The sequence below is a fragment of the Bos taurus genome, chromosome 15 (assembly GCF_002263795.3).
Source record: "Bos taurus isolate L1 Dominette 01449 registration number 42190680 breed Hereford chromosome 15, ARS-UCD2.0, whole genome shotgun sequence".
In the NCBI taxonomy this organism is placed as follows: Eukaryota; Metazoa; Chordata; class Mammalia; order Artiodactyla; family Bovidae; genus Bos; species Bos taurus.
Genome location: NC_037342.1, coordinates 48,153,598 through 48,297,776, shown reverse-complemented (window position 1 = coordinate 48,297,776; position 144,179 = coordinate 48,153,598). Strand labels below are relative to the sequence as shown.

Below are 144,179 nucleotides of genomic sequence, written 5' to 3'. Positions count from 1 at the left end.
TTCAGGGAATAGGAAAAGGACTTGCTTGGACTTTTTTCATGAGAAAAAATATTATCTCAGGGCACTAGTTTGGAGGACCACTAGTTCTTTGCAGAGATTTCTACCTGAGGGTAGCTAAACAGGAACTACAGGGCCTCAGATCACGCATTCTAGTCCAGTGCCAATTGTCAGAAAACTCAAAGTCTTATTCTTTAAGTTCCTTCTGATTTGTTGTTATTATTCAGCCACTCAGCCATGTTTGACTCTTTGTGACCCCATAGACTGAAGCACAGCAGCCTTCCTTCTCCCTCATAATCCCCCAGAGCTTGCTCAAACTCAATGAATTGGTGATGCCATCCAACCATCCAATCCTCTGTCATCCCCTTCTCCTCCTTCCTTCAATCTTTCCTAGTATCAAGGTCTTTTCCAATGGGTCTGCTCTTTGCATCAGTTGTCCAAACTGCTGGAGCTTCAGTTCCAGCATCAGTCCTTCCAATGAATATTCAGGGTTGGTTTCCTTTAGGATTGACTGGTTTGATCTCCTTGCTATCCAGGGGACTCTCAGGAGTCTGCTCCAAAACCACAATTCAAAAGGATCAGTTCTTTGGTGCTCAGCCTTCTTTATGGCTCCAACTCTCAGCCTCCAACTCTCACATCCATACGTGACTACTGGAAAAATCATAACTTTGATTATATGGACCTTTGTCGGCAAAGTAGTGTCTCTGCTTTTTAATATGCTATCTAGGTTTGTCATAGCTTTTCTCCAAGAAGCAAGCATCTTCAGATGTCATGGCTGCAGTCATCATCGGCAGTGATTTTGGAGCCCAAGAAAGAAAAACCTATCTTTTTTTATTATTGAAAATTAAATTCTGACCTTCATCCTAATGCTGCATCCATCACTTTTGTTGGATTGGAAAGTGTTAGTGGTATCTGACTCTCTGGGACTTCATGGTCTGTAGCCTGCCAGGCTCCTCTGTCCATGGACTGTCCCAGGCAAGAACACTGGAGTGGTAGCCATTCCCTTCTCCAGGGGATCTTCTCCACTCAGGGGTCAAAGCTGGGTCTCCTGCACTGAAGGCAGATTCTTTACCATCTGAGTCACCAGGGAAAATTAACTATGTATTGTCTATATTTACTTTCCTACAGTCAGGGTCAGCATGTTGTCATTGAAATAGCCTATAAACTACCGCACAATTGTACTCATCTCACATGCTAAAAAAGTAATGCTCGAAATCCTCCAAGCTAGGCTTAAACAGTACGTGAACCGTGAACTTCCAGATGTTCAAACCGGGTTTACAAAAGGCAGAGGAACCAGAGATCAAATTGCCAACATCCGCTGGATCATCGAAAAAGCAAGAGTTCCAGAAAAACATCTACTTTTGTTTTATTTTTATGCCAAAGCCTTTGACTGTGTGGATCACAACAAACTGTGGAAAATTCTGAAGGACATGGAAATGCCAGACCACCTGACCTGCCTCTTGAGAAATCTGTATGCAGGTCAAGAAGCAACAGTTAGAACTGGACATGGAACAAGAGTGGTTCCAGATCAGGAAAGGAGTATGTCAAGGCTGTATATTGTCACCCTGCTTATTTAACTTATATGCAGAGTACATCATGAGAAATGCTGGGCTAGATGAAGCACAGGCTGGAATCAAGATTGCTGGGAGAAATAATAATAACCTCAGATACATAGATGATACCACCCTTATGGCAGAAAGCAAAGAGGAACTAAAGAGCCTCTTGATGAAAGTGAAAGAGGAGAGTGAGAAGGTTTGCTTAAAACTCAACATTCAGAAAAGTAAGATCATGGCATCAGGTCCCATCACTTCATGGGAAATAGATGGGGAGACAATGGAAACAGTGAGAGACTTTATTTTTTTGGGCTCCAAAATTACTGCAGATGGTGACTGCAGCAATGAAATTAAAAGACCCTTTCTCCTTGGAAGAAAAGCTATAACCAACCTACAGAGCATATTAAAAAGCAGAGACATTACTTTACCAACAATGGTCCATCTAGTCAAAGCTATGGCTCATCCTGTAGTCATGTATGGATGTGAGAGTTGGACTATAAAGAAATCTGAGCATCGAAGAACTGATCCTTTTGAACTGTGCTGTTTGAGAAGACACTTGAGAGTCCCTTGGCCTGCAAGGAGATCCAACTAGTCAATCCTGAAGGAAACCAGTCCTGAATATTCATTGGAAGGACTAATGCTGAAGCTGAAACTCCAATACTTTGGCCACCTGATGCAGAGTCAACTCATTGGAAAAGACTCTGATGCTGGAAAAGGTTGAAAGCAGGAGAAGAAGAGGACAATGGAGGATGAGATGGTTGGAGGGTATCACCAACACAACAGACATGAGTTTGTGTAGGCTCCGGGAGTTGGTGATGGACAGGGAAGTCTGGCGTGCTGCAGTCCGTGGGGTCTCAAAGAGTTGGACACAACTGGGCAACTGAACTGAACTGAATCACTGATCCCAGCCTGGCTATAGCATGGAAAGTACCCTAAGATATTTTAGGTTCCTTTTATTCCTTCTCTCAGAAAGAGCACAGTTCAAGGCCAAGGGCCTTAGGGAAAGTGCCCTAGGGAGCAAGTCAGGAGCTTTGGGTCCTAGCCTGGGCATTTCCATGACAAATTACATCACACTGATAAAGTCCTCATCTTTCCCTGAGCTTCAGATTTCTCTTTTGGACATGGACAAAGTGACTTAGCGCACTGTGCAGATAAAATTGTCATTCTACCAACAGAAAATTTCTGCTAGTTAAATGTGTAAATTCCCTCAATAACCAGAAGTGTTATTGAACCCTATACTACTCAGCTAGCAAGACTTCCCGAGGTCTCTCATTCAGCTAGGAAATTCTCCTAAGCAAACCAACTGGTACTAGTGTGTGTGTGCTGGTTGCTGAGTGGAGAAGAGAGCACGCTCTTCTTCCCTTCTCTGTTTACACATCTAGGAAAGAACTTGACACCCTCCCCACTTAGCTGCCTCCACTAACTCACTTCAGAGATTGAACCATTTCCTTCAAGGAAGTCTTAGGGGTAGAGAGCTGTGGTTAAGAGCACCGATTATCAAGTCAGATGGTCTGAGTAGCTGAACTCAGCACCAGTTACTAGCTGTATGACCCAATTCTCTCACCTGTAAAATGGGGTTTTAACATCCTCAGAAGATTGTTGTGACATTGAGAGAGTAAATATGCGCAAGGATTGTGGCTTATATATGCTAAGTGCTCTAGAGTCTTCCGCCATTTTTATTGAGCCAACCACTATTTTATTCTGCACTTTACACCAGTGTATTTGTAAAAGTGATAATAAGACAACTGGCATTTATTGAAAGCTTACTAATGTGCCAGACATTTCAGCAAGGATTTTGTGTAACTTACATCATTTAACTTATTTCTCTGAGTATACTAGGAGAGAAGGAAGAGTATACTAACAGTATACTAGAAAGAAGAGTATACTAAGTAGAAAAAGGGTGGTGGTTATGATTATTGTCTTCATTTAAGTAGTTGGCTTTGTGAAGTCAAGGACTGTGACTCTCTGGATCACTGGTATGTCACCATATTGCAATGCATGCAATTTTGGTTTAAAAATATTGACTATAGTCAATATTTTTGACAATAGTAAAAAATGACTATTCCAATATGGGAAGGTTATCTTCTGAAACAGGGATGTGAGTATTATTATGCGACACAGGATTAAAGAATTTTCATTTGCATAAGAACTTTGTAAATATTATGCTGTTTAACAAAAGTACAGGCTCAGTGGAAAAGCCATGAGTGCCTCCCTGTAAGACGAAGTGCTCACCATGACTGTATGAAACAGGGTAAGCTGAAGATTGTCCTTGATGAATTCTTAGAGTCACGTAGCTCTATGAAGGTCTGTGCTGTTACATTTCAGTCTCTTCTTCCCTATCATACACACAGTGATGGACACACACGAGAAAAGGTTCTCCCCCTCACTTCTTCATTGGATGAATCAAATTATCAAGTGGATATGCTGAGCTGAGGAAAAGAGGGAACCAGAGCGAAAAGATAGTTTCAAGTGAAAACCACAATATTTTCTTCCCATTCAGGGGTCCAGCTGGTGGGACAGTCAGGGCTTTGTGAAGCCTGGCCTAAAATCAGGAGTCCCATAGGATATGCACAGAAAAGAGACCAGTGTCCACAAGGAGCAGGTTTTCTTAGTGTGACAGGGATCCCTTTGCTCCAAACCTCCAGAGATCCTCTCTTCAGTTGGTCCTATCAAAATATCCTTACCTCCAGTCTGAAACTACTTTTCCCAGTCTGTGTCCCATTTCGCTGAAGCAGTTCCCTATGAGCCCAGCATCCAGAGACTGGTCCTCAGCTTCCTACTCTCAGTTCCTTGAGTACAGCTGCCTGGGGTTCCCTCCTGGGCTCCCACTGTTGACTTTCATCCCCTTTCCTCCCCTTGAATGCTGCTGAGAAGATCCATTTGATGAATATGGCTCCTTCAAGAAACACTTCACTTGTTAATGGCTTATCCCCCAAATCCCATTTTAAACATCTGAAATCACTATAAGTAAGAGAGAATGAAGAGGAATATGGGGAACTAAGGAGATGGGGAGTGAGTAGGAGAGTTGTGTGAGAAGGTGGACAGGATTAATAGATGATAAGTCTATTATTTCTTGAGAACTTCTATATTCTAAAGTCTAATTAAATAAGCTGCTGCTTCAGTGTGTCATATTTTCTTCTAATCCCACATAAACTCTATAAAATGGATAAGATCATCATCTCTATTTTGAGATGAGAAGACTAAGACTAACCTGAGAGGAGTCAAGGCATGTTACCTAAAGTCAGACATATAAGAAATATCACTAGTTCTAGGACCCTAATCAGACTTTGAATCCACAGCTCACAAGCCCTTTGCTGCACTGCTGAGGAGCATGAGATGGATAGGTCTAGGAGAGCAGAGGAATGGGGCTCTGGATGCAGGAGGCAGGCCTGGAGAAGTCTGGGACTATAACTCTGGGAGCAGGAGTTTCTTTGGGTTTGAACTTCAGCAAACTTTACTCAGCAAACCCGAGGTCTCCACAGGGACTCTGGGAGCGGGGGTGCAAGATGTGTCTATCAGAGGTCACAGAGAGGGCGGGGCCAAGACTACTTGCTGGCTATCAGGGCCCAGAAGGGCTACAGGTCTGTTGGGTCAGATAGGTGGTCAGGTCAGGTTGGTGGCTTCGGGTGGAGTCTCGAGTCTCAGGGCAGATAGACTGTGAGAACAGAAGTGAGCAGGGGAAAGGGGAGCGAGGCTCAGCACAGCACCATTTTACTTTTTACCACCACGTGAGACACTCCAGCCAAACAAGGGGGCCTTGGCTCCTCTGAACACAGTCTTGACATCTGTAAAATAAGGATAACAACTATAACTATTTTATGGGGTTGTTGAAGACACACTGTCAGGACCAATAACAGCAGTTCAGGCTAGAGCTACGGGCTCACTAGGGACCACACGTCTCAAAACAACAGGTAAGTTCTTGAAAATAACACCAACCACACTTAAAGATGTGCAGACTGTCTCAAAGCCCAGCACATCATTGAACAATGGCCTGAGATGCTACATAAGCAGAGCCTTCCCCTCCCCAAGTTGGGCCATCTTCCCAGGTACTGTGGTCAAAGTCCAGAGATAAGCTTTCAGGCTGAAACTCCTAAAGGCATAGGTGCAGATGAAGGCAGCTGACAGCAACTTTGCTCTTTAAGAAAATCTCACTTCACATGGATCATGTACAACCCTAGATTCTGAAGCATAAGAGGTCCACTAAGAATCTGACCAGAAGTTGAATAGGAAACAGGATGATTAAGGAACTAGAGACCACAGGAAAGACACTTGAAGAAACAGAAGAGATTTAGACTAGGGGAAAATTAAAAGAGGGTGGGAGTTAACACTTACTGAAATCTTTCTACATGTCAGGTACCATTCTAGGTATTTAAATAGTCTCCTTTAATATGGTAGTTTTGTGAAGTATATATCCTGAAATATGTTGTCGTTGTTCAGTTGCTAAGTTGTGTCTGACTCTTCACGACCCCATAATTCATGCTAATGATAAGTGATATTTCTTGAGTTTTTCATATATGCTAAGATATAATTTAAGTTCATTATGTGAATTAACTTAGTTTATCCTCTACCAATATTCAGAAGTCCATTAATGTTTCTCAGGTGATGAGGAAACCAAGGCACAGAAAATGTAAGAAAATGTCTTGAATAAGTAGTCATTTTTATTTTTTTTTTTTTTTTTTTTTTTTAATTTATTTTATTTTATTAAATTTTATTTTATTTTTAAACTTTACAATATTGTATTAGTTTTGCCAAATATCAAAATGAATCCGCCACAGGTATACCTGTGTTCCCCATCCTGAACCCTCCTCCCTCCTCCCTCCCCATACCCTTCCTCTGGGTCGTCCCAGTGCACCAGCCCCAAGCATCCAGTATCGTGCATCGAACCTGGACTGGCGACTCGTTTCATACATGATATTATACATATTTCAATGCCATTCTCCCAAATCTCCCCACCCTCTCCGTCTCCCACAGAGTCCATAAGACTGATCTATACATCAGTGTCTCTTTTGCTGTCTCGTACACAGGGTTATTGTTACCATCTTTCTAAATTCCATATATATGCATTAGCATACTGTATTGGTGTTTTTCTTTCTGGCTTACTTCACTCTGTATAATAGGCTCCAGTTTCTGAACCCAGGTGTTCTGAGCTCATCTACTGTCTATATGACATTGTCTTTTTTAAAGTGTGGGTGACTTGAAGATCAAAGAGATGACATAAACTGCCCAAGTTCACAGAGCTGGTAAGTACTGAGGTTAAGATGCAGGCCCGGTTCTCTTGCTGCTAAAGACTCTGCTCTTTCTACAACAAAACATCAACGAGGACATCCACTGTGGATCCAAGGAATAGAAGCAGGTTAAGCTGCCCCTATTCCCTACCTTTTTTACCATGGAGATTGAAGATTAGGGTTCAAGCCATGGTTGCAGACCATACCTTCTCTACATGGGTGTATCTCTCTGTAGGAAAGTTTGTAAGAGAAAGAAGAAAAAGAATTGGAAACAAGTTCAGGTTAAAAAGAGGCTCTAGCTTGGACTACAGAGATTGTTGGATTGTAGGTTAAGTCCATACTGGCCCAAATGACCTCTTGACCCCTTGGCCAAGCAGCAAGTTTGGTTAAGGATGAGAGTATATTAAAGTCAATGAACCTAAAAGATAGGCATATCTATTATTTAGAAATAAATGTGACATCTTAATTTGTGCCAAGCACTCAGGACACTAAACCACACCAGGGGCAGTGCTGTGATGATGAGTTAAGAGTACAAAAAATGAGAAGGTCTGCAAGTTCCCAGAAACTCCCTTTGCAGAGCTTTGACAGTGAGTCCTCACAAATGTTACCAGGGCAAGACCCTGTTTTATATGTAACTTCTCCAAGGTCAGTTTGGGCCTCATGCTGTCTTTATTTTGGGGGAATAAATAATGTACCAAAAGATCTTATAGGATTAAAGAAATGTAAGATTAGACTTGAGAGATGAATGGGTTTCTCGTAATGAAGAATACCCATTCTCCATCATGCTTCATGCAAGAACTAGCTACCATGCAGTGTTGTTGTTTAATCACTAAGTCATGTCCCACTCCTTGCGACCCCATGGACTATAGCCTGCCAGGCTCCTCTGTCCATGGAATTTTCCAAAAAAGAATACTGGAATGGGTTGCCATTTCCTTCTTCAGGGGATCTTCCCCACCCAGGGATCAAACTCACATTTCTTGCATTGGCAGGCATTACCACTGAGCCACCAGGGAAGCCCATACATATGCATAGCAAAATGATTACAACAGCTGAGTTAATTAACTATTATTCTGCTTGCAGAGAAGAAAATTAGAGAGTCATAATTTTCATCTCCCACATCTATCTCTATTAAGTATGTAAAATATTGTAATATTATATACATTGTAATTAACTAGTATTTCTGACTAGGACTCCTGGACAGCAAGATACATGTCTTATTTATGATTCAAGCACTGACATTAGTTTCTACCACATAACAGCTTCTCTGAAAACATTTACTAAATGACTCTCCTGCCTACAAGCCCAGGCCCCTCTATCCCCTACAACCATATCATCTCCAAATAAATAAGCTCCAATTTCCCTTTAATTCATAATTCATTTTTGTCTAAACCTCCACTGCTGTCTTCCCATAGGCATTCATGCTCGGGGCCACCCCTAGATCTGAGTCAATGCCCTGCTCCCTATCTTCTCAGTCTGCTTAGCCTTAAGGGCAAGAGTCTGCTCCCGCCTCCAAAACAGCCATCTGAGTCATGCTGAGTCATGCTGAGGCTTAGGGTGTGTGGCCAGATGTTCTCAGCCCCGCATGTTGACTGCTATCTGTGTTCCCAGCAGGAGGCTTACAGGACAGATGACAAAAAAGGAGAAGTACACTGCCTGACTGTAACTCCACTCGAGACAGCATCAGGAGAAAAGAGGAATACTGAGGCAGAATGTGACATATCCTGGAATATGTTCCCTTTGGATTTAAAGTGCATTTCTGGTTGTCCCATAGATGCCATTGAATGATCAGTCATTGTTCATCACATATTCATCTTGCAGGTAGTCTCCCACAGCCAGAAGAAGAAAAAGAGAAAAAAAAAAAAAAGAAAGAAAACCTTAGAAGTACATGCATATGAATTTTTCATTTACAAAATAAATCAAATGTGATCAGAGGAATTTAAAGCATGAAACCTTTGCTAGAGAAGTCCTGATTCTTTCTCATGTCCTGTATAACCCAGGACAGAGCCCTTATAAACCATTGCCTCCAGTATATAAAGATGTGGCAGGGCTGGATGACTAAATAATTTTTCCAGATCTCACCTTTTTAAATTTTCATAAATTTTTCTTATGGTTGCACTAGGATCTTCTTGCTGCCTGGGGGTTTTCTCTGTTGCAGTGAGTGGGGCTACTTTTCATTGCAGTGTGTGGGCTTCTCACTGCAGTGTCCTCTCTTGGTGGAGCGCATACTCTAGGTACATGGGTTTCAGTAGCAGCAGCGAGCAGGCTCAGTAGTAGCAGTGTGTGGGCTTCGTTAGTTTTGGTGCAGGCTCAGTAGCTGCGGAGCACAGGCTTAGTTACTTTGCAGCATGTGGAATCTTCCCAGACCAGGGATCAAACCCATGTCCTCTGCATTGGAAGATGAATTCTTATCCACTGTATCACCAGGGGAGTCCTAGGTCTCACGTTTTTAAGATTCCACATACTGCACATCCACTTTGCTGGGTTCTGTGGTTATGGACTGAGATATGAGGATGAAAGAAGGGGGCATGAAACAGGAACAGGAAAACATTGTTCATTATTTTAGGGCACCCCCTAATCTGCTAACAAAGGGGCTGTGACATGCTGGGCAGATCTGACTGGGGATGACACCAGGCAACGCTCGACTTAAGGAAACATCTCAGGCCCATCTTGGCGTTACTGCCTCACAGGAAAATGTCTTACCTTCTAGGCCCCTGATCAGTACCCAAGAAGTGCTGTCACTCTCCATGTCACTTTGGCTAAAAGTTGAATGTGTGAACATACTCCAGAGATACTTTCTGAGTTTCCTACCTACCCATCCACCATCTTCATTTTATTTTATTTAATTTTGGCTGCCCTAGTCCTTCACTGATGCATAGAGGTTTTCTCTAGTAGTGGCAAGCAAGGGCTACTTTCCAGTCGTGGTGCTTAGGCTTCTCACTGTGATTTCTCTTGCTGTGCAGCATGGACTCTAGGGTACATAGACTTCAGCAGCTGTGGTGCTTAGGCTCAGCAGTTGTGGCCCACAGGCTTAATTGCTCAGTGGCATGGAATCTTCCTGGATTTATCAGGAATTGAACCTGTATCCCTTACATTGGCAGGTGCTTTCTTAATCACAGGACCACCAGGGAAGCACCACTATCCTCATTTTAAAGCAAGAATTCTGAGGCAGTTAGTGTGATGAACAAAGGAATTGACAAAACTCAATGTAAAGACTCTTCTCGTCCAGCTTTCACATGCTCCCACACAGATACTCACATTCAGAAATTAGCAAGTACAAGAGCATGTGCAGGCATGCACGTGCATACACATACAAACACTCACAAATTCCACATCCTGTTTGAAAATCCACTTGGTGTCACTTTAAATATTTATTCACAGGTTGGCCCCTTGCTACCACCTCCCTGGTGTAAGGCAATATAATCTCCACCTGGATGCTTACTGCACACTCCTAACTGATCTTTCTTCTACCATTGTTCCTGACAGTGGCTTCCCAATATGGCAGCCAAAGCACAATGGTAAAAATGCAAATCGTGTATGGTAATCTCTTTGTCTAAAGTTCCCTGAGAGTTTCCTGCATCATTCATAATAAAGCCTAATTTCCTAAAGTAACAATTGCTAATATTTATATTGTCACCTACAGACATCCTTGGTGGCTCAGTGGTAAAGAATCTACCTTCAGTGCCTGAGTCACAGGAGACTCAGGTACGATCCCTGGGTCGGGAAGATCCCTGGAGGAGGGCATGGCAACCCACTCCAGTATTCTTGCCTGGAGAATCCCGTGGACAGAGGAGCCTGCCGAGCTATGGTCCATAGGGTCGCAGAGTAGGATGAGACTGAAGTGACTTAGCACACATGCATGCATGTTGGCACCAATACATATAAATCGGAGAAGGCAATGGCACCCCACTCCAGTACTCTTGTCTGGAAAATCCATGGACAGAGGAGCCTGGTAGGCTGCAGTCCATGGGGTCGCTAAGAGTCGGATATGACTGAGCGACTTCACTTTCACTTTTTACTTTCATGCATTGGAAAAGGAAATGGCAACCCACTCCAATGTTCTTGCCTGGAGAATACCAGGGACGGGGGAGCCTGGTGGGCTGCCGTCTTCGCACAGAGTCGGACACGACTGAAGCGACTTAGCAGCAGCAGCAGCAGCATACATATAAATGGGCTTCCCTGATGGCTTTAGTGGCAAAGAACACACCTGCCAATGCAGGAGACACATGTTTGGTCTCTGGCTTGGGAAGATCCCCTGGAGGAGGGCATGGCCACCCACTCCAGTATTCTTGTCTGGAGAATCTCATGGGCAGAGGAGCTCGGCAAGCTACAGTCCAGGTTGCAAAGAGTCAGACACAATTGAAGCAACTTAGCATGCATGAATGCATACATATGCAACCACCACTACATGCATACCAAGACATCAGTGGAGTAATGCCAAAATAGTTAATGCCAACCAGCACTATTTAGACCTCAGCAAACAGGACCTTTGATCGAATTAGTTTCAGAATGTGGCCCATTTGTTTGTAGGTTGAGGTTGACTCTTGAACACTTATTCTGGTCAGAATAAAAGGCACACAAACCTAAAAATAAAAATCAATGTACTTATGTATTAATTTACATTGGGATTTATAACTTGAATTTTCACGTCTTTGTGAGTAATACATGCTTTCCTTATATCAATCAAGTAAAAGTAGAGGAAGCAAACTGTTACAAGGCAAGTAGCTGGATTCAGTCATGCCAAGGAAAAGCATCTTGACAGGAAATTCACACTTATTCATCCATTTCATGGGAAAGATAGATATGGACTAAACATAAATATTAAGTGAGGTTCAACATTTCTAGATTCTAAGCCGACAGAGCAATCTTTTTTTTCCTATACTTCCCTTTTTGGTCAGTTCTCTAATGATTAACACACTTTTACACATCAGAACATCCCATAGATTATAGTTAAGAGTTTCTGGCCTGGGAAGCATTCTTTTTCTTTCAGGTGATTTTGCATTTGTCTTTGGTATTCAAATTAGTTTTCATAACTTTTTAAATTAAATATATTTTTAATTGCAATTAAAATTAGAGTGAATTTTCCCCCTGGCTTTCAAGGTCTTGCATGCTATCTAGTCACTGTAGCCTTGGTATTTTGAAGTACTCACATATTTATAATCATGCACACACACATATATTTTACACAGGGCATACTTACCAGGCATTTCTGAACAGTTAACCATGCAAGACCCCCAAGCACAAACCCATAATCTCTTTCACTTATCTACTTGTATGGAAACGAAAGACAGAGTCTTTGAAAGCAGTAAGAGAAGCACCCTGGCTTTCATTGTCTTTAGCTGGTCCTCACTTTGCCACTCCCCTCTTTGTGTACTCCTGAGCCCTTATCTATGTTCATAGTTTCTGACCCACCCAGCTATCACCAGCCCAAGACCCCAGAAGGAGAAAAACACTGGATCTCCCTACCTCTGTTAATTGAAAACAAAACAAAATAAAATAAATGCCACCCGCCACAAGTCCCAGAAAACTTGTGAACACATAGAAGGAGAAGGAGATGGAGAAGGAGAATGAGATAGAAGAGGAGGAGAATGAGATAGAAGAGAAGGAGAAGAAGGAGGAGAAGGAGAGGGGTAGAGGAAGAAAAAGAAGCAGGAGAAGAAAGGGAAGGGAAAGAAAAACAAAACAGGTGCAGGAAATAATTGGTGACACTAATGCATGAATGGGGCTAGAGTAGAGTGAGGGGCTACAGCAGCTTGTTGGTCTAGGGCCCTACAAGTTTTCCTTTCCCTCACAAAAACCTCAGACTCAGTAAGACAGGGGTTGTGATAATTAGGTTTCAGAAAGAGCCCTTCTGGGGCTAGAAATAGCAAAGGTTGAAAGGGGCTTGGGGCTTCCCATATGGCACTAGAGGTAAAAGAACCCACCTTCAATGCAGGAGACTTAAGAGATACGCATTCTGTCCCTGGGTTGGGAAGATTCCCCCCGGAGGAGGGCATGGCAACTCTCAAGTATTCTTGCCTGGAGAATCCCATGGACAGAGGAGCCTGGCAGGCTACATTCCATAGAATCTCATAGACTCAGACAGGACTAAAGTGACTTAGCAAGGCACAGCACAGTATGGAAATCGACTTGAGAGAGGAGCAATCACTAATGGCCCTCACTAGACCATATAATACAAAGGATCCTAGTTTCTCACAATTCCTCATAGTAGATGATCTTGTTAATGGGTGGGATATAACCATTATCATCACTGCTCCCATTTAAGCCCTGCTGTTTCAAAACCTCAAATCTATCCTGTTTCACATATGTGTAGATTACTTGTTCAAGAGACATGCTGTGTTATAGATTCAGTACCAAGTATCTGAAATATTGAAGATAATATGACTAGGAATAAACTTTAGTCATTAATCTTTTATAATTCAAAGTCACCAAGTCAAGGACTTCCCAATCTTAGGACACAGAATTCTAAACCTTATACCTAGAAGAATTCCATATGAATCAACTCTAGGTAGAAATTTAAATATTGATTTTATGTATGTTTCAGAGCTACTATCAATAAATTTGAACAAAGCTGGAAAATTACTACTTGGCTAAAACCTTGAGTAATATCCATGAGATATGGACCAATGAGTTATGTTAGTGCAGTAGCAAGAAGGAAGATTAGCAAGTACTGGCTCCAACGAGGGCTTCCCTTGTGGGTCAGATGGTAAAGAATCTGCCTGCAATGCAGGAGATCAGGGTATGATTTCTGGGTTGGGAAAATCTCCTGAAGAGTGGGAATGGCTACTCACTCCATTATTCTTGCCTGGAGAATTACATGGACAGAGGAGCCTAGAAAGCTACAATTCATTGGCTCCAGTGATAGTCTCATTCCTTCTAACTATTCAGAGTTGCTTAGTTCATCAAATACATTAGGTAATAATATTTAAATGGGACATAAAAACCCTGGAATTTCTCAAAAATTTAATCATAAATGTAAATGAAGGCAATTTTTTTAAGGTCAAAAAAAATCAGTGGAGCCAAGAAAGTAACATTATAAAATGGGAAAATGAGAAGTTTGTGATTTTTCTAAGTTGTCAGATTCCAGCTCTTTACCTTCAAAGTTCATTGCGTAGACAAGTGTGCAATAACTTGCTGGTTCTGGCTTTCCATTCCCTCTTCCTAGTGAAGTTTCCTCTTGCTTAAGTAACATACACAGGCATCTCTGGCTATGGCTTAGTTACAGTGCTCCCAGAGGTCCATCAAACCATCGATGCCTGTGCTGTCCACCACTAACATAAAGAAATCCCTCTAGGAATGGACCCAGCTGGGGTTCAGAGTTACCCTCAATCTTTGTGGGAGCTGATGCAGAGGTCTTGTGTTTAAAAAGCAGGATTGTTGCCTGGCTAGTAGTTGGGCCTATTCTCTCCTTCATCACAATTATTACTATAACAGAAGACATACATTGGCCTGCTGCCTGGTAGCCATTAGAATTTCCAGCTACTGCTGCTGCTACTGCTGCTAAGTCGCTTCAGTCATGTCCAACTCTATGCAACCCCATAGACGGCAGTCCACCAGGCTTCCTGTTCCCTGGGATTCTCCAGGCAAGAACAATGGAGTGGGTTGCCATTTCCTTCTCCTATTGGTACCCAATTTATTCTAGGCTAATGCATCACTTAATAGGAACTTTGATCCTATGTATTTCTACTATAACAAGATAAATTCAGATTATGAAAGCAGATCAAGTTATAGCTCTCTAATCAAGAATACTAAGCAGTTTTTTTGTATCTTCAGTGGCTTATAAACTGTGTTTATAATTTTCTGATTTTAAAATTGAAAATAAAAAAAAAACATTTATGATGAAGAATAACTTCTGCAGTATTTTTTTTCCTCAGCTAATACTATGAACAAATATAATGGAATCAAATATCTACTTTTATCTATTAAAATTTATAATTTCTATAATTCTCCATACTAATAACACCTAAAGATAATACATAATTTGACCTACAGGATTAGTATATATGTCATAGTTAGCTAGAAAGTTTTAATAAAATATTTTACTTTTCCTTGCTAAAAAGTAAGGAAATATAAGCATCTTATATTTCTTAGCATCCTGCAAAGAGTTTACCAAAGTACAAGTGCTATAAAATTCCCTAAGAGGCAAGAGCTAGTCTTTATCAAATTTTGGAATTTCTTTTAAAATGTTCTTTTTATTTAAATACCTTTAGAAATAACATTTTTATTTTATTAATTTTAATTTATAGCCAATAAATGAATAATCTTAGTTTTTTCTGACCATTTAATCTTTCTGATGTATCATGGATAATCCCATCACTTCTCTCTCTAAACTTTGGATTTTTCTTCTGGGAGAAGGAGACAATTATGATGGTATTTCACAGGAGAAATAAGTGAAATATTTAAAAATGGGCAGCTGAGATAATTGAGTTTGAATGAACAAGCACCTAAGTAAAAATGAAACTCTATTCAGGCTACCTGACTTCAGAATCAGAATTCATCAACCTTGTACTAAGCTACAGACATGCTGTCTTTCAACCCTATAACCTTTCCTAGAACCTTTCTCAACAACGTTTAGTAATAAGAAGGCAAGAGATGGGCCCGATCCCTGGAGGGAAGTCAGGTCTGTTCCCCAAGACATTTCTAGAGAAGGATGTACCTGAAGTGTGTATGAGGGAGAAGAAGAGGGCCCAACTCTACATTCTGAAATTAAGAGAAGACTGGTGTCCATACTCTGGAAAGAGAATGGGACGTACTCATACTGTCTGCTGCAGGTGGGATTTGTTTCCCAAACTTTTAGTCTAATGGGGCCTGGTTCTAACTCCCTAGACTTTGACAATGTCTGATCCTCATACTCAAGGTCTAAGGAAAGAGTCACTGTCCTCATAATGTGTATCTATAGAAATTTGCCTTGGAAACCAAGAGCCCTAAGTCTACTGATTAATATATCAAACATAATTCAAAAAGATACATGCGCCCTTATGTTTGAAGTAGCACTATTTACAATAGACAAGACATGTAAGCAATCTAAATGTCTATCAACAGATGAATGGATAAAGAAGATGTGTGTGTGCGTGTGTGTGTGTGTGTGTGTGTGTGTGTGTATTGTTGTTTATTCACTAAATTGTCCGATTCTTTTGCAGTCCCAGACTGTAGCTCGCCAGGCTCCTCTGTCCATGGGATTTCCCAGGCAAGAACACTAGAGTGGGTAGTCATCTCCTTCTTCAGGGGATCTTCCCGATCCACTCATGTCTCCTGCACTGGCAGGTGGATTCTTTACTACTGAGCCACCAGGAAAGCCCCCCAAAAGATGATACAAATGAGCTTATATGCAAAACAGTAATAGACACATAGATATAATAAACTTATGGTTATCAAAGGGGAAAGGTTGGGGAGGGATAAATTAGAAGGTTGGGATTAGCATAAACACACTGCTGCTGCTGCTGCTAAGTCACTTCAGTCACGTCCGACTCTGGCGACCCCAGAGACGGCAGCCCACCAGGCTCCCTCGCCCCTGGGATTCTCCTGGCAAGAACACTGGAGTGGGTTGCCATTTCCTTCTCCAATGCATGCAAGTGAAAAGTGAAAGTGAAGTTGCTCAGTTGTGTCCAACTTTTAGTGATCCCATGGACTGCAGCCTACCAGGCTCCTCCGTACATGGAATTTTCCAGGCAAGAGTACGGGAGTGGGTTGCCATTGCCTTCTCCAAGCATAAACACACTACTATATATTAAATAGATAAACTTACTGTATAGCTCAGGGAACTATACTCAGTATTTTGTAATAGACTACAAGGGAAAACAATTTGAAAAAATATATATATATATAAACATTCAGTTCCATACATATGAATGAGTTCAATTCTGAGAGCATGTGTAAGTCCAATTTGTTCCTAGGTCCAACAAAGTAAGCCTAGTTACCCAACTAACGAGGCTTCCCTGCTGGCTCAAGCAGTAAAGAATTCACCTGCAATGCAGGAGATGCAGGAGACATGGGTTTAGTCCCTGGGTTCAGAAGATTCCTGGAGAAGGAAATGGCAACCCACTCCAGTATTCTTGCCTGGAAAATCTCATGGACAGAGGAACCTGGCAGCTTACAGTCCATAGGGTCACAAAGAGTTGGACATGACTGAGCATGCACTCAGTCAACTGACATAATCAGCTAATATAAGAAGACATATACTACAGTACATTACGTGTTTACACAAATAACATAAAAAACATATACAAAAAATTAAGAAAACATTTTTTATCTTAAAGTATACTATCTTGAAAACTATAGTAGTACAGCACAGCAGCTGGCATACAGGGGCTGGCATCACGTGAACAGGCAAGAAAAGTTACTGCCTGGAGGACGGAGAAGAGGTGGGAGATGGTAGAGCTGAGGATCATCAGCAATAGGAGATGGAGAGCAAGCTGCAATTTCACTCACACCTGAAGTCAATGGAACACAAATTCACATCTTTGAAAGTTTGCAACTTGAACATTCATATATAGGGGGCTTACTGTATAACTGAATCAATTTGCTGAACACCTGAAACTAAATATAGAACTATAGAAACTAAATATAGAAATGTAGAATTTGCAGAACACCTACAAACCAAATATAGAAAAACAGATGTTCTTATTCACACAAGGGCTATTTCTTCACAGTGTAGCCAGACATTTCTTGTCCATTCACTGGTCTTCTACTTTAGTGATAAAATATCTGCTCTCTTAAGCTCAAATTGTGTCATCCTAGATTATGTAGTCTAGCCCAGGGAATCTTATTTTTCTTAAGTGGGGGGAGCAGGGAGCTAAGAAATACATGTGAAGGTCACAGCTCAGGAAAACTGATCCACTAAAGGCTGATTTTTTGATTATACAATTATAGGCTGCTTCTCCTCCACCATTACTTACCATATCAACAGGACTCCAGTATAATAACAGTGGATTGCAGTTGAAAAAGTTGCATACTTTATTTCATGATGATGTGTTCTTAGGGAAGCCTACAGACAACAGGGCCATCAAAATTCAAAACAAAACAAGGCACTAGAGAATTTTGAAGTCTCCATCACTGATGGCTTAAACAAACATTAAACATACTTCAACTACTAGCCTCTCTTATCAATTCATGTATTCCTCAGTGTGATCACAAGTCATGGTTTTAAATAATTTCAGACTTCTTATCTGCCTCGCTTATATAAATAAGTAGAGAAAATCAAGAAGAACACTCAGGGCAACGTCTCCAGAGTAGACAGTTTCCCTTGTTGTCACAGAAAAATGGACAGAGTTCCCTGGAAGCACAAGATGCAAGCTTATTCTGCCGGTTCTCTCTATGAAATAACCTTTGGATATTTTAATTTGTGATAGAGCTCTTAGCTCTACTGTAGATCCCTTGCATTTCCATTCAGCTTCCTGAAGTAACCATATATGTGTGTGTTGTTTTGTTTTTTTCATCCCTGGAAAACTAAAATCCAGATCTTGGCTATAATCCACTCCTCAAGAGAGCTAGAACTGATTGAGTTTCTTGTCTACAGTAGGATTTTCTATCTTGAGCATGTTTTTGTCTTTGTCACCATCTCACTATCTTTAACCAATACTAAAATGGTTTGAATAGAACTCCTTCCTTGTCTGGTGCTTAGCTGCACTCCATGGACCATTCTGGGTGAGGGAGAATGGGAGAGATGGGTGCCATTGTGGAGGAAAACATGGGAAGAGCAGAGGGTAAAAACGGGGAATGAGTGGAAAATAGTGTTGAGGATGGAGGAGGATCTAACAAAGGAAGGATGTCTCAGGAACCAACATGTTATCACACACTCAAAATACATCTTCCTTGCTGACCATCAGCTGACCTGACTCCACCCCTGAGGGACACAGCCTAACCTTGGCCAATGACTTCTAAGACAAGGGGGAGCAAGGAAGCAGAATTTCAGCAGTAAAGAATAAAAGGCCACAGCATCCAGCAGCAGCACAGACTTGCTTCTGATGCTTCTGTAATCACCTGTAAGTTCCAAAACTTGACATCATGGTGCATTTTACTGCCAAGAAGAAGGCTGCTATCACTGGCCTATAGGGCAAAGTGAATGTGGAAGAGGCTGGAGGCGAGGCTCTGAGCAGGTAGGAAGTGGACTTCATGGGGGAGGATGGTGCTCAACACCACTGCTTCTCGGTTTCTGCTAACTGGCTTCCCAGGTATGGAGAAGGCACATCACTGGATCTCCATTCCTTTGTTGATGGTTTATGTCTCCATACTTCTTGGTAGTGGAACCCTTCTCTTTCTCACTAGGGATTACCATAACCTCCATGAGCCCATGTACTGTTTCTTAGCTATGTTGGCAGCCACCAACCTTGGAGTGACACTGACCATGATGCTCACAGTTTGGGGCATCCTGTGGTTGAACCATAGAGAGATTAGCCACAGGGCCTGCTTCTCCCAGGCCTACTTTATTCATACTCTTTCTATCATAGAGTCTGGTGTTTTGCTTGCCGTGGCCTACGACGGCTTCACTGCCATCTGCAACCCCTTGAGATATACTTCCATCCTGACCAACAGTGGGGTAATAAAGATTGGGATGGAGGTATTGACAAGGGCCGGTCCGTCAATTACACCAATAATTCTTCTCCTTCCCTGGTTCCCCTATTGTTGATCCCACATACTCTCTCATGCTTTCTGTCTACACCAAGATGTCATCAATTTACCATGTGCCAATGTCATCTTCAATTGTCTCTATCCTGTTGTGGTTGTATTTGCAATGGTCTTGTTGGACTTCCTTGTCATCTTTTTCTCCTCAATTTTGATCCTCAAGACTGTCGTGGGCATTGCTTCTGGAGAAGGAAGGGCCAAGGACCTCAACGCACCTGCTGCATCCTGGTATTCTATGTCACTGTCGTTGGTCTGACATTTATTCATAGGTTTGGAAGACATGGTCCACATCATGATGAGCCATATCTACTTCCTTTTCCCACCTTTTATGAATCGTGTCACCTACAGCATTAAAACCAAGCAGATCCAGACTGGTATAATTCACTTTTACTCTCTGTTTCATTCTAGAGCATAACTTTGACTCATTGTTCTCTGAAGAATAATTCAGGGAACCTTGGCAAGCTGACAGCTTTGTTAATGGGAGCAACTAAACAAAACCAAGTTAATATAAACCAACCTCTCTGCTATTTAGAGGATCATAATCACACTGCCCATTTGTAGCTGAGTTGCATATTATATAATACATACATACTAAACATATATCTCAATTGTCCAACTGCTCTTTGCTGTTTTCCCAGATAACTCATTCTGTTGAGTGAACCTATGGCACCCAATATATGATTCTTGGATTTACAGTATGGGCCACCAGCATTTAAATCAAAGCTCATTGTTTTTCAATATGTTTTGCATGTATAGGCTTTGATATATTTAGGAAAAACTCACTCAACTCCAGACATGTATCCAGTATTTTTTCTTATGTGGAACTAGTTGCTGAAAATTTTTTTTTATGGAACTAGTTTCTAGAAAATTGCACTAAGTGAAGCAATGAGACTTACTCTCCTCAGTTTAAAATGACAACTCTAGGGAAAGTGTATCTAATTATATCTAAGTCTGTTCAGTTAAAATTTTAATAAACATTTATTAAATATTATTATTATCACTGTTAATATATGTGGTACTGGTGGTTTATTCACTAAGTTGTGCCAGACTCCTGCCACCCTATGGACTGTAGTCCATCAGGCTCTCTCCCCATGGGATTTCCACAGAAAAATTAGGGTTAGGGTTGCTGCTGCTGCTGCTAAGTCGCTTCAGTCATGTCCCACTCTGTGCAACCCCATAGACAGCAGCCCACCAGGTTCCCCCGTCCCTGGGATTCTCCAGGCAAGAACACTGGAGTGGGTTGCCATTTCCTTCTCCAATGCATGAAAGTGAAAAGTGAAAGTGAAGTCACTTAGTCATGTCCAACTCTAGGGACCCCATGGACTGCAGCCCACCAGGCTCTTCCATTTATGGGATTCTCCAGGCAAAAGTACTGGAGTGGGGTGCCATTGCTTTCTGCGAGGGTTAGGGTTAGTTCAGTTCAGTTCAGTTCAGTCGCTCAGTCATGTCCGACTCTTTGTGACCCCATGAGTCACAGCATGCCAGGCCTCCCTGTCCATCATCAACTCCCGGAGTTCACTCAGACTCACGTCCATCAAGTCAGTGATGCCATCCAGCCATCTCATCCTCTGTCATCCCCTTCTCCTCCTGCCCCCAATCCCTCCCAGCATCAGAGTCTTTTCCAATGAGTCAACTCTTCACATGAGGTGGCCAAAGTACTAGAGTTTCAGCTTTGGCATTATTCCTTCCAAAGAAATCCCAGGGCTGATCTCCTTCAGAATGGACTGGTTGGATCTCCTTGCAGTCCAAGGGACTGTCAAGAGTCTTCTCCAACACCACAGTTCAAAAGCATCAATTCTTTGGTGCTCAGCTTTCTTCACAGTCCAACTCTCACATCCATACATGACCACTGGAAAAACCATAGCCTTGACTAGACGGAGGGTTAGGGGAAAAGTACTGGATTGAGTAGCCATTTCCTTCTTCAGGGGACTTTCCTGACTCAGGGATCGAACCCAGGTCTCTCACTTTGCAGACAATATCCGGCATTACAGGTGGATTCTTTACCTACTGACTTACCCCTGTATGTACATATATATAAATAATATAACAGATTATATAACTTATATAACAGATATATAATTCTATTATTATTTTTACCAACAACATTACTTGACTGGAGATAGAGCTGGTTATATGTATAAAGTGGGGAGAAATAGAGAGGATGGAGGCAATGCTGATAAGTAGAAGAAAAAAATGACCTTTTCCAGCTCCAAATATCGATCAAAGTTGATTTTTTTTTCAGTCTAGGCTTAAGGAGAGTAGGTTCATGATTCTATGACCAGTTGAAGAGCCAGGACCTATGACCAAAATGACAAGTTTTAAAGTGAACCAAAAATATGTTCTTGTGAACAAAAGATAGACAGTGAAATACAAGGGTTTTGGAAGAGTGGAAGTGACCACCAGTTGACTGGTGAGCCAGACCTGGGCAATCAGAGGCTCCTTTTCCCTGTACTTGGACTGTGCACTCTACTAGAAGCTGCCTCAAGGACACAGCTTCAGAATGATAATGTGGCTTGAGACCACCTAGACAGAATATATAATTTAATCCAGTTAAGCCCTTTATAGATGGGTGCAGAGATCTACTTGTCTCACCATATAGGTGCTCGATGTGTGTTGACTTGTCGACAGGATGAAGTTTATGTCCCTAACCATTCATAGAGGACCTCTGCCTGCCTCTCTGGGGGAATCTGAGCAGTCTGAAGGTGGCCATAGGAGGCATGAATGCAGGATGGAGAGCGGAGTACCAGCACCATCCTCTGCTCTGGTTAACATACAAACTGAAGCACTGCAAGGAGCTAGTTAGAGGGATGCTTAGAATCAATCTACCACCTTGTGGGGAAGCATGACCATGGAGCAGTTGATAACTCAAGAACTCCTTAGGGACATACATTGCTTGTCCAGCTTTGTGCTGATGCTAAAGTTGAGATGCCTTAGAGATGAGCCCCAGTGGGAAAGATAAGCAGTGAGTAAAGAAACCAGAACAGGCCTTGCTGCTAAATCACTTCAGTCATGTCCAACTCTATGCGACCCCATAGACAGCAGCCCACCAGTCTCCCCTGTCCCTGGGATTCTCCAGGCAAGAACACTGGAGTGGGTTGCCATTTCCTTCTCCAATGCATGAAAGTGAAAAGTGATAGTGAAGTCGTTCTTAGCGGCCCCATGGACTGCAGCCTACCAGGCTCCACCGTCCATGGGATTTTCCAGGCAAGAGTACTGGAGTGGGGTGCCAGTGCCTTCTCGGAACAGGCCTTAGGTGGTCAGTTAAATGGTCAGTGGAATAAAGGGAAAAGAAAATGAGCAAAAGGAGTATAGAAGACAAAGGAGAAACAGCTAGAAAACTGAAGTGAGGCTCAGAAAGGAGTCTAGGGGAAGGTCTGTCTGTCAGTAGGATGCTAAAGGGAGAAAGGAAGCAGGGTGTTCCTCTGGGACTTGAAATCTCTGGAATAAAATTTTAAATTCAAGAAAACAACTCTTCACCAGTGACTAACCCCTATCCAGTCCCAAAAGGAGTTCCTGTGCATGCAAGTTTAGGAGGGTTGAGGTGGAGCTGTTATCTGAGCCAAGCGACACAGGCCCAAACTTCTAGCTCCTTCCAGCACTTGGGGTCTAATCTCTTAGGCACAGACCTTATGGTCTCTAACCACTCCCCTCCCATGCTTTGCAAATACTCCCCCTCCCCCTACAGTGAACGACCCAGAAGGAAAGACTCTAGGAAAGGGGGAAAGAATAGTCTCTGAGGTCTCAGTGTGGTTCAGATGGAAGAGAAGCTATGATGAACACTGCCATGTGAACTTCCAAAGTCCTTTAACCACTGGGTTTTCGTCATTTCACTTTTAACTGGAATAAAGCCACTTTAAACAGAGATTTTTGAAGTTAAAATGAAAAACCATGTTTCTGATTCCCTGGTTCATCACAACAGAGACACTAGCAAAATATACACGTTCAGATGTATTCTTTTTTTAATACTGTCTGTCCTTTTACATTGTATCGATACAGTTTTCAGTGTTACCATAATTTTTTACTGGAGTATAGTTTGCAGTGTTGTGTTAGTTTCTGCTGTACTATGAGAGGGAGATCCAAGCAGGAGGGGATATACATCCCTCCTGCTTGGATCTCCCTCTCATACACCCGCCTCCCCACTTCATCCATCTAGGAAGCTGAGCTCCCTGTGCTATACAGCAGGTCCCACTAGCTCTTTTCTTTTACACATGATAGCATATATATGTCAGTGCTACCCTCCCAATTCATCTTACTTCCCCTTCCCCACTCCTCGAGAAAGAAGATGTAGTACATATATACAATGGAATATTATTCAACCATAAGAAGAAATGAAATTGGGTCATTTGTAGAGATGTGGATGCACCTAGAGTCTGCCATACATAGCTAAGTAAGTCAGAAAAAGGAAAACAAATATCACACATTAATGCATATAATGTAGAATCTAAAAAATGGCACAGATGAATCTATTTGCAGTGCAGAAATTGTGAATGGACTTTTCTAATGTATTCTTTTCCTTAAGCATTATTCCTGTATCTCTTCTCATTGTCTCATGTCTCATATCCGATCAAGATAAAGCATTTGCCAGTCCTGACTCAGCAGTTAGTAAAGAGTCAGACATTCTTCAAAGTTTTACTTCTACCAAAGCAAAACTACTCCCATTTCCAATTATACCTTATAAGTAACCTAAGCTTCACTTGGCTCTTTGCTTCTGTGGAGTCCCCAGCTTGCTCAGATTTGGTGCATCTTCAAGCATTAATATAGCTCAGAATGGATAATCCAGTTATATGCATGTGAGTGCTAAGTTGCCTCAGTCGTATCCCACTCTTTGTGACCCTATGGACTGTAGCCCACCAGGATCCTCTGTCCACGGGATTCTCCAAGCAAGAATACTGGAGTGGGTTACCATACCCTCCTCCAGGGGATCTTCCCGACCTAGGAATCAAATCCAAGTCTGTTATGTCTCCTGCGTTGGCAGGTGACTTCTTTAACACTAGTGCCATCTGGGAAGCCCCAGTCTAGTTACGACCTCTCTGGTTATTGAAAATTTATCCTTTCATGGTTCTTCATACATATGCTTCCCAAGTGATGCTAATGGTAAAGAATCTGCCTGCCAATGTAGGAGACACAAGAAACTTGGGTTTGATCCCTGGGTTGAGAAGATCCCCTGAAGTAGGAAATGGCACCCCACTCTAATATTCTGGCCTGGAAAATTTCATGGAGAGAGGCACCTGGTGGGCTACAGTCCATGGGGCATGAAGATTCGGACATGACTGAGCAACTGAGCATATACATTTGTTGTCGTTCAGTCACTCAGTCTTGTCCGACTCTTTGCGACTCCATGGATTGCAACACGCCAGGCTTCCTTGTTCTTCACCATCTCCCGAAGTTTGCTCAGACTCATGTTCAATGAATTGATGATGCCATTCAACCATCTTGTCATCTATCATCCCCTTCTTCTCCTGCCTTCAATCTTTCCCATCATCAGGGTCTTTTCTAGTGAGTTGGCTCGTCACATCAGGTGGCCAAAGTACTGGAGCTTCAGCTTCAGTTTCAGTTCTTCCAATGAATATTCAGGACTGATTTCCTTGAGGATTGACTAAACTAGTGCAATAGTTTTGAAATCAGATGTATGGTTTAGAATGTCACTTTTCACTTTCTGGTTGTGTACTCCAGCAAATCACTTAATCTGTTTGGTCTCTTTGATGTGTTGGATTAAATGCACTAGTACATGTAATGCACCTAATCGTTCCTGGCTCATAGTAAATGTTATAGATGTTTTAGTTATTACTATTACTATTACTAGAAATTTTGTGAAAATGGGATTATTTGATATTCAGGATGAAGAGACACCTGGTCTGATCTGTCAAAGAAAGCCAAGACTTTTTCAAAACTTGATTATAAGCACAATTCTTGATAGTAAGTGAGATATTTTAATGGAAAGACTTGCATTCTATTCTTACAATGACGCTGTGAGAAAATAGGACCTGGTGGATATTTTAGCTCAATTTATCAGAAGATTTTTTGTATTTAAAAAAATGTTTATTTATTTATTTGGCTGCCCTAGGTCTAAGTTGCACCACATGGGATCTTCAATCTTTCTTGGGGCATGTGGGATCTTTAGTTGCAGCATATTAAGTCTCATTTGCAGCATGTGGGATCTAGTACCCTCATCAGGGATTGAACCTGGTTCCTTTGCATTGAGAGCACAGGGTCTCATCCATTGGACTACTAGGGAAGCCCCTATGAGAAGGTTTCTGAGGTTCCCAGACACTGAGTGATTTAAGCTGTTAATCTTAGAAACAGGAAGAACCAAGATTGCAGATCTAGTGGTGGCTTTCTTCTGTAGGCCCAAGTGTTCCTGAGAGTAGAATGTTGAATTTGCACATTTTCATGAGGAATCAGAGGAACTCTCTTCTGAGGATGTTGGAAGAAAAACTTTTTTTTTTTTTTCTTTGTCTTCTCAAAAACATCTGTCTTTCTTGTGGCCCTCACATATCTAACATATAGACTTCCAAGAAACCTAGGTCATATGGCAGTTATGTTGACCGGATTATACAGACACTCATTTATCAACATTTGTTAAGTGACTTTGAAGTAGAAACTGTGCTAGAATATTTGGATATCTATATCTATATCTATATACAGCTATATGATCAGGATCTAGAATTAGACATATAGGGAGGATGAAGTTTTTAAAGGTAGGTATTTAGGACATAGCAACCCACTCAAGTATTTTTGCCTGGAGAATCCCGCAGACAGAAGAGCCTGGAGGGCTACAGTCCATGGGGTCACAATGAATCGGACACAACTGAAGTGACTTAGCACACATATGCACACTCATTCATTCACAAATATAACTTAAGTACCAGCTTATTATCTAACACTATGAGGCCAGAGAAGGCAATGGCACCCCACTCCAGTACTCCTGCCTGGAAAATCCCATGGATGGAGGAGCCTGGTAGGCTTCAGTCCATGGGGTCGCTGAGGGTCGGACACGACTGAGCAACTTCACTTTCACTTTTCATTTTCATGCATTGGAGAAGGAAATGGCAACTCACTCCAGTGTTCTTGCCTGGAGAATCCCAGGGACAGGGTAGCCTGGTGGGCTGCTATCTATGGGGTTGCACAGAGTTGGACACGACTGAAGTGACTTAGCAGCAGTAGCAGCAGCATGAGGCCAGCATGAGAGATGTGAGTGCTTATGTGTGAGATGGTAGGCACAGAATGATGATTAATGTTAGAAGTCCATGAGCCATGGTATTTTAGCAGTCACTATGAGCTGCATGTAGCACTATTAGATTCACTATTAAGAAAAGATTTTTTACATCTTATTTTTACTTTAAAAATCTGGTATTTGAGAAAATCTTTAAGATCATGTAACCAGTAAATAATTGAATCTTTTAAAATTTCCAAGAATACTTTAAATAGTTCTATGATACAAATATAACATAATAGATATAATTCATACACATTAAAAATAAATTGAAAGACCCCTGACTTCTACCTTCATATCTTCCTTAAAGAGAATTCCTTCTTTTAACCCTCTGCCCTTTTTCTTCACACTTAGATAAACGTATATGAGAAACTCAAACATACAGTCTTGTTGGCTGGAGGCAGGAGTTGTGTGGGGCTGTTTCCATCTTGCTACACTAAGAGCAGTGCTGGCTTGTGTACATTCTTGGATTAAAGTGAATATAGACTAAGACCCCAAAAGAAGTCCATGGTTTTAATGATGCACTTGTTGTCTTTGCTGTTAACAATGGAAAGAAAAGAGACTTTTTTTTTTTTTTTTTAGCATTACCATTGGGAAAAAGAAGTGGGGAAAAACACCTTACTTTCTCATCTATCTCCCACCCTCCTTATATCAGGTCTGCAAGTCCTTCCTTCAGAGTGGCTCCTGGATGGCCCCAGGTGAGTCAGCAGTTCCATAAAACACTCCTGCCACCTTGTGGCTTGTAGAGCATTTACAGGTGATTTTTTGAGAAAAACAGAAAATGTTTAAGAAGAAAATGCTGCTGCTGCTGATGCTAAGTCACTTCAGTCGTGTCTGACTCTGTGCGACCCCATAGACCGCAGTTCACCAGGCTCCTCCATCCAGGCAAGAGTACCAGAGTGGGGTGCCATTGCCTTCTCCGGGAGAAAATGCTACAGGCTACCAAATCGTGACTTAAAAGCAACCATGACAATAATTATTCAGTTCAGTTCAGAAGCTCAGTCACGTCTGACTCTTTGCTAAACCGTATACTGCTGCACACCAGACTTCCCTGTCCATCACCAACTCCAAGAGCTTACTCAAACTCATGTCTGTTGAGTAGGTGATGCCATCCAACAATTTCAACCACTGTAATCCCCTTCTCCTGCCTTCAATCTTACCCAGCATACGGGTCTTTTCAAATGAGTCTGTTACTCGTATCAGGTGTCCAAAGTATTGGAGTCTCAGCTTCAGCATCAGTCCTTCTAATGAATATTCAGGACTGATTTCCTTTAGGATGGACTGGTTAGATCTCCTTGCAGTCCAAGGGACTCTCAAGAGTCTTCTCCAACACTACAGTTTAAAAGCATCAATTCTTCAGTGCTCAGCTTTCTTTATAGTCCAACTCTCACATCCATACATGACTACTGAAAAAACCATAGCCTTGACTAGATGGACCTTTGTTGGCAAAGTAATGTCTCTGCTTTTGAATATGCTGTCTAGGTTGGTCATAGCTTTTCTTCCAAAGAGCAAACATCTTTTAATTTCATGGCTGCGATCACCATCTGCAGTGATTTTGGAGCCCCCCAAAATAAAGTCTCTCACTGTTTCCATTGTTTCTCCATCTACATGTCATGAAGTGATGGGACCGGATGCTATGATTTCAGTTTTCTGAATGTTGAGCTTTAAGCCAACTTTTTCACTCTCCTCTTTCACTTTCATCAAGAGGTTCTTTAGTTCTTCCCTACTTTCTGCCATAAGGGTGGTGTCTTCTGCATATCTGAGGTTATTGATATTTCTCCCGGCAATCTTGATTCCAGCTTGTGCTTCATCCAGCCCAGCATTTCTCATAATGTGCTCTGCATATAAGTTAAATAAGCAGGGTGACAATATAAAGCCTTGACGTACTCCTTTCCTGATTTGGAACCAGTCTGTTGTTCCATGTCCAGTTCTAACTGTTGCTTCTTGACCTACATACACATTTCTCAGAAGGTAGGTCGTGTCTGACTCTTAGCAACCCCATGGATTGCAGCCTACCAGGCTCCTCCGCCCATGGGATTTTCCAGGCAAGAGTACTGGAGTGGGGTGCCATTGCCGTCTCCGCAATTGGATGACAGAAACTAAAATAAGAGAAAGTTTTAGAAAACAAAACTTGAGAAAAATCTATGGGCTAATGCTTTATTGGAGGAAACAATCTGAATACAGTGAAAATGAAAGAGGGAAAAGATAAAAGTATGGGAAAAGAGAAGGCAAACACAAAGTGTTATTTATATTACTAGGCTAGCAACAGCTTTGCATGAAAATAAAACTACTTGCTTGGTAATGAGGGATTTGATTATTATTAAATAATCCAATATAATGCAAAATCATTTAGGCCAATGACAGAACTGAGCACTATTTTATACTGTTTGATCACTTCTTAGCTAGTTCTTTTTCATGTTAGATCTGTACAATATATGATTATGCCTTTAACAACATGGGATTTAAGGGCATCATCCACCATGCAGTTAAAATCCATGTATAACTTTAAGTCATCTCTACATATCCTCAGTTCCCTATCCATAGATTCAACTAATCCTGGATCATGAACTACTATTATATATATTTATTGAAACAATTTCATGAATAAGTAGATCCATGCAACTGAAACTTGTGTTGTTCAAGGGTCAACTGCATGTATGGTAAATGAGCAGAATTTACCATGCCATAATATTTCTCTTTGGCATACGATTTTCTAAGAAACAACAGGCATGAGAGAAATTCTGAAAACCAAGTAGACGTTCACGTTTTGTAAGAAACATTTACATTTATAAGGGAAAGCTTCATTTGTAAAGGTATCTCCCTAGCTGAGGATGACCAAATAACCAGAAACTCTTGTCAGTGCAGAAGGCAATGACTTAAATCCCCATAACAATCACAACCACAACCTTACTAACTGTGCTTTTTCTGGTAATATTCTGTATTTGACTTTTCCAACCCTCAAAATCCTCTTTCATCTTTAGCTGAGGATGGCATTTAAGTTGAGGGCTTTGGCCACTTCAAAGAGTTGCTCAGTTTTCCTGATCTCTCCCATACCTGTAATTAAACTTTCACATGATTTTTACCTGATAATCTGTCTCATATCAATTTAATATTTACACCAACCATAAAAACCTGAAGGGAAGAGGAGAATTTCTTCCTCCTTGGTAATTAAAATGAGTCTTTTTATCCAGAGAGAGCAGAAGATGATGAAGTCAAAATCTATATGATGAAGCCTGAAGAAGATGCTATGCTTATAATCATGGATGCCAAGAATTAATAATAATTAACAGATAAGAATAGTATCAACAGTATTCTATAGTCTTAAATAGTTTAAGACCTGTGGAAAATTCTTTAAGAGATGGGAATATAGACTACCTGACTGTCTCCTGAGAAATCTGTATGCAGGTCAAGAAGCAACAGTTAGAACCAAACAAGAACAACAGACAGGTTTAAAATTGAGAAAGGAGTGTGTTAAGGCTGTATATTGTCACTCTGCTTATTTAACTTATATGCAGAGTACATCATGAGAAATGCAGGGCTGGATGAAGCACAAAATGCAGTCAAGATTGCTGGGAGAAACAGCAATAACCTCAGATATACTGATGATACCACCCTTTGGCAGAAAGTGAAGAGGAACTAAAGAGCCTCTTGATGAAAGTAAAAGAGGAGAGTGAAAAAATTAGCTTAAAGCTCAACATTCAGAAAACTAAGATCATGGCATCTGGTCCCATCACTTCATGACATGTAGATGGGGAAACAATGGAAACAGTGAGAGACTTTAGTTTCTTGGGCTCCAAAATCACTGCAGATGGTGACTGCATCCATCAAATGAAAAGATGCTTGCTCCTTGGAAGAAAAGGTATGACCAATCTAGACAGCATATTCAAAAGCAGAGATGTTACTTTGCCAACAAAGGTCTGTCTAGTCAAAGCTACAGTTTTTCCAGTAGTCATGTGTGAATGTGAGAGTTGGACTATAAAGAAGGCTGAGCACTGAAGAATTGATGTTTTTGAACTGTGGTGTTGGAGAAGATTCTTGAGTGTCCCTTGGCCTGCAAGGAGATCAAGCTTGTCAATCCTAAAGGAAATCAATTCTGAATATTCATTAGAGAGGTTGTTGCTGATGTTGAAGCTCCAATATTTTGGCTACCTGATGAGAGGAGCAACTCAATGGAAAACACCCTGATGTTGGGAAAGATTGAAGGCAGGAGGAGAAGGGGACGACAGAGGATGCGATAGTTGGATGGCATCACTGACTTAATGAACATGGGTTTGAGCAAGCTGCAGGCACTGGTGAAGTACAAGGAAGCCTAGTGTGCTGCAGTTTATGGGGTCACAAATAGTCGGACACGACTGGGCAACTGAACAACAAGAATAGTATTAGCCAGGTGGAATTAAGGACAGAAATATGATAAGTAAATATAAGCAAAAAGAAAAAGTTGTTTAGAACTGTTTAGAAGTAAAGAGGTGAAAAATCCCTTGATGGATATGTTTGGCTTTTATACTGTAGATAAAGGGGTTCATCACAGGAGGTGCTAGTACATAAACATTGGCCATACTGACATGTACAATTGGAGTGGCATGCTTGGCAAAGCAGTGAGTCATGGACACACCTACCAAGTGCACATAGAGGATGAAAACAGTTAAAATGTGGGACAGACAGTTACTGAGGGCCCAGGGGCTTTCAACCTGGGAAGCAATTCTGAGGACACTTATCAAGATGAGTGCACAGGACAGCACAATGAGCAAGGGGTCCAGTATGATAATAAGCAGAGCTAGAACAAATCCATACCCATTATTTGTAGAGGTGTCAGCACACACCAGGTGAATCATGTCTTGATGGAGGCAGTAGGAGTGGGAGAGATGATGGGAGCCTCAAAAGGGGAGCCCTTTCAACAAGAACAATGCAGGAAGAACAGCCAGAAGACAGCAGCAAATGATAGCTAGACCTGTTCCACAGATTGCCTTCCTGGTGAGGATGGAAAACTAATAGAGGGGGTGGCAAATGGCCATGTAGTGGTCAAGGGACATGGTCAACAGCACCATGAAGATTCCATATAGGAGAATCTATGAGGAAGAAGAACTGAGCAAAACAAGCCTCAAAGCTGATCCCTGAGGCATTGAACCAGAGGATCCCCATGACTGTAGGCCAAGTGGTGATGGTAAGTCCCAGGTCTCTTAGGGCCAACATGGAGAGAAAAAAGTACATGGGCTCACGCAGAGAGGGCTCTGCCCTGATGACAGCCAGTATGATGCTGTTGCCTATGATAGAGATAGTGTAGAGACAGCAGAATGGGATGGAAATCCAGGTATGGAAGACCTCAACACCAGGGATGCCCATTAGGATGAAGTAGAAGGGGACTTGAGTGGAGCTAGTAACCAAAAACATGACTTGAGGCAGCCACAAGACCAGAGTTCTTTGTCTAATCTATGAAAAGTGGAAAATATAGAAACTGAGCAAACATTCTATGACCACTTGAAATCACTATGTAATAAATCATCCAGGAAGACTTGGGGAAGGGAAACAGCAGGGACATAAGTTAATGGATGTTTTATTGTGTTTGCTTGTCATCTCTTCTTTTGTTATTTTCTTAGTTAAGATCATAAAAGCGATTTTGATTTTTACCCAAGGGAATCTTTATATGTCCAGAAAGCAGTTATGCTTTTACAGAAGGAAGGTATAGGAGTGTTTTATGGCTCTTGGAGAAAATAGATGTGGAGAAGATTTTACTATAGGATATCCTTTGATATCAAAAAGTTAGGAGATAAACGTCCTTGATGGCACAGTGGATAGGAATGCACCTGTCAATACAGGGGACATGGATTTGATCCCTGGTCCAGGAAAAGCCCACATGCTGTGGAGTAACTAAGCCCATATGCTACAACTATTGAAGCTGGCACATCTAGAGCCTACACTGTGCAACAAGAAAAACCACCTCACTGAGAGGCCTGCGCACTACAAGGAAGACTATCCTCTGCTCAAACAGCAGCATCCACTTGCTGCAACTGGAAGAAGCCTATACAAACCAATGAAGACCCAGTGCAGCCATAAATAAATAAATAAAATAAAAACAAAAGGTTGAAACATATATATATTTTCAGAAAGTTAGAAGGAAAGAGCAAAGACCAGGAAATGTAAAAATCAATTCAATACACCTATTAGCTTTTTAGGTGTGGGGGTGCAGGAGGGCCAAGAGGAGCTACTCCACGTTCAAGGTCAAGAGGGGCAGCTGTGAGGAGATACTGCTCGTCCAAGTTAGGGAGCAGCAGCTGCGCTTTGCTAGAGCAGCCATGAAGAGACACCCCACGTCCAAGGTAAGAGAAACCCAAGTAAGATGGTAGGTGTTGTGAGAGGCATCAGAGGGCAGACACACAAACCATAATCACAGAAAACTAGTCAATCTAATCACACTAGGACCACAGGCTTGTCTAACTTAGTGAAACTAAGCCATGCCATGTGGGGCCACCCAAGTCAGGCCGGGTCACGGTGGAGAGGTCTGACAGAATGTGGTCCACTGGAGAAGGGTAAGGCAAACCACTTCAGTATTCTTGCCTTGAGAACCCCATGAACAGTATGAAAAGGCAAAATGATAGGGTACTGAAAGAGGAACTCCCCAGGTCGGTAGGTGCCCAATATGCTACTGGAGATCAGTGGAGAAATAACTCCAGACAGAATGAAGGGATGGAGCCAAAGTGAAAACAATACCCAGCTGTGGATGTGACTGATGATAGAAGCAAGGTCTGATGCTGTAAAGAGCAATATTGCATAGGAACCTGGAATGTTAGGTCCATGAATCAAGACAAATTGGAATTAGTCAAACAGGAGGATGGCAAGAGTGAACGTCGACATTCTAGGAATCAGCGAACTAACATGGACTGGAATGGGTGAATTTAATTCAGATGACCATTATATCTACTACTGTGGGCAGGAATCCCTTAGAAGAAATGGAGTAGCCATCATGGTCAACAAAAGAGTCCTAAATGCTGTACTTGGATGCAATCTCAAAAATGACAGAATGATCTCTGTTCATTTCCAAGGCAAACCATTCAATACCACAGTAATCCAAGTCTATGCCCCAACCAGTAACCCTGAAGAAGCTGAAGTTGAATGGTTCTATGAAGACCTACAAGACCTTTTAGAACTAACATCCAAAAAAGATGTCCTTTTCATTATAGGTGACTGGAATGCAAAAGTAGGAAGTCAAGAAACACCAGAGTAACAGGCAAATGTGGCCTTGGAATACTGAATGAAGCAGGGCAAAGGCTAACAGTTTTACCAACAGAATGCACTGGTCATAGCAAACACCCTTTTCCAACAACACAAGAGAAGAATCTACACATGGACATCACCAGATGGTCAACACCAAAATCAGATTGATTATATTCTTTGCAGCCAAAGATGGAGAAGCTCTATACAGTCAGCACAAACAAGACCAGGAGCTGACTGTGGCTCAGATAATGAACTCCTTATTGCCAAACTCAGACTTAAACTGAAGAAAGTAGGGAAAACCACTAGACCATTTGGGTATGACCTAAATCAAAATCCTTATGATTATACAGTGGAAGTGAGAAATAGATTTAAGGGACTAGATCTGATAGAGTGCTTGATGAACTATGGATGGAGGTTCGTGGCATCGTACAGGAGGCAGGGATCAAGACCATCCCTAAGGAAAATAAATGCAAAAAACCAAAATGGCTATTTGGGGAGGATTTACAAATAGCTGTGAAAAGAAGAGAAGTGAAAAGCAAAGGAGAAAAGGAAAGAATTAAGCATCTGAATGCAGAGTTCCAAAGAATAGCAAGGAGAGATAAGAAAGCCCTCCTCAGTGATCAATGCAAAGAAATAGAAGAAAACAACTGAATGGGAAACACTAGAGATCTCTTCAAGAAAATTAGAGATACGAAGGGAAAATTTCATGCAAAGATGGGCTCAGTAAAGGACAGAAATGGTATGGACCTAACAGAAGCAGAAGATATTAAGAAGAGGTGGCAAGAATACACAGAAGAACTGTACAAAAAAAGCTTCACAACCCAGATAATCACGATGGTGTGATCACTCATCTAGAGCCAGACATCCTGGAATGTGAAGTCAATGGGCCTTAGAAAGAAGCACTACGAACAAAGCTAGTGGAGGTGATGGAATTCCAGTTTCACTATTTCAAATCCTGGAAGATGATGCTTGAAAGTGCTGCACTCAATATGCCAGCAAATTTGGAAAACTCAGCAGTGGCCACAGGACTGGAAAAGGTCCGTTTTCATTCCAATCCCAAAGAAAGGCAATGCTAAAGAATGCTCAAACTACCACACAATTGCACTCATCTCACACGCTGGTAAAGTAATGCTCAAAATCCTCCAAGCCAGGCTTCTGCAATATGTGAACCATGGACTTCCAGATGTTCAAGCTGGTTTTCGAAAAGGCAGAGGAACCAGAGATCAAATTGTCAACATCTGCTGGATCATGGAAAAAAAGAGGAGAGTTCCAGAAAAACACCTACTTCTCCTTTATTGACTATGCCAAAACCTTTGACTGTGGGGATCACAATAAACTGTGGAAAATTCTGAAAGAGATGGGAATACCAGACCACCTGACCTGCCTCTTCAGAAACCTGTGTAGAGGTCAGGAAGCAACAGTTAGAACTGGACATGGAACAATGGACTGGTTCCAAATAGGAAAAGGGGTACATCAAGGCTGTATATTGTCATCCTGCTTATTTAAATTATATGCAGAGTACATCATGAGAAACGCTGGGCTGGAAGAAGCACAGGCTGGAATCAAGATTGCCAGGAGAAATATCAATAACCTCAGATATGCAGATGACACCACCCTTATGGAACAAAGTGAAGAAGAACTAAAAAGCCTCTTGATGAAAGTGAAAGTGGAGAGTGAAAAAGTTGGCTTAAAGCTTAACATTCATAAAATGAAGATCATGGCATCTGGTCATATCACTTCATGGGAAGTAGATGGGGAAACAGTGTCAGACTTTATTTTGGGGGGCTCCAAAATCACTGCAGATGGTGATCACAGCCATGAAATTAAAAGACACTTACTCTTTGGAAGGAAAGTTATGACCACCCTAGATAGCATATTAAAAAGCAGAGAGAGACATACTTTGCCAACAAAGGTCCATCTAGTCAAGGCTATGGTTTTTCCAGTGGTCATATATGGATGTGAGAATTGGACTGTCGAGAAAGCTGAGTGCCGAAGAATTGATGCTTTTGAACTGTGGTGTTGGAGAAGACTCTTGAGAGTCCTTTGGACTGCAAGGAGATCCAACCAGTCCATCCTAAAGGAGATCAGTCCTGGATGTTCATTGGTAGGACTGATGTTGAAACTGAAATGCCAGTACTTTAGCCACCTGATGTGAAGAGCTGACTCACAGGAAAAGACCCTGATGCTGGGAAAGATTGAGGGTAGGAGGAGAAGGGGATGACAGAAGATGAGATGGTTGGATGGCATCACCGACTCAGTGGACACGGGTTTGGGTGGACTCTGGGAGTTGATGATGGACAGGGAGGCCTGGCCTGCTGTGATTCATGGGGTCACAAAGAGTCGGACACGACTGAGCGACTGAAATGAACTGAACTGAACTGATTAACTTTTTGAGCCAACAAAGTCACAAAGAGAGAAAAGAACTGAGGTGAGGAATGGGGAAAGATAATGCCTGTCTTTAGAGCCTAGGGATCTTGAGAAAGAAGAACCTTTAGATGCTACATGGTATAGGGACTCTGTTGATAGACGGACTAGAAAAGGACCTAGATCAGGTGGGTATATCTTGGATGCCAGATTCTGTCAGAAGATCCTATATTAAAAAAAAAAAAAAAAAACAACTAGCCCAGGAAGCACTTTCTGAAAAAGACTGTCACAGCTTGGAGCATCTCTGTAGGAACAGTCTCAGGGCTGGATTAAGTTGAAAGATCCTTTTGGTGCATAAAAGAGTGTTTTTCTTTTTGACAAGCCAGCAGTTTCCTGTAAGGTTTATAAGTTCATATTGAATGATGTGAAGGAGGAAAGAATCTGCCACCCCCAAATATGCCTCTTAGGCAGAAGAATAACTGCTTCATTTTAAGAAACAGCAGACAGGGAAATCTCTGATAACTGAATAGAAGTTAATTATCTGAAAGAGATATTTACATGTATAAAGAAGAAATTTATTTGTAAATGTGTCTTGCTCCCCTTACCAGGAAGAGAAGGATGAGTAAACCCCTGCAAACTCTTACCAATGGAGAAGACTAGGCCCTAACTCTGTATAACTTTACCCTTGTTCACTGTACTTTTCCTGATAATCTCTCATTAGCAGCCCCACCAGCCAACATCTTTCTTTTTATTTAGCTTCAAATGGCATTTAAAGTTATGTCTTGTGTTGTTTCAAGTAGTTACTCAGTTTGCTTGAGTATTTCCCTCATATACAGGAGGCATACATATTATTAAACTTTTATTTTCCTCTTCTTTGTACTGCGCTATGCTTAGGCGCTCAGTCCTGCCTGACTCTGCGACCCCATGGACTGTAGCCCCTTATGCTTCTCTGTCCATGGGAATTCTTCAGGCTAGAATACTGGAGTATATTGCCATGCCTTCCTCCAGGGGACCTTTCCAACCCAGGGATCGAACCCAGGTTTCCCTCATTTCAGGTGAATTCTGTACCATCTGAGCCACCAATTAAGTCCAAAAATACTGGAGTGGGTAGTCTATCCCTTCTCCAGGGGATCTTCTTGACCCAGAAATCAAACCGGGGTCTCCAGCATTACAGGTGGATTTTTTTATAAGCTGAGCTACCAGAGAAGCCCTTCCTCCTCTTTATCTGTCTTTTATTACAGGGGAATTCAGCCAGAAATATAGAAGAGGGTAAAGGGAAATTTTGTTTTCCTTCTGTACAGTTGTTTGGGTAAACTATTTCATCAGTTTGTTTTTAATGTTGCTATCTGGCAAAACATCCCTGTTATTTTCCCCAAACTTACATTTGAAGAACTCAAAATGTCTTGGTATTTCTGCCCTCCATCAGAAAATAAAAACTGGTACTCAGGAATCCCTCAGCAAATGAGAGTCATCATAGGTGTTATCTAAATCATTGTGAAGACTGGTACAGTAAAGGAGGAGAAGAAAGCAGGAAAGGATGAAATCCAAGACTATGGAAAACAGAATCTGTTTCTGCTGATCCATCACTATCCTGCCCCCATACTGTTAGCCTCAGAGTCCCAGCACCTTTCCCATCATTCAGAAACCTTCTGCTTGATACCCTCTCTACCCCAGAAAAGTTACCCATAGAAAATTTCCTTCAGTAATTTGTGTCTCGGTGCAATTCCAGTGAATTATCATAACATGATCTAGAGCTTTAGATAATGTTTTTTTCAAGCTCCCCCAGCCCCACCCTTCCTTTCTACAGCTCTTTAGTGGCACACATTTCTCTCTTCAGTTCACAGAACAATTCAGTTCTTGTTCAGCCTCACTTCCTATCACATCTTTCCAGTATTCTATGACCATGTACCTCACCTGTCTCAGCTTGCCAGTGCCTTCAGCTTTCTGTAGAACTTCTCACCCTGCAGAATAGAAGGATTTGTAGATGTTCCTTCAAGTTCTCAAAGAAGGAGATAGCATCTTTGTTTACAGGATCCCATGGAACAGAAGCAAGGAAGATTTGTGTGACTTGGACCACTCTGGATCACATCTGGACAAGGGACAAAAAAAAATGCACAGAGATTCCAAGCTGATTTTCAGGGAAAACCTGAGCAACATCAAATCAAAATCAGAAAACAACCAACCAAATAAACAAATAAAACATTTTGTACAGATGGCTTCTCTAGAGATGTTTTCAACAGGATTTTTGGAATTCTTTCTAAAGAGAAAAATTATTGGGAGTAAATTCTCTTTCAAAGTATTCATCATATGAAACACTGAGCCAGGAACTTCCAACAATCTTCTTTATTACATATTTTGGTTTTGATTTTATTTGCTTGTCCTAATCTTTTTGTTGGTGTTGGGTCTTGAACTGATGTTGATGACTGATGAGGGTAGTGGTTGCTGAAAGTTGGGATGGATTATATTTATCATGATTCTTAAGGTCCCTAGGGTTTGGGGATAGGAAATAATCACTGACTTCAGCTCTTAAGTCACCAGCTGCATTAGCCCCTAACAAGAGGGGCAGCCTGTCTGTCCTTTGAAGCTTTGAAGCCAGGCATTGAGTTCTCCTCTCTAACTATAAAAGTCCTAAATAACTAAAACAAAACAAAACCAAAAAAACCTATACAATGGAACAATGGTGTGGTACAAGGAAAGAATTTAAACAATCAGTCTGAAACTCTAATAAATATACTACAGTAATTTATCTAAACTCTTCTTCTATCAACAGTCATGTTTTAAATAAATCACTTTTGTTTTCTTTCAAACAATAGTAATATAAGAAAAAAAAATTTTTTTTTAAAAAAAATTTTAATGTCCTAAATAGCATCTTCCAAAATAAGGCCTTGGAAATGAACTGAGATCATTCTGTCGTTTTTGAGATTGCATCCAAGTACTGCATTTAGGACTCTTTTGTTGACCATGATGGCTACTCCATTTCTTCTGAGGGATTCTTGCCCACAGTGGTAGATATAATGGTTATCTGAGTTAAATTCACCCATTCCAGTCCATTTTAGTTCCCTGATTCCTAGAATGTCGACATTCACTCTTGACATCTCCTGTTTGACCACTTCCAATTTGCCTTGATTCCTGGACCGAACATTCCAGGTTCCTATGCAATATTGCTCTTTACAGCATCGGACCTTGCTTCTATCACCAGTCACATCCACAGCTGGGTATTGTTTTTGCTTTGGCTCCATCCCATCATTCTGTCTGGAGTTATTTCTCCACTGATCTCCAGTAGCATATTGGGCACCTACCGACCTGGGGAGTTCCTCTTTCAGTACCCTATCATTTTGCCTTTTCATACTGTTCATGGGGTTCTCCAGGCAAGAATTCTGAAGTGGTTTGCCATTCCCTTCTCCAGTGGACCACATTCTGTCAGACCTCTCCACCATGACCTGTCCGTCTTGGGTGGCCCCACATGGCATGGCTTAGTTTCATTGAGTTAGACAAGGCTGTGGTCTATGTGATCAGATTGGCTAGTTTTCTATGATTATGGTTTCAGTGTGTTTGCCCTCTGATACCCTCTTGCAACACAGACTTTTTTTTTTGGGCTCCAAAATCACTGCAGATGGTGATTGCAGCCATGAAATTAAAGATGCTCGTTTACTCCTTGGAAGGATAGTTATGAGCAACCTAGATAGCATATTAAAAAGCAGAGAGAGACATTACTTTGCCAACAAAGGTCTGTCTAGTCAAGGCTATGGTTTTTCCACTGGTCATGTATGAATGTGAGAATTGGACTGTGAAGAAAGCTGAGCACCAAAGAATTGATGCTTTTAAACTGTGGTGTTGAAGAAGACTCTTGAGGGTCCCTTGGACTGCAAGGAGATTCAACCAGTCCATCCTAAAGGAGATCAGTCCTGGGTGTTCATTGGAAGGACTGATGCTGAAGCTGAAACTCAAATACTTTGGCCACCTCATGTGAACAGTTGACTCATTGGAAAAGACCCTGATGCTGGGAGAGATTGGGGCAGGAGGAGAAGGGGATGACAGAGGATAAGATGGCTGGATGACATCACCGACTCAATGGACATGAGTCTGAATAAACTCCAGGAGTTGGTGATGGACAGGGAGGCCTGGCATGCTGATTCATGGGGTCACAAAGAGTCGGACACAACTGAGTGACTGAACTGAACTGAAAATAAGACCGTTTCATCTACACTGAAACTCTGTTGCTTTATGTAGCCACCTTCATTTATTGTCTTAGCTAGACCTTCTGAATAACTTGCTGCAGCTTCTACATCAGCACTTGCTGCTTCATCTTGCACTTTCACGTTATAGAAATGGTTTCTTTATTTAAACCTCATTAACCAATCACCGCTTGCTTCAAGCTTTTCTTTTGTAGCTTCCTCCTGGTACTCCATTCCAGTACTCTTGCCTGGAAACTCCCATGGACGGAGGAGCCTGGTAGGCTGCAGTCCATGGGGTCGGTAAGAGTCGGACACGACTGAGTGACTTCACTTTCACTTTCCACTTTCATGCATTGGAGAAGGAAATGGCAACCCACTCCAGTATTCTTGCCTGGAGAATCCCAGGGACAGGGGAGCCTAGTGGGCTGCTATCTATGGGGTCGCACAGAGTTGGACACAATTGAAGTGACTTAGCAGCAGTAGCAGCACCTCTCTCAGCCTTGATGAAATTGAAGTGAATTAAGGCCTTGCTCTGGATTTGGTTTTAGCTTAAAGGAATGTCAAAGTTGATTTGATCTTCTATCTAGTCCATGGAAACTTTTTCCATATCAGCAATAAGGCTGTTTTGCTTTCTCATCATTCATGTGTTCACTGGAGTAGCACTTTTACTTTCCTTCTAGAACTTTTCTTTTACAAAGTGGCTAATTTTTGGCACAAAAGGATTATCTTCAGCCTATCTTGGCTTTTACACACCTCTCTCACTAAGGTTAATCTTTTCTAGATTTTTATTTAAAGTGAGAGATGTGTGACTCTTCTTTTTGCTTAGACAATTAGTGATGACTGTAGGCTTATTATTTGAGATCTAACTTCAATATTGTTGAAACTTAGAGAATAGGGAGGTTCAATGAGAAGGGGAGAGATGGAGAATCAGCCTGTAGGTGGAGCAGTCAGAATGCTGTTATCAGAACATTTACTGATAAAGCTTGTCATCTTGTATCAGAGTGGTTGGCAGCAGCCCAAAATAATTATAATAGTAACATCAATGATCATTGATCACAGATCCCCATAGAAAATATAGTAATAATATAAAAGTGTGAAATAGAGAGAATTACCAAAATGTGACATAGACATGAACAAATGCTGTGGGGAAAAAATGGTGTTGATAGATTTGCTTCATGCAGGGTTGCTATGCACTTTCAATTTGCAAATAAACATGACCTTTGAAGTGCAATATAGAAAAGCACAAAATAATAAAGTAGTCTGAAAAGTCATTTCCAATAGATAATATGAAGGACTGAAAAATTAAGACTTTGTCTAATACATCACTGACTTGCATTTTTGTAAAGAGTTGAGTTCTTATTCAGATTCTGACCCTTTCTATGAGACCTTGAGAGATTTATACAAATATGCCATGCTTCGATATCTCAACTCTTGAGTATTTCTCCAGTTATGAAAGAATTCCACTCTCCTGCAATCAACACATGAGAATTCCAGGTGCTCCATGTCTATAACAACACACTGAGTCATTTTCTGTTGTTTCAATTGTAGTGCTCTGGTGTGAAAAGAGTAGCATTTTATGGTGGTTTTAATTTGTAGTTCCTTAATGATGAATAAGGCTATGGTTTTTCCAGTAGTCATGTATGGATGTGAGAGTTGGACTGTGAAGAAGGCTGAGCGCCAAAGAATTGATGCTTTTGAGCTCTGGTGTTGGAGAAGACTCTTGAGAGTCCCCTGGACTGCAAGGAGATCCAACCAGTCCATTCTAAAGGAGATCAGATCTGGGTGTTCTTTGGAAGGACTGATGCTAAAGCTGAAACTCCAGTACTTTGGCCACCTCATGCGAAGAGTTGACTCATTGGAAAAGACTCTGATGCTGGGAGGGATTGGGGGCAGGAGGAAAAGGGGACAAAAGAGGATGAGATGGCTGGATGGCATCACCAACTCAATGGACGTGAGTTTGAGTGAACTCCTGGAGTTGGTGGTAGACAGTGAGGCCTGGCATGCTGCAATTCATGGGATTGCAAAGGGTCAGACACAACTAAGCGACTGAACTGAACTGAATGATGAATAATTCGATTATGTTTTCATAAGCCTCTCAGCCAGTAAACTATCTTCTTTTGTGAAAATTAAAGATTTGTCTGCTTTATTGGATTTTTAAACTTTTTTTTTGAGTTGTAAGAGTCATTTACATAATCTGGAGGCAAGTTCTTTTTCAAGTGTGTATATTGTAAAGAATATCTGCCCAATCTCTGAATTGACTTTTTATTTCAATAGTTTTTTGAAGAGCAGAGCAGATATTAATATTGATGAAGTTGAGTTTATTTAATATTTTTTCATTGCACCTTTTGAAATTCTGTCTTGAAAAGAGTCATAAAGATTTTATCATATATTTTATTCCTGAATAGAGAGCCTTGGAAAAGCCTGAGACACTGGCCTGGACAGGTATTTGGGTAGGAATAAATGTAAAAGGTTTTCTGACTGGCTACTATACTCAGAGACACTGTCCATGGTAGAGTAAAGGGCAAGTTAATGATCATGTAAAAGGAAACACAGAGATTGGTAGAAAATAAGTGTAAGAGTGCAAGAACTTTGAGGCAGGGGTAGGGGTGGCCCTGCAAGAAAGATGAGCAATTTATAACTGATGTGGAAGCTGCATGGGTAATCTTCATATATCATATAAACCACTCCAGCAAAATGTGGGTTTATTCTAATGAACAAAGGAACGGAATAAATGAGGTGGCAGGTGACTGCGATTGGTTTCCTCATAAAGCAGAATCAGTGGGTAAAGTAAAACAGCACCAGGCTTCCTGCAGCAATACCTGTCAGCAGCCGAAGCCTGGAGACTGACTCCTATAAAGCTGACTCCACCCTCAGGTGAGTCCATGGAAGGAGTGAGGAATAAAGGCGAAGGAGAGGAGAGTCATGACGACTCCTGCCCATGGGCCCCCAGCCCTGGGGACTGTTTGTTTCTCCTCAGCTTCTCCCAGGTGGAGCCTTGGTGTTTCACATACACAGAGGAAGGAGCAGGATAAATTCTTCCATGACAGACCCAGCCTGATGCCCCTCAGTGACACTGATGCCATCCTGCCTACCCTCATCCTTTTTCAGTACAAATGACCTGGCTTCTCTTTTTAAAAGTTAGCAGCTGCTGGTGAGTCTCCACTGCTGTCCTGTGCCAGGGTCTCATGGGTGGGTATTAGGGGGTCATAGGAGAAGAAAGGGAGAAAATACAGGGAGAAGGGAATGTAGAGATTTCCAAGAAAGCAATGACCCTGGAAGGATGTGGTCTGAGTTCTCATCCTCACTCCTCTCCTAACACTTAAATGACTTTAGACAGGTTTATTCCCTATGTTGGACCTTGCTTAGTTTTTTCATCTGCAAAATGAAATTTGGGGATCCAGGCTGTAACAGAAGCTCTTTCACTTCTGATATTCAGTGTGTTTGTGTAGAACCAGAGTCAGAGAAGGTGTCAAGGCTTGCTCACTCTGGAGAAGTGGGGATGACCATCTGCACTATCATGTTTCTTGCATCAGAGAGAGAGCTGCTTCTCTTCTCCTGACCATGGTCTCCATGGCCAGGCCAATTCCTTCCTGGCTCCTATCTGGAATCAGCCTCCAAATGCCATCAAGATGTCACAAGCCCTCAGGTCTCCATAGACTCTTCTCTGATAAAGCTGTCTGTTACATATAGCCTTCCCTTTTCCTCTTATCCATCAAACAGCTATTCACTTAACAGCACACATATTAAGTGCATTTCTTGTGCCAGACCAGTTAAGCATAGAAGCTCCTGCCCTGTACTAATAATACAGGCATCCCTGTGACTTCCCCAGCACCCAGGATACACTCTCTCTCCTTCACAGCCCTCTGCCACTCCAGCCACAAGAGGTGTGCTGACAGGAAATTTGATCACTGTGGGAAGGTTCTCCTTGGTTCAAGGGCAAGGTGTTTGATCCATATCCTTGTGCTCAGGGTTGGTTCCATCTGCATCTTCTCCTATGCATAAGAAACAGCAGTCTCCAGCACAAGCTCATTTTTTAAAATAGAGTATATCAAATTGAAACAGAAGAATATTTAGAACATATAGAAGAGATAGATGTCTAGCCACACACTGCATAGTGAAAATCTCTCTTTTCAGGAATTTCCTCTTTAGGCTCACCTTTATCTCTTGTGCTATGAATACTGTAAAAGGATTGCCACTAGCCATGACTATGTGCTGTCAAGTAGAGTTCTGTTTTCCTAGTAGAAGTGGAAATACATCTCTTGGTCCCTTAGTATAGAGAATAATCTTTGATTTCCTGGAGAAACTCACTAGAACTTCCTTTCCAGGGAAAATAATCTTAGCCCCATCATGATTTCTCTATAAAATTTTCATTCCCTCAGATCACATTCCTTGTCTTGCCTATTATGAAGTGAAAACAAGATTTAATTCTAAACTTCAGGCACAACTAATCAGGAGAAGAGATAAGCTCTTGGTCACTCATTTACTTAATTTTTTCATGCAAAAACAGAGAGGTGCCCACTATGCATTATACAATGCATTGGGCTCCAAGGGTCTAGTTGGTGCAAAAAAATGGGTTAAAATCATAAGTTATAAACACATATAAAAAAACTATATATAATGTACAAGTAATATATACGTTGTATATAAGATAAACATATGTAAGAATATATGTTTAAGCATACATTTATGTTGACTTATACTTTTATAGATTCTTATATAAAAGAACAACTGTATACTATATAAAGAACATATATGTATACAGAGAACAAATATTATATTATATATCATATTACATTATAGAAATAGTGTATATAGGTAAATACATTATATATGTTATTTATATTTATACATATTTCTATTTATATATACTTAATATTAGTACTTACTATATGTAAGTATATATGTATGTGTATGTATATTACACATTTATATATATATATTATATATACATATATAAGATATATGTGTGTGCTTTTACACTCCAGTAGTACTGCAGCAAAGGTATTAAGGGAATACAGAGAAGAATTTGCCTAGCTCTACACAGAGAATTCAAGAGAGGTTTGTTAGAGGAAATATTTGTGCTATCATAAAGGATCAGCAAATGTTCACTGGTGGAAAAAGCAAGAGTGGTTTCTGTTAGAAAAGCAAGCTATAAAGCAATATAAAGAATAGAAACAAGAAATGCACATATGGGGAACTGTAGGAAAAAACCAATATGGGCTTGTTGACTATAGCAGAAAGAAGATGAATTTAGAAGGATATCAAAGCAGAAAACGTCTGGGTAGAGACAGAGTAGTGCACCGTACTAGGACGACCCCCTTTGGATCTAGGTGGTGCAGTGACGAAAAACACACCAAAGCACTGGCTGGTTCCACTCTGGACTCATGAAGCTCAAATGTGCCTTCATCACTGCCTGCTTCCTACTACACTGCTCTCATCTTCCTGTTCTCTGTCTCTTCCCCTTGAGCTCAGAAACACCTAGACACACTTTTCCCCTAAGAACTGTTTTATTGATACTACATGGCTGTCCACTTCAAGTCACCCTGTGGAAAATACCTGGGAACTGTGATCATTCAAGCCCAGAAGCAGCTTCAACTACAGCAGAAGGAAGTAGGAATATCAACAAGGTCATAGTCTTTATGGAGTAGGTGAGGGTGATTTTATTCCCAACCCCTCCTCTGAAACTTCTCTTCTCAAGGTCAGCTGTAACCTCCACATTGCTCAGTCCTTTAGTAATGTCCCAGTCCTTGTGAACATGACCCCTTGGTAACATCATGTATGAATGATTAATACCTCTTGAAACTTCATACAAGACCACAGTCTCCTGTTCATTTGCTTTCTAGCTGGCTTTTATGTTCCTCCTTCGCTTTTAGTGGAGCCTTTTCTTCTCCAACTCTAAATTTCAGTTTTGCCTAGGACTCAAAACTAGAAACTTCTCTCTATCCTCACTTCTTTGGTTTCCTCCTCTGTATACTAATAACTCCTAAATATATATCTCTTCTTCAACTTAGTTCTACTACTGAGTTAGTGAAAATGAATACATGAAAAGCTTGTTGGTGGAATTGACTATAAGTTAAATTTTGACATGTTTTTTAAAATAACTATGAAGTTCCTAGATGCAGAATCTTAGCCTACTGTAAGATATATGAGTCTGCAAACTAAAAGAAGAATTATAAATATTTGATATTTGTCAACATAAAGATCTTAAGTAAAGTCCTGAGGATGATGTTGTTTGAGGAAGAAAAGATACAGCATGGACACAAAATTGTTGAGATTGAGGATGATCATATTTAAGGGCTCATCAATTAAAAGAGGCCAGCCAAGAAGATTGAGAAGAAATAAAAATACAGAGGAAAACTGATGAAGGTGTGGTACTTTCAAAGGAAGTTTCAATCAGGTAGTTGGATGGTGGAAAGAATACTGAAGTAGAAGATACTAAAGCTGATGATGGTCATGATTCTGCTTATAATGGTGTGCATGTTTATGAAACTGAAGAATTAATAACCAGAACTTCCATTTATTCTCAGCTCAGCCCCTGAAGAATGCCAGCCCAGTATCCCCTCCATCCTTACATGGTGCTCCTGTCCAACCTCACGCAGTTCAGCCCCATGCTCTACCTCACTGGCTTTCCCGGATTGGAAACCATCGAGCACTGGATCTTCATCTTCTTTTTCCTTATGTACCTCGTGGCCATCTCAGGCAACTGCTTCATTCTGATCATTATTAAGACCAGCCCTCGCTTGCACACAGCCATGTACTATCTACTCTCCTTTCTGGCCTTCACTGACCTGGGCCTGTCGGTATCCACCTTGCCCACTACTGTGGGAATCTTTTGGTTCAAATCCCATGGCATCTACTTTGGAGCCTGCCAAATCCAGATGTTCTGTATCCACTCGTTTTCCTTCATGGAGTCCTCAGTGCTCCTTGTCATGTCCTTTGATCGGTTTGTGGCCATCTGTTATCCCCTGAGGTACTCAGTCATTATCACTGGCCAGCGAGTGGTCAGGGCAGGCCTGGTTGTCATCCTGCGGGGCCCTATAGCCACTGTACCCATTGTTTTTCTCCTGAAGACTTTTCCTTAGAGTGGGTCTAGAGTCCTCTCCCACTCTTTCTGCCTGCACCAGGAGGTGATACACTTGGCCTGCACAGACACCACCTTCAACAACCTGTACGGGCTGATACTGGTGATGTCAACTGTGGTGCTGGACCTGGTGCTCATTGCACTGTCCTACAGGGTCATCCTGCACACAGTGGCAAGACTGGCCTCCAAAGAGGAGCGGCTCCGAGCCTTCCAAACATGCACCTCACACCTCTGTGCTGTGCTGGTATTCTTTGTGCCCATGGTGGGACTGTCCCTCATACATCGCTTTGGGAAACATGCCCCACTTGCTGTCCACCTTTTTATGGCTAATGTCTACCTCTTTGTGCCTCCCATGCTTAATCCAATCATATACAGTATTAAAACCAAGGAGATCCGCCATGCCATCAGCAAGTTCCTGGGTCTTAGAAAGGCCAATGTTGAGTCATGAGCCTTAAAATTCCACTGGGTGCCCTGAAGAAGGTCTCAAATCAGACCAAAGATTTACAGCATTTAGTACCAATTATGTTTCCCAAGATTTTTACTCACTTCCCTAAATTAAGTATGGATTAATTTCTCTCTTGAATTATGAGTTAGCAATGCCGACTTTTCTCTTGCTTAAATTATAATGGTCTTCTATGTATATATAAGACCTAGATGTTTTGGCAACATCAAAAATTGCCCCAAGGAAGACCCTCTTGAGCCTTGTGCAAAAACTAAAACTAAAGAAAACTGAATAAAAACTTAAAAGGAGCAATAAACTAAAAAGCAACCAGAACAGAAACTAGCAAAGCACAGACACATGTCAGTTGTTTGAATTCACTTGAGTAACATACCTCCTTTCATGGTTCCTTGGGACTGTTTCCTTCTTCTCTACCTGGGCAACATATTACCCTTCAGTTCCTATTCTGAATAAGCATATCCTTCGCATTCTGGAATAACAGTGGAAGAATCAGAACTCCTGCACCCTTTCCTAATGGCTCATTCAGGTTGAACCCCTCTAAATGTTTCTCATGATGTGCTCCCTCTGGCTTTGTTCATCTAATAGACACCCTGGACCCCACCCATGTCTCTTCTCATCTCTGATTTTATCTTTCCTATGGATTTGCTGACTATGTTTGCTTCTGGGCCTTCTAGTTGTGAGATCTTATTTAATGACCTGAAATGCAATAAAGCTCCAATGAAAGAAATTATCACAGACAAGTCTAAGTCATAATTCCACTGCTCAAGAGGTTGTGAAGCTAAAATTGGCAGAGAAGATTGTCCCTACTATGACTAAACAAAATTCATGTTGGAGTCTCAGCGCTAAGGGTGCTTTCTCATGGACATTTTCATGGCAGGTTCTCTCTCCAAAACTAGAGCAGATTCTCCATCTATCTTTTCCTTCAGAACCCTGCGTTTCCAGTTGTAACATTTGTTTCATAGTAATGGACTCTTCTGTGTTTTAGTTTAGTTTCTTTCTAGCTCCTTCACACTAGATTCCTAAATTAAGCTCTTTAGAAGGATTATGGGAGAAGGCAATGGCAACCCACTCCAGTACTCTTGCCTGGAAAATCCTATGGGAGGAGCTTGGTAGGCTGCAGTCCATGGGGTCGCTATGAGTCAGACACGACTGAGCAGCTTCACTTTCACTTTTCACTTTCATGCACTGGAGAAGGAAATGGCAACCTACTCCAGTGTTCTTGCCTGGAGAATCCCAGAGATGGGGTAGCCTGGTGGGCTGCCATCTGTGGGGTCACACAGAGTTGGACACGACTGAAGTGACTTAGCAGCAGCAGCACCAGCAGAAGGATTATTCATGCCTTGTTTATCAGTAAATTTCCATAAATGCAACAATTGTCTCATAATAGATACTCAAGGAGTAATTATTTAAATGCATTCCTCAATATATTAATATATGCATAAAGTGAGATTCAGGGCTTCCCTGGTGGGTCAGGTGGTAAAGAATCTTCCTGCAATGTGGAAGACTTGGGTTCGATCCCTGGGTTGGGAAGACCCCTGGAGAAGGCAAAGGCTACCCACTCCAGTATTCTGGGCTGGAGAATTCCATAAACAGAGGAGCCTGATGGGAGTCCATGGGGTCGCAAAGAGTCAGACACAACTGAGTGACTAACACATTCAAAGAGAGATTCAAAGCAAAGAAAGAGAATGCCTCTTATTTTCCAAGGAAATTTTCCATCTTCACATCCAGAAATCCCAAGGAAACTCTTTCATGGCATCCATACAAGAGGTTCCCCATCTTTTTCCTTGTTGTGCTTTGTTTGGGCTCATGGTCCTTGAAGCCTCCTCTGCCACAGATCAAAATTACAATGAACAGGAAGTCCTCCCAAGAGTTGCTCTTCACAGGTTTGGAGCATGAAACACCTTGTAAAAATGTGATTTACTACTCCTCCTGCCTGATCTAGCATCCAACAGAAAACTTGTTGAGTCAGTTTAATCAACTCAGCAATTCTCTCTTTCGTATTATGGACTTAGGAATTTAGATGTTCCCAGGCTCTGAACAGCCATATCCCTGCCTCTACACAAGGCAACTTTCCTTGCCTCTATGTTCTAGCCTCCCCCTATCTCTTTCCTTAGCTGATACACAATCTGAGAGAATATCTTAAAGTGGTATACAAATGGTTGATATTTGATAAAATGGTTTCTGATTCAAATTTTGTGTTTGTTTGTTTTTCTGTATGTTTGATCAAAATAAGAGGTGAGATGCTAGTGGCAGATAGTGTTGCTGGTGATTTAAAATAGAAACTAGTCTATATATTTAGAATATGTGTATGAAGAGATAGAGAATAGGGGTGAAAGTGACCTCTTTGTACAGTCCTGAAGCCATCATAGTCCTGTGCCAACTCATGTTCTTGCTCAGACAACAAAGAGAGACCTGAGTGCCATAAAATAAACAAATAACCCTGGTAGGGTTAGACACATCAGACACCACTGTAACCTACTGGACTCCCCAGTGTTCCCAATTCATATTATGGTCCTGGTTATTTTAGTTTCTGGTTGTCCAGGATCTAGGCATCCTTTGGCTACCATATTTCTTGAATCTTGATGGAAGACAACACTTCTTCCAGATATGGGATCTGATACATAGTTTTTCTAATAATAAACTAAAAGTCTTCCCTTGTAGCTCAAGTAAAGAATCTGCCTGCAATGCAGGACACCCAGGTTTGATCCCTGGTTCTGGAAGATCCCCTGGAGAAGGAAATGGCAACCCACTCCAGTATTCTTGCCTGGGAAATCCCATGGACAGAGGAGCCTGGTGGGCTATAGTCCATGGTGTCACAAAGAGCTGGACATGACTGAGTGACTAAACAACAAAACTAAAAAGTTGAAAAATAGACAAAAGCATAAGATATTTAAGAATAAATTTAACGAAAAATGAACAAGTTTTCTGTGACTATGTCATTGAAACAAAATATACAGGCATAAGTAAGTAGAGAGAAATATTTTCTTAATGATTAAGAAGATGCATTATTTTATTTAATATGTCAATTTATTCAAAATTAACCTGCAAATCAATCTACTTCTAAGAGAAATTCCAACTGATCATCCTGTAGAACTTGATAGGTGATCCTGAAATTCATACGACAGTGAAAATAGCCAAAGATAACCACAGCAATTTAAAAATAAACTGTGAATGAGAGCAACCCTTAAGAGACTCAGAGAGTTTTTGCAAAGCTATAGCATGTTGTAGTGTAGTGCTTATGTGGAATTACATACATAAACAGAAAATAATAAAAAGGCACAGACTCATAGATATAATAATATTTAAAAGAAGTAACATTGAAATAGTTGAAAAAGATTGGCTTATTCAAGAAATAGTGCTAACCTAATTGGTTATCCATATGGAAAATAAAGGGCTTCCCTTGTGGCTCAGCTGGTAAAGAATCCACATGCAATGTGGAAGACTTGGGTTCGATCCCTGGGTTGGGAAGACCCTCTGGAGAAGGGAAAGGCTACCCACTCTAGTATTCTGGCCTGGAGAATTCCATGGACTGTATAGTCCATGGGGTCACAAAGAGTCAAACACGACTGAGCGACTTTCACTTTTATTTTTTAATGGAAAATAAAATTTTATCATTATTGTTGAGTACACAAAAAAACACATTCAATTAAAGACATGAATGTTGAAAGACACACAGAAGAATGAAGAGACACATGGACAAATAGGTAGATAGATAGACAGATAAATAGGTAGTTTTACTATTGTAAGACGGAAGATACCAAAAAACAGAAACAATGATAGCCGCAGACTAAGAGATGACATTTATAATATATTTCAGAACTCCTAAAGAGTCTGTAAGTTAGTAAAAATTAAAAAAAAAAAAAGAAAATCTAAATGAGATTGAACAATGCTTAAATGAGGAAAATAATGTGCCAATAGAGATATGAAAACCCTTTTATTTTCACTATAAAATTTGAAAACAAAATAAATAACAAAGAGATACCATATTTTACCAATAAAAATAGCAAAAATGGTAAAAGCCTGATAATACCAAATATTTGTGCAGTTGTGAAGTAATGATTCATAGTTTATGGTCAGTGTAGATTAGTGCAATCTATGCAGATCTATTTGGGAATATCTATTAGGGGTGAAAGATGCACCTGCTTTATGATACAGCTACTGACTTTTATCTAAATGTTCTTACCTCTTGTGCAAGGAAATATGTACAAGAATGTTACTGCTGCTCCGTTTTTAAACAATGAAAATAACCTAGCTATCCATCAATAAAAGAAAAAACAGGTGAAAGTAAATAGACTAATAAATTAATATATACTACTATACACTATTAAAACCAACGAACTTTAGCAAAATGATAAACATGAATAAATCATAATGCAAATACATATTTACATTATAACTTTTATAGAGCATTTTAAGTATGCAAAGCCATGTCTCTGATGTGTCTGTGCGTGCATATATGTGCATTAAGGTATTAAAAACCATGTTGAAAATGATAAATAGGAACTCTGGAAATCTCCTCTTGGGGAAAAAGGAAAACAAACTGAAGTGAAAAATGTTACATGAATGATGAACGGTGTCAATTCTGTCTGGAAAAAAATCTGAGGCAAATAGGCAAAATGTTAAAACATTAACATTTAGTCAAGTGATCATTATATCATCCTCTTTATTTTACAACTGAAGCATTTTCTTCTGGAAAAAAAAAAAACAACATTCAAAGTGAAATTAAAGAAAAAAAAAAACAGATTCTAAAACTGGAAATGAAAGTGTTTGTGTGCTATCTTTTGTGTCGGTGGGTGGTGAGGGTGGGAAGGAGTGTTTGAATCTCAGAGCTCAGAGACAGGTTCCACTCAACTTTATTTGAAATTCACAGCGTAGAACACACTTTTGAATAACAACTCTGAGATTCAGAATGCTCTTTACCATATTGAGTGGAAATTTACTGTATAAATCCTATGGGTATAATGAAGCATAAATAAAATAGGATTCAGATTGAGATTAGAGTTGGAGTACCATTCCTGCCACTTACTAGCAAATAAGCCACTAACATCTAAATTTCCTTGTTTTCAAAATTAGGAAATTCATATAGATAATAACATATTTGAAAAGGTTTACCTTACTGGAATTTAAAATGCAAATTAATATATTAACACCTTGTTAATAATCAAATATAGAAAAAAATAGTTAATAATCAAGATCTGTGCTGACTAGTACGTTGTGAAAGAGAGATTTTCATACACTGATCTGAAAGCATAACCTGATTTGTTTTCTGTAGAGAGCAAAATACATCAAAAGACTTAAAAATATTCATACAGTGTGTCTCAGAAATACCACACTTGAAATTCTATTTTAATCAAGTAATTGTAAATGGAAAATAAAGGTTTTAGGATGCAAGCTCCTTATGGACAAATATTTGTTATCCTGTTTGATCACAGAGCTAACTTCAATATCTACCTTGCTACTGCTAATATCTACCTTAGGGCTCAATAAATATTGCTGAAATAACAGATATATTAATATTACAAGTTAGTTGTATTATTATTCATAATAATGAAAAACTATAAGCATTCCAGATATCTAGGAAGAATATTACATAGATTTTGGCATTTTCATTTGATAAATTATTGTTGCTTTTTTAAAAATAATATTTAAATACTTAGAAAACCATTTTCAACACTATATTAAGTGAAAAAATAAAAATATATATTTAAAAACACCTGCTGGATAAAAGCTTTAAAATATACCCATAGAAAAATGTATTATATATAACTTATTGTTGTGCATTTCTCCATCTTTGCATTACTCAAATTTTCCAAAGAACACATTCAGTTTTGTAACCTAAAGAGGGTTTTCTGCAGCAGATGTCTGGAGCTAAAGCCTAGAGACTGAATCCTATAAATGTAGGGCTCTCCAGCTTCAGGTGAGCCCATGGGAGGAGCGAAGAACGAAGGCAAGGGAGAGGACAGTCATGACAGCTCCTGCCCATGGGCCTCCAGCCCTGGGGACTCTTTGTTTGTCCTCAGTTTCTCCCAGGTGGAGCCCTGGTGTTTCACGTGCACAGTTGAGGAGGATAAATTCTTCCATGACAGACCCAGCCTGATGCCCCTCAGTGACACTGGTGCCATCCTATCTACCCTCATCCTTTTTCAGTACTGATGACTTGGCTTCTCTTTTTAAAAGTTAGCAGCTGCTGGTGAGTCTCCACTGCTGTTCTGTGCCAGGGTTTGAGGGGTGGGTATTAGTGGGTAATAGAAGAAAGGGAGAAAATACAAGGAGAAGGGAATGTAGAGATTTCCAAGAAAGCAGTGATCCTGAAAGGAGATAGTCTGAGTTCCGGCTCCTCTCCTAACACTTAAAAGACTTTAGACAGGCATATTCTCTATGTTGGACCTTGCTTAATTTTTTTCAAATGCAAAATGAAGTCTTGGAATCCAGGCTCTCACAGAAGCTCTTTCACTTCTGATATTCAGTGTGTTTGAACAGACCCAGAACCAGAGAGGAGATCAGGACTTGCTCCCCCTAGAGAAGTGGGGGTGACCATCTGCACTATCATATTACTTGGATTGGAGAGAAGGCTGCCTCTCTCCTCCTGACCATGGTCTCCATGGGCAGGCCAGTTCCTTCCTGGCTCCTGTCTGGAATCAGCCTCCAAATGCCTTCAGGATGTCACAACCCCTTTAGTCTCCACAGACGCCTCTCTGGTGAGCTGGCTGGCACATATAGCCTTCCCTTTTCCTCTTATCCATCAAATTACCATTTATTTAACAACACACATATTAAGTGCACTTTATGTCCCAGATCAGTCAAAGCAGAGAAGGTCCTGCCTCAGCCTTTGTGTATTGGTACAGAAACCCCCTGTGACTTCCCCAGCACCTGGGATCCACCCTCCCTCTTTCATAGTCCTCTGCTACCCCAATCATAAGAGGTATGTTGACAAGAGTTTGACAACTGTGGGAAGGTTCTTCCTCATTCAAAGGTGAGATGTCTGATCTACGTCCTTGTGCTTAGGCATGGCTGCATCTGCATCTTCTCCTACACATAAGGAGCAGCAGTCTCCACCACTAATTTATTTTTTTAAATAGAATATATTGAGTTGAAACATGAATATTTAGAACATACAGATGAGGTAGAGATCTAATTGCTCACTTCATAGTGAATATCACTGTTTTCATGAATTTCCTCTTTAGGTCTCTCCTATATTTCTTTTGTTGTGAATATTTAAAATGGATTACTGTGAGCCATGACTATGTACTGACAAATGGACTCTGTTGGTGTCATAACAGAGAACAATCTTTAATTTTAGGGAAAACTCATTGGAACTTCCTTTCCAGGAAGAATAATCCCAGCCCCATCATGGTCTGCATATAAAATTTTCATTTCCCCCAGATCTTTAGACTTATTCTAAAGTCTGTGAAAACAAGACTCAACCCCAAACTCTAGACACAGCTAATCAGGACAAGAGGTAAGCACTGGCTTAGTTTTTCACATAAAAACAGAGTGGTGTCCCCTTGTGTTAGACACTGCAGTGGGTCCCAGTGGTCTATTTGAATTTTTTTTTTAAGTGGATAAAAATCAGGTTATAAAAACACACACATATATAGAGACTGTATTCTATGCTATGCTACACAAAATTGCTTCATTTGTGTCCGACTCTTTGCAACCCCTTGTACTGTAGCCTGCCAGGTTCCTCTGTCCATGGGTTTTCCCAGGTTAGAATACTGGAGTGGGTTGCCATTTCCTTCTCCAGGGGATATTCCCATTCCAGGAATTGAATCTGCATCTGCATTGACAGGCAGATTCTTCACCACTGAGCCACCTGGAAAGCCCTTATAAACAAATAAATATATATAAAATGTGTAAGATGTATATCTATGCATTTGCAACTTTAATGGTGCTATAGCAAAGGAACTACGTGCATACAGAGAGGGATTTGCCTAAAGACTACACATGAAAGTGAAGAGACATTTGTCAGAGGAATGATATCTGTACTGTCTTAAAGGATCAGCAAATATTCACTGGTCAAAAAAACAAGGTGCTTTCTGTTAGGAAAGTAAAATACAAAGCAATATAAAGATTAGAAACAAAACAGAAAACACATATGGGGAATTGTAAAAAAAAAAAAAAAAAAGGCAACATGGGCTTGTTAACTGTGGGAGATAAAAGATGAATTTGGAAAGATGCCAATGGAAGAAAGGACTGAGCAATGATGGAATATTATTAACACATCCTGTTAGGAGTGCTCACTTTGGAATCAGATGTGTAGTGATTAAGAACATATCTAAAAGCACTTACTGGCCCGACGTTGAACTTACAAACCTCAAATATTCTTTTGTCACTGCCTGGAATCCTACTATATTGCTCTTGTACACCTATTTTCTTTCTATTCCTATTTTTTTCCTCTTTATCTTCTGAAGATATTTTCCTCCCTAAGAACTGCTTTATTGATAACTGTGCAGCTGTCCACTCAAGTGGTCCTGTGGAAAATGATTGAGAACTGTGATTGTTCAGGATCAGAAGCAGACATGCTCACAGCAGAGGGAAGTAGCAATATTGACAAGGTCATAGTCCTTCTGGAGTAGGCAGGGATGGTTTTATTCCCAAGTATTCTTGCCTGGAAAAATCCCATGGACGGAGGAGCCTGGCAGGCTACAGTCCATGGGGTCGCAAGAGTCGGACACGACTTAGTGACTAAACCACCATCACCACTCCTCTGAAACTGTTCTTCTCAAGGTCAGCTGTAACTTCCACATCACTCAATCCTTTAGTCAGTTCTCAGTCCTTATAACCCTGACCCCTTGGTAACATCATATATAATTAATCCCTCTTAAAACTGATACAAGATCACATTCTTCTGATTTTATTCTGACTGGCATTTTCCCCACAGTCTCTTTCAGTGGAGTCTTTTCTTCTCCAACTCTAAATATCAGATTTGTACAGTTAATACCAGAAGCTTCTCCTTACACTAACATTTTAGGTTTCTGTATCCTGCCTATATACTAATATCTCTCAAACATGTATCTCTTCTTCAACTTATTTCTGAAGTCCACATTTCTACTACTGAGTCAATGAAAATGAATAGATGAAAACCCTGTTGGGGGAGGTGACTATAATTAAAATTTTCAACATGCTTTTGAAAAAACAGTGAAACACCTACATGCAGATGCTCAGCCTACTGCTAGACATATAGAGAAGAAGAGAATTACAGTTTTGTATTTAACATTCATCAGCTTAAGTATGGTAAATAATTACGGAAATGATGATGTAAGAGGAGGAATAATAGAGTAAGGCCAGAAAATTTCCAAGGATAAAAGCAGCTATATTTCAGCATTGATAAATGAAGAGAAGTCAGGAAAGAAGACTGAGAAGAAATGTAAATGTAGAGAAAATCTGTTATATTCAAAGAAAGTTTTAATCAGATAGTTTGGTGTTATAAGTGATAGATAACAGTGAAGTAGAGGATATCAAAGCTTATGATGGTCGTTATCTGTTTATGATGATGTGTTTGTGAAGCTGCAGAATTAATAACCAGGATTTCCATTTATTCTCAGCTCAGCCCCTGGAGAATGCCAGCCCAGTATCCCCTCCATCCTCACATCGTGCTCCTGTCCAACCTCACACAGTTCAGCCCCATGCTCTACCTCACTGGCTTTCCCGGATTGGAAACCATCGAGCACTGGATCTTCATCTTCTTTTTCCTTATGTACCTCGTGGCCATCTCAGGCAACTGCTTCATCCTGATCATTATTAAGACCAACCCTCACTTGCACACACCCATGTACTATCTACTCTCCTTTCTGGCCTTCACTGACCTGGGCCTGTCGGTGTCCACCTTGCCCACTACTGTGGGAATCTTTTGGTTCAAATCCCATGGCATCTACTTTGGAGCCTGCCAAATCCAGATGTTCTGTATCCACTCATTTTCCTTCATGGAGTCCTCAGTGCTCCTTGTCATGTCCTTTGATCGGTTTGTGGCCACCTGTTATCCCCTGAGGTACATGGTCATTATCACTGGCCAGCGAGTGGTCAGGGTAGGCCTCATTGTCATTCTGCGGGGCCCCGTGGCCCTCCTTCCCATTGTTCTCCTCCTGAAGGCTTTTCCTTATTGTGGGACTCAAGTCCTCTCCCACTCTTTCTGCCTGCACCAGGAGGTGATACACTTGGCCTGCACAGACACCACCTTCAACAACCTGTACGGGCTGTCATTGGTGGTCTTTACTGTGATGCTGGACCTGGTGCTCATTGCACTGTCCTACGGGGTCATCCTGCACACAGTGGCAAGACTGGCCTCCAAAGAGGAGCGGCTCCGAGCCTTCCAAACATGCACCTCACACCTCTGTGCTGTGCTGGTATTCTTTGTGCCCATGATGGGGCTGTCCTTGGTTCACCGCTTTGGGAAGCATGCTCCACCTGCTGTCCACCTTCTGATGGCCAATGTCTACCTCTTTGTGCCTCCCATGCTTAACCCAATCATATACAGTATTAAGACCAAGGAGATTCGCCATGTCATCAGCAAGCTCCTGGGTTAAAAATTCCACTGAGTGCCCAGAAGAAAGTCCCAAATCAGGCCAAAGATTGCCAGTATTTAGTACCTGTTATTACACCCTCTGTTTCCCGAGGCTTTTTTCCACTGCCCTAAATAAAATATGGGTGAATTTCTTTCTTGAGTTATGAGTTGGTAATGCTGTCCTTCTCTTGCTTGAATTATAATGCCTTTCTCTATATATAAGACTTAGATAATTGGTAGCAGCAAAAACTGCCTAGAGGAAGACTGCTATCAAAGTGTAAAAACTAAAGTGAAACTAAGCAAATACAGAAGGAGAGTAATCAACAAAGAAACACATCGAACAGGACTTATGAGAGAACAGGTAAGTATCAGTTGTTTAAATTCACTTCACAAAATGTACCTTCTTCCATGGCTCCTTGGGACTGCCTCCTTTCTCGGCCAGCCAATCCTTCTCTTAAGTTTCTTTTCTTTTCTTTTTTTTTTTTATCCTGCATAACCCATATCCTTTGGACTCTTGAGTCTCATTGGAAGAATCAGAACTCCTGCACTATTTTCTAATTTAAACTCCTCCAAATGTTTCTGATGATGTGCTCTCTTCTAGCCTTATTCATTTAGTAGACACTCCGGACCCCACCCCTGTCTCTTATCATTTCTGATTTTATCTTTCGTATGGATTTACTGACATTAACTGAAGTCAATGTTTGCTTCTGGGCATTCTAATCGTGAGATCTTGGACAATGACCTGAAATGCGACAAAGCTCTAATAAAGGAAACTGCCACAAATACATCTAAGTCATGCTCCTGTTGCTTATGATATTGTGAACTTAAAAGTGGCAGAGATTTCCCCTACTGTTGACTAAACAAAATTCATGTTGGAGTTGCTTCCTCATGGACATTTTTCAGGGCAGGCCTTCTGAACAAACAGATTCCACTCTGAACTTCAGTTGAAATCCACACTGTAGGCCACACTACTGAAGAGCAACTCTGAGACTCAGAAAGTTCTTCTCCATATTGAGTGGAACCTATCTGTCTATGGATCCCATTAGTAGAATGAGGTCTAAAGAATAGAATTCAGATTTAGAGTTGGAGTTCAATTTCTGTCAGTTACTAGCAAATAGGCCACTAACACTGAAGTTTTCTTATTTTTGAACTTAGGAAATACATATACAAAATAACATTTTAAAATTTCTACTTTGCTGAAATTTAAAATGCAAATTAACATATTTAAATCATACTAATAAGTAAGTATTGAAGAAAACAGTTAATAATGAAGGTCTGTACTGACAAGTATATGGTAAAAGAAGGATTTTCATACAGTGGTGTGAAAATATAATATGATTTGGCTTCCCTGGTGGCTCAGACAGTAAATAATCTTACTGCAATGTGGGATACCTGGGTTCAGTCCCTGGATTGGGAAGATCCCCTGGAGAATATTGGGGATCTATATTCCAATATTCTGACCTGGAGAATTCCATGGACAGAGAAGCCTGTAGGCTACCGTCCGCAGTGTAGCAAAGAGTGGGACATGAGAGTGACTTTCACTTTCCGTAGGAAAAAAAATGTATCAAAAGATTTTAAAAAATATTCATACACCCTGTCTCAGAAATACCACTCCTTGAATCTATCTTAATAAAACAACTAAAAATGGAAAAATAAAGATTTTACAGTGTCAGCTCCTTGGAAACAAATTCTTCTTTTTCTTTTCTTTAGAAACCATGAGCTCTGAGTTCTTTGAGAAGATTAAGTTTAGAGAGAAGCAAGATACCACTTCTCCTGATTGCATGGACATGCAGAGAGATTCACATCATGACAATAAAGAGATAGAGGGGAGAGCAGATTGCATGAGGAAACTCTATGGGCATCTTCACTTGGAAAATTTAGAGATCATTTCTTCCCTAAGAAAAGTTAAAGTGGTAAAGTCAAATGAAAGCAATTTGGGAATAACGATATTTCTGAGAATCTGAGCATTCTGTTAAGGTTGAGCTATGTAGAATTTTGTAAGGGAGGTTAAAAAAACAAACAAACAAAAAAAACTGGCTTTCACTAGCTGGTTCAGAATAAGAATACAGAAAACCCTTGCCGAGATTTGATGTCATCAAAGTAAAAGATTCCATGGGAATAAGAGAAAGATGAAAAAACAGGAAAAGGACAGGCTGTCTGTGAGGGCAGGGGTTTACTGCAAGGTCATTGAGTCGTAGAGAGAGCAGAGAGGCCAGACCAGACAGCAGGGCATTATTGCCCTATGACAGTGTAACAGCTCATACTTGCTGGCCTAGTAAACTTGAACCCATGGCCACTTTTCACAGAACAAAGAGGACTCTTGAGAAGGACGATGTGTCCACCTTACTAAGCTCCAATCTTGGTATTGGTTGGGGTTGTGCTTGGCTTGCAGATCACTGCCATCACAGCTGCACCTTCACTGCATCTCTTGAAATTTGACTACTGTCACTGTGGGTCACTGTCCTATGCTTACTGCCTTCACCAGGACATGATCCACCTGACTGGCTCAGATACGCTCAGAGTTTCTACGTTTCTGTTGATGGGCATCCCAGGCCTGGAGTGAGCTCACCCCTGGAACTCCCTGCCCATTTGTGTGTGCTACCTTGTGGCCCTCCTGGGCAATGCCACCATCTTGCATTGGGTATGAACGGACCCTTTCCTCCACCAGCCCATGTACTACTTCCTTGCCATCCTGGCTGTGACAGATTTGAGCCTGTGCTTGTCCTCAGGCTTGTTGAGCTGTAGTTGGAGACCTGGATATTAAAAAAAAAAAAATTAAAAAAAAAAAAAAGAGAGACCTGGATGGTGGGCCTGGTGTCCTGTGTTCTGCAGCAGCGCTTCCTACACTCCTCCTTCATGGTATCCGCCATGCTCTTTGCTATGGCTCTGGACGGCCTGGTGGCCATCTATTTCTCACTGCGCTACGCATCTATGCTCACGGGGCCTTGTGTGGCATTGGTCAGGGTTGTGCTGGGCCTGTGGAGTGCTGCCATCACAGCCGTACCTTCATAGCATCTCTTGAAATTTGACTACTATCACTGTGGGGCACTATGCTTACTGCCTTCAGCAAGACATGATCCACCTGACTGGCTCAAATACACATTTCAACAGGCTCTATGGACTGTGCATCATCATGCTGGCTGTGGGCTCTGATGTTCTTTTCATCCTACTCTCCTATATAATCATTCTTCATACTGTGCTGGCCATTGCCTCTACTGGGGAGAGGCTCAAGGCCTTCAACATTTGTTTTTCCCACCTCCTGGCTGTGCTCTGCTTCTACGTGCCTATGCTAGGTCTGTCCATCATACACAGGTTTGGGAGCCACACTTCACCCCTGTTGCACGTCATTATGGGCACTGTCTCTGTGCTCTTCCCACCCTTGATGAACCCTGTTATATACAGCATCAAGACCCAGCAGATTCTCAGGGCCACCTTCAAGGTGCTCTACCTAGAGAAGATACAGTGAGACAGTAGAGATGGACTCAGTTCAGTTCAGTTCAGTCACTCAGTCATGTCCGACTCTATGCGACCCCATGAATCGCAGCATGCCAGGCCTCCCTGTCCATCACCAACTCCTGGAGTTCACCCAGACTAACATCCATCGAGTCAGTGATGCCATCCAGCCATCTCATCCTCTGTCGTCCCCTTCTCCTCCTGCCCCCAATTCCTCCCAGCATCAGAGTCTTTTCCAATGAGTCACCACTTCGCATGAGGTGGCCAAAGTACTGGAGTTTCAGCTTTAGCATCATTACTTCCAAAGAAATCCCAGGGCTGATCTCTTTCAGAATGGATCTCCTTGCGGTCCAAGGGACTCTCAAGAGTCTTCTCCAACACCACAGTTCAAAAGCATCAATTCTTCCACACTCAGCCTTCTTCACAGTCCAACTCTCACATCCATACATGACCACAGGAAAAACCATAGCCTTGACTAGACGGACCTTTGTTGGCAAAGTAATGTCTCTGCTTTTGAATATGCTATCTAGGTTGGTCATAATTTTCCTTCCAAGGAGTAAGCATCTTTTAATTTCATGGCTGCAGTCACCATCTGCAGTGATTTTGGAGCCCAGAAAAATAAATTCTGACACTGTTTCCACTGTTTCCCCATCTATTTCCCATGAAGTAATGGGACCGGATGCCGTGATCTTCATTTTCTGAATGTTGAGCTTTAAGCCAACTTTTTCACTCTCCACTTTCACTTTCATCAACAGACTTTTGAGTTCCTCTTCACTTTCTCTCATAAGGGTGGTGTCATCTGCATATGTGAGGTTATTGATATTTCTCCCAGCAATCTTGATTCCAGCTTGTGTTTCTTCCAGTCCAGCATTTCTCATAATGCACTCTGCATATAAGTTAAATAAGCAGGGTGACAATATACAGCCTTGACATACTCCTTTTCCTATTTGGAACCAGTCCATTGTTCCATGTCCAGTTCTGACTGTTGCTTCCTGACCTGCATACAGATTTCTCAAGAGGCAGGTCAGGTGGTCTGGTATGCCCATCTCTTTCAGAATTTTCCACAGTTTGTGATCCACACAGTCAAAGGCTTTGGCATAGTCAATAAAGCAGAAATAGATGTTTTTCTGGAACTCTCTTGCTTTTTCCATGATCCAGCAGATGTTGACAATTTGCTTTCTGGTTCCTCTGCCTTTTCTAAAACCAGCTTGAACAGCAGGAAGTTCACGGTTCACGTATTGCTGAAGCCTGGCTTGGAGAATTTTGAGCATTACTTTACTAGCATGTGAGATGAGTGCAGTTGTGCGGTACTTTGAGCATTCTTTGGCGTTGCCTTTCTTTGGGATTGGAATGAAAACTGACCTTTTCTAGTCCTGTGGCCACTGCTGAGTTTTTCCAAATTTGCTGGCATATTGAGTGCAGCACTTTCACAGCATCATCTTTCAGGATTTGAAATAGCTCAACTGGAATTCCATCACCTCCACTAGCTTTGTTCGTAGTGATTCTTTCTAGGCCCACTTGACTTCACATTCCAGGATGTCTGGCTCTAGGTGAGTGATCACACCATCGAGATTATCTGGGTCGTGAAGATCTTTTTTGTACAGTTCTTCTGTGTATTCTTGCCATCTCTTCTTAATATCTTCTGCTTCTGTTAGGTCCATACCATTTCTGTCCTTTATCGAGCCCATCTTTGCATGAAATGTTCCCTTGGCTACTTGTATATATAGTTACAAATATGGAGTAAAACATTTTCTTACATAAAAATGATTGTCTTTTACATAAAGGTCTGCAAGTTTCAAGTGACTTCTTTTTCTCCTTTTTTATAAACTGCATTAGATAGTAACACTTTATTTTTTATAATTTTATTCGTTTATTTTTGTCTGTGCTGGGTCTTCATTGCTGCTCAGGCTTCTCTAGTTGCAGTGAGCAGGGGCTACTCTCTAGTTGTGGGGCACAGATTTCTCATTGTGGTGACTTTTCTTGTTGTGGAGCATGGGCTCTAACAGTTGCAGCTCCTGAGTTCTAGAGTACAAGCTCTGTAGTCGTGGTTCACCAGCTTAATAGCTCCATGGCACATGTGATCTTCCCTGATTAGGGAGTGAACCTGTGTCTCCTGCATTGGCAGGTAGATTCTCTACCACTGAGCCACCAGAGAAGCCCTTAAAGTGATTTTTTTTATTTTATCTTCTACTGATTTATTAGAATATTAATTCTATAATAATGGCATTAATGATAAATTACTCTGATGATGTGGAAAGTTGAATCATCATTTCACATTCCTTGGATTAACTAATGGATATACCATAATTCCTCATAATATAATAGTTCTATTATATCCTTTCATCAAAGTAACCTTGTTGTAGATTTAAGCGAAACTTTCCAACACTGCTTTTTACCCTCATTGTTCATATTTGGGTGATTCATATTTGGACAGTTGAGTTTCCAGCTTAGAATTATAACTTTGTAAAAAAAATAAGTATAACTTTGTGAGTCATCAGCATATAGCTAGTATTGAAATTCATAAAAGTGGAAATAACATTTAGGGAAAGTAAGTATAGGCAGCTGAAATAGTTTTCAACAGAATACTAATAGAACATAGTATTTATTATGTTATTTAACAGAACCATAATATTTATGGTTTTGTTAGAGTACAATCAAGCAAAGGAGACCAGAGGGAAGATTAATGACACAAGAAGAACAATATAAGAATATGGGGTCACAAAATTCATAAGAAGAAAATATTTTAAAAATGGAGAAAAGGATTGTTTTCTGATTCCACATGTAGGGAGCTTGATTGCATCACTCCATCCTAACAAGTAAGATGCAAAACAGACTGAAAAAATCAATAACTCTTCTTGGATCCATAAGAGAAGGGAAGACACAGAGCAAAATACTGTTCCCAAGAATGAAGAGACCGGACAGATGAATAAGTCATGGCTTACCAGAGCTGGGACACTCGAGCAGAAGCAAGTGCAGCCACCAGTGTCTGGACAGGAAAAATTGATCTGTAATTGAATATTGCTGAAGGCTCAATGGGGACAACAGAATAAAAAACTCCCAAAGGATTAAGTCTTAGGAGAGATTCGCCCCCACTAGCTCTGTTTGAGTCCACAATAAATATCTGAGAAAAATTATCTCCGGTTTTTTCATCAGAAGAAGAGGAAAAGGAACCATGTTGTGATATGTCAGAACACTGTTTCCTCTTTAATAAAGCCTGTCCTCAAGGGAAACTAGTTAACCAACCTACTAAGGTATATTATCAATGTCTAACTAACTGGGGAAGGGACATAACAAACTTCACAGCTGGCTCAACCCATCCTGTCCCACCTAAGGGGAGAGAAAGAAAAAAAAATAAGAAGCACTTGTGAGGTTCACAGTCCAGAGGTACAGACCCACTAAAAGGCTGAGACCTAATCATAATGCTATAGAATGCTTTTCCTACCTTCACACCTCATCACCACATTACTAGAGGCTCACTCATGACAGTTCCTTTTACCCTGTACATCATGAACAGTTATCAAGAAAAAAAGTTCAAGTCATACGAAAAGGAAAAAATCACACAATTTTAAAAGACAGAACCAGAATCAGAATCAGACTTGACAAGAATGCTGAAAGTATTGGATGGGAAATTTAAATGAGCTATGAATAATATGCCAAGGACTCTCATGAGTAAAGTGGACAGCATGTAAGAGTAGGTGAGAAAAGTACAATAAAATAACTGTTTTGAAATGTGTTTGCTCCATCTGTCTTTCATCTATGAAGTATTTATCCTTCTTGATTCTCATTTATAAAAGTTATGTTCTAGCTCTTGTTTGGCAGACTGTAATGTTTATGCAGAGTAGGAGGGTGGATGTGTGATAAGATTCTAAGCTCTAGCTGGACCATAATAGGTGCTCCACATACATAAGCTGCTATTAAACAGAGACATTTAATCTATTTTATTTCCGGGAAAGAAGAATGGAACTCTCCTTAGGGTGTAAGTTGAGATAGCTATGGAGGAGGCACAGGAAAGCTTACCTCTAAACAGTTTGATGGGAAACCTGAATGCTGCACAAGGTTTTGCCAAGACTTCCCCATCCCGGCATAGCTCCTTAGTCATTCTCTCTATCCCTGGGGAACAAGGGATTATAGATGCCACAAAATATATAAAGGCACACTGAGAAGTACGATGGTTGCAATATCTAAATGAATCACAGTTGCTTATGAAGGGAAATCTAGGGTATATCTCCTTGCAACTATGCTGGGGTGGGAATCCTACCAAAGGAAACCCAAGGCATGAGCCTTAGTATACAACATGGCCTAGGACACTGCCATGAGATGAGTGTCTTATGCAACTAGATTTTCAATAATTTGGTGATAGTTCAGAACACAGGAGCAAGTGAGCAGCTGAAAATGAGAAGATCATCCCAATAACTCTGGCTATAAATCCTTGCATAATCTGGACATGGGGCATTCTACCTCAGGGGAGGCTAAGTGAGGTGATCATCTAAGAAGAATGCCATCAGGACTAGCAAAAAATGCCTCAGACTAGCAAAGTCAGTGCCTGATCCAAGAAAAAAAAAAAATCTCAATTGCAGTCCCTAGGGACAAAGGTCAGAGAAAGAGGAGAATTAGTGCAGGCCAAGGGTTAATTTTAAAGAGAACTGGGAATGATTTCTTCAGCAATGGGATTCTGCCGGTGATGAAAAAGAACAACCAAATAACATTTTGAGTACCTACTACTTTTGAACACTTAATTGAACTTAATTTTGTTCAATTAAGTTTTCAAAAAACAAAATACTAATATTTTGTTCTTTGAAACAAGCACAATCATTCACATTATTAAGGGGGAGGAAACAAGTGCAGAGACCATTCATACATTCTCAATGAAAAAGTAAAATTTTTAAAAATATTTATTTATTTATTTGGCTGCATAGGGTCTTAGTTGCAACACATGGGATCATTCACTGTGGTATGCGAACTCTTAGTTGCCTCATGTGGGATCTAGTTCCCTGACCAGGAACTGAACCTGTGCCCCCTGCACTGGGGGTGTGAAATCTTAGCCACTGGACCACTAGGGAAGTCCCATGAAAAAGTAACATTAAAGAGAGAAAACAGACGGTGAAATCAGGTGCTTTGACTTCAAGTTCTGTGGTTAATTCAGGAAATGTCAACTCCAGGTGCAAAATAACTTGGGCTCTGAAATAGACATCACAGTGAATGCATTCTCAGAGTCCAAACAACAGGTAAAATTTAGCCAGGAGAAACATAAAAGCCTAGATTATAACCAAAGTGAGAAAAATTGAGATTGAGGGGATCAAAATTACAGATGGTAATATGACAGAGGTATGCCCTGGAGTTGCTAACCTAAAGAACAAACCTCCAGTTTGAATGAAAGGTACAAATTCAAAGGCCCCTTAGATCAGACTTTGCCAGTTGGATATATCTGATCAATAAGGTTTAGGCTAGGGACAATAATCGCAGTATTTTAGAAGAATCTTCAAGAAATCATACATTATTACATAAAGACATATATATCTAGAGAAATGCAACACATACATTCACATATGTGGATAAATATCTATGTGGAAAGCTATTAGAGCTTATATAGTCATGAAACCTTGCAACTAAAATTCTATACATGGTTATGGATATACCTGTATTCTTATGCATGTATAGAGATTTGTTCATATGTTCATCTACATAAATTTATATATGTGCCTATGGACATTAAAATATGTTTACACAAACAGGTTATATACACATATGCATGCCCCTACATACATCATCTCATTCTATATTTTCTCAGAATTTGACTTTGTTTTTTAATTTATTCCCTCTGGGACTCCTCTCTTGGCCTACCTCTCTCTTACAGGTCCAGTAAGAGGAAGCATATTTTTCTGAGACTGGTTTGTCTGAATATCCCAGGGGACAGACTAACAAAAATGGAAGAAGGAGAGGGCTGGTTCTGGAGTCACAATAAATAAGAAGGCCAGCCTACTCCTGCCGCCAGCTAGCGACCTAGAGACCAGGAGTGAGACCAACCCCATTGAAAGTCTGAGACCAATCCACACTGGGCCTTCATAGAGGAGTGAACTGTGCCCAGAAGTCCAGTCAATAGGAGCAGGAGGATGAGAAATTTGTCCAAGTAAGCTCAACCTGGGGGTTTTGTTCTGAGATGCAGTTCATTTCTAGTATATATTTTATTTCCTCTTTCCTCATGTCATGAAAGACTCTACCCTGGAGGACATAGACTTTTTGGTGTTTGGATTTTTGTTTTTAACTTTTTATTTTGTATTGGAGTATAGCTGACTAGCAATGCTGTAATAGTTTCAGGCAAACAGCAAAGGGACTCAGCCATACATATCCATGTATCCATTCTCCCCTAAACTCTCCTTCTATTCAGGCTGCCACATAACACTGAGCGAGTTCCCTGTGCTATATATTAGGACATTGTTGGTTATCCTTTTCAAATGTAGCAGTGTGTACATGTCCATTTCAAACTGCCTAACTATCCCTTCCCTTCCACCCTTCCCCCTCTGATAAACATAAGACACAGACTTTTGTCCAGAAAGCCTTAGTGTGACTGAAAAACATTTGGAGTCTGTGCTATTTATTTCCTCTCAGTTAATTCAGGAAACCTGGGACAAGGAAGCCTCCATTTTGTCCCCAAATCCATCTCTTTTAAATAGTCATGCAAGTCTGTTTTTAAATCTATCTTCATTTTTTTTTATGCCTATTTATCCTCCTGTTTTTCACCTTCCACACCCAATAGGCCTTGTCCCCTCCAACCCTTGTAGGCAGCTGCATGACCTTTAAGGCATGGTCACTCTTAAACCCAGCTCCATGGATGACCTACACTTCACCAGTTCATTTCTTTCTCTGGCTGATTGGCCTTTTCTTCATCCCCTTCTTATTCGTTAACTCTATTTTCCTTGTATGGCTTTTCTTCTGTATTTTTTTTTCTTCTTTTCTTTCTCCTCTCCTAACTTTAAGTTTTGCAACAGTGATTTTACAAAGTCAATTTAAATGCCAATTTCTCACTCACTCCCTCAAGTTGTAAATTGGGTGTGATTTGGTCGTTTTGAGCATTTAGATGATAAAAAAAAGATGACATACATGAAGCTAACATACACAGGGAACCCTTCCAGAGTGCCTGATACATAGTGCTCAATCGATGCATTTTCTTTTCTTTTCCCATAATTCTTATTTGCCCTCTTCCTCACTAAACAGCAGACTTTAACCTCTCATTTAAAAATTCCCACTCAACCTTCACACCTTATCCATTAGCATTGATCTCTGGCTTTCTATATTAATAGATTCTCACATGTAATGAAGTAAAAAGATAGTATTCATTGACCCTAGAATAACATGGGGGTTAATCTACATATAACTTATAGTTGACCCTCCACATCCAATATTCTTCATGAGGGGTTGGAGTCAACCAACCACTCATGGTATCAGATCAGATCAGATCAGTCGCTCAGTCGTGTCCGACTCTTTGCAACCCCAGGAGGCCTGGCGTATGAATCGCAGTACGCCAGGCCTCCCTGTCCATCACCAACTCCCAGAGTTCACTGAGACTCACGTCCATCGAGTCAGTGATGCCATCCAGCCATCTCATCCTCTGTCGTCCCCTTCTCCTCCTGCCCCCAATCCCTCCCAGCATCAGAGTCTTTTCCAGTAAGTCACCGCTTCACATGAGGTAGCCAAAGTACTGGAGTTTCAGCTTTAGCATCATTGCTTCCAAAGAAATCCCAGGGCTGATCTCCTTCAGAATGGATCTTCTTGCAGTCCAAGGGACTCTCAAGAGTCTTCTCCAACACCACAGTTCAAAAGCATCAATTCTTCGGTGCTCAGCCTTCTTCACAGTCCAACTCTCACATCCACACATGACCACAGGAAAAACCATAGCCTTGACTAGACGAACTTTTGTGGGCAAAGTAATATCTCTGCTTTTCAATATGCTATCTAGGTTGGTCATAACTTTCCTTCCAAGGAGTAAGCGTCTTTTAATTTCACGGCTGCAGTCACCATCTGCAGTGATTTTGGAGCCCCCAAAAATAAAGTCTGACCCTATTTCCACTGTTTCCCCATCTATTTCCCATGAAGTGATGGGACCAGATGCCATGATCTTCGTTTTCTGAATGTTGAGCTTTAAGCCAACTTTTTCACTCTCCACTTTCACTTTCATCAAGAGGCTTTTGAGTTCCTCTTCACTTTCTGCCATAAGGGTGGTGTCATCTGCATATCTGAGGTTATTGATATTTCTCCCGGCAATCTTGATTCCAGTTTGTGTTTCTTCCAGTCCAGCGTTTCTCATGATGTACTCTGCATATAAATTAAATAAACAGGGTGACAATATACAGCCGTGACGAACTCCTTTTCCTGTTTGGAACCAGTCTGTTGTTCCATGTCATAGTACTGTAGTATTTACTATTGAAAAATGTATTTTGTGTTTTGCTGCTAAGTTGTGTCCAACTCTTTGTAACCCTCTGAACTTTTTTTTTTTTTGGCTATGCTATATGGCTTGTGGGATCTTAGTTTCCTGACTAGGGATTGAACCTGGGACCTTGGCAGTGAAATCATATAGACCTAACCGGTGGACTGCCAGGAAATTCCTTTTACCTTTTTCTTAATGTCTCCAAAATTAACACACTAGGCCACAGAAGATGAGAATGACAAACCTGAAGCTTAGGCTGGATTCCAGACCACTTTTCCCTCCCCACAGTATATGTTATGGACAAGCATATTCTTTCTCAAGCCTTAGCTGCTTCCTTTTACCCAGCAGGTGACACTTAGTACTGATGATTCTAAGTAATGACTCTTTTTTCACGCAAACATTTTTCTACTTCTTTGTTATTAATGCACAGAGGAGCTATGGAAAGCAGCAGACTTTTTAATATGTGTGAGATGAAGTGCCCTTGATGAATCAGGAAGCAGGGTCAAATGATTTCTTAGAGACATTCCAGATACTTGTAATGTATCTTAGGATAAAGATATAAAGTTGGTGTCATCAACCAGAAAAATTGAAGCAATTAAGAAATGGCTTAATTGCAAAAGAAAACTGAATATTACTCATAAAAGAGGGGGGATAAAAGCCTACACAAAAACTAATTTTATAAAAATTAAATGCCTGATTTGTATTGATATTATTATTGTCCTTATTATTATTTCACCAACAATAGTAACATTTATTGAAAGTGCATCATACGCTAATGATCCACTTACATTGACTTATTTAAGCCCCAAAACAAGCCTATGGATGTATATATTATAATTATCTCCATTTTACAGCTCAAAGAATAGCCCTCTAGAAACTATTAATAGAGATCAAGGGTTTAAAATCATGTTTGTGGATTCAACTGTAGCTCACCTTTCAATACCTGCAGCTTCTTTATTTCCAGTGCATTTTCCCCTATATCATGTAGTTTTGTTTCCAGTGGGGGATCAGATCTGTTTTCTTGACCTGAGAAGAGAGACATTTTATTCCTCTCATAATTTTCTCTAACACAGAGATTTTGATTGACCTTCTATCCTGAGGTGTTGATGTTTGTTTCCTCATAGATATGTCTCCTTGTTATGCAGAGGTTGTTTTCCTCTGTCCTGAACAGATATCTTTCTCTTGGATAACATAAACAGATGCAAGTTGCCTTCCCAGGACAGGGTCAGAAGACAGCACACTATTAAGTTGGGCCATTATGGATAAAGATGTTTGTCATTATTCCTGTTTCAGAAACATGGTGTATTAGAAGACATCTAGCTCTTGTATTTCCAAATAAAAGCAAAATATTTTATCAAACAAAGAAGAGAAACACGGTATAAAGGGAACATATTCTAGGACTTTTGCTTGCTGTACTTACATACGTAGCAAACATTGATTAACCATGCAGTAATGTGTAGATTGACAACAGAAGAAGAATTTTCCAATGAATAGAGTATTTTTCCCACTAATAAGAATTCTAAGGGGTGGAAACGTCTTTCTATTAACTTTTATAACACTGTCTTTTTTCTATACTCTCCCAATGATGTATAAGAAGCAAAGTAATCACAGGAGTTTCCGACCTTTTTGGCACCAGGGACCAGTTTTGTAGAAGACTATTCTTCCACAGACTGGGGTGGGGATGATTTGGGGATAATTCAAGAACATTACTTTTATTGTATACTTTATTTCTATTATTATTACATTAGCTTCACTTCAGATGATCAGACATTAGGTCCTGGAGGTTGAGGACCCCTGAGAGTTTGTGAAATGAACATAGAGATTTGAGCCCCTTTTAAGGATGTTGGGTCGGGTAAAGGTAGACAATTCTCCAATGGAGGGTAGTCTCTGATGCTACTTGGAAGGGCAGGCATGGACATTTAGAATTTCTAGTATAGATTCTCGGAGAAGGCAATGGCACCCCACTCCACTACGCTTGCCTGGAAAATCCCATGGATGGAGGAGCCCGGTAGGCTGCAGTCCATGGGGTCGCGAAGAGTCGGGAATGACTGAGCGACTTCACTTTCACTTTTCACTTTTCATGCACTAGAGAAGGAAATGGCAACCCATTCCAGTGTTCTTGCCTGGAGAATCCCAGGGATGGCAGAGCCTGGTGGGCTGCGGTCTATGGGGTCGCACAGAGTCGGACACGACTGAAGCGACTTAGCAGCAGCAGCAGCAGCAGCAGCAGATGTATAGATTCTATATTAACGCCGAAGTAATTTTATTTTTAACTCCTATCCCCATCAGTCACTTAAAATCCAACATACTCTAACCAGGATCTATAGAATATCTGATGGATTATAGCTTTCTTTATGTCAGTTTCTTTCCACTGATACCTTCTTTAAACTATACAATACCATCTCTTCGTAGAGACATGAGAAATATACACAGTGACATCACTAAGGGGTTAATTTTAATTTTGAATTATAAAATATTCTACCGGATTTCCTTATTCTGGAGTTATATCTATTTTCAAAGATGACTCCACATTTTTATTTAGTATTGAAGACCAAATGGAGCTGGTCATGATAGGAGAAGTGGTATAGGTTTGCAGATAGTACTAGGCAGGCAATTTTCAGATCCTTTTCAGCCTTTCTTAACCTTTCTGTGTCTCACCCTAGGCTGCATCCTTGGCACCTGCCTAGGTCAAGCTCCCCAGACTCCAGACATAGGAAAATGTTCAACAGTAGTCAATTTACCCCAAAATATTTTCTGCTGACTGGTCTCCCTGGCCTGGAGACCCTGTACCCTTGGTTTGTCTTTCCATTCTGTACCATGTATCTTGTGGCTCTTGTGGGCAATAGTCTGATTCTGACAGTGATCAAGAAAAATACCTCCCTCCACCAGCCAATGTATCTATTCCTAGCTATGCTAGCCTTTGCAGAGCTTGGTGTCTCTGCTTCTACCCTGCCCACTGTGCTGGGCATCTTCCTTTTTGGTGCCAATGAGATCTGCTTTGAAGCCTGCCTTTTGCAGATGTTCTCCATACATTCATTTTCCATCATGGAGTCAGGAGTTCTGCTGGCCATGTCTGTGGACCGCTTTGTGGCCATCTACAACCCACTTCGGTACACCGCCATCCTGACCCTGCCCCGTATTGCTGGGTCTGCTGCTGTTCTCGGACTAAAGAGTGTGACGCTCATGTTTCCATTGCCTTTTCTCCTGAAGCATCTGCCCTTCTGTGGCCACAATGTCCTCTCCCACTCCTATTGTCTTCACTCAGATCTAATCCAGCTGCCCTGTGGGAACACTCGCCCCAACAGCATTCTGGGGCTCTGCATTGTGACTTCTACCTTTGGACTGGACTCATTGCTCATCGTCATCTCTTATATGCTGATCCTGTACACAGTGCTGGGCATTTCCTCAGGGGAGGGACGACGGAAGGCCCTCGGCACGTGTGTCTCACATATGTGTGCGGTCCTCGTGTACTACGTGCCCATGATCAGTGTGGCCCTGGTGCACCGCTTTGTGAAGCAGGCTGCACCTGCTGTCCGTCTCTTCCTGGCCAACGTCTATCTTCTGGTGCCTCCTGTGCTCAATCCCATCATCTACAGTGTTAAAACCAAGCAGATTCGCCAGGGGCTAATCCGACTCTTTCTTCAAAGAAAATAAGAAAGGAGTTGGGGCAATGAGAGAGTTACCCTCAAAGCATTCAGTGTCATCATCCAAGGGGTCCAGGGAGGGAGAAAGTACTCATCACCTTCAAAGTTGGAAAGCTTGATAAAGCTGCATGTTGATGAATATGTATTAGAGAGTGTTCATTTTCCTGTACTCCATGTTGTCATCTAAAATAGTACTGTTTACTGTTTTGTCAACTATTTATGTGTCAGCTTAAAAGGCACCTACTCTTTAACACAGAAATTCCAAATCTTAGCACGGCCCTAGATTCATACTTTCATGCTTTTTCTATTTTGTTGTATATATACATATAATGTATATATTACATATGTACCCAAGGCTTTCTTGGTGGCTCAGATGGTAAAGAATTTGTCTGAAACAGGAGGATTTTATTATGTTTATAACAAAAGAGAGTGTTGAATGTCATTCTTCAAATTTTATAAGCAATACACATAAAGTGAGAATTCCTTTTGCTCCTCTCTTCACAGTATCATTGACTCCTTCAAAAGAGTTAGTACTGTTATCAATTTAGTATGTGTTGTTACACATACCAACAAATTGCTATTTTTATGTGGTCAAATTGTTGTACAAAAAGTATTATCAAATGTGTGTGTGTGTGTGTGTGTGTGTGTGATTTGTTATTTCTTTGTTGCTGATACATCTGGATTTTTTTCCTGAGAATATTTCATAGTGTGGACAGATCCTATATCTGTGTTTATCCTGGAAACCTGTTCAAACTTTGGGACAATTAGAATCAAGCTAGGTACTAAAACCAAAGTCCTATAATTGAGAATAGGTATTGAGAATAAATCTAGACGGAAGAGTTTTGTGAATCAGGAGTCTGCAAACTTCTTGAGGAATACTGACTTTGGGGAATAAGACTAATTCTCCTGCTAAGACCTTATTGGAAGAATTTCTCATGAAGATGATGACATGGAAAGCAGAGGGGATAAGTTTGCTAATGCTAGGATATCCTTTGTCCACTTGAGACTTTGAAATGTGAGGTTTTTAGAAGCTGACTGAGTCTGAGTCATTGTAGACTGAATGTTAGCAGGGTAATATGGGAAGGGAAATTTTTCTGATACCTTATTTTTCTTGGATTCCTAAGGGCCTGTTTCTATCTTTCCCATAGTAGCATTCGTGGCTATGAGGACTAGTCATATTTTTTACTTCTTATTGTTTGTCTCATACCACACATCACAGTTGTAATCAAGAAATTATTTTTATATTGCTTTATCTTTTAAATGCCTCTCTGGTTCACTACACTTTAATTTAAATAAGGCATGGACTCTGTCTTCTCTTCTCATTATGTACCTCCAGTGATTCCAGACATGCCTGAAATATACTAGCTACTCAGTAAATATTTGGTAGATGAATAAATTAATTATTGAATGAATGAATAAAGGTCTACACATATTTCCTTATCTCTTATGTTTATATCACCCAAAGAAAGATATGGATAATTTTTATTCTTTTACTTCATTAGGCTATATCTGAATTTTGTTTCTAATCAAGGTTATTTTTCTCTTAACATATTTTGTTTACTACTAAAATAAAAAGGTCAATACATGATTTCATAATATAATATATAGGCATATCTTGGCGATATTGTGGGTTTGGTTCCAGACAACAGTAAGTAATATCACAATAAAGCAAGTCACACAATTTTTTTTGGTTTCTCAGTATACAAAAAGTTATGTTTATACTATACTATAGTCTATTAAGTGTGCAATAGAATTAGGTCTAAAAAACAATGCACATACCTTAATAAAAATATTTTATTGCTAAAAAATGCTAATGATTAGCTAAACCTTCAGTGAGTCTTAATTTTGTTGCTGCTGGAGGGGTTTGCCCCCATGTTGATGGCTGCAGATTGATCAGGGTGGTGGTCGCTGAAGTTTGGGGAGGCTGTGGCAATTTTGTAAAGTACGTTAACATGCATCAGTCGACTCTTCCTTTTATGAAGCAATTCTCTATAATATGTTTGATTTCTGATAGTAATTTACCCAAAGTATACCTGCTTTCAAAATTGGAGTCAGTCTCAAACCTTGCCACTGCTTTATCAATTAAGTCTATGTAATATTCTAAATTCTTTGTTTTAATTTCAACAGCCTTCAAAGCACCTTCACCAGGAGTAGATTCCATTTTGAGAAATAACTTCCTTTGCTCATCTATGCAAAGTGGCACCTCGTCCATTGAATTTTCATCTTGAGGTTGCAGCAGTTTAGTTACATCTGCAGACTCCACTTCTAATTCTAGCTCTCTTGCTAAATCAACTATATCAGCACTTACTTTCTCCACTGAAGTCCTGAACCCCTCCAAATTACTCATGAGGGTTAATACTTCTTTCAAATTCTTGTTAATGCTTACATTTTGACCTCTTCCCATGAATTAGAAATGTTCTTAATGGCATCTAAAAAGGTGAATAATTTCCAGAATTTTTTTTTCAATTTCCTTTTCCCAGAACCATTAGAAGAATCACTATATATTGCAATTATAGCACTATATTGACCAGGTACATTGCCAATAAGCAGTCATACTCACACTTTTTTTTTTTTTCCCTGATCAGTAGTCCTCAGTATCCTTGACTGGAGAATCCCATTGATAGAGAAGCCTGGTGGGCTGCACTCTCTCTCTCTCTCTCTCTCTCTCTCTCTCTCTATATATATATATATATATATATATATATGCATATTCCACTTTGCTGTACAGCAGAAACTAACACAACATTGTAAACCAACTATACCTCAATAATTTTAAAAAGGTTCTATAAATGGTAGAATTTTTAAGCCAACTCTTTTTTCCCTCTTGTCAGTAAGAAAATTAGCAAATGAAGTAGCCATCTACATATAATCAAAACTCATTTTGCTCAGCAATTTTAAATCATTTTAACATTGGATTCTGGAAATGCTCATTTTCTACTAGCTCTTCCACAGTCATTTTATGCTTGTAAGCCCTATTCATTATACCTTTCTGACCAATCTCCCCTTCCCTTGACTCTAACTCAATCTGGAACTTTTTCTCACAATAATATAACCCCTTGGATCCTGTCATCTCCTGATATTAAACATCCTTGATATTTATGGATATCAACATTTTTATGCCCTGTTCCTTATATATTAAATATATATTTGCGAAAGCCATAGTCAATGATCATAGTAGAGGAATATATAATTTCTCTGGGATATAATTTTCTTATAATAGTTATAATAATAGCTAGCCCTTATGATGTACTTCTGATAATCTAGACACTTTTCTAAGCAATTTGTATATATGAATTATCTCATTTTCATACAGGATGCATTCAATTATTATTACTATTATTATACTCATTTCACAGAAGTACTGACTCAGTACACTTGCTTGTTTCTTTCAAGGATCCCTGGACATTGAAAAGAAGCAATGTAATTAGCTAAGTAATTTCTCCTCAGGGAACCAAGTCCCTCTCTCTTCCTCCACTCACCAGAGCTGATCAGCTGACAAAGAAGGGCACAGCATCCCCCTAGGATAAGGGAAGTATTAAAGCTAAGATGGCTGGGACTTGGTAAACTGAGCTCCCTAGTCCTACTTGATGTTCAGAGGTCAGGTCTGTTTGTGGTGAGTACTCAAGCCCATAATCTCCAGCCCTGCCTCCTGAAGCAGCTTTCAGAAGCAATTGCCAAGAGCCTCAACTCTACCCCACAATTTGCCCTCTAGATATTTCCATAGTCACTGGCCATCTTTCTAGCTTCCTGAGCCTATGTGACAGGATGAGAAGATTTTTCTAAACTTGGTAGCAGATGAAGAACAAAATAAAAACATCCAACTGTCATGGATTTCAGAAAGAGCTTAGTCATCGTACTGTCTTCAGTTGGTCATGCAATGCATATATCTTCTTTATAGTCTCATCTGTTAAGTGGGAAGTCCTTGTGTCCTTGTTTCCCTCACAGATATGGTCTGAGTATGAGTGAGACAATGACAAAAGTATATCAATATTAATAGAAATGTGGGGGCAAACTGACTTTGGATGATTCCTTCTGATAATGCCTGAGGGTGGAGGTAGAAAGAGCAAGGGGTAGTAACATTCAGTGATTGCTCAAAGCTCACATTAAACACCTAGAGTCACTCTGAGACGTAGGTATTCATATCTCTCTCTTTAAACATAAAGAAATGAAGCTTCACAAGTGCTTAAGTAAGTAAAGCATGTACCATTCATTTCTAATTCTGTTCACTTTCAGAGATGTAGCATGAACTAGATCGCATACTTTTCTTTCTAAGGATTTGTTGTTTCTTATGTGTGCAATAGACTACATTATGCCTTTTAACCTCTCTAAAACTGAAACACTCCTGTCATACAAATCCTAAACTCAGGGGAATAATTGCCTTTTAATATCTTCTTTAAAAAGATCTGAGTTTTGTCTGAGAAGATTCTTGAGGATAGGAAGAATGAAAAAAAGCAAAATAATAATAATAATAAATAAAGGTAAGGGAAAAAAGAAAGAAAACAAAAGAGAGCATGAAGAAGCAAGGAAGACAGCTTTTAACAGGGGAAGGGAAACCCTAGATTCAAGTATCCTTCAAGACTGTCCTTTCCAATATCAGGTCATTGGGAGTGAGATAGGCAAGAAGTAGGGTGCAGTAGGATTAAGAGTACAGTGAGGCTACACATAGAAGAGCCGCTTTACTCAGTGGTGTGTGCTCAGCTGCATCTGACTCTTCAGTCCTTGGGATTTCCCAGGCAAGAATATCAGAGTGGATTGCTTGCATTTCTCCAAGGGATCTTTCCTACCCAGGGATCGAACATGAGTCTCTTGCATCTCCTGCATTGACAGACAGATTCTATCCAGAGGCAGACCTATATTTGGTCCTTGAAAGGGTTAAGAAAGTTATGTTAGCCATCTGGAAGTGAGGAGCGAACAGGGAAAAGACCATTACAAGTAGGGTTCAGAAGTATCTCTCAAGTTTCTCAACCAAAGGAAGTTCTGATATACATGATAATTTCTTGAGGTCAATAATGTGTCCCTGAATTTCCATGCCTTAAATTTTAGTACAACCCATGACACAGAGTATTCCCCAAGCTAATATTTACTGAGGTAAACTGCATCAGACCAAGACAGGTGCACAAGGATCCTGGATTTAGGCAGACAATGGTCTTTTATTTCATTTTTTCTTCTCATATTTTCATGAGAGTAAAAATTATGGGAAAAATCAACAATTTTGATATCATATTACATCAACAGTTTTCACTTCCTCCATTATTTCTTTTAGTATTTGACAATGTAGGGCCTTATATACTCACAGTGTAGTAATTTTTTCTATATTTTGTTACAGTTAAATTCTCCATTTAGCCTGAAAAAAGTCCATTAATTCCTTGGGAAATAGCTGAAATGTTATTTTCTGAAGTAAGTTTCCCTGACTCTTAGAATAAAGTAGGTTTATTCCTTCTAGTTCCTTCTCATTGTATTATGAACTTTCCTTTTGCAGCACTTAACATAATTTAACTAGCTTAGAGAGAAGACCAGGGCATTTGGTGATTGCATTGACTACTTATAGGAGAAAGTATGTTTTTTGACCTGCAGTTGATCTGTGTTGCCAAGGTCCTATATTCAGCAGTGGTTGGATAATAGTTCACATCAGGCAAGTTCAGACAGGATTTCAGCAAGGATGGAACTATGTACATGTGCAAACATGTGAGTAGATATGTGTGTGGGTATGTGTCTGTGTGTCGGATCAATGAGTTGAAAAATGCCTGTAGAGCCCCTCCTACCCTGCCAGTCTAGAACTCTATTGTTATTCCTGATCTAGACAGTGCTCAGCTTCAAACGGACTCAATTTAGAGAAGTTATTTTATCATTTTCCCCATTTTATCTTGCCTTCCTCTCCTGCCCAAGAAAACCTTCCTTGACAGTCTGCTTAGGTTTCTATTTTTGTCGCAATGTATTCAGAGATTTGTCTGGCCAGAAAGAAGTCCCAGTGGGTCAGATCAGTTGTCTTTGAGAACTGTGAGTTGAGAGATTGTGAAGACCATCATGGCAGTCTTTTCACGAGCCTGAAAGTCTCCATACTAATACACCAACTTTGGTTCCTACTGTATTCTGTCCTTTACGCATAATCTGTGAAGGTGCTTCCTAGTCCTTTCAAAGCCCAAAACAGCTAACACCAGTGAGTGTCCAAGTTCTATTCTTTTCTAGTTTATCTTTTTGGGACTCTTGCTCCAGGCTCTGGTCATCACCACTTCTCAGGCTTGCTTTGGAACTCAATTATTTATATATCCATATATGTTTATCAGGTATTTTTCACTGTTTTTATATAGTGACCTTTTGCCTTATATCTAGATACTTATCAAAAATATCTCTATTCATCTATTACTGACATTATCCCATATCTTATGCTGGGCTTCCCTAGTAGCTTAGCTGGTAAAGAATCCACCTGCAATGCAGGAAACCTGGGTCCAATCTCTGGGTTGGGAAGATTCCCTAGAGGAGGGTGTAGCAACCCACTCCAGTATTCTTGCCTGGAGAATCCTCATGGACAGAAAGAATCAGATAGGACTGAGTGACTAAGCACAGCAGACAGTATGCTGAGATTGCCTATACATGCCTTCTCCACAGCAGCTTTCCAGGCTCACGCATTTTCGTACCAAGACTTGACAGCCATTTCTCCCTTAGCAGATTCAAGGGCACTACCATTCATAGGGATAATTTTCTACTAACCTTGAACTTCCTCCCATTGGATGCTATCACCTCCTTGTAAGTGGGAATTTCCTGATGATGATCATCTGTCAGTTTTCAGCCATGAGACATTTAACCACATTAATCTGTGACTTTGTCTTGTTCTTCCCTTTCCTTAGTGTCCAGGAGCCAGTCTCCACTATGATGTCATCTCACTAGTTTGCTTTTAATTATCAAGGAAGCACTGATCTTACTGAATGAGATTTCAACATGAGGAACTCCAGTAGTACTTTGGAGTCCCTACCTACAATGTTCATTCTGGTTGGCATCCCAGGACTGGAGGCAGAGCATATCTGGATATCCATCCCCTTCTGCTTGATGTACATTATCATCTTCCTTGGGAATGGCACCATTCTTCATGTCATCAGGACAGACACCGCTCTACACCAGCCCATGTACCTTTTCCTTGCCATGCTGGCACTGGCTGAAGTCAGTGTCTCTGCATCCACTCTGCCTACAGTGCTAGGTGTTTTCCTTTTTGGTATCACTGAGATTAGTTTCAATGCATGCCTTCTCCAGATGTTCTCCATCCATTCGTTCTCCATTATGGAGTCCGCTGTGTTGCTCTCCATGTCTGTTGACCGATTTGTGGCCATCTACAATCCACTGCGCTATACAGCCATCCTAACCATGCCCCGCATTTTTGGCATGGCAGCTGGTATTGGGCTGAAAAGCATTGTGCTCATGGCCCCACTGACCATTCTCCTAAGGCACCCGACCTTCTGTGGCCATAATATCCTCTCCCATTCCTATTGTCTTCACCCCAACCTTATCCATCTACCTTGTGGGGATACTACTATCAACAATATCTATGGGCTTTTCATTGTTACTTCCACCTTTGGGCTTGATTCACTCCTTATTGTGGTCTCCTATGGATTCATACTCCACACTGTACTAAGCATTGCCACTGGGGAGGGGCGGAGGAAGGCACTCAGCACATGTAGCTCACACGTCTGTGCAGTATTCTCTTACTATGTGCCTATGATTGGCTTGTCTATGGTGCACCGCCTTAGATATCATGTGTCCCCTTTGCTCCATGCTATGATGGCCAATGCTTACCTCTTTTTACCACCTGTTATCAATCCCATTGTCTACAGCATTAAGACCAAGAAAATCCGTCGTGGCATTTCCTGGATATTATCAGAGAAGAAAGCCAGAGTTTAGACCAAGGACAAAGTAGAAAGAGACTTTTTCTATAATCACAGGTGGTCCCAGCTTGCATATTATACAAATGATGTTATCTTAAAATATGGTATCTAGCAGGAGGTTAGGCGTCCCTGGTGGCTCAGAAGTAAAGAATCCTCCTGCAATTCAGGAGCCTCAGGAGACGTGGGTTTGATCCTTGGGTTGGGAAGATCCCCTGGAGGAGGAAATGACAACCCACTCCAGTATTCTTGCCTGGAGAATCCCATGGACAGAGGAGCCTGGCTCGCTACAGTCCACAGGGTAGCAAAGAGCCGGATATAACTGAAGTGACTGAGCACAAGAGGAGGTTATCTTATAATATGGCAGTGGACAGGAGTTGGGATGCAAATGGAAAGGGATTATGTATGACAGAACAGTATAAAGAATTGATGTCATTTTAAAACATGTTGTGTGCAATACCTTGCATAGATGGAACAAGAATGCCAGAAGGATTGTTTATGAAGACATAGAACTCCACATAAGGAAAAAATGTAATCAGAAATCAGAAGATGTCCTGGGAAATCTATTGAGTCAACTATTCTAGGAAAAGAGAAAGTGCAAGGATTTACATTTTCTTGAGTTGTTGGTACCCAAGCTCAATAGCAGAAGGACATACTAAGTAGTTCGCTCCATAGACTTTCAGTACTGGCTCCAGTGTAGCATTCACTCATTCTCACTAAGACTCCCAAGTTAGGAGTCTGAAGATTACAAATCTTGCTCATTATGCAGAAGTCTGAAGGTCTCCCACCCATAACCCAGCATCTTTCAAAAAAGCAAAATCCTCTTTGTGGACATTAATATGCTCTATCTGATTTGATATTTCTTTGCAGATATTTGGAATAATGTTAACATGTAACATTTATATTTTATGGAAAGTAACTAAGAATTTTGAGATGAAAATGTACACTAGGAAGTTTATATTTATTATTTCAATTACTTCCCACAAAAGTCCTATGAGTTATAGTCAATGCAATTATTATTTTTCAGGTGAAAACTGATGCTTAGATATAGTAAGTATCTTACTGAAACCTATACATCCAAAAATTAGCAGTGGAATCCTGTTGGATCAAACTCCAGCATAAAAGCTTAAACTATACTGTCAAGTAAGCAAGAACTGAAGCTCTTTGAATCCTCCCAGTAGTCAGTCAAATATCATTAATTGAACAAACTCAGTGGGTCAGAAAGAAGTTTGTTTACTTATTCCACAAATCTAGACCCTAGGTACAATGTGAGGACAAAAGAAACTAAGCTCCTCATGGAGCTTAGAAACTATTTTTTTTCCTGCCACTACAGGGTTCAAGTTTATGCTTCCCAAAATGGTGTTTAGAACCAATTTTAAATAAACCTTGTAATACTTTTGAATAAAATAAAGTTTTTGAATATGAATTTAATTTTTAAAATCTTTGTTTATGTTGTATGTTGTAGAAATGCCAAAAAAATCCAAAGTTTTTTTTTTTTTTTTTTTTAAGTTAATTCTGTAACTCTACTACCAGGTTTCTAGATACTCTTTTTCCATATACTCTGACCTAGGGATCTTCAGTTGTCTGCAACTATATCCTAGATTGACAGCCTGCTGATGGATGGTAGAACTCTGAAGAGAATTATGACTTAGAAATATCAAATGAAACCAAGCAGGTAAACCCACAGGAAGGGGCATCCCATAGATGACCAGAGAAGTGAGAGAATGGTGATTCCCCGGGACGAGAAAGGAAAGACATTAGAGTGTCTGGAGAAAGATATTCTATAGCTAAAAGTTTCAGTAAGAGATGATGGGACCAGGTTGTCAGGTGGCTTGATATAAAATAAAGATCTTGTGTGCTCACTTCCATTTTCTCTCTTCAGATTACACGATGAATCTTCAGGCTTCTAGAATATTATTAATTCTATATTCAAGGCCATCAAAGACAGTTATATTCTGTTATAGCTAGAGTTCATCATTAGTTATCAGATCATGGTTAATTTAGCTCTATCCCAGAAAGAACTCTGTACACCATGCCTTGTCTAGCTAGCTCCAGTCTTTCCAGTCTGAATCTATCTTCCTAAGGTCCAGACTCAAACACAACTTCAAGATCAGACAAAATTCTAGAAAATCACACAGTGAAAATAATTTAGACGTTTCTGTATCTGTGCTGTGTACGCTCAGTCATATCTGACACTTTGAGATCCCATGGAGTGTAGCCCACCAGGCTCTTCTGTCCATGGGATTTTGGGATTTTTCAGGCAAGAATACTGGAGTGGATTGCCATTCTCCTCTCCAAGGGATCTCACCTACCCAGAGACTGAACCTGCATCTTCTTCATTGACAGACAGATTCTTTACCATATCCATATGGGAAGTCTTTGAGTGTCTATAAAATTGAATAATAAACAGAATCCAATGTGACTATGAAAAAATATTGTCTTTATATTTTTCTTCCTTTATGTTTACTATCTTAACTTAAAATTTAGACCTTTGACACCACCTTGATTGTTTATTCTCTCAATAGGACAAAATTGTGTCATCATATTCAAGTAGGCATAAACTAAATTACTAATCAGAACACTTTGAAAACTGCATGAAATATAGGCATTTTTACATTCATCAAGAGAATATTGATTTGTTTCAGACCAATCCTCTTGTCAAGAATGATTAGAAAAGTTAAAGAAATGTTTTGTAAATGACTTCAGAGAGCATCCGGTGCCAGGAAGATGTAAAGGATAAGATTCCAAATACAAGAGAGACATAGAAGAGTGAGGCTGTTTTTGTGCAGTTCTCCCACTTAAGGAATCTGTCAATTCAGAAGTAATAACTTAAAATCAGAAGCACTTACAGCATTCTCAAAGAGCTATATTGCAAAGAGGAAAAAAATACAACTATCTCCAAGAATGAGGGGACTAATAAATGCCCAGGCATTTATTTTTATCTCAGAAAATAGAGAAATTTAGAAACAAGCTAGACTAACAAATATTTTATTTTATATAAATAAATAAAAAACATTTTCTTTTCTCTTTATTTTATTTTTAAAGTCTTTTTTGAATTTGTTACAATATTCCTACTATTTTATGTTTTGGTTTTTTGTCTGCAAGGCATGTGGGATCTTTGTTCCCCAACCAGGGATCAAATCCACACCCCCTGCATTGGAAAGTGAAATCTTAACCACTGGATCACCAGGGAAATCCCTAGTTTTCTTTATAAAGTCAACTCACTACCTAATTTTACTCTTCTGTCTGTAACTATTAGGGTAACCAACCAATTTAGTTTTTCAGAACTTTCCTAACTGTATCTCAGATAGTACCATATCCTAGAAAATCCTTCAGCCACAAATTGGAGTGGCTGGTCACTCTAACCAAAAGGAAAATTAAATACTCTCAGCAGGAAATAACTATTAATAACTATTAATTGACACTTCAAATTATTCTCATATTTTTTCATGACATTTATTAAAACCTAAACAGGAATGCAAAGTACAAAATTTGAACATAAATTAAGAGATTAAAAATAAAACAAAAAAATTATATCCACAGATGATACAGGTATTGGGGTTAGCATACACAGACATTAAAATAATTTTGATTAATATAGCCTAGGACTATATTTCAAGATGTAGAATTTAAGCAATTTAATTGCAAGCTATTAAAAATAAAATGGGAATACTAAAATTACAAATAACTAAAATTAAATACTCAATAGTGTTTGTCACTCAGTCATGTCTGACTCTTTGTGACCCCACTGACTGTAGCCCGCCAGGCTCCTCTGTCCATGAAATTCTAAAGGCAAGAATACTGGAGTGGGTAGCCATTCCCTTCCCCAGAGGATCTTCCTGACCCAGTGATCAAATCCGTGTCTCCTGTGGGAGGGGTCATTCCTGGAACCAAAAAGTTCTCAAAAGTCAAGTAAGCCAGATGCAGGAGGAATCACAAAGATAAGCCACATTTGCAGGAAACACTGCCTTTGGTTGTAGGAAACAACAGATTTCACAGTGAATACCTAAACAGTTGCTGATTTCCACTGTCTGGAGAAAAGCATACTCTAAATAAATTCACACATAAAATCCTAGGTCAATTCCCTCTAGATATTTCTTCCTAGGGAAGAGTAAAATACAATGTATGTTAAGGTTAATATCTGTAAGACCCCAAGAGAAAAAAAAAATCTATTTTGCCTCTCTGACTTCTGAATCTATCAAGAGATCTGGGATATCTTTCCCCAAATCTTCTAGCTGTATCAAAATTGAGTTTAATCACATTCAAGATGACAACACCGAAGGGCAGCTCTCGTCCAACATAATAGTCCCTCTCTTACTGTAGTAAGCAGAAGGGAACTGATTGCTGAGGAAAAAAAAAAAATATATGCCAGAGCATAGGCTATGTCTTTTTCACATCACCTCACAAAATTTACACATTTCCATGGGTTGGCTAGCTCAGTGGTTGGTATATGTTGAGCACTCAGTAAAAGTTAGCTATTATATTTACTGTTATTTTTCCTGGTTCTGGCCATTGGGGCCTGAAGTCTCAGAGCACAGTCCTCATATTCCTATAAGATTCTTTCAGAGGTTTCTTCATCCACCTCTTACAATCTAGCCTGGGGTCTTCAGGAGCTTAAAACCACACTCAGCCAGAGAAGAGAATAAAGGCCATAGAAACACTGAAGGAATAAGAAAGCACAAAAGTGAGTCTGGACATGAGTATTTGAATAGGTACCATCACCATTTGTACCTACAATGTTCTTTCCTTTATGCTTCCATAAAGACCAGGCATCTCTCTGATTAGCATGTTCTTTACTTAGAATATTTTAGAAAGTGTTTCTAATACCTCAGCTATATTAATCAAGTCCATTAGTACTCAGTGCTAAGTTTAAAAAACCTTTGTCCAGACCGCCTGTCTTTTGGTTTATAGTTTAAGTCCTACAAATAATTCCTATTATTTAAAATTTTATCAGTGACCTCTCATAGACCTCCACAATTCTTCAACAGTTTTACTTCTTTCATTGTATTTCATTTCTAAATGTTTGCCTGTGTTTCTTTTTCTTTATCAGATTTGTTAGAGGGATTCAGATTACATAGATCCTTTCCAATACATAATTTTTGAACGTTTATCTTTTTGGTTTTCTAATTGAAAAATTCCTTCATTTTACTCATCTTTATTTTCCCTTTTCCCCTAATTTAATTTTGAATTATTTTCTAAATTCATAAGTGTAATGATTTTTTAAGGATTTTTACTTTGGCATTTATGGGCACTTTACAGGAAGTTTGAGTAGACTCCACAAATACTAGGAACCCATTAAATGCTATTTGTATCTCCTCACAAGAAGGTTCACAGCTTTCTTTCTCAGTGCACTTCAAACATCAGTTGTCATTCATTTCCTCAAGTTACATTCACCCTTGTATTTAAAGAGTAAAAGTCTCTATTAATCTTCTAGGGACAATATAGCTTCCCCTTTAGAATACATGACATATGGAAACTGTCTCCAATCCGTCATATTAATTCACTTCTCAAACCACTTTAGTTAGCTTCTTGTCCCATTGCTCTACAGAAATGTCTTTCCAAAAGATTACTACTAGCATTTACACCCCTAAATTATATAGACACTTTCTAGTAGGTATTTTATTGAATATCTACAAAGCACTAGACTATGGACCACATTCTTTACCTGCTTGGCCTCTGTGACTACCATTTCCCTTGTATTTTACTTACTTCTACTGGTCTTTCACAGATTCCTTTAGTTTATCTTTTACATTTACCCTATTGCTAAATCTTGCATTTTTATCTAGATCTCCCCTCAACCTTCTTCATTTTTTCTCCCTATCTCTTGCCAAGATGATCACATCAACTTCCAGGTTCTTGGCTACTACCAATATGCTAAAGACTCTGAAAATTCTCAACAGAACTTTTCTGTTTCTTAGGCCTTATATTCACCTGCCTAGTTGTCATTTCTCTTAGATAGCTCCTATGAACATCAAACTCAGCATGCACAAACCAAGCCAGTAATCTTTCCCCCGTCTCTTCTTCTAATGTGCCAAATAAAAGTAATTGGGACTATAATCCATATGGTGGTAGTTTAGTCGCTAAGTCATATCTGACTCTTGCAACCATACAGTTGCTCAAACAAAATACTGGGATGTGGCCATAATTTATTTTCTTGATAATAGCTCCATTTAACTGAAAAGAAGGAAGTAGTTAGCATAAGCTTATTTTTCTGTGTGTCAAATACAAGATTAACTGAAATAAGTCTCTGGATTTGGTTACTAGAAAAGTTATTTGAAATGTGGATGAGAGAAGTTTCACTTAGAAAATGCATATGTACAAGTTTATGTGTGGGCATGCTAAGTCACTACAGTCGTGCCTGCCTCTTTGTGACCCTGTGGACTTTAGCCCACCAGGCTCCTCTGTCCATGGGATTCTCTAGGCAAGAATACTGGAGTGGGTTGCCGTTCCCTCCTCCAGGGAATCTTCCTGATCCAGGGATTCAACCTGCATTTCTTATGTTTCTGGCATTGGCAGGCAGGTTCTTTACTGCTAACTCTACTTGGGAATCCCATGTAAGTTCTGTATGTACGTATATATTTATACATGAGCAGGTGGGAGGTGTGTAACAAGATTTAGAGGAAGAATAATGTTAAATTTTAGTGTATAGGGTCAGGCATGAAAGTTGAAAAAAATAGGCGATTTTATTTTTAAAATTTATTTGTTAAAAAATGTTTGTTTATTTGGCTGCACTAGGTCTTAGTTGCAGCATATCGGATCTTCTTTATAGCATGCGGGTCTTTAGTTGCAATATGCAAACACTTAGTTGCAGCAAGCAGGATCTACTTGCCTGGCCAGGGATCAAGCCCAGTCTCCCACATTGGGATCATGAAGTTGTAGCCACTGAACCACCGGGGAAGTCCCCAAAAGGTCCCTGTAAATAAGAATGTAGGGCAGTAAGAACCACAGTTTTGTTGTTAGTGCTCTGACTGGTACATTGCTCCATGGTGTTAGAACATATTTGGGGCCTGGATTGAATAGAAGATGTCGCTATGACAGTAACACACTGATGGAATTCTTATGTGGAACACACAGATGCTGGTTTTGCCTTCATCAAGCATGGCTAACACCACCCAAGACCCCTTCTACTTCATCCTCACGGGCATCCCTGGGTTTGAGGCCTACCACATCTGGATCTCCATCCCCTGCTGCTGCCTCTACATCATCTCCATCATGGGAAACACCACCATTCTCACTGTCATCCGCATAGAGCCATTCCTCGTCCAGCCCATGTACCTGTTCCTCTCCATGCTGGCCCTCACTGACCTGGGTCTCACCCTCAGCACGCTGCCCACAGTCATGCAGCTCCTCTGGTTTAACAATCAGAAGATCAGTTTTGAGGGTCGTTTTGCCCAGTTCTTCTTCCTCCATGCGTTCTCTTTTATGAAATCTTCAGTCCTGCTGGCCATGTCCTTTGACAGCTACGTGGCCATCTGCCGCCCCCTCCATTATGCCACCATCCTCACCAACAGTATCGTTGGCAGGATGGGAGTTAGCCATCCTTTGCCGCTGTGTTCTGGCCGTTCTTCCCTCCCTTTTCCTACTCAAGCGCCTGCCCTTCTGCCGCTCCCACCTTCTCTCTCACTCCTACTGCCTCCACCAGGACATGATTCGCCTGGTCTGTGCTGACATCCGAGTCAACAACCTGTGTGCTTTTGCTGTAGTTTTGCTCATTATTGGGATGGACCCTCTGCTCATTGTGCTCTCCTACACCCTCATCCTGAAAAGTATCTTGGCACAGCCTCACGGGCTGAGCGACTGTGGGCCCTCAATAACTGTCTGTCCCACATGCTGGCTGTTCTGGTCCTCTATGTGCCCATGGTTGGGGTGTCTATAACCCATCGATTTGCCAAGCATGCCCCTCCTCTAGTTCATGTTATCATGGCCAATATTTACCTGTTGGCACCTCCAGTGATGAACCCCATCATTTACAGTGTAAAGACTAAGCAGATCCGCCAGGGAATCTTCCATCTACTCTTCCAGAGGAAAATGCATTAAGGACTGGATTTGAGGTATATGGGAACAATTTTATTATGAAGATGGAGTCAAGAGCAGGGCCAAGTACCATCAAAACTGTAAGTAGCATTTATAGGGGAAAGAATAGCATTGTATAAGAAACTTCTGATGTAAATAAAGAGAAATCAAAATTTCTTTTAATGGAAATTTAAAGACATAAGTTTTTAAAGCACCTTTTGCCCTTCACTAACCATATGAATTTGAGGAAAAATATTTAAAACCATAATTCAATACATACTTCCTTTTTGCTTTCTTTACAGTGATGTTGTTTTTAAGCACATAGTATAATACAATATTTTGCTTTATAAACTCTAAATGCTGATTCAGTTAAGTTCAGTCACATCTGACTCTGCAACCCCATGAACCAACTCAATGGACATGAGTTTGAGTAAACTCCAGGGTTGGTGATGGACAGGGAGGTCTGGCATGCTGCAGTCCATGCGGTTGCAAAGAGTCAGACACGACTGAGAGACTGAACTGAACTGAACTGAACCGCAGCACACTAGGCCTCCCTGTCTATCACCAACTCCTGGAGTTCACCCATAACCACGTCCACTGAGTCAGTGATGCAATCCAACCATCTCACTCTCTGTTGTCCCCTTCTCCTCCTGCCCTCAATCTTTCCCAGTATCAGGGTCTTTTCAAATGAGTCAGCTCTTCGCATCAGGTGGCCAAAGTATTGGAGTTGCAGCTTCAACATCAGTCCTTCCAATGAACACCCAGGACTGATCTCCTTTAGGATGGACTGGTTGGATCTCCTTGCAGTCCAAGGGACTCTCAAGAGTCTTCTCCAACACCACAGTTCAAAAGCATCAATTCTTCGGCACTCAGCTTTCTTTATAGTCCAACTCTCACATCTATATATGACCACAGGAAAAACCATAGCCTTGACTAGATGGACCTTTGTTGGCAAAATAATGTCTCTGCTTTTTACTATGCTGTCTAGGTTGGTCATAACTTTCCTTCCCAGGAGCAAGTGTCTTTTAATTTCCTGGCTGCAATCACCATCTGTAGTGATTTTGGAGCCCAAGAAAATAAAGTCTTTCACTGTTTCCATTGTTTCCCTGTCTATTTGCCATGAAGTGATGTGACCTGATGCCATGATCTTAGTTTTCTGAATGTTGAGTTTTAAGCCAACTTTTTCTCTCTCCTCTTTCACCTTCATCAAGAGGCTCTTTAGTTCCTCTTTACTTCCACCATAGGGTGGTGTCATCTGCATATCTGAGATTATTGTTATTTCTCTCTGCAATCTTGATTCCAGCTTGTGCTTCCTCCAGCCCAGCATTTCTCATGATTTACTCTGCATGTAAGTTAAATAAGCAGGGTGACAATATACAGCCCTGATGTATTCCTTTTCTTATTTTGAACTAGTTTGTTGTTCCATGTCCAGTTCTAACTGTTGCTTCCTGACCTGCATACAGGTTTCTCAAGAGGCTAATTACTATATACAAATTTTTATGAAAGCTGTAAAGTATTCATGCCTTCATAAATGCTAAGGCAAATGTCAGCTTTTAATTACATGGAGGCACACATATCAACTCAATTGGAAATAATGAAAGAGAATCTTCATCAACTAGGATGTCAATGAAGAAAGAGAGATCATTCTGCATATCAATGTTACTGGGAAAAAGTACCAAATATCAAAAGCCAAAATGAAAGCAACCTGAGAATTTGAGAAAGCGTTGAACAAATTTTTAATGCAGAGTTCACTTAAATTCAATGATAGAAATGGATACAGACACATGGAATTTCTTCTGAAAGAAGATGGCAGTCACATGGAGAAGTTATGACAACCATCTCTGGAGACAAGCATAAAAAGAGCTTGAAAAGTGAAAGTGAAGTCGCTCAGTCATTTCCAACTCTTTATGATCATATGAACTGTAGCCCTCCAACCTCCTCCTTCCATGGGTCTTTCCAGGCAAGAATACTGGAGTGAGTTGCCGTTTTCTTCTCCAGGGGATCTTCCTGATCCAGGGATCAAACTTGGGTCTCCTGCACTGCAGGCAGATCCTTTACTGTCTGAGACACCAGGGAATCCCTAAAAAGAGCTTAATAGTATGAATGTATAGAAACACTGAGAATTTTTTTATTTTATTTTTTTTAATTATTATTATTTTTTTTTACTTTACAATATTGTATTGGTTTTGCCATACATCAACATGCATCAGCCACGGGACTTGTTTTCTAAGCTGGCTCCAACTGTGTTCCTATTCTGTTGGATTCCTTTGAATTAACATCATGACTTGTTAATAAGTGAGCAGAGAACATTGTTTAACTTTGTGGAAGCATAGCTTTTTCATTTGTGAATTGTATAAAATATCTCCATGACAAGATTGAATGAATATTAAATAGAAATACCCTGTAAACTGCCTTAGGTTTGTAGGAATACATTTGATGAAGAAACAGGAAGTTTAAGATCAAGAAGCACTCTCAATAAGTCTGTAAATAATATCAATGTGGGGTAAGAAATGAGGGCAGTGATGAGAGAGGATCTGTGTGAACGTTAGAGTGCAGATTTTTCTTAATAAATTGTTATTTTTCTTCCCTTCACTAATCTTATTCTGTGATATTTTCAACTTTTACCTATGTGTATGTATATTGATACATTTAAGATATAGAATCCTTTTCTGTCATATTTTCATAAATATTTTTGGAAGTTTATTTTAAATTTCATCATTTTTCTGTCATAGAGAATTATTTAACTTTTGTACTAACATTCAGCCATCTTTTTCTTGGGATTTTTGTCTATTACTGTTTAAAGAGTCTCCCCAGTGAGAACTGTAATCAATATTCATATTTTTTTTTCTCTAACTTTTGTTAATGATTTACATCTTTATTGATTTAGAATTTGGGTTTGTATAAATTGTGAAGTGAGTCTTCAAATAAGTAAATAATAATTTAACAATTTTCCTTTCTCATTTAGTTTTTTTTATTAAAAATTTATTTATTTTATTTTTAGCTATGCTGGGTCTTTTCTCTAGTTGTGCCAAGCGGGGGCTACTCTGTAGTTGTGGTGTGAAGGTTTCTTTCTCTACATTGGCTTCTCTTGTTGCAGAGCACAGACTCTAGGGCACATGGGCTTCATTAGCTGTGGCAGGTGGGCTGATGAGCACAGGTTCAATAGTTGTGGCACATAAGTTTAGCTGCTCCAAGGCATGTGAGATCCTCCCAGATCAACGATTGAACCTGTATCTCCTATATTGGCAGGTGGATTCTTTACCACTGAGCTACTAAGGAAGCCCTCTAGTTCAGGTTTGATAAAGTTCTCACCATTTACTTATCTTATAAATAAATTAAAATATTTTTTCTTAGTATGTCCAGAGAATCACTGCAAGGTGAATGCTCCTGATAATTGGTGTGAGATATTCCTTTTACCTACCTCTCACCTGGCTCTTCTAATGCTGCCCCAGCTTCAGATTGCTTAGAGACCAAAGCTTTTTAAGCTTAAGTTTTTGACATCCTAAGCAGTTTTCTTTAAGCATAAACATGTAGTTTCAAATCACATTCAACAAGTTGTAAAAACAGTATTGATGTGGTTTCCTGAGTTGTTGCTCCACAAGGACACCAGAGGCAACAAAATTCTTACAGGCAGAGCCAACTTTTTCTGCCTGCCCAGTGGAACTCCAGGTCTCACTAAGTCTCTGCATGCAATCCTGAAGGGACTTGCCACACCTCTCCACTGCTAACCTAGAGATTTGCATGTAGCTTATAACATCTACTCTGTGAGACAATCGGAGAAAACAGAAGCCAAAGGCTTTGAAGAGGGAACCACCCAAGTAGGAGAAACCACAAATAATATTTCTCTGGTAATGTTGAGGGAAAGGAAGGAGGGGTGATAACTATCATTAGAGGATGATCTAAACTAACACAGGGAATCCACTTAGAGCAGTGCTGAAATATAGAGACAGCCAGTAAATATGATTATCCTCACCTGAGCTGTACTTTCACTCTTTTCCTCTGTATCCCAACCTTTGCTTCCAGTTCTCTTCTAATATTACACACATGGAGTCTGTGGTGTCAGATGATATCAACTAATGAGACTAAGAAGACAGATTAGAAATAAGACCTGATCAAGATGAAGAATGACCTTACTGCATGATGAAATGAATAAGAAATACATAAAAAGTCGGTGGTGACTTTAGAATAAGTGAAACAGGTGAGAAGTCTGATAACACTCAAAGAAAATTTCAAAAGGAGATTATGGGTAAAAAAGCTGAGGGCTAGGTCTTATCCAGTTAAGAGTTCATTTTAAGTCTTTGTGAGAATAATATTAGTGATGTGGTTTGAATAAAAGGAAGATTCCAGGGCACTAAGAAGAAAATGGGAATTGAAAACTACAGGCAGGAAAAAAATTAAAGATGTGTTCATGAGTTAATGTGTATAGACTTATCAGAAGAATATGAGTTGTATGGAAACAGTCTCTGCAGAGACAGGCCAGGAAGAGCAACCACTGTCTTCCTAAGCTTCCTTAGTAATACTCAACAGCTCTGTATCTTTATTCAGATAGAGTTTAGATCAAACAAGGTAAAGATAAAGATTATTTTTAACCTTTCTGGTTCTCTCTGAGTGAAGAGCTTCAACATGAAACTACATTCGACTATCATGTCCGAGGTGATGAACACCACCCAAGACCCTTTCTACTTCATCCTCACAGGCATCCCTGGGTTTGAAGCCTACCACATCTGGATCTCCATCCCCTGCTGCTGCCTCTACATCATCTCCATCATGGGAAACACCACCATTCTCACTGTCATCCGCACAGAGCAATCCCTCGTCCAGCCCATGTACCTGTTCCTCTCCATGCTGGCCCTCACTGACCTGGGTCTCACCCTCAGCACGCTGCCCACAGTCATGCAGCTCCTCTGGTTTAACAATCAGAAGATCAGTTTTGAGGGCTGTTTTGCCCAGTTCTTCTTCCTCCATGCGTTCTCTTTTATGGAATCTTCAGTCCTGTTGGCCATGTCCTTTGACCGCTATGTGGCCATCTGCCGCCCCCTCCATTACGCCACCATCCTCACCAACAGTGTTGTTGGCAGGATGGGGTTAGCCATCCTTTGCCGCTGTGTTCTGGCCGTTCTTCCCTCCCTTTTCCTACTCAAGCGCCTGCCCTTCTGCCGCTCCCACCTTCTCTCTCACTCCTACTGCCTCCACCAGGACATGATTCGCCTGGTCTGTGCTGACATCCGAGTCAACAACTGGTATGCTTTTGCTGTGGTTTTGCTCATTATTGGGATAGACCCTCTGCTCATTGTGCTCTCCTACATCCTCATCCTGAAAAGTATCTTGCACACAGCCTCATGGGCTGAGAGACTGCAGGCCTTCAATAACTGTCTGTCCCACATGCTGGCTGTTCTGGTCCTCTATGTGCCCATGGTTGGGGTGTCTATAACTCATCGATTTGCCAAGCATGCCCCACCTCTAGTTCATGTTATCATGGCCAATATTTACCTGTTGGCACCTCCAGTGATGAACCCCATCATTTACAGTGTAAAGACTAAGCAGATCCGCCAGGGAATTTTTCACCTCATTTCTCAAAGAAGCAGGCATTTAAGGTGAAGTACTGAATGCACTTAATTACACAGAAATTGCAGTCGATAGGTCTACAGGGAGAGTATAGTCAAATTTTTTAAATGGAGAGTGTAAAAAAAATTCCATCATATTTTTAAGGGAGTATGACATGATCTTGGATTTAATTAGATTTTTGTTCTGGGAGAAACTAGCAGCAAACATTCTATCCAAAAGAGTTGTGGTTCCAATTTGATCTGATTCTAGCACATTTATCTGCCAATGAAATAAGCATCATTGACTGAGTAAAGGTCTGTTTAAATTTTTTCCGAATATTTTTCTCTCCAGTGGGCCTGGTTAAGTAAATGTGAATGAAAACCTTTGTTGTTGCCTCCACCACACATTCTCCTAGGCAGCTCCACTTACTCCAGGTAAACTCCACTTTTCCGTTTCATATAATGGATAGGTGTGCTCTGAGTTTCTCTTGCAAAAGAATAGTAAATATTTGAGGGAAGACAGATACTGATCAAGTTATTTGGATATTGATCCAGGCTATATGGATATTGATCAAGATATTTCTCAGCTATTCAACTGAGATTATCTAATCTATACTCAGCATGATTTAAGCACACACAATGAGCAAAGAGCCTAAAGATGGAGGTGAGTATACTTCGAGCCCCCACCACTGGACTAATGCTCCTGCATTGTTAGAGGGTCTTAGTATTTAGGACCAAAACTTCAAGTATGTCTGCAGGTAACATTTGTGGGAATATAAATTCATTTTTCTCACTATGATAGGCTTTTTTTTTTTAACCTTAATATTCTTAATGTGGTTTAAATTCTTAGAGGCCATTTCCCTTTGGCATTCTGGACTTGGGACTAGAAAATGTTATGATAGACAGGATGTGGCTTTTGGACTTCCCTGGTGGTCCCTGGTAAAGAATCTGCCTTCTAATTCAGGGGACACAGATTCAATCCCTGGTCAGGGAACAAAGATACCACCAGCTGCAGGGCAACTAAGCCCTTGCCACAACTAGAGAAGCCTATGTGATGCAGCGAAGACTCTGTACAGCCAAAACAAACAAACAAAATAGATGTGGCTTTAATGATCATAAAAAATTATTTTATGGAAACCAGGTAGCCTCTCTCAGAAATATCAGTTTGAAGGGTAGTCATGGGATTTCTTTGGTGGTCCAGCCAGACTCCTCTGTTTATGTGATTCTCCAAGCAACAATACTGGAATGGGTTCCTGTGCCCTCCTCCAGGGGGTCTTCCTGATCCACATCTCTTATGTCTCTTGCATTAGCAGGTGGGTTCTTTACTACTAGCACCACCTGGGAAGTCCATGTAAAAGATACAGTCTTGAATTACTAATAGGCTTCATAGGTGCTCAGTTTATGTGAATTATTTTCTCCTTCTCCACTCCACTACACTCCAGATTATGGATAAGAACATCTGTGGGGACATTTATGTTTGCAGCCATTGTGGGAACAGGAATTAGGGTGGCCAAGTGGTAATCATCTACATACACAGATGCTCCCAATTGCCATCTAAACACATCCCTGGACAAAAAGGGGTTTCTGAAGGGAGAGGTGACAGAACAAAATTAGCTTCAGGACAATTAGATCTACTAGTGACTTGGGCTAAATTCCCCACACATTCCTATTTTGAAATTCTAACCCCAGTATCTTAGCATGTGACTACATTTGGAGGTAGGGTTTTTATAGACATAACTGAGTTAAAATGAGGTCCTTAGGGTGAACTCGAATCCTGGGTGACTCGTGTCCCTGTATGAAGAGACTGTTAGGACACAAGCACAGAAAGAAGACCAGAATGATGACACAGGGAGAAGACAACCACCTGCAAGCCAGGGGAGAGGCCCCCAAAGAAACCAGAAATGTGAGAAGTTGTTAGAGGCCTCCATAATTTGAAGAAAGAAAATTTCTATTGTTTAAGCCACCCTTTTTGTGGCCGTCCTAGCAAACTAATACAATCAAAGACCTATAGACTATATTTCTGAAACTGTGAAATAAAAGTCAGCTATCGGAGAAAAAATAATAATATTTAGGTTATAAAGGGATTAGAGCTTAGAAACATGAAGGGGAATTTGGGGGCAAAATAAGCTGTTCAATGACCAGTGGTGGTGGTTTAGTCACTAAGTAGTGTCCTACTCTTGTGACCCCATAGGCTGTGGCCTGCCAGGCTTCTCTCTTCATGGGATTCCCCAGACAAGAATACTGGATTGGGTTGCCATTTCCTTCTCCAGGGGTCAAAGACCAATGATTGCAAAATACAGGCTAAGCAATTAAAGACAAAGCATGTTTGACAGAAAGCATCAGCCAAGCCTCTGCATAACGTCTTTACAGCAGCTGCTGAGAATTATCAAGATACATAAAGACATGGATGAATCCTAAATGTTCATTGCTAAATGAAGGAAGGTAGTCTAACAGGTCTTTAAAAAAAATTATGATTTCATACAGACAAAACTCTGAAAACGGCAAAACTTCATAGAGAGTAAGCTTACTGGTGGTAACTAAGAATTTAAGGGAGTGGAGTATTAAATTCATGACGCACAGAGGGTTTTGTAGACTGTAGAATCATTCTGTAATACTGTGATGGTACACAGATGACATTAGGCATTTGCTAAAACTCAAAGAAATTTACAGCAGCACAGAGTGGTCATTAATATATATAATTTATATATATTTATTATATATAATTTTTAAAAATTACTCAGGATGGAAGACACAATATGATAGTTCTATTATGAATACATGAAGCAACTGCACTGGAAAAGATGGAGGGAAATGGTGCTGACCTTTGGAATTGGGTGGGATCTGTACTAAAGGCAAAATGAAATATAATAAATGCTGCACCCAGGGGTCAAACCCACATATTTTATGTCTCCTGCCGTTGGATTCTTTACCAGTAGTGCCACCTGGGAACCAAGTTCCTCCCTACTTGGCTGGGATGTTATGGAAAAGCAAGGGGAGCAACATGAATGATCCATGGACTGGAGTTGGGGATATCAGTATGAAGTTATGTTTCGCTTAATGTAGATACAGATGATTAAGTAAAACATATTTATAGATATTTGTATATAAACAGGTCAGTATACAGACATATATTTTCTTGCTTTCTTAACTGGGAGGACCAAGAAGAAATGACAAGCTAGTAGCAATAATTGCATATATCACATAAAATTCAATATTTTTGGAAATAATTTTAATTTATCTGGCAAAATCTGTACAGGAAATATTGAAGCTAAATTTGTTAGATTTCCAGTGAGAAAATTAACTGAAAACTTGTATAAATTAAAGTTATTCTAGCACTATTTTCCATGCTGAAATAATATCAGAAAAATAAGAGATTTAAACTTTTTTGTAAAAATGCCAAACTACTCTAACTTGTCTTACAAGCAATACTAAGCAAATTTGAATACTTGTACAACCCTTCTGAATTTATTTATAAAATATTAAAACATTTTACATAATGTTTACGTCAATATGAGCATATTCTGTCATTGTGTTATTATGACTATGGATTTTTATAACTTATTATCTATTTGGATTTATTTTGCCTCTCATCTTAGAAGCTAGGTTTTTGTCATGGCTTGGCTATTTTCAGTAAATATATCAGATCAGACCAGTCGCTCAGTCGTGTCCGACTCTTTGCGACCCCATGAATCGCAGCACGCCAGGCCTCCCTATCCATCACCAACTCCCAGAGTTCACTCAGACTCATGTCCATCGAGTCAGTGATGCCATCCAGCCATCTCATCCTCTGTTGTCCCCTTCTCCTCCTGCCCCCAATTCCTCCCAGCATCAGAGTCTTTTCCAATGAGTCAACTCTTCGCATCAGGTGGCCAAAGTACTGGAGTTTCAGCTTTAGCATCATTCCTTCCAAAGAAATCCCAGGGCTAATCTTCAGAATGGACTGGTTGGATCTCCTTGCAGTTCAAGGGACTCTCAAGAGTTTTCTACAACACCACAGTTCAAAAGCATCAATTCTTCGGCGCTCAGCCTTCTTCACAGTCCAACTCTCATATCCATACATGACCACAGGAAAAACCATAGCCTTGACTAGCCGGAACTTTGTTGGCAAAGTAATGTCTCTGCTTTTGAATATGCTAACTAGGTTGGTCATAAGTAAATATTTTAAGTGAGTATAGTATCTACATTGTGTATTAAATACCAGGTAATATTTGCAAAACTAAAAGTTCCAGTAACAACTTTTAACCTGTAAATTGGCAGAAAAAGGTAGCATCATCATGTGTATTAAAAACTGGCTAAGTTATTGCAGGGGCTTCCCTGGTAGCTCAGTAGTAAAGAGTCCTCCTGCCAATGCAGGAGATGTGGGTTCTACCCCTGGTTTGAGAAGATTCCCCTAGAGAAGGAAACGGCAACCTACTTCAGTATCTTGACTGAGAAATCCCATGGACAGAGGAACCTGGAGGGCTACAGTCCATGGGATCACAAAAGAGTCTGTCCAACACGATTTAGCAACTAAAAAACAACAAAGTTATTGCAGGCACCACATTCATTATGCTACAGTACTGTACACATTCTTTCTTAGAAATTAGCTATTTGTGTGTATCAGTATTTGTAACTTCCACATATTGTTATGTGAGAAATGTTATTGGGGAAATAGGTCAGCCACTTTTAAGATGCTATCATATATCTTGAAATGAATGGCCTAAAATTACTTTAACCATTGCTGCTGAAAGGTCAAAATTAGAAGGTTTTATTTGAGCAATACATTTCAATTAGCAAGCAGCATTTCTTTGTTTAATGGATCGCATAGGTTCAGGTTCATGAAATTTCCAACATGAATGGTAGAGAAAATATCTTATGTTTAGATAACTTTATATACATTTATATGTATATAATACATTATACACATTTTTCTAATATTTATTTCTTTCACCTACAAACTGTTGTGAAACATGATCAGCTTTATTATGGAGACAGGTATTCCACTATATTTAAAACAATTTAAGCATGTATTTTCCCTTTCTAATATTCTCTTCTTTTATATATTGTTTAACCCAATATATCTAAAATGTAATCATTTAAACACGTAACCTATGTTTAAAAATAAGATAGTTTACACTCTTTGTTTTTTTTAATGTTAAGTCTCCAAAGTCTGGCCACATGTCATTACAACAGATATCAATTCAAATTAGCCATTTTTCAAGAGCTCAGTAACCAAGACTGCAAAGCATCTCTGTTTTTGCCATTTGGAGGTTGTTATTTAAAGTTACAACCCATTGTGAGAGTCAGACACAACAAGATATACTAGATAATGTTATAAAATAATGCTTTAAAAAAATTGTACAACTATCACTTTGGATTTTTCTAAGATTTGGATTCCTGAACAACTGTGAAAAAAATCAATAATAAATAATGAAATAATATCTGCATATATATGAAATCTAGAAAGATGGTACCGACGATCCTATGTGCAGGGCAGCAAAGGAGACAACAGACATAAAGAACAGAGTTTTGGACTCAGTGGGAGAAGGAGAAGGTGGGATGATTTGCTAGAATAGCACTGAAACATATACATTACCATAAGTAAATAGCTAACCAGTGCGAGTTCGATGAATGATGTAGGGCACCCAAAGCCGGTGCTCTGTGACTACCTGGAGGGATGGGTTGGGGAAGTAATTGGAGAGGCGGTGTTCAAGATGGAGGGAACACATGTATGCCTACGGCTGATTTGCACTGATGTAAATCATGTGATGGCAAAAACCATCACAATATTGTGAAGTAATTATCCTCCAATTAAAATACATTAATTAAAAAGAATAATCTGAACATCATTCTGAGTGTTGCTGCTAGTCAATCATGCCCTCTGAAGTAATAGTTTCTATGACAAAAGAAGTGACTATGAAAGTAATGTGACTAAAAATGAGATTTGATTACATATCTAAAGTGTGTTGAAGCACATTCATCCTTTAGACTTGCAGCTTACTGGTAGATTCATCTGCTGATGACATCTAAAACCTATAAGGGAATATCTGGCTTGCCCCAATAATTATTGCAACTTCTTTGCTAAATTTTTAGATTTTATTTTCTATGCTGCATCCAAAAATAAAATATTATTACATATCTACCCTTTATACATAGTAGGTACTCAAAAATATATTTTGATAAATGAAGAAAATGATTAGTCACTTATTAATGAAAGATATACATATTATTTACAATCCCAAGTCTTTGGGTACCTCTCCAGAAGCAGTAATTTCCCCTGATATTTGACTGTGAAATTTGATCAATATCTGTCTAAGAAATTCACCTTAATTTCACCTTCTTAGACAATTTATAGACACTGTCATTGGTGGATATCTAACCTCAGTTCAGTTCAGTTCAGTTCAGTTGCTCAGTCGTGTCCGACTCTTTGCGACCCCATGAATCAGCACGCCAGGCCTCCCTGTCCATCATCAACTCCCGGAGTTCACCCAAATTCATGTGCATATCTAACCTAGTGGCCTTCAAATTGATTACCTGTTCCTCTAGAGAAATTAGAAGATATTTTTGGGAGTGCCTGAACACAAATATTTTTATAAGTATAAATTTTTAGATGTTAAACATCCATATAGTTTCTTCACTGAAATTGCTTTGTCTGAGAATGTAGGAGGTTTGACTATGCCTCTGTTACACTATTTTTTTTTCCTTTCTACAATCTTATTTTCTCACTTTACAAAAATTAAATAGTAATAATAATTTTTAATTTTCAAAAAGGAAAAAATATGAATAGACATAGTTCTTAAAGCTATTTAATATTTCCATTGTATATCCCAAATAGTAAACATTTCTGAGATACCAATCAAAAGGACTACTGGAAATATTGACATGGATTTTAAGGAAGTGAATGACACCAATGATGGGGTAGCATATTCTAGTGTAAGACAAATGGTATCAATTTTACTGTCATCAACAAAAATAAAAAGTGATCCAATGGGAATATCATTTAGTATATCATTAAGATAATTTTTCATGAGATTATCATATGATTTTTATCATTTAATCCCAAAGGCATTAAAAATGATATTATGCAATGATAAATGGTACCAATGCCATTTTCTCATTTATGTTACCAAACTTAATAGCTTTCACATTTACAGAAAAAGAAAAAAGTAAATAGGAACAGAATTGTTATTGAACTATGTCTCATTCTATTAATAAATACTAAATATTTTCCAGATCCAAGAAAAATAAAATCATGCAGCTCATTAAGAGATGGATTGAAATCAAATTTTAGTATTAATATATAAAAATTTGTATTATGCTCATGTTGTTTTGATCAATTATGTATTAATATCAGAAAAATGACTCAATAAAGAATACATTTTTAGAACAATACTCTATGTGTGACTAAATTTTAAACATAAAATTTAAATATATATATATATATATTGGGAAGTATTGTGAAAGAGAAACCACTAAAATTTTTCCAAAGAGAAAAATATATTATATGTATTACAAACTCTATGGTGGAGGTAAAATAAAAATTCGAGTTTGAGGAGAAAAAGGACTAACATACAAATATGTGAATGGAATGTTAAAGAATATCTTCATGCATATTTAACTTCATAATGTCTGCTATCAAAATATGCATTTAGTTTACATTTGTTATTTTAAACTGTGATATAACAATTTATTTTTAACTTGATATATTTATGAAAGTGAAGCATTAGTCTCTCAGTTATGCCCAACTCTTTGTGAACCCATAGACTGTAGCAGCCTGCCAGGCTCTTCTGTTCATGGAATTCTTCAGTCAAGAATCCTGGAGAGGGTTGCCATTCCCTTCTCCAGGGGATCTTCCCAATCCAGGGATCAAACCTGAGTCTCTGGGATGCAGACAGATTGTTTATCATCTGAGTCACGAGGGAAGCCTCAGTATATTTACAATATATCCAAAATGTGCGTTCAACATCTATGTAAATCTATGATAAAATTTTAGGTTTTAACCTGAAAATGCCTAAAAGGATACCTAATTTTTCCCTATTAATTATTTTACATAGAGAATGTAAAAATTTGGTAACCACTATTTTAAACAGACCAAGCATTTCAAAAAGTTCACTGTTTAAAGGTGACCCTAATGACGTGAACGAGCTCAGGAAGAATAGCATACGGTGAAAAAAAAACATTTCCCTTGCATTTGTAAGCCCTGAAGCCTGAGAGGCTGAGATCTGAGGCCAGTTACTGATCAAGCAGAACAAGCCTATCAATCCACCATACACAGACCTCTATTATTTAGGAGGTGTGAAGATGTACTCTCTCATTTCACCAAAGGTTTCCAGGAAACCATAGACAACCACAGGCAGAAGCAAGAAGTACCAACTAGAACTCTGCTGACAGTTAAAGAGAAGAGGTGGAGCAGAAGGAAAGATACAAGCATACCTGCTTCAGGGCATGGTGAGGATAGGAGGAGAAGGGAATGTAAATATCCAGACACCAGAAAAACAGGACCCAAAGCTCTATCAAAACAGAATTCTGTTGGTGTTTCTGTTGGGATTTTTCAGATCTGAAACCTGGTGTGTAAGGTTGTTCATATTTTACTTGATACCTAAGTTGAGGCCATTTACGCAGCTGTTCTTCATCCTCAGAATCTCCTGGCATATAAAATTTTGGTAGCCGCTATTCTAAACAGACTGAATAGTCTGAGAGTAGACACCACTGGATAGTAAGCTGGGGGGAAGAGTCTGATTCCGTATATAACACGAAGGAAGTTGTTTTATATGTAGTTTTACCATAAATTTACTGTTTAAACAAGGATACTTTTGAGAGGAAAAGGGATTGCTATTAATAATGATGCTGAGAAAAATAAGTGTAAATCACGACTATCTGGGACAACCCAAAAAGTACACTTGTCTTGCTCAAAGTCATGTTACTAGGATGGTCTTTTATTGGGAGCAGATTTTTAATATCTGTCTGACCCATCAAAATAAGAACCTGTTATATTTCAATTCAAATATCATTAAGTCTCAAGCCTCTACAAGTAACTTCCTATTTGTCAGACTGTTTGGTGTGAGCCTTGAGAAAAATAGGCAAAGGGCATTCAAGATCTCAAGTTGATCATAACTGTCAGACATGGCATATGCATGGGCACATACAGACACACCTCTGTTGATAACTTGTGAGATGGCAAGGGGTCAAGGTAACTCCTATGATCCAGATTCAAGCCCGAGGCAATGTTTGGAATTTCTCACTCCTATTCTTCCCCAGAAATCCTGGTGTGGAGCTTTGCCCACAGAAGAAACACCACCAGAGTTTATGGACTGATTCAAAGTCCCTCCCCCCTTGGAATGACTCAAAGTAATTCTCTCTTGCAGGAAAGCACGGTGACAATTCCCTGTTGGATTGGTTTGGTCTTGACACTGTAGATGATGGGATTGAGCACAGGAGGGACAAAGAGGTAGATGCTGGACATGAGTGTGTGGGCCAGAGGTGAGGCATGCTTGGCAGTACGATGCATCACAGACACACCAATCATAGGCACATAGTACACAAGTACCGCACAGATGTGTGACACACATGTATTGAGGGCCTTCCACCGTCCCTCCCCAGAAGCAATGCCCAGCACAGTGTAAAGAATCAGCATATAGGAGACCACAATCAGCAGTGAGTCCAGTCCAAAAGTGGCCAAGACAATGGCCAAACCCAGGATGCTATTGAGCTTAGTGTCAGCACAAGGCAGCTGGATCAGATCTGAGTGGAGGCAGTAAGAGTGGGAGAGGATGTTAGTGTGGCAATAGGGCAGTAACCTCAAGAGGACTGGAAGAGGAGCCATGAGTGTCACACTCTTCAGTGTAATGACCAGACCCAAAGAGACAATACGGGGCAGGGTGAGGATGGCTGTGTAGCGCAGTGGATTGTAGATGGCTACAAAGCGGTCATAACTCATAGCCAGCAGGACCCCTGACTCCATGCAGGAGAAGGTGTGGATGAAGAACATCTGGGCAAGGCAGCCATCAAAGTCAATCTGGAAGGCATCAAACCAAAGAATGCCCATGACAGTAGGCAGTGTGGACACAGAGACACCCACCTCAGTGGCAGCCAACATGGAGAGAAATAGGTCCATGGGCTCATGTAAGGCAGGATCTGCTTGCACTGCTGCCATGATTAGGCTGTTGCCCACAATAGCTACAATGTACATGGTGAAGAAGGGGAGGGACACCAGCCATGTTGGGCCTCCAATCCTGGAATACCAGTCAGGAAGACAGATACGAGGTCAAGACTTTCATTGCTCTCAGCTTTCATGTCATCAACAGCAGTGATCAGTCTTTACCTGCCACTTGAAAAAAAAAAAAAAATCAGTTAACTCCCACCCATGAAGCCTTCTGCCTTAGCAGCCTACATCAAAGTGTGAAGAAGAGAGAAATGGAAAGACATGGAGGAAATTGGAGTCATCTACATTATTCCTTGTAAAAATATCCCCACCTGCTATTCCCCTGACAGCCAGAGCCCTAAAATCTTATGCCTAAAAGAGATATTTGAGACTACCCAATCTTATGAAAGATAGCATCATTTAAAAATTGAGAAGCACTGGAATAAATCAGAAATGGGTCAAAATCAATACTCAGTCAGTTAATACATGATTTAACTTGTAAAGATAGTAATATTCTCTTACTTAGATATAAGAAATAACAAAAAAAAATAGCTTCCTATGTTCAGTGTTTCAGAGCTCTGCAAATGGATTCTCACAGACCTCAGTTTGGAGCCCAATTTACAGTTTACACACAGTGTGACCTTGAACAGGTAGCTTAACCTTTTGAAGCCTCTGTGTTTCTATATCTAAAACAGAAAAATAAAATACATCTATTACATATGGACATTGTAAAGGTAAACATGATATCGTATGGTATGTATGTATGGACAGACCTCATTTGTCACAAAGAGTAAAAACGAAGGCTTATAAACACTAGCCCTGACCCAAGGCATGGAGGAACATGAGTGATGGCAAAGAGTAACAAGAGCACCCAGGAGCACACAGCTTCAGGGAAATAATTCAGTCTTTGTGTGCTAGAAAGGATAACCAGATGGACAACTGTTTCTCTACCAAGCTGCCTCATTTCAGTCCCATAACAACCATGTTAAGTGACTGTCCTTAAGGCATTAAGTGGCTAAATTGGGACTAGAATCTAGTTCTTTCAACTGGAAGTCCTGTGGTCCTTCCTAATGAAAAAATATTTTATACATACCCAGCTGCCAGCCTTCTGAAATTGCAGCCACTTAAGGAAGAAGAATGTAGAAATATTGGGAAGTTGAGCATCTTCACCTTCACAGGCAGAGCAAAGTAGAGAATGGCAGACAGATTTCTTTTTCCTGCCTCCTAAGCAGACTAGGAGTTTGCTTGATCTTCCTCTTCCTTGTTTTTGAACTCCCACTGCCATTAATGCTGCTGCTACTGCTAAGTCGTTTCAGTCGTGTCCAACTCTACACGACCCCATAGACGGCAGCCCACCAGGCTCCCCCGTCCTTGGGATTCCCCAGGCAAGAATACTGGAGTGGGTTGCCATTTCCTTCTCCAATGCATGAAAGTGAAAAGTGAGAGTGAAGTCGCTCAGTAGTGTCCAACTCTTAGCGACCCCATGGACTGCAGCCTACCAGGCTCCTCCGTCCATGGGACTTTCCAGGCAAGAACACTGGAATGGGTTGCCATTTCCCTCTCCAATGCATGAAAGTGAAAAGTGAAAGTGAAGTCGCTCGGTCATGTCTGACCCTTAGCAACCCCATGGACTGCAGCCTACCAGGCTCCTCCATCCATGGGATTTTCCAGGCAAAAGTACTGGAGTGGGTTGCTGCTGTAGTCAACACCTTTATTTTATCTGAAGCTTTTCCTATTACTACTTGAGTGGAAATAATAGCCTCATCTATGACTTTAAAATATTTTATACATACTTTTTATTTTATGAGAAGTGCCTTTACACCTCTGTTCTCCCTTGGAATCTTAGGTAAACTTGTGTCTGGTTCCTTCTTGCCTCCCGCTGCTTCATGTTTCCAGCACAAAGACATGCTCAAGAATTCATGAATTAATAAAAGCATGAGCACATTGTTCAGGGTCATAACTGAAGTACATTCAGTTTTGGGTTCCATTCTCTAGATCAAAGTTAAACCAATGGGACACACACAGAGACAGAGGGGACCAAGTCATATATAAAGAGCATTGAAGGAACCAGCGATGCTTTTTCTCTGAGAGGAAGAGACTGTAGCCGAGATGGACAGGGATGGGTGTAAGAGGTAGTGCGTGACAGATGGAGATGAAGTTGACAATTTAGGATCCAGGTGAGGAAGATTTTTCTGAGTCAAAGCTACTAGATGAGACAATAAGTTTTTGTCAGTGAACATATTCAAGCAACAGTTGCCACAATTGTGTAACCATTGATGGAAATACTGGGGGGAGAATTCCAGCAGCTGCTGAACTGGGATTAAAGGCACTTTCAAGTCTCCTTCTGCCCTTGGGCCTGATGTTCCAGGAGGTCAAAATCTCTCCTGGTCTGTGATGCTGACAATATCATGACTTCGGTTCTGTGTGGAACAGAACAGAGGCAAGCTCTCAGCCCCTGTCACGGGATTGCCATGTGTCCTTCACTGATAGAGCCGTCTCTGTAGCCTTATCTGAAAGCGGTGTCCTGGAGGACACCTGGTGCTGGAAGGTATATTACTCTTTGTTTTTTCCTTTTTTAAGAAAATATACATGAAACTAAGATTTTGGAATTTTTAAAAAATTTTTTTCCATTGAAAGGGTTATACATTTTGACCAAGTGGGATCCATTCCTGGAATTTGAGAATGGGTCAACAGACAAAATTCAATCAATCTGATATGTCATCTTAATAGAATGAAGGAAAGCAACCAAGATCATCTCAATTGATCCAACAAAAGAATCCGACAAAATGGAATTTTATTTTTATTTGTTTTAAACCCTTCCATCATAAGCCAAACAAATGATAGCAAATACACATAAGCCAAACGATAGCAAATACACAAGCACACACTTGCACACACATAGCAGAAATTCACTCAAAGACACAGAGACTTGAGAGAGGCTGAGGGAACCACACAGGGACACAGAGAGAATTACAGACCGAAATATACTTCTTGTGCTCATACAAATAGATTTCAGACTCACCTGACAGAGCTCAATGAAGGGAGAATTGGCTTGAAAGACAAAGAACCTGAGCTCACAGTGTTTCCAGAATGAACCTCAAGCAGGTACTAGCCTCAAACAGGTAAACTTTATGTCTCTGAATATGAGTTCCTAGGCACCAAAGCCTCTGGGGTCTCAGTTTGCCTGAATGTGATACTGTGTTGGTAAAGGGGGAAGAAAAGGAGGATTAAATGTCACTTGGGAACAGAAGGAGGAAAAAAAAAAAAACTATCCCTGGAGACGCTGCCCTCTCTCCAAGAGAAAATAAAATTCCAACTGCTTCCTTGCGATGAAGAGGAGAATTTTCCTCCAAGCTCCATAGCAGCATTCTTCCTATCCCAATTATCCAGTCTCAAAATCAGAACTCTCAGCACAGAACTCAAGAGTTAAAATCCCCAAATTTGGGGCTTAAAATCCACATTTTAGGCAGAACCTAAAGCTTTACCCTCTAAACCACCAGGGAAGCCCTAAATAGTATACAGTTGTCGTGTGTGTGTTCAGGCATGTCTGACTGTTTGTGACCCTTTGGACTGTAGTGCACCCAGATTCCTTTGTAATGGGATTTTTCAGACAAGAATACTGGAGTTGCCATTTCCTTCTCCAGGTGATCTTCCCAATCAAGGGGTCAAAGTAATGTCTCCTGCACTGCAGGTGGATTCTTTACCATTGAGCCTTGGGGGAAGCTACACGGTGTCTCAGAGAGTAAAGAATCTGCCTGCAATGTGCGAGACTTGGGTTCAATCCCTGGGTTGGAAAGACTCCCTGGAGAAGGGAATGGCAATCCACTCTAGCATGCTTGCCTTGGAGAATTCCATGGACAGAGGAGCCTGGTAGACTGCAGTCCATGAGGTCTCAAAGAGTCCACAAGGACTGAGCATGTAACACTTTCACTTTGGGGGCTTCCCAAGTGGTACTAGTGGTAAAGAACCTGCCTGCCAATTTAGGAGACATAAGAGACATGGGTTCGATCCCTGGGTTAGAAAGATCCCCTGGAGAAGGAAACAGAAACCTGCTGCAATATTCTTGCCTGAAAAATTCCATGGACAGAGGAACCTAGTGAGCTACAGTTCATGAGGCCACAAAGAACTGGACAGGACTGAGAACACCCATTTAAAGCATAGACCCAATGGGTAAACTCCGGAACTAAGAGCCAAGAAAACAGACCTTGAAGTGCAGAGCTATTCCCAAGATTTAACCAACAGATCATATGACCATGGCTACCTCCATCCATTTATAACTGGTATTTCCTGCTCAATTCCCACTCTCATCACCTCCAATCCAACCCTCTACCAAGTTCTACAAGACTGAGATCTCCTCCAGGAGAGACATCCCCACTGAAAGACTACTGAGTACAAAGTCACACAGATGTGAGTTTGAGCTCTAACTGTGCTATCTACTAGCTCCATAATTTCATGAAACTAGTATTCCTTCAAACTGGTACCTGATCTGTAAAAAAAAAAAAAAAAATAGATCCTGTCTATAAGCGATTCAAATAAAAACAAGAAAGTGATCTTCAAAAATGTGATTGTACTACATGTGGTAATTATACTCATTAGAAGTTCTGCTAAAGGTTCTAATTTCAGATACTCCAAATAGTTCATTTTTCCAAATAACTGATCTTCCCATTAAGTATTTCATTTTACCTCCTCCTTGTTTCAGTTTCAGACAGAGTAAAGATGTACTGAGGGAAGGAATGGTTGGAGATCTCTCTATTTTTTCTATCAAGTCATGGGATGGTTAAGGGATGGAAACAAAATATGGACATAGAAGAAATTTTTCCTTCTCCATGTGGAACTTTGATGTATCTTAGATAAGCAGTTTGAAAACTCTTTCTGCTTTCCATCACTGTAGAATCCACTAGGTAAAAGTTAATGGGTTAGGAATGAGAAGATATAATTAAAGAGAATGTATAAAACAGTCTTATGAATAAGGTCATAGAATTATGGAGAATAGAGAGACCTACAATGGTGCCTCAGGTTGAGCATAATAAGTTCCTCGTGAGGAGAATCTAGGCTTTGAGAAGACCCAGAGGGAAATGTCTCTTAACTATGTCATTAGAGGCAGCATAATTGGAAATAAGCATCATCTTTGATACAGTCTTTCATTTATTTAACTAGTCATTTGGTTATTGATTTAATTCACGTACATTGGGTATATCAAACACTGTGCTAGGTGTAAGATTTTAGGTTTCACTATCATTTCATTATCTCTTTTTCAACTTTTGAAAAGTCTTCTTTCAAGACTTAGTATCTGTCACTATTTTATGAGAAAAGAAGTCAGGGAAAATAGTATTTGTTCATTCCAAGAGTGATAATGCCAAACATAATGTTTGTGCAAATCCCAACAAAAGGGATCATTATAAGTTAGGGCTTCCCTGGTGGCTCAGATGGTAAAGAGTCTGCCTGCAACGCAGGAAACACAGGTTTGATCCCTGGGTTGGGAAGATCCCCTGCAGGAGGGCATAGCAATCCACTCCAGTATTCTTGCCTTTAGAATCCCATGGACAGAGAAGCTTGGTGGGCTACAGTCCATGGGGTCCCATAGAGTTGGACTTGACTAAGTGACTATCTTTCATTTATGGAAAAATTATGAAGCAGGGACAGGGAGCCTGGTGGGCTGCCATCTATGGGGTCGCACAGAGTCGGACATGACTGAAGAGACTTAGCAGCAGCAGCAGCAGCAGCATGAAGCATTTTGCCCCACAGAGCTTAAATAGGGAAATAAATTTGTCTTGTGGTGTTTAAATCAAAAATGTTTTCAATGGAGCAAAGAAAAGATAGGCACAATGCAGGTACATGTTTGGTGCAGAAAAATACAATCACATTAAGAATTTCTCATTTTAGAAAAAGAATATACACTTTAGAAGGAAGTTAATAGAGTTTGTAGAAAATAAAAAAGTCTCAGAAGAGGTCTTGATCAGGAGACTTGTATGCATGGAACACTCACCCCAAGAACTCTTGCAAGATTCTGTATCTCAGTGTAACACCCATCTGATTATTTTCCCCTCTATATTGTATTTACTTAGAGGGTAGCCTTCTAGTTGGATTTTACCTGAATTTAGGATTTCAGGTTAGTTGAGATCTTAGCAGGTGGAAATTGCAAGAAAAGACAGGAATCTAGTGATGAGGCAGGAGCCTGAGTGCTAGTGAAGAGGCTGGAGATTGTTCATCCCATTTAAGTCATTTCTGTGTTCCATGTGCACCACCTTGTGGAGATAAGAGGCTATAAGTCAGTATATCCCTTTACCACCAACACCTTACACCTAGTTGTCAGGCACTCAATTTCTTCCAGCTTTAAAAATCTCCTGCAAGCTTAGGCTTCCCAGGTGGCGCGTTGATAAAGAATCCACCTGCTGATGCAGGAGATGCAAGAGACCCAGGCTTGATCCCTGGGTCTGGAAGATCCTTGGAGCAGGAAATGGTTCACACTTCATTATTCTTGTCTGGAGAGGCTACAGCCCATGGGGTCACAAAGAATCCGGTTCGACTGAGTGCACACACACAATCTTAAGCAGTCTCTCAGGATCGATCTTGTTTCCAGAGCTTCTTAGTGTGAAACCTCCCCTTTGTCTAAACAAAGCTGTTTGCAATTTTCCCAAATAGTCTAAGCCAATATTCTAGTTTAAAGGTTTTCAACCTGTAATATATATCAGATTTGCTTGGAGGACTTATTAAAAATACATATTACTGGACCTCACCACCTAAGAGTTTCTGATCAGGATATCTGAGGAAAGGCCTGAGAATTTGTATGCCTAACAATTTCCAAAACAATGCTGACGACACTAGTCTGGGAATCACACCTTGAGAACTAGTTTTTCAGACTCTTATTATTCATGATCTTTGTTATTTTTGTTGCACATTAGATACCCATAACCTTAGAGGGGTTAAAAAAGAGAAACACTATGCCTCTCAACATTTAATCACCCCAAGGTCTTATTAAAAGCAATTTGAATTCAGTAGGTCTTGTTCAGGGTCTAAGATTCTGTTTCATTAACAAACAACCAGATATAACAATTCTGTTGTTCACTGGACCACACTTGGAGTAGTAAAGGTTTAAATATGCTTGCCTAAATCTTTTTTTCTCAAGTAGTTTGTTATGCAAAGATCAATACTTTCCTGTCTTTCTGCCACCCTGACCAACTACCATATCCCTTCTCTTCCTTCATAGTCTACCTCACAAACATAGAAAAAAATATTTATTCCCACAAACCAATGGGCCCTTTCTCCCCCATGTGTGCTAAGTTGTTTTTGTCGTGTTCAAATATGTGTGACCCTATGGACTGTAGCCCACCAGGCTTCTCTGTCCATGGGGTTCTCCAGACAAGAATACTGGAGTGGATTGTCATGCCCTCCTCCAGGAGATCTTCCTAACCTAGAGATAGAACCCACATCTCCTTCATTGGTGGGCAGGTTCTTTATTACTAGTGCCACATGGAAAGTGCCCTTTTCCTCCCAACGAAGTCCCAGACTTCCACTGAATTTTGTCTTCAGTGTATCATTTCCTCATTCTTGGTAGTAGAATTGTGTTCAAGGATAATTGCACTGTGGAGCTTCCAATATTTTCACATATGTCAAATATATTTCAGGGCATCTTTATTTTTATGTTTTTCCCTTGATACATCTATCTGTTAAGAATATGTCTTATTCATCATTATAACATTGCTAGCAACTAGCACAAAGTTTTTCATAGAGTAAGTGTTCAATACAATGTGTCATTTTCTTGAGTCCAATGTTCTTTTATTAGTTCCATATTCACAGCTATCAAGATCCTGGTTCTTTTCCTTGTTTTAACATTCCTAAAGTCAGAAAAAGTCCCAGTCCTTCCTCCAAAATGGTTCTCACAGGGTCTGCAGCATTCTTCAGCCCCAAGACTTACAGAAGACTTGACGGATCCCTCTGCGTATCTCCTTTGTCTTCACACTGTAGATGATGGGGTTGAGCATGGGGGGTATAAACAGGTAGACATTTGACATCATGACATGAACAAGTGGGGCACTTTTCCAGAAGCGGTGGATCATGGAGACAGCGATTATAGGCACATAAAAAGCCAGTACTGCACAGATGTGGGACATGCAGGTGTTGAGAGCTTTGAACCGCTGCTCCCGGGATGCAATTGCCAGCACGGCTCTCAGGATCAATGTATAAGAAAGCAGGATAAAAGTTGAGTCTATGCCATAGGTAAAAATAACCACAAAGAGCCCATAGATGTTATTAACATGGATATCTCCACATGCCACTTTCATGAGATCTGGATGGAGGCAGTACGAGTGATGTAAAACATTGCCTTTGCAGAAGGGCAGTCGTTTCAGCAGAAAGGGGAAAGGGAAGAGAGTGGTGAAACTTTTGGCAACGATGCCTAGGCCCATAGCCAAGATGCGGTTGTTGGTGAGCACAGTTGCATAGCGTAGTGGGTCACAAATAGCCACAAAACGATCAAAGCTCATGGCCAGCAGTATGCCTGATTCCATGAAAGAAAAAGTATGAATGAAGAACATCTGAACCAAGCAGGCATCAAAGTCAACATGACGATAGTTGAAGCAGAAGGTAGCAAGCACGGTGGGAAGTGTAGAGAAGGACACTCCCAGATCATTGAGAGAGAGCATAGACAGGAAGTAGTACATGGGCTGGTGGAGAGTAGGCTCTCGAGTCACCAAAGCAAGGATGGTGAGGTTGCCTATGATGGAAATCAGGTAGAGGATGCAGAAAACCAGAGCAACCCAGGCTTGACCTGTCTGCATCCCAGGGATGCCTGTTAGCTGGAGTGTGGCTGGCTGGAAGGGGGTGCCATTGAGGCCTAACATGGCAGGCAGATGTAAGAACACAGATGGGGTATATGCCCAAGAGGGTGTGTGGGAATGTTCTTTACTCTTTTTCAGACATCCTGTCTCCAACACAAAAGGTCAGAAATTGAAAGTGTTGGCTTCTGGTCCTACTTCTTCCATTAGACTATGAGCTGTTTGAGGATAACAACTGAGTTCTACTCTGACTCACCAGAGCCCAGTTCCCTCTCACGACCATGTTATAAACTCCATGAAGGTATGATGAACAAGTGAGCAAAAGCAAGGTGACATGACGGGAGGTTATATGAGAAAGTTTCCTAATTCTCACTTAAAACTCCAGTATTCCTTCACTTCACCATCTCACCCTAGAAAACATATTCTGGAAATTTTGAGAAAAAATTAGAAATTAAGATGTACAGGGAAAAGGAAACACTGTCCTTGTCTCTGGGAAACCTTTTGTAGGTGGCAAAGATGAAACTTCTACAGCTAGAAAATTACAGCTTTGATAACTTTACTCAGACTTTACGTCAACCTCCTTGTCACTTTGAAGTCTTAAATTCTATTTTTTTTTTTTTTTTAGCTTCTGACCATAGCCTTCCACCTACCAATAATCTTACCTTCTCACCCCATGATCTTGCTTTCAAAGTTTTAACCATTCTTTCACCTTCTTCTCTTTATCTATTAGCTCTTCCTTCCTCACTGCTTTCCTGACCTACCCTCCCTCTAGGACTGGTATCTTTATCTTCTCTTTGCCTCTCTTTCACATTCACACAATACACCGTAACCACTGATAAATTCTATAATCAAATTGGGTGTGCAGCTGGATAAAGTCAAAGAAGCAAGTGCTTTATTGGGGAAGAAAGAGGAGACAGAGTGAGATTATTTACCACTACCAAAAACTTTAACTTGCTCTCAGCTAGCCCTTGTTTTCTGAGAAAAAGATGTCTCTTTCCCAAGCCCAGGCCCTCCACCTTTAGGATTGTGTTTCTTGCCATGTCACTCAGAGACCTCTTCCATTAGTCTGTTGTACTGTATCTTCAACCTCTCACTTTTTATCTCTTTCCCATCAACCAATAAGCACATACAAGATTATCCCGTCATAGAAACATAACTTTCCTTCTCTAGCTTCCATGCTGTTATTCTTTCTCAATTCATAGTCAAACTTCTTGAGACCCTGTCTCTCTAGATGCCAAGGAAGGGGAGCTTGTTTGTATGTCTGTTTTTCCAATCCATCTGAGATCCCCAGATTCAAGGATTTGATCTTAATGACTGCCTTATCAGGGCTTGATTTACTGTATTGTGGCTTCCACACTGCACTTTCCCAATTGAAACTAATTTCTGTATGGTCATTAGTGACCTCTTTGTCACCAAATCTTTTTTTTTTTTTTCTTTAAAATATAACACATTAGCATTTTATTTGGAAAAAATGGTATATATATAAAATATTTCAATTGCAATTACTCAATAAATACATGTATGCAGAAAAATGTTAGAAGGAAACAAAAATATATTATTAAAGTTTTTTTAAAAAGATTGTTCTGAATTTTCCTTAATTTTATTCATTTAATGTGACATTTATAGAAATTATTTCACTTTTTATCAAATTCAGTGCTTTTTACTTTCTTGTTCCTTTATGTTATTAGGCACTTGAGGGTCTTCTGTTATGGTCTACAATGATTTGACTGGATTTTCAGTTGAGCTATTTGATTTTACTCACTGAACCAACTTGTTAACTAACAAGACTGCGGCTATGCCTCCACTGGTTCCATTTTGGCTGACGGCTAAAATATAGCTCTACAAAAAGAAGGAACAGTGTCGGGGGGGACACCAAGCCCCAGACTCATGACGGGTAGGGCTCAGAACGCTCCACGTTTGTGTCACCAAATCTAATGAAAACATTCTCTTTCTTAATCTATTTGACTTTCCTATGAGAGTTAACATTGTTGGTAACTCATCCTTTTAGAACTGCCTTCTTACTTCAGAAGCATCTCCCTAATTTTCCTCCTTCCTTGGCATTTTCATCTCTACCTTCTTTATTGATTCCTCTTTCTCTGTCTTTGTCCTTTTCCAGCCTAACTCCTGGAAAAGAAATCAATAGTCAGAACAGTAAAAATTAAGAAACCATGTCATAAAGGACTTCTTTCCAGTTTTTATCCAAAATATCTCTGTAACTATATTTCTCTGGAACAGATAGCTCAAAATTAAAGGTTCACTCTGTAAAGAGTAGAACAGTGGTTTCCAGAGGTCTGTGGCAGTGTTGGAGGAAAGATGGGTGATGCTGATAAAAAGGTACAGACTTCCAGCTATAAAATGCATGTTGACTATAATTAATAATTCTGTAATAGGCATACTTAGGATTCCCTTGTAGCTCAGGCATAAAAGGATACTTCTACAATGCAAGAGACAGGAGTTTGATCCCTGGGTCTGGAAGATCCCCCACTTCAGTATTCTTGACTGGGAAATCCCATGGACAGAGGAGCCTGGTGGGCTACAGTCCATGGAGTCACAAGAGTCAGACATGACTTAGTGACAAAACCATTACTACAAATATACATACTAAAGCCTTTAAAAAAGTAGATCTTAAATATTATCACCACATTAAAAAAACTGATAATTATGTAAGGAAATAGAGGTGCTAACTAATTTCATTATGGTGATCATTTTGCAATACATTTGCTTACCAAATCCTCACATTGTGTTAAGTTTACATATGTAATATGTCAGTAATAGTTCAATAAAGCTAGAAAATCTATATTTAAAATTAAAAAATAAGATAAAACTGCTTTGAAATTTAGAAATGGTTAAGTCCCATATTTCTTTGACTTTTCTTGTTTCCATCATCTTCCTATCCCTCTTAGTAAAATCAGTAAAAGTAGATGGTGACTAGAGGATGGAGATGCCCTGATATTAGTAATAATCATGAAAGTACATGGACCATAAGACGGAATTATATTCATTTGGTTTCCCTCCTTTTCAACTGAGAATTCAAAGTGAAAGTGAAGTCGCTCAGTCGTGTCCGACTCTTTGCAACCCCATGGACTGTAACCCACAAGGCTCCTCCGTCCATGGGATTCTCCAGGCAAGAATACTGGAGTGGGTTGCCAGGAAACCTTTAATAAATAGGATTTCTTTTTCTTACTTCTCCTGTAAACTTTTCTCTTCCTCCTCACCTAGGTTTAAAAGTTGATGTCTCTAAAAAATCATCTTAGATACAACCTCTCTTGTATCTACTTTTTTATCATCTTCATTCCAAGATTATTTCTAGATCTTGGGGAAATGGAAAAACTCTTAGAGGATCAACAAACATGCAGGATTCTTCATAAGACAGGTTTACCCCACTGTCCTTAATCCCTGGTGTGCAAATTTATGTAGTCCAGAAGGGCATATTTCACAATGTTTAAGATTTTCCTCACTATGGAAGGTAACTTTGAAAATGTCTCCCCCAAGGAAAACATGATTTGTCACCACCCAGCAACAAATTTTTCTTTGCTTTGACCAAAGAGGTGTCAGTTAAGTCTTGCTAAATATAACTAATCTAGGCATAAATGTAAAAAAAAAAATAAACAGGTATAAGCAATGTACTTCTTTTGCACAGCATGTATATGAGCATGTATACTTATACACAGTCACATAAAGGTACCAATGAATACACTCCTGTGCACATGTATACCCCCAGGTAGTCATAAGCACTACCTCACACCACACAGATAGAAACTATTGCGTAGTCCCTTGCTCAAATAACACTAGCACAATCACAAAATTTAATAATACCTCAATGGTATTACATGGTATGTTGCAGATATCCTCCCATGTTTATACCCACCTGAAGGTATACACATAAGTACACATGTGCACACACACAGTGCTATAAGTGCATTAACAGACTCACAGTAATATCCTAATCAATTATGTTCCCATGGTATACTTAATTATGAAAATCCAGCTAAAATTGACTTCATTGTTCAATGACTTCAGTTCATTTGGTTCTTGATTTTCACCAGCTGCACACCCAAGAGTTAGGTATAGGACACAATAATTCAAATTGTAGGGGAAAAAATATGGATACCATCAACACAAAATCTAGATTTGATGAATCAGTCCCTTAATCTAAACGTGTGGTTTGGTACTAGGATTTTCATTCAGATGGCAACCGGGCATCAGGGTTTATAATCATGGGCTTTGGAAGAGAAGCTAGTTATCTAATGTCTAGAGAGTATGAGGGTCTGAGTCTGCCTGGAGTCACAGTAAGAGTGTTAAAGTTTGGCATAAGTTCTCGATAAGGAGCCCTGATGAGCAATCTGAAGGAGGTGGCACTCACTGGATAGCAGACAACTCTTCCCTGTAACTGGAGGCAGTGGTCTGTGGATCCCACAGGCTGAGCAGCATCAGCCCAGTCTTCTGTGACTCATAAATATATCAAACCACTAAGCTTGTTTGTTTGTGATGGGAGGAGGGAGAGTGAAAATAATGGGGAGGGTGGTGTCAGTGAGTAATGGATTGGCCATAGGAGGACTGCTCCCAGGAGAAGCTTCTCAGCCTCAACAGCACTAATGTCTCTATCTATATCCGTTACTATGTTATCCTTTACTATGTTAATCCTTCCTTGGCCAAGGAATGCACACTTACTTATGCATACAAAGATGCATCATAGACATTCTGAGACCCTTCCTCCCCACAGATACACCCTTAGGCACATTCAGCCATTTATTTACTAACATTTACATTGTCTGTTTTAGGTCCATATATATACAAACAGATAGAAACAAATATGTTCCTACAATTCTCCAATGCAATAGTCACTGATCCCACATCTGTGCACACACACACACACACAAGATTTTGCTGGACATAGACCATTCTTCAGCAAGCACAAACCCCATTCAACTGCAAGGAAAATTCAATCTGATATAAATGATCTCAAGACCTATTTTAAACCAACCCTGAACATCTTCTATATAACTATGAGATCAATTTTATGTATTTAACATAACTGATACCTTTTCATATGATTAAAGACAAGAATCAAATTTCTCAACTGCAGCTCGTTTTATCCCAAGGTTAGCCATTTATGGTGAACAAATCAATACTCTGGGTCATACCTGTGCTCCATCGTAGGGATATCTGGTTCTTCCGCTAAACTGCTTTCTCTGCAATCAAGGCTACAGAACCACACAGGAACAGCTATAACACTATGATTGCTGCTTTTATGGCAGAAATGAACAACGTTATGAATAAAGAATCATCGATTCTACTTGAGTCAGGTTATAGGTTATGTTTTGAATGTATGCCAATTTTGAAATAACTCCAAGATAATCTGGCTATCTGGCTTTGAGAGAAAAGATTATTATATACGATAGAAACTCTATTTCTAAAAACCAAGTCCAACTGTGATTTTTCAGACTACAGTGACTTGATACCTTACATCGTTCTCACTATGAAGGTAAAAGTCCATAGGAGATCATGTATTTTACAGTTCTAGTGATATAACAAGACTGAGGTGAGTGGATGAATTCTGCCTCTGTGCTATACCAAGGATTCACCTCTCACTCTCTGTGATTCTTCTCCATATCACAGGGCTCCACTTATTACTTGAAGGATATCCCAGACTCTAATATCAGCAAATCATGAAATCCAGTATCATCACTTCATGGCAAATACATGGGTAAACGATGGAAACAGTGACAGACTTTATTTTCTTGGGCTCCAAAATCACTGCAGATGGTGACTGCAGCCATGAAATTAAAAGACGCTTGCTCCTTGGAAGGAAAGCTATGACCAACCTAGACAGCATATTAAAAAGCAGAAATAAAGTACCCATAGATGCATGGGTTTATTTCTGGGCTTTCTATTTTCTTTCATTGGTCTACATTTCTGTTTTTGTGCCAGTACCATATGGTTTTGATGACTCTAGCTTTGTAGTATAATCTGAAGTCAGGAAGGTTGATTCCTCCAGCTCCAATATTATTTCTCGAGACTGCTTTGGCTATTCTAGGTCTTTTGTGTTTCCATATGAATTGTGAAAATTTTTGTTCTAGTTTTGTGGAAAAAATGCCATTGGTTATTTGATAGGGATCACATTGAATCCGTAGATTGTGTTTGGTAGTATAATCATTTTCACAAAATTGATTCTTCATACCCAGGAACACGGAATGTCTCTCCATCTATTTATATTGTCTTTGATTTCTTTCATTAGTGTCTTATAATTTTCTGTATACAGTTTTCTTTTTCTCCTTAGATAAGTTTATTCCTAGATATTTCTTTTTGTTGTAATGGTGAATGGGATTGATTCCTTAATTTCTCTTTCTGATTTTTCATTGTTAATATATAGAAATGCAAGTGATTCCTGTGTATTGATTTTGTATCCTGAAACTTTGCAAAATTCTCTGATTAGCTCTAATAATTTTCTGATACTATTTTTAGGGTTTTCTATGTACAGTATCATGTCATCTCCAAACTGTGAGGGATGTACTTCTTCTTTTCTGATCTGGATTCCTTTTATTTCCTTTTCTTCTCTGATTGTGGTAATTAGGTCTTCCAGAAGTATGTTGAATAATAGTGGCAAAAGTGGACACCCTTGTATTGTTTCTGATCTTAGGGGGAATGCTTTCAGTTGTTCACCATTTAGAATAATGTTTGCTATAGGCTTGTTTAACTCAGATGACCATTATATCTACTACTGTGGGCAGGAATCCCTCAGAAGAAATGGAGTGGCCATCATGGTCAACAAAAGAGTCTGAAATGCAGTACTTGGATGCAATCTCAAAAATGACAGAATGATCTCTGTTCATTTCCAAGGCAAACCATTCAATATCACAGTAATCCAAGTCTATACCCAGTAATGCTGAAGAAGCTGAAGTTGAATGGTTCTATGATGACCTACAAGACCTTTTAGAACTAACACCCAAAAAAGATGTCCTTTTCATTATAGGGGACTGGAATGCAAAAGTAGAAAGTCAAGAAACACCTGGAGTAACAGGCACATTTGGCCTTGGAATATGGAATGAAGCAGGGCAAAGACTAACAGAGTTTTGCCAAGAAAATGCACTGGTCATAACAAACACCCTCTTCCAACAACACAAGAGAAGACTCTATACATGGACATCACCAGATGGTCAACACTGAAATCAGATTGATTATATTCTTTGCAGCCAAAGATGGAGAAGCTTTATACAGTCAGCAAAAACAAGACCAGGAGCTGACTGTGGCTCAGACCATGAACTCCTTATTGCCAAATTCAGACTTAAATTGAAGAAAGTAGGGAAAACCACTAGACCATTCAGGTATGACCTAAATCAAATCCCTTATAATTATACAGTGGAAGTGAGAAATAGATTTAAGGGCCTAGATCTGATAGATAGAGTGCCTGATGAACTATGGAATGAGGTTCGTGACATTGTACAGGAGACAGGGATCAAGACCATTCCCATGAAAAAGAAATGCAAAAAAGCAAAATGGCTGTCTGGGGAGGCCTTACAAATAGCTGTGAAAAGAAGAGAAGTGAAAAGCAAAGGAGAAAAGGAAAGACATAAACATCTGAATGCAGAGTTCCAAAGAATAGCAAGAAAAGATAAGAAAGCCTTCTTCAGCGATCAATGCAAAGAAATAGAGGAAAAACAACAGAATGGGAAAGATTAGGGATCTCTTCAAGAAAATCAGAGATATCAAAGGAATATTTCATGCAAAGATGGGCTCGATAAAGGACAGAAATGGTATGGACCTAACAGAAGCAGAAGATATTAAGAAGAGATGGCAAGAATACACAGAAGAACTGTACAAAAAAGGTCTTCACAACCCGGATAATCACGATGGTGTGATCACTCACCTAGAGCCAGACATCCTGGAATGTGAAGTCAAGTGGGCCTTAGAAAGCATCACTATGAACAAAGCTAGTGGAGGTGATGGAATTCCAGTGGAGCTATTCCAAATCCTGAAAGATGATGCTGTGAAAGTGTTGCACTCAATATGCCAGCAAATTTGGAAAACTCAGCAGTGGCCACAGGACTGGAAAAGGTCAGTTTTCATTCCAATCCCAAAGAAAGGCATTGCCAAAGAATGCTCAAACTACCACACAGTTGCACTCATCTCACACGCTAGTAAAGTAATGCTCAAAATTCTCCAAGCCAGGCTTCAGCAATATGTAAACCGGGAACTTCCTGCTATTCAAGCTGGTTTTAGAAAAGGCAGAGGAACCAGAGATCAAATTGCCAACATCTGCTGGATCATGGAAAAAGCAAAAGAGTTCCAGAAAAGCATATATTTCTGCTTTATTGATCATGCCAAAGCCTTTGACTGTGTGGATCACAATAAACTGTGGAAAATTCTGAAAGAGATGGGAATACCAGACCACCTGATCTGCCTCTTGAGAAATTTGTATGCAGGTCAGGAAGCAACCGTTAGAACTGGACATGGAACAACAGACTGGTTCCACATAGGAAAAGGAGTTCTTCAAGGCTCTATATTGTCACCCTGCTTATTTAACTTCTATGCAGATTTCATCATGAGAAATGCTGGACTGGAAGAAACACAAGCTGGAATCAAGAGTGCTGGGAGAAACATCAATAACCTCAGATATGCAGATGACACTACCCTTATGGCAGAAATTGAAGAGGAACTCAGAAGCCTCTTGATGAAAGTGAAAGTGGAGAGTGAAAAAGTTGGCTTAAATCAACACTCAGAAAATGAAGATCATGGCATCTGGTCCCACAACTTCATGGGAAATAGATGGGGAAACAGTGAAAACAGTGTCAGACTTTATTTTTCTGGGCTCCAAAATCACTGCAGATGGTGACTGCAGCCATGAAATTAAAAGACGCTTACTCCTTGGAAGGAAATTTATGACCAACCTAGATAGCATATTCAAAAGCAGAGGCATTACTTGGCCAACAAAGGTTCGTCTAGTCAAGGCTATGGTTTTTCCAGTGGTCATGTATGGATGTGAGAGTTGGACTGTGAAGAAGGCTGAGTGCCGAAGAATTGATGCTTTTGAACTGTGGTGTTGAAGGAGACTCTTGAGAGTCCCTTGGACTGCAAGGAGATCCAACCAGTCCATTCTGAAGGAGATCAGCCCTGGGATTTCTTTGGAAGGAATGATGCTGAAGCTGAAACTCCAGTACTTTGGCCACCTCATGGGAAGAGTCGACTCAATGGAAAAGACTCTGATGCTGGGAGGGATTGGGGGCAGGAGGAGAAGGGGACGACAGAGGATGAGATGGCTGGATGGCATCGCTGACTCGATGGAGGTGAGTCTCAGTGAATTCTGGGAGTTGGTGATGGACAGGGAGGCTTGGTGTGCTGCGATTCATGGGGTCACAAAGAGTCGGACACGACTGAGCGACTGATCTGATCTGATCTGATCTGATAGGCTTATCATACATGGCCTTTACTATGTTTAGGTAGCTTCCTTGTATGCCCATTTTTTGAATAGTTTTAATCTTAAATGGGTGCTGAATTTTGTCAAAGGCTTTTTCTATATCTATTGAGATTATCATATGACATTTATCTTTCAATTTGTTAATATGGTGTACCACATTGATTGATTTGCGTGTATTGAAGAATCCTTACATCGCTCAAATAAACCCAACTTGATCATGGTGTATGAGCTTTTTGATGTGTTGCTGAATTCTGTTTGCTAAAATTTTGTTCAAGATTTTTTCATCTATGTTTATCAGTAATATTGGCTTGTAGTTTTCTTTTTTTGTGCAGTCTTTGTCTGGTTTTGGTATCAGGGTGATGATATCCTTGTAGAATTAGTTTGGAAGTGTTTCTTCCACTCAGTTCTTTGAGTTTTAGAAGGATAGGCATTATTAGCTCTTCTCTAAATGTTTGATAGAATTCTCCTGTGAAGCCGTATGATCCTGGGCTTTTCTTTTCTGGGAGATTTTTGATCACAGCTTCAATTTCAATGCTTGTAATTGGATTCTTTATAATTTCTATTTCTTCCTGGTTCAGTCTTAGAAGATTGAACTTTTCTAAGAATCTGTCCATTTCTTCCAGGTTATCTATTTTATTACCATATAGCTCTTGATAATAATCTCTTATAATACTTTGTATTTCTGCATTGTCTGTTGTAACCTCTTTTTTATTTCTAATTTTGCTGATTTGATTCTTCTTTTTTTCTTGATGAGTCTGGCTAAAGGTTGGTTGATTTTGTTTATCTTCTCAAAGAACCAGCTTTTATTAATCTTTATTATTGTTTCTTTCATATCTTTTTCATTTATTTCTGCTTGGATCTTTATGATTTCTTTCCTTCTAATAATTTTGGGGAGTTTTTCTTCTTCTTTTTCCAGTTGTTTTAGGTGTAAAGTTAGGCTCTCTATTCGATGTTTTTCTTGTTTCTTGATGTAGGATTGTATTGCTATAAACTTCCCTCTTAGAAATGCTTTTGCTGCATCCCATAGGTTTTGAGTTTTCATTATCATTTGTTTCTAGAAATTTTTTATTTTCATTTTGATTTCTTCAGTAACCTGTCAGTTATTTAGAAACATGTTGTTTTATCTCCATGTGGTTGTGTTTCTTACAGCTTTTTTTTCTTTTAATTGATATCTAGTCTCATAGCATTGTGGTCAGAGAAGATGCTTGATATGATTTCAATTTTATTGAATTTACCAAAGTTTGATTTGTGAGCCAAGATGTGGTCTATCTTGGAGAATGTTCCATGTGTACTTGAGAAGGTGTATTGTGCATTTGCATAGAACGTCCTGAAGATATCAATGAGATCCATTTCATCTAATGTACCATTTAAGACTTGTGTTTCCTTCTTAATTTTCTGTTTTGATGATCTGTCCATTGTTGTGAGTCGGGTGTTAAAGTCTCCTACTATTATTGTGTTACTGTCAATTTCTCCTTTTATGTCTGTGTTTGTCTTATGTATTGAGGTGCTCTTATGTTGGGTGCATAGATATTTACAATTGTTATGTCTTCCTCTTGGATTGATCCCTTTATCATTATGTAGTGTCCTTCCTTATCTCTTGTAATCTTCTTTAAGGTTTATTTTGTCTGACATGAGGATTGCCACTCCAGCTTTCTTTTGCTTTCCATTTGCATGGAATATATTTTTCCATCCTCTCACTTTCAGTGTTTATTTGTCTTTAGGTCTCAAGTGGGTTTCTTGTAGACAGCATATATGTGGATTTTCTTTTTGTGTCTATTCAGCCAGTCTGTGTCTTTTGGTTGGAGCATTTACTCCATTTGCATTTAAACTAATTATTGATATATATATTCCTATTGCCATTTTCTTCATTGTTTGGGGTTGATTTTGTAGATCTTTTTTCTTCTCTTGTATTTCTTGACTATATAAGTCCCTTTAACATTTGTTGTAAAGCTAGTTTGGTGGTAATGAATTCTCTTAACTTTTACTTGTCTGAAAAGCTTTTTATTTCTCTATCAATTTTGAATGAGATCCTTGCCAGGTACAGTAATCTTGGTTGTAGATTTTCCCTTTCAGTACTTTAAATATATCCTGAAATTCCCTTCTGGCCTGCAGAGCTTCTGCTGAAAAATCAACTTTAAGTGTATGTTACTTGTTGCTTTTCCCTTGCTGCTTTTAATATTCTTTCTTTGTGTTTAGTCTGTTTTAGTTTGATTAGTATGTGTCTTGGTGTGTTTCTCCTTGGGTTTATCATGTATGGGACTCTTTGTGCCTCTTGGACTTGGTTGACTATTTCCTTTTCCATGTTGCAGAAATTTTCAATTATAATCTCTTCAAAATTTTTCTTATATGCTTTCTTCTTCTCTTCTTATTCTGGGACCACTGTAATTCAAATATTGGTGCATTTGATATTATCCAGAGGTCTCTGAGACTGTCCTCAGTTCTTTTAAATCTTTCTACTTTATTCTGCTCTTCAGAAGTTATTTCTATCATTTTATCTTCCAACTCACTGATTCATTCTTCTGCTTCAGATATTCTGCTATTGATTCCTTCTAAAGTATTTTTAATTTCAGTAATTGTGTTATTTGTCTCTGTATGTTTATTCTTTAATTATTCTAGGTCTTTGTTGATTGATTCTTGCATTGCCTCCATTCTGTTTTCAAGATTTTTGATCATCTTTACTATCATTATTCTGAATTCTTTTTCAAGTAGTTTGCCTATTTGCTCTTCATTTATTTAGACTTCTGTGTTTCTAGTTTGTTCCTTCATTTGTATAGTATTTCTCTGCCTTATTATTACTATTTTTTAACTTATTGTGTTTGAAGTCTCCTTTTCCCAGACAAAGACAGCCTCTTCAATAAATGATGCTGGGAAAACTGGACAGCTACATGTAAAATAATGAAATTAGAACACTTCCTAACACCATACACAAAGATAAACTCAAAATGGATTAAAGACCTAAATGTAAGACCAAACTCTATACAACTCTTAGAGGAAAATATAGGCAGAACACTTGATGATGTAAATCAAAGTAAGATCCTCTATGACCCATTTCCCAGAGTAATGGAAATAAAAACAAAAGTAAACAAGTGGGACCTGATTAAACTTAAACTCTTTTGCACAAAAAAGGAAACTATAAGCAAGGTGAAAAGACAACCCTCAGAATGGGAGAAAATAACAGAAGTGAAAAAATTTATAAAGGATTAATCTCTAAAGTATGAAAGCTGTTCATACAACTCAATACCAGAAATCAAACAACCCAATCAAAAAGTGGGGGAAAACCTAAACAGACAATTCTCCAAAGAAGACATATAGATGGCTAACAAACACATGAAAATATGGTCCACATTGCTCATTACTAAAGAAACGCAAGCCAAAACTAGAATGAGATATCACCTCACACCAGTCAGAATGGCCAACATCAAAAAGTCTACAAACAATAAATGCTGGAAAGGATGTGGAGAAAAGGGAATGCTCTTGCACTGTTGGTGGGAATGTAAATTAATACAGCCACTATGGAAGATGGTATGGAGATTCCTTAAAAAACTGGGAATAAAATCACCATATGACCCAGCAATCCCACTCCTAGGCATATATCCTGAGGAAACCAAAATTGAAAGAGACACATGTATCCCATTGTTCACTGCAGCACTATTTACAATAGCTAGAACATGGAAGTAACCTAGATGTCCATCAACAGATGAATGGATAAAGAAGTAGTTGTATATATACACAATGTAATATTACTCAGCCATTAAAAAGAATGCATCTGAGTCAGTTCTAATGAGGTGGATGAACCCAGAACCTATTATACAGAGTGAAGTAAGTCAGAAAGAGAAAGGTAAATACTGTACTCTAATGAATATATACAGAATCTAGAAAAATACTACTGAAGAATTTATTTACAGAGCAGCAAAGGAGACACAGACAAAGAGAATGGACTTATGGACATGGGGAGAGGGGAGGAGAGGGTGAGATGTATGGAAAGAATAACATGGAAGCTTACATTACCATAGGTAAAATAGATAGCCAATGGGAATTTGCTGTATGGCTCAGGAAATTCAAATAGGGGCTCTGTATCAACCTAGAGGGGTGGGATGGGAAAGGAGATGGGAGGGAGGTTCAAAAGGGAGGGGGTATATGTATACCTATGGCTGATTCATGTTGAGGTTTGACAAAAAACAGCAAAATTCTGTAAAAAAATTCAGTTCAGTTCAGTTGTGTCTGACTCTACAAACCCATTGACCACAGCACACCAGGCCTCCCTGTCCACAAACTCTCAGAGTTTACTCAAACTCATGTCCATTAAGTCGGTGATGCCATCCAACCATCTCATCCTCTTTCATCCCCTTCTCCTCCTGCCTTCAATCTTTCCTAGCATCAGGGGCTTTTTAAATGAGTCAGTTCTTCATACCATGTGGCCAAAGTATTGGAATTTCAGCTTCAGCATCAGTCCTTCCAATGAATATTCAGGACTGATTTCCTTTAGGATGGACTGGCTGGATCTCCTTGCAGTCCAAGGGACTCTAAAGTGTCTTCTCCAACACCACAGTTCAAAAGCATCAATTCTTCAGCATTCAGCTTTCTTTATAATCCAACTCTCACATCCATTCATGATTACTGGGAAAACCATAGCTTTGACTAGATGGACCTTTGTTGACAAAATAATGCCTCTGCTTTTTAATATGCTGTCTAGGTTGGTCATAACTTTTCTCCCAGGAGCAAGTATCTTTTAATTTCATGGCTGTAATCACCATCTGCAGCAATTTAGGAGCGCTCAAAAATAAAGTCTGCCACTGTTTCCACTGTTTCCCCGTCTATTTGCTATGAAGTGATGGGATGGCAGCTGGAGAGGTGGCTGCACGGTCAAGGTCAGGAGCAGCGGCCATGAGGAGATACCCCACATCCAAGGTCAGAGAAACCCCAGTAAGACAGTAGGTGCTGGAGTGACTGTGAGGAGATACCCCACGTCCAAGGGCAAAGGAGAAGCTCCAGCAAGATGGTAGGAGGGGCGAAATCACATTTAGAATCAAACCCCATACCCATCAGAGATGCTCAGAGAGCTCAAACAAACTTTGTGTGCACCAGGACTCAGAGACCCCACAGAGACGAAGACAAAACTGTGTCTGAGCATCTCCTGTGGAGGTACAGGTCAACAGTGGACTGATCACGTGCAGGGGCTCTAGGTGGAGCAGACTTGGGTATGGCACAAGCCCTCTTGGAGGAGGTCGCCATTAACCCCACCATGGAGCTGCCAGAACCTACATAGGACTGGGAAATAGACTCTTGGAGGGCACAAACAGAACCTTGTAAAGCAATTATCCTTCAATAAAAAATAATTTTTTTTTAAAGCAGAGATATTGCTTTGCTGACAAAGGTCCATCTAGTCAAAGCTATGGTTTTTCCAGTAGTGATGTGATGTGATGTGATGTGATGTGATGTGATGTGATGTGATGTGATAGTTGGACTATAAAGAAAGCTGAGTGCCAAAGAATTGGTGCTTTTGAACTGTGGTGTTGGAGAAGACACTTGAGAGTCCCTTTGCAAGGAGAGTCCTTTGGAAGGAGATCAAACCACCAACGCTAAAGGGAACCAGTCCTGAATATTCATTGGAAGGACTGATGCTGAAGCTGAAGCTCCAATACTTTGGCCACCTGATGCAAAGAACTGTCTCATTGGGAAAAATCCTGAAGCTGGGAAAGATTGAAGGCAGGAGGAGAAGGGGATGACAGAGGATGAGATGGTTGTATGGCATCACTTACTCAATGGACATGAGTTTGAGCAAGTTCTAAGAGTTGGTGATGGACAGGGAAGCCTGGCGTGCTGCAATCCATGAGGTTGAAGAGAGTCAGACACGACTGAGCAACTGAACTGAACTGAATATCAGCTAGATTCCAGATACCTTCAGTGGTTAGGTACACACAGAGATTATGTCACTCCCTCTATTCTCCTGCCTAAAGAAATCTCTGGCATGTGTTACGTTTCTTCCACAGCTCCAGCTTTTGCCAGTTGGAATCACACTGGCTTCAGTTCTGGTGATCCCACCTCGAGTCTTCAGCCTGTGGATCATGGTGGCAAATCTCTAAGTTGTATTAGCAACAGCAGGTCCATTTCTTGGATCTTTTGAAATCTGTATAAATGATTTCCAAGATTAAGTTCACTCTGTTTTATTGTACTAGTTATTTTATTATTGTCTCTCAGTCTCAATTACATATTTACATTATTCCTTGTGGTACTGGGTCTCTGTAAACTCCATTTATCACTTTCCAATCAGTTCCCCAGATCTGCAAATAGGATGTCCTAGGAAACTCGAGCAAGAAGAAGGATTGCTTTTTGTTGCTTTCAGTGTTACCGCAGCAACACTTTTGCACTTGAGTGACAATGATTCTTTCCAATGCATTAGCTGGTTCCATTTTATAGCTTTCCAAGAGCTTCCCTGATGGCTCAGTAGTAAAGAATCTGCCTGTCAATGCAAGATACCTGGATTCAGTCCCTTAGTTTGGAAGATCCCCTGAAGAAGGAAATGGTAACCCACTCTAGTATTCTTGTCTGGAAAATCCCAAAGACAGAGGAGCCTGGTAGGCTATAGTCCATGGAGTCACAAAGAATCAGACATGACTTAGTGACTAAACAACAAAACTCCACACTTATAAGTAATAAAATAAGAAGTAAATGATCATGTGTGAAACAAAAACTAGATTTTTTTTTTTTTTAATGAGCAGATGTAACATCGCATCATCCATCTTTCAGATTAGAGATAAAGATTGCACCATCCATCTTGTCTCATTCTGGAGGAAGGTATATCACAGACAGTCCTGCGGAGAGGGTTAAGCAACTAGGTACTGAAGCCTCCTGCCAATACCCATGTTAACTTGGGGGAGGGTCTTCCAGACCTAGTCAATTCTTCATGAACTGGAGCCCTAACCAGCAGTTTGACTGTAACCTCATGAGAGAATCTTAGCTGGAACCACTCAACTGAGCCAATCACTGGTCCTTCATAAATAAGACACAAAGTTCATAACTTAATGAGTTAATATGTATTAAGCTACTGAGGGTTGTTTTTTTTTTTTTGGTAATTTGTTACATATCAATTTATAACTAATATAGATACAGGATTCATACATCATAATCTAAAAATTTAATCAAGTCTAAGCATATACTTGCTACTTAAAAATGGTATTTGGCTAATTTATTTATTCATTAACTTTATATTTTAACAAATAAATTGAGTACCCAATATATACTGTGGGGAAACAAGAGTAACCAGACTCCTTCCTTTTTTATAGTCCCCATATTGAGTTTTGTGATGATAGTCTGAGGAAATTGTGAATAAATTCATTAACAGTACCTAAAACATTCCTGGTAATGTTAAGAGGTAGGCAGTATTTAGGAGGAAATAACTGGTACCAGAAGAAGAGTCAAACTCTGGGTTAAAAGAGGCCAAATACCACTTAATATCCTTAAAATGGTTAGTTGTGCATTCCATATTCTTTTTCACCTTAGAAATTTCCCTCAACTTCTTTTTAGAGAAATTTTGAAAACTCATGAATGGCACTGAATGTGGATGACTCTATCTTAGGTTACATGTTTAAAAAACTGCTTATTTGTGAGGAAACCTTTAGCTATTTCTGTGATTATGTACACTGTCATGGACTGACTCCATTCCAAAATCAATTTCTAAATGTCTACATCATGTGAAGTCAAGCGAGACTCTGGATAAGACATAGTTTCTGTGACTATGAAGCTGAAAATAATTTTCTCTATTCATTCTTGCTAAGGGTCAAAAAAGCCCCAGGCCCTGAGCTAGGTATTGAGGATAATGTAATGAGGAAGACATTTCATGCAAAGAGTTGACTCATTGGAAAAGACCCTGATGCTGGGAGGGATTGGGGGCAGGAGGAGAAGGGGACGACAGAGGATGAGATGGCTAGATGGCATCACCGACTCCATGGACATGAGTCTGAGTAAACTCTGGGAGTTGGTGATGGACAGGGAGGCCCGGCGTGCTGCGATTCCTGGGGTCACAAATAGTCAGACACGACTGAGCGACTGAACCAAACTGAACTGAAGACACAAAATGCGTGATTTATGTAAAGTTTCAGTAGCATTTGATAAAACCAGAAATAGGGAAATGTCAAGTTCATAAACAATCACAAAAAAGCACAAGAAATTAGGAAAATAATTAAATAACCAGGTAAGGTTCTTACAGCTGTAGGGTTCACTAGGAAATGTTTTAGGTGGTAAAAATTCCCAGCAGAGGACATGATAAAGACCAAATACAGAACACAACGTCATGAAATGGCATATTTGTTTGAAAATCTGCAAGAGGTTCAGTTAAAAAAGAAAGAAAGAAATGTAATAAGGATTTGAGCTGAGAGATTATTGTTGAACCCTACACCAAGGTCACAGGTGGGGAACCTTGTACTAAGGCCACAGATGTGGAACCCTTTACCAAAGTTACAGGACAAAATTCTCCAGAACTGACCAAGCCCCATAGCAACAATTACCAAGCCCCCTGACTTACCCCAGCCAACTCTCTGACACCATATTAAGTAAAATACCCACTCTATAGCATCCTAACCAATCACCTAATGCCACTGTTCCTGGAGGAATTTTGTCTTGAGGCTATAAAAATTGGCTAGTAGCCCTTGAAAGGGGTCTGCTTTCCTTTGAGACAGCGCACTGTTCTAACAGCATCTCTCTCTCTAATAAGCTCTATTCACCTCTCATTCTGCCTCATGTCTGGAAATTCTTTTCTAATTCATGCACAAACCACACTTTTGAGATGAGAAATTCTAATGTGCTAAGAGTTTGAGATGCTTTGTACATGACACAGAATTTTTAAATGGATCCTGTGTATCTTACACTGGTTCACATGTGAAGATAATGGCTATTATATTTTTAATGAACAATCATGGGCAATTTTGATTTTCATAGAACCAGTTAGCTGACTTATACACTCCTTTGCAAAATTCAGTGGTTCTCAACCAAAAGTTCTTTTGTACTTCATGGCACACTTGTCAAAGCCTGGTGGCATCTTTTATTGTCATATTGGGGGCATATTGGGAGCATCTGTTAGGTGAAGGCCAGTGATACTGCTAGAATTCTTACAATGCACAAGACATCACATCACAATAAAGAATTATTCACAACAAATTGTTAACACTGCTGAGGTTGAGAAGTGAAGTGAAGTGAAGTTGCTCAGTCGTGTCCGACTCTTTGCGACCCCGTGGACTATAGCCTATCAGGCTCCTCCATCCATGGGATTTTCCAGGCAAGAGTACTGGAGTGGGTTGCCATTTCCTCTCCAGGGGATCTTCCCTACCCAGGGATTGAACCCAGGTCTCCCGCATTGTGGGCAGACGCTTTATCCTCTAAACTCTGCCCTAATCAAAGGTGTAAAAGAGTTATGAATTAGAGGATCTAAACAAAGATTTCTGAAGAGAATCATTGGAAAGAGCTGTCTCCCATCCCACATCCTACATCCTACATGCAAGAGAAAGGGATATGGAGGTACATCCCACTGTTCTTTAATAAAAAGAGAGTTTCCTTAAGGATTCTACTCAGGAGCATGTGTCCTCTGAGTTGTAGGGGAAAAGAGACATAGCAGACTGGTTTCTTATTACACTTGAAAATTTAAGTAGTGTGATAAAAGCCATCTCACTCTTCAGATAGCAGGATTAAATAGAAGACTATTGCCATTTTGAGGTAGGGCATTAGTTATACACAAGAAGGTTAACCCTTTCCTGGGTGGCTACATATTAGAGAGAGTTTTGATGGTGGTGTTGTCGCTTCTGATCAGAAGAATATATAGTTCTACAAAGGTGAAGGCAAAGAACTATTGATACTTTGTATAAAATAGATAACTAATGAGAACCTACTATATAGCTCAGTGCTCTGTGGTGACCTAAATAGGAAGGGAATCCAAAGGGGAGGCAATATATATATACATGCATATATACATATATATATATAAATAAACTAATTCACTTTCCTGTGCAGTAGAAACCAACACAACATTGTAAATCAATTATAGTCCAATAAAAATTAATTTTAAAAAAGAACTAAGCATTTTCAATAAATTCACCAGGATAAGAAAACTTAGTTATTTTCTGATTATACCTTATTTGTTCAGCTAGGTCAATATGTCACATAATTCTGGGATTTCTTTAAAGATAATGAGCTCCTGTCTTACATGCCTGCCCAGCCTTCACCAAGCAGCGTCTTGCACTGGGGAGAGAACTGGTGTGGCAGATTGCAGAGTTCTTTTTCAGCTAAAAGTGCTTATGGTCAGTAGTCATGAAAGTCCTCAAGAGAATAAAATCTTCCTAACGAGTTTTCAGGCACAAAGTCAGCACCACTGCTCTCCTCCTGGGGCTTAGAGTGAGATATAAAACAGGCAGGCACGAACGCACTTGAGCAGATGGAGAGAAGAATGTGTTGTTCCATGGATGTCTCTTGTCATTCTGTTCTCTGGTGAGTTCTGAAACCCAGTAGGGGTGAACTAGCTGACTGTCCTGAAAGGGTTTAACCCTGCCCCAAGAAAGGGTTACACTGGGAAAAGGGGAGGGTGAAGAAGAGAGAGACACTGTGTGGAGGCAGTATCTTAGCTAAGTGAACAGAATAAGGGGGACTCTCCTTTGACTTGGGGTTCTAATCCTGGAACAGCCACTAACTGCTTATGTAATTCCGAGTGATTCACCGTACTTCTCTAGACTGTCTCTTTCCAGAGTTAGATTCCTTGAGATCAATGTTTCTATGATTCACTAACATTGCTGCAAGTTGAGGAAGGTAAGCAGGACTTGGGCACAAGAAAGTTTCAGAAAAATAGGAGCAAAGTGATCACCACCAATTCCACGACTCAGACTAACAGCTGAGCCAGCACACATGATCTAACTTTGTTCTCATTTTATTAATTCTGAGAAAAAGATATATAAAAGTTCTCAGGATATATAAAAAAGTATACAAAAGTCCCCAGAGAAAAATAAATCAGTTAGTCATAAACTATAGCCATAAATAAATGAGCATATCTAAACATGGATGACTATGACATAGATTTAAAACTATGATCCTTACATCAGCTATATTCAATTATTTTTTAATTGAATATAGCTGATATAAGGATCATAGTTTTAAATCTATGTCATAGTCATCCATGTTTGACACATGTATACCTGTGGCGGATTCATTTTGATATTTGGCAAAACTAATACAATTATGTAAAGTTTTAAAATAAAATAAAATTTAAAAAAAATAAAAAACTATGGTCTTTAGACAACCTGAATGTTAGTATACCTATACCAGATTTAGAGGAGAATTCATAAATTTTCCCCAGACAGGAACAACTTCACACCTTTGCACAAATACAAGGTTTCTTTGTTGCTTTTTTGCAGCAGCTCTGCTAGTAAAAAGCTGATATCCATTGGCAGTCAATTTCATCGAAGTCCCACTGGCCCGTCTCCTCCCTAACCAAACATATATCATAGTTCAGACTAGCTCTGGGGTACGCTATCATTAATTAGTGACATGTAATAATCAACACTGTGAAGGAAAAATTTAAATACTTGTAAAGTTACTAATGAGTCAAACTCCCAATGTCATTTTGTAATAGTTCTCTATGAAGTTTAATTAACCTATTTCCATTCAAAGATGTGATTAAAATTGTAGATACCATAGTGTGAACATTTTCTTTGTAACTAATTGACACATCTAAGTATTTGCCAATATTGTCCTTCTTTCATAAAACAGAGGGAATATGTAGCCCAGCCTATGACTTGATATATTTAAACATTTGTCAATATCTTCCTTATTCCATAAAACAGAGGGAAACAGTAGCCCAGCCTATGACTTGATGATCATGAACTATGAAGAAAAGAAATTTGCCTGTATTTTTCCAACGCAAGTGATTTCATGAACGCCTCAGTTTAAACTGTGTAGACACCGTCTGCTCTGTCTTTTACTCTCTGGTTCCTCCTCTTCCAGTAAGTGCAGCTCTCAGAAATCACTAAATCAGAAGGTCTGACCCTGAAAAGCTCTCTGGTTTCCTCCTGCCATGGGGTTGTTCAATATCACTCACCCTGCCTTTTTCCTTCTGACTGGTATCCCTGGCCTGGAGAGCTCTCAATTCTGGCTAGCAGGACCCCTCTGTGTGATGTATGCTGTGGCTCTTGGGGGCAACACAGTGATCCTGCAAGCTGTGAGAGGAGGAGCCCAGCCTGCATCAGCCCATGTACTACTTCCTGTCCATGCTGTCTTTCAGTGACATGGCCATGTCCATGGCCACACTGCCTACCGTTCTCAGAACCTTCTGTCTCAATGCCCGCACCATTGATTTTGATGCCTGCCTAATCCAGATGTTCCTCATTCATTCCTTCTCCATGATGGAGTCAGGCATTCTGCTGGCCATGAGCTTTGACCGCTATGTGGCCATTTGTGATCCCTTGCGCTATGCCACTGTGCTCACTAACGAAGTCATCGCTGGAATGGGTTTAGCAGTGACTGCTCGGAGCTTCATCACCCTTTTTCCTCTTCCCTTCCTCATCCAGAGGCTGCCTATCTGCAGGTCCAATGTCCTTTCCCACTCCTACTGCCTCCACCCAGACATGATGAAGCTGGCCTGTGCTGACATCACAATCAATATCATCTATGGACTCTTTGTTCTTATTTCCACGTTTGGCGTGGACTTGTTATTTATCTTCCTCTCCTATGTGCTCATTCTGCACTCAGTCATGGCCATTGCCTCCCGTGAGGAACGCCTCAAAGCTCTCAACACATGTGTGTCACATATCTTGGCTGTACTTGCATTTTATGTACCAATGATTGGGGTCTCCATGGTGCACCGCTTTGGGAAAAATATTCCACGCTACACACATGTCCTTTTGTCCAACATCTACCTCTTCGTGCCTCCTGTGCTCAACCCTCTCATTTATAGCGCCAAGACAAAGGAGATCCGTCGAGCCATTGTTCACATGTTTCACCACATCAAAATGTGACTTCCACGTTTGGCTTTAAACTATAATGATCATTGTAGTCCTAGACTATCACCCACAGTGTTGTTATTATCATCATTGTTGATGTTGTTATCCTAAACATCATAATTATCATCACAAAGGTAGATTTACTGGGGGGTGGGGGAAGTAAAAGATCAGGAATGGAGATTCAAAACGTATAGGACAGAACAAATGTGTAACAATACATCTAACAAAAATCAATTTCATTCATAGAAAGATAACTATTGGAGTCAATTGAGTGATTAGACAAAACTTGCAGAGGAAGATTAAGCTAGGAATCATTTTCTATAATAATAATTATTACTAATATAATACTAATTGTAGTATCTGTTTCCTAAAAGTGCCAGATTCAGTTCTAAATTATTTTGCATTAATTCATTTAATCTTTCTAACAATCTTATGAAGTATAGAGAATGAAATAAATTGTTCAAAGTAACTCACATAATGATCCAAGTGAGATTCAATACTAGTGTGTCTCCAGTGTTTGTACCCAACCACTGCAAATACTGCTTCTCTAACTGACATCACTATTAACATTACAACTTCTTGAGGTATGCCAGACTGGGAAAGATAAATATCATATGACATTGCTTAAATGTGGGCTCTAGAAAAAGACTTGTTGTTCATTGTTCAGTTGCTGAGTCATGTCCTGCTCTTTGTGACCCCATGGACTGCAGCATGCCAGGCCTCCCTGTCTTTCACAGTCTGCTAGAGTTTGCTCAAACTTGTGTCCTTTCAGTAGGTTATGCCATCCAACCATCTTATCCTCTGTCATCCCCTTCTCCTCCTGCCCTCTGTCTCTCACAGCATCAGGGGTTTTTCCAATGAGTTGGTTCTTCACATCAGGTGGCCAGACTACTGGAGCTTCAGCTTCAGCATCAGTCCTTCCAATGGATATTCATGGTTGATTTCCTTTAGGATTGACTGCTTTGATCTCCTTGCTGTCCAAGGCACTCTCAAGAGTATTCTCCAGCATTACAGTTCAAAAGTATCAATTCTTCAGCACACAGCCTTCTTTATAGTCCAACTCTCCCATCTGTACTTGACCAGTGGAAAAAACATAGCTCTGACTACGTGGATCTTTGTCGGCAAAGTGAAGTCTCTGCTTTTTAATAGGCTATCTAGGTTTGTCATAGCTTTTCTTCCAAGGAATAAGTGTTTTTTAATTTCCAATAAATATCATAAACGAGTTTATAGTTTATAATTTACTTAGATATCAATAGCTTACTTAAAAACTTATATTAATAGCTTAAACAAATACAACTTATCTCAGAAAAAACACTTCTTTCTCCCCATGAGTCTGTTAATTAGGAAATTGGTCAACATTTATTAGTCAGAAATAATACATGTACATTGGTGAATGAAATGGCAACCCATTCCAGTATTCTTGCCTGGTAAATCCCATAGACAGAGAAGCCTGGTGGCCTATAGTCCATGGGGTCATAAGAGTCAGACACGACTGAGTGACTAAACAACAGCAAAATTAAAGTAATACATATACAAATTTACATACATACTCATATATAATGGATTATTTTTTTCTCTGTTAAGAATATAAGGGCTTATCATTTTCAACCTCCTCAACAAATGTCTCTATAATCTATGGTCACTGTAAACAGGCTGTGTGTACACACCTGCACGTGCCCCATAGGTCCCTAACTAAGCAGGAGCTGGAAAGTGAGTGCTTCCAAACGCTGAAAGAAATTGCTATCACTATTTTGTTCAGTGATGCCTTACTTATTCAGAACTCAGATCAGCACATTTGTATTCAGCTGTTAGCACTGCTGAGGTTAAGAAACTCTGTTCTAATCAAAGATTTAAAAGAGTTAAATTAGAGGATTTAAATAAAGGTTTCTGAAGAGACCCCCTGGAAAGAGCTATCCCATCCCCCACCCCTCATACAAAAGAAAGGAATACAGAGGTGCATCCCACTGTCCCTGAATGAAAGGAGAGTTTCCACAAGGTTTCTACTCAGAAATCATAGGTCCCCTAAGTTGTGGGGAGAAAGAGACACAGAAGATCAGTTCCTTATTACCCCTGGAAATTTAAATAGAGCAATGAAAGTTACCTTGCTGTTCTGATAGCAGGATTGAGTAGGAGACTATTGCTGTTTTGAGGTAGGACATTTGTTTCACACAGAAAGGCTGCCCATTTCCTGGATGGCTACATGTTAGAGAGAGCTGGTGTGATGTGGCTGTAGATCCTGACCAGAAGAATGTAAAGGGGATCTGGGTTGTAGACAGAGTCAAAAGCAATCACATAAAAATATATTAGTTAAAATTGATGTAGGAAATAGATGGACTCCTGGGCTGGACAACTAGTGTTTGTCAATTGGAGTACAACTGAAGCTTTGTTTTCCCTCAGAGATTCCAAGGACAAAGCTAGTGGCAAAAGCTGAGCTTTGCTGGAGTAAAGAGATAACATGCAGAAGTTTCCTAAGATCAAGGAAACTTCCCTGACAGCAAAAAGGGTACAGAAAGGAGGGGTTGCTGCCCCATGGCACGTGATGCCAAGACTCCCACAGGTCTGTGCGGTAGAATCCATCTTAGGAAAAAGTTGCACAAGCATATTGGGGAGGGTCTTAGGGCAGGACAGGTGTGAAAAAGAAAACAAGATAATTGCGCAAAGATAGACTAAAACTGGACTTCCTGGTGGCTCAAGTGGTAAAAAATCTGCCTGCAGTGCAGGAGACCCAGGTTCAATCCCTGGGTCAGGAAGATCCCTTGGAGAACGGAATGGCCACCCATTCCAGTATTCTTGAAAATTCTTCATGCCTGGAGAATTCCATGGACAGAGGAGCCTGGTGGACTATAGTTCATGGGGTCTCAGGGAGTTGGACATGACTGAGCAATTAACAGTTTCATTTTTAAAAAAAGACCGGGGAGAACTACCCTATGTAAGTGATTTAAATCACCTCTTATTGCGATCTTCCTCATTATGAAGGACACTCACATCCTTTCTCTCTGGTTGTGTATTTTTGGCTTGATTTTGTCTTAAATAAGCAAACTATGTCTCTGTGTGCTCTCCCACATGTTATGCTGTATCTCTGATAATAAACTTTGTACTTATTTTTGCAGTTTTTGCTTCCTTGAGAAATTCATTTCTCACAAGAGGCAAGAGCCAGGGAAACTGTTTTCTAGTCTCCAGCTGCTGGTGGACTAGCAGCTAGGATTCCTGGTTTTCATCCAGGCCACCTAAATCCAATTTCTAGGCAGGGAACTAAGATTCAAGACTACTCACTGCTGTCTCTTCAAGATCAAAATCAAGTGGAGAGGTCAAAGATGGAAAGAAATTTCTTCAAATAATTAATGAAAGCACCCAATGAAAGAATCAGCTTTAAGTATTGTTTTAAGTATTTAACAAACCTAGGAAACATGATATCAGGTAACTGAATCATAATGAATCATGAATCTTGCCATTTCCCTTCTGGCTCCTTTCTGGGTGAGAAGTCAGGTACCATTGTTAGCAAGGGAAGGATAGCAGAAAATAAAAGACTGCAATTCTGAACACTGGAAGATTCGACTATTACATGAGTCTGTTATTGCTTAGTGATGTCTGACTCTTTGTGACCCCATGGACTATAGCCCACTAAGCTCCTCTGTCCATGAACTTTTCCAGGCAAGAATACTAGATGGGTAACCATTCTCTTCTTCAGGGGCTCTTCCCCACCCAGGCATTGAACCCAGTCTCCCACATTGCAGGCAGATTCTTTACCATCTGAGCTATAGGGAAGCTATACATGAGTCTGCGTTGTCCAGATACTCACTGGAGGAAATTTTATAATCTGAATGTGACCAGAAATATTAAGGAACTTGTTTTTCATCTAGGAGTAAAGGAAGAACTAGCGTTTTCAATATATTTAAGAGGAAAAGAAAAGTGATCTTAATCATTTTTGATTATACCTTCTTTCTTGGGCTTGGTCAGCATATCACATAATTCTGGAATTTTTTAGAGGGTATTGAGCTCCTGTCTTACATGCCTATCCAGCCTTCAGTGGATAGTGTCTTGGATTGGGTAAGAATCAGTCTGGCAGATTGCTGAGTTATTTTTCAGCTAAAAGAGTATATGCTTTATTCTGAGTAGTCATTAAAGACCTCAAGAGAATAAAACCTTCCTGATGAGTTTTCAGACAAAAAGTCAGCATCACCGCTCTTTCTCTCGGGGCTTAGAATGAGATATAAAAGAGGCAAGCATGAATGCCCTTTAGTAGATAGAAGAATATGTTGTTCTGTGGGTGTCTCTCATCTGCCTGTCTTCTGGTGAGTTCTGAACCCAATTAGGGGGGAGACCCGGGTTCAATCTCTAGGTCAGAAAAAAATGCCCTGAAGAAGGAAATGGCTACCTACTCCAGTATTCTTGCCTAAAGAATCCCATAAACAGAGGAGCCTGGTGGGCTACACGTCCATGGGGTTGCAAAGAGTCAGACACGACTGAGCGACTAACACAACAGCAAAGGGGTGAGCTAGCTGACTGTCCTGAAATGGCTTAACCTTGCCCCAAGTAAGGGTTAACTGGGAAAGGGATAGGGTGAGAAGAGGGAGAGACTGAGGGGAGGTTATCAGATTGTAGCATCTTAGCTGGGTGAGCAGAGCAGGTGGAAATGCCCCTGGACTTGAGGTTCTTGTCCTGGCACTGCCTCTAACTGATTGTGTAACTCTGGGTGATTCACTGTAGTTCTCCAGATTATCACTTTCCAGAGGCAGTTTCCTTGGGGTTAATATTTGCATGATTCACTAACACTGTTGCAAGTTGAGGAAGGAAAGCAGGACTCAGGGCACAAGAAAGGTTCAGAAAAACAGGAGCAAAGTGGTCACCACCAATTCTACAACTCAGATAACCGCTGAGCCAGCACACATGGTCTAACTTTGCTTTCATCTTATGAATTCTGAGACACAATATGTAAGATCACCAAGGAGATTAAAGAGTAAGAAAAATCAGTTAATGGTAAACTTTTGATGAACCATGAATAGACAAGCATTTCTAACTTGTTATTATCCATCACATAGATAAAAAATTATGGTCTTTATAAGACTCTCTATACAGCTCTCCAATCCCATCAGAACAACAGAGTCATAAAGGATACTATAAAATGTCCACAAAAATTGATATAAAGAAGAAGACAAAGAGGTCTAGAGAGAAAAAGAAATTTTTCTGTCTCACACAGCCAGGGCATGCCAGAGCACAGTAAAATCACAGGACTCCTGATGCTCAGCCCAAGAACTGTTACCCTAAACCATTCTGGTTCCTATAAATCTTCAGTTGAAGAAAAGGTTCTGGGTTCCAAGAGCAGAAGAAATAGAGTCCAGCACTGAATACAGGGTGTGTTCGTTTTTGTTTTTGTTTTTTTTGTATCACTGTCTCATGTGAATCTGCCTTTTTTTTTTTTTTTTTTGAACTTAAATGCATTTTATTTTTATTTTTTTAATTTTATTTTATTTTTAAACTTTACATAATTGTATTAGTTTTGCCAAATATCAAAATGAATCCGCCACAGAATCTGCCTTTTGAAACCCTCTCTCTCTTCAAGGGTATCTAAGAAATCTCTGCCCAGAAATATGTACCTCCGTTTTCTTTTCCAATTTCCTCCCCAACACTTCATAATGCCTCAAAGGCATCAGTGCAATATTCAGTTCAATTCAGTCACTCAATCATGTCTGACTCTTTGTGACCCCATGGACTGTAGTATGCCAGGCTTCCCTGTTTATCACCAACTCCCAGAGCTTGCTCAAACTCATGTCCATCGAGTCGGTGATGCCATCCAACCACCTCACCCTCTCTTGCTTCCTCCTGCCTTCAATCTTTCCCAGTATCAGGGTCTTTTCCAATGAGTCAATTCTTCACATCAGGTGACCAAAGTATTGGAGTTTCAGCTTCAATCCTTCCAATGAATATTCACGACTGATTTCCTTTAGGACTGACTGATTTGATCTCCTTGCAGTCAAAGGGACTCTCAAGAGTCTTCTCCAACATCACAGTTCAAAAGCATCAATTCTCCAGTGCTCAGCTTTCTTTATAGTCCACTCCAATATTCTTGGACTTTCCTTGTGGCTCAGCTGGTAAAGAATCTGCCTGCAACGTGGGAGACCTGGGTTCGATTCCTGGCTTGGGAAGATCCCTGGGAGAGGAGGAAGGCTATCCACTCCAGTATCCTGGCCTGGAGAATTCCATGGACTGTATAGTCCATGGGGATGCAAAGAGTCAGTCATGACTGAGCGACTTTCACTTTCACGTTCTCACATCAAAACATGACTACTTGGAAAACCACAGCTTTGACTAGACTGACTTTTGCCTGCCAAGTAATGTCTCTGCTTTTTAATGTACTATCTAGGGTGGTCATAGCTTTTCTTCCAAGGAGCAAGCATATTTTGATTTCATGCCTGCAGTCACCATCAGCAGTGATTTTGCAGCCCAAGAAAATAAAGTCTGTCACTGTTTCCCCATCTATTTGCCATGAAGTGATGGGACCAGATGCCATGATCTTTTGTTTTTTGAATGTTGAGTTTTAAGCCAGCTTTTTCACTCTCCTCTTTCACTTTCATCAAGAGGCTCTTTAGTTCCTCTTTGCTTTCTGCCGTAAGGGTGGTGTCATCTGCACATCTGAGGTTATTGATATTTCTCCTGGCAATCTTGATTCCAGCTTGTGCTTCATCCAGCCCGGCATTTCTCACACAAGTGAAATAAGCAGGATGACAAAATACACAAGTACATCAAGGAGTACGTCAAAACTGTATATTGTCACCTTGCTTTTTAACTTATATGCAGAGTACAATATTAGAGTCTTACATATCTTTACTTGAGATTTTATCAGCTACTTGCATACTCTGTGAGGCAAGCTCACCTTACTGAACCTTCAGTCAGTCAGTTCAGTCGCTCAGTCATGTCCAATTCTTTGAGACCCCATAGACTAGCACATCAAGCTTCCCTGTCCATCATCATCAGTGAGCCTTAGTTTCCACTTCTGCCAAGAATTAATGAGTAAATAGTTGTAAATTTCCTTGCAGAGTATCTGGCACATAGCATATGCTCCATAAATATTGGTTTTTCTCTAACTACATTTTTTTTGTCTTTGCCTGCATCTACACCACCCACAAATTCAGTGGCTGCTGGATATAGTAAACAATGGGATCCTGGGATGGTCAGGAAGCCTTTTTCCCATAAACACTAGAGCCAGGATAGCCAGACCCAGAATGGCTTTGTCTCAGCCCTGCACAAAATAAGCCTGTTTTCTTCTCCTTTTCTTTCTTTACATTAGCTCAGTTCTTGAATTTTTTTCTATTACGTTCTAGAAGGCTGCATAAGAAGCATGAAAATTCTAGTCATAGGACAGAAAAAAGATATGGAGAAGTTTAATCAGTCCCATACCCAAAGGAATCACAGTTCTGAAGGGGAGATGAGCATGCATGGACTGATCCCTAAGACCAGAGGAGGTAACCAATCACATAAAGAAGTGGCCCCTAATTTTCTGGGAACCACAGGAAGGTCTGAGTTCTAGCCTGCCAGAGCAAATTCAAGAGTTTTTCC

General features: G+C 40.0%; 6 protein-coding genes and 6 pseudogenes across 6 annotated transcripts; 9 read left to right on the top strand and 3 right to left on the bottom strand.

The window, feature by feature from the left end:
- On the top strand, window positions 18,894-19,802 carry OR51B19P (olfactory receptor family 51 subfamily B member 19, pseudogene; annotated as a pseudogene).
- Window positions 31,049-31,988, bottom strand: OR51Q8P (olfactory receptor family 51 subfamily Q member 8, pseudogene; annotated as a pseudogene).
- OR51M1BP (olfactory receptor family 51 subfamily M member 1B, pseudogene) lies at window positions 46,930-47,883 on the top strand (annotated as a pseudogene).
- On the top strand, window positions 57,456-58,418 carry OR51M1 (olfactory receptor family 51 subfamily M member 1). Its single transcript, NM_001390249.1, has one exon. The coding sequence runs from the start codon at window positions 57,456-57,458 to the stop codon at window positions 58,416-58,418; it is 963 nt and encodes a 320-aa protein (NP_001377178.1).
- On the top strand, window positions 60,885-61,862 carry OR51AI6P (olfactory receptor family 51 subfamily AI member 6, pseudogene; annotated as a pseudogene).
- OR51K2 (olfactory receptor family 51 subfamily K member 2) lies at window positions 72,990-73,925 on the top strand. Its single transcript, NM_001390073.1, has one exon. It carries the CDS (start codon window positions 72,990-72,992, stop codon window positions 73,923-73,925), a length of 936 nt encoding a protein of 311 aa, NP_001377002.1.
- Window positions 73,926-80,851: 6,926 nt separating this feature from the next.
- OR51K7 (olfactory receptor family 51 subfamily K member 7) lies at window positions 80,852-81,805 on the top strand. Its single transcript, NM_001390091.1, has one exon. The coding sequence runs from the start codon at window positions 80,852-80,854 to the stop codon at window positions 81,803-81,805; it is 954 nt and encodes a 317-aa protein (NP_001377020.1).
- OR51Q6P (olfactory receptor family 51 subfamily Q member 6, pseudogene) lies at window positions 88,861-89,823 on the top strand (annotated as a pseudogene).
- On the top strand, window positions 94,417-95,397 carry OR51Q1 (olfactory receptor family 51 subfamily Q member 1). The gene has a single exon (XM_015474729.3). The coding sequence runs from the start codon at window positions 94,423-94,425 to the stop codon at window positions 95,395-95,397; it is 975 nt and encodes a 324-aa protein (XP_015330215.3). The 5' UTR covers window positions 94,417-94,422.
- A 9,267-nt stretch (window positions 95,398-104,664) lies between these two features.
- Window positions 104,665-105,685, bottom strand: OR51K1 (olfactory receptor family 51 subfamily K member 1). The gene is given in 2 exon segments (XM_002693217.6): window positions 104,665-105,530; window positions 105,533-105,685. Coding segments are annotated over 2 exon segments (948 nt in total). The 5' UTR covers window positions 105,615-105,685.
- Window positions 105,686-113,360: 7,675 nt separating this feature from the next.
- On the bottom strand, window positions 113,361-114,302 carry OR51I1 (olfactory receptor family 51 subfamily I member 1). Its single transcript, NM_001389880.1, has one exon. The coding sequence runs from the start codon at window positions 114,300-114,302 to the stop codon at window positions 113,361-113,363; it is 942 nt and encodes a 313-aa protein (NP_001376809.1).
- OR51I2BP (olfactory receptor family 51 subfamily I member 2B, pseudogene) lies at window positions 135,701-136,640 on the top strand (annotated as a pseudogene).

What these genes read in the sequence shown, in the direction of transcription:
- OR51K7 (NM_001390091.1), top strand. Translation starts at nt 80,852, where the DNA reads ATGAGGAACTCCAGTAGTACTTTGGAGTCCCTACCTACAATGTTCATT.
- OR51M1 (NM_001390249.1), top strand. Translation starts at nt 57,456, where the DNA reads ATGCCAGCCCAGTATCCCCTCCATCCTCACATCGTGCTCCTGTCCAAC.
- OR51K2 (NM_001390073.1), top strand. Translation starts at nt 72,990, where the DNA reads ATGTTCAACAGTAGTCAATTTACCCCAAAATATTTTCTGCTGACTGGT.
- OR51Q1 (XM_015474729.3), top strand. Translation starts at nt 94,423, where the DNA reads ATGAAACTACATTCGACTATCATGTCCGAGGTGATGAACACCACCCAA.
- OR51I1 (NM_001389880.1), bottom strand. Translation starts at nt 114,302, where the DNA reads ATGTTAGGCCTCAATGGCACCCCCTTCCAGCCAGCCACACTCCAGCTA.